This window comes from Mytilus galloprovincialis, chromosome 4, assembly GCF_965363235.1.
Source record: "Mytilus galloprovincialis chromosome 4, xbMytGall1.hap1.1, whole genome shotgun sequence".
NCBI lineage: Eukaryota > Metazoa > Mollusca > Bivalvia > Mytilida > Mytilidae > Mytilus > Mytilus galloprovincialis.
Window position 1 is genome coordinate 57,672,085 of NC_134841.1, and position 144,179 is coordinate 57,816,263.

General features: G+C 31.3%; 6 protein-coding genes across 17 annotated transcripts; 2 read left to right on the top strand and 4 right to left on the bottom strand.

Annotated features, from left to right (window-relative positions):
• Positions 1-12,761: 12,761 nt before the first annotated feature.
• On the bottom strand, positions 12,762-14,115 carry LOC143070665 (cysteinyl leukotriene receptor 2-like). Its single transcript, XM_076244873.1, has one exon. It carries the CDS (start codon positions 14,070-14,072, stop codon positions 12,882-12,884), a length of 1,191 nt encoding a protein of 396 aa, XP_076100988.1. The 5' UTR covers positions 14,073-14,115; the 3' UTR covers positions 12,762-12,881.
• A 2,076-nt stretch (positions 14,116-16,191) lies between these two features.
• LOC143071052 (expansin-YoaJ-like) lies at positions 16,192-18,902 on the bottom strand (the record flags this gene model as incomplete). Its single annotated transcript, XM_076245130.1, has 5 exons — positions 16,192-16,208; positions 17,043-17,239; positions 17,827-17,971; positions 18,454-18,544; positions 18,846-18,902. Coding segments are annotated over 5 exons (507 nt in total), but the record flags the coding sequence as incomplete, so codon positions are not given.
• Positions 18,903-33,900: 14,998 nt separating this feature from the next.
• Positions 33,901-52,079, bottom strand: LOC143072518 (tyrosine-protein kinase CSK-like). 3 transcript variants are annotated; one of them, XM_076247483.1, is made up of 12 exons: positions 51,949-52,079; positions 44,224-44,299; positions 43,533-43,646; positions 42,227-42,327; positions 41,008-41,230; positions 38,359-38,527; positions 37,980-38,082; positions 37,383-37,541; positions 36,165-36,264; positions 35,582-35,677; positions 35,016-35,102; positions 33,901-34,450 (listed from the first exon to the last, which is right to left on the bottom strand). In XM_076247483.1, exons 2-12 carry the CDS (start codon positions 44,251-44,253, stop codon positions 34,274-34,276), a joined length of 1,359 nt encoding a protein of 452 aa, XP_076103598.1. In that variant the 5' UTR covers positions 44,254-44,299; positions 51,949-52,079; the 3' UTR covers positions 33,901-34,273. The 3 variants fall into 3 exon arrangements, with proteins under 3 accessions (XP_076103598.1, XP_076103599.1, XP_076103597.1); XM_076247484.1 differs by lacking the exons at positions 41,008-41,230; positions 51,949-52,079 and adding exons at positions 39,897-40,116; positions 51,499-51,590; XM_076247482.1 differs by lacking the exon at positions 51,949-52,079 and adding an exon at positions 51,499-51,586.
• Positions 52,080-61,505: 9,426 nt separating this feature from the next.
• Positions 61,506-79,836, top strand: LOC143072516 (F-box/WD repeat-containing protein 2-like). Of its 5 annotated transcripts, none has more exons than XM_076247476.1 (5): positions 61,506-61,604; positions 63,597-63,893; positions 76,483-76,720; positions 77,646-78,423; positions 79,673-79,836. In XM_076247476.1, the coding sequence occupies exons 2-5, from the start codon at positions 63,654-63,656 to the stop codon at positions 79,818-79,820; spliced, it is 1,404 nt and encodes a 467-aa protein (XP_076103591.1). In that variant the 5' UTR covers positions 61,506-61,604; positions 63,597-63,653; the 3' UTR covers positions 79,821-79,836. The 5 variants fall into 5 exon arrangements, with proteins under 5 accessions (XP_076103591.1, XP_076103592.1, XP_076103593.1 ...); XM_076247477.1 differs by lacking the exon at positions 61,506-61,604 and adding an exon at positions 61,619-62,042; XM_076247478.1 differs by lacking the exon at positions 61,506-61,604 and adding an exon at positions 62,104-62,386.
• An 8,014-nt stretch (positions 79,837-87,850) lies between these two features.
• Positions 87,851-132,715, bottom strand: LOC143072520 (m7GpppN-mRNA hydrolase NUDT17-like). Of its 4 annotated transcripts, XM_076247489.1 has the most exons (9): positions 132,560-132,715; positions 126,518-126,640; positions 125,873-126,056; positions 124,279-124,304; positions 115,385-115,486; positions 113,400-113,641; positions 111,959-112,114; positions 91,807-91,833; positions 87,851-88,295 (listed from the first exon to the last, which is right to left on the bottom strand). In XM_076247489.1, exons 1-7 carry the CDS (start codon positions 132,638-132,640, stop codon positions 111,961-111,963), a joined length of 912 nt encoding a protein of 303 aa, XP_076103604.1. In that variant the 5' UTR covers positions 132,641-132,715; the 3' UTR covers positions 87,851-88,295; positions 91,807-91,833; positions 111,959-111,960. The 4 variants fall into 4 exon arrangements, with proteins under 4 accessions (XP_076103604.1, XP_076103603.1, XP_076103607.1 ...); XM_076247488.1 differs by lacking the exon at positions 91,807-91,833; XM_076247492.1 differs by lacking the exons at positions 111,959-112,114; positions 113,400-113,641; positions 115,385-115,486; ... (2 more) ...; positions 126,518-126,640; positions 132,560-132,715 and adding an exon at positions 93,112-93,992.
• LOC143072519 (uncharacterized) lies at positions 93,978-110,753 on the top strand. Of its 3 annotated transcripts, none has more exons than XM_076247487.1 (4): positions 93,978-94,013; positions 100,308-100,471; positions 101,306-101,451; positions 107,514-110,753. In XM_076247487.1, exons 2-4 carry the CDS (start codon positions 100,322-100,324, stop codon positions 109,117-109,119), a joined length of 1,902 nt encoding a protein of 633 aa, XP_076103602.1. In that variant the 5' UTR covers positions 93,978-94,013; positions 100,308-100,321; the 3' UTR covers positions 109,120-110,753. The 3 variants fall into 3 exon arrangements, with proteins under 3 accessions (XP_076103602.1, XP_076103601.1, XP_076103600.1); XM_076247486.1 differs by lacking the exon at positions 93,978-94,013 and adding an exon at positions 94,014-94,063; XM_076247485.1 differs by lacking the exon at positions 93,978-94,013 and adding an exon at positions 94,020-94,142.
• Positions 132,716-144,179: the final 11,464 nt, after the last annotated feature.

Consider the following 144,179-nt stretch of genomic DNA (forward strand, 5'->3'; position numbering starts at 1 on the left):
TATGTCCGGATAAAAAAACTTACGGTCGGTAGTAAAACTGACAATATTATCCAATACAGACTGGAGTTGAAGGCACCTTCCACGTCGGCGAGTCTATCTTACAAACTCAATGATGACGTGCTAGTGATACAGTAGATGAACCACTCGGCCACATTCTTCTTCTTCTTTGTGTAAATCCCTCCAAAGTTGGAGCACAAGCAGCTAGCTGTGTTCCCTTAACGGATTAGTTTTTATAAAGTGTTAACATATTCACAAGTTATTCCAAATTGTAATGAAATCCTCCACCAGAACGTTGCACATGCACAAAATTTATTTACAGAAATGTACATATTATATACACGGATAATCCATTCATTATCCAGGATGTAGATAAGGTCATGAAAGCAATGTCTTGTTAAAAAAAAAACAATTAACTTGATTGATGAATTCACTGGATAGAGTTCATGAACTAAAGGTCTTCATTCATATGGGAGCCAAGTAGAGCAAGCCAAAATACTAGGCATTTAGAAGATGCTACAGATGGTTATTTTCTATCTAATGTTGATATCTCTGTTAATAAGCAATGATATAGTTTTGCGTTATAAGAGTTAGTTCTACATTGTACTCAAATTTTAAAGTCTAGCAGTACACAATTTCAGGCTTGTATATATGGTGTATATTATAGTTAAGCAAGCAGATATTAATGTTGCGGATAGTTATGCATAAACATCACACTAAAGATTTTAACGGCAACTATTTTACTATTTAAGGAATATATCAGATAGACACATGGTGGTAAATATTGTCATTAGTGTCTTTATGGGGAGCTGTGATACCTAGGGAAGTGTTATATCTCGGCTGATAGTCTCTTTTTGTGAATTTCATAGCAGTATATTCTGGACATATTTTCAATCTTTCCAAGTATTTCTGGGTTGTTCGGTATAATGTTCAGATTTGCGAAGCTTTGACAGTCTACTATAAGTATACATATTGCCTCACGGTTATTGAAGTAAGTTGTCCATGTTGATTCAGATATAATAGTCACTATAAAGTTTTTAATTGGAGTATATAATGCTATCCTGAGGTTCATATACAATGGACAAGTTGTTAACACATGACATAGGTCTTCATTTTCAGTTCTACAGTTTGGACAAATCGGGTCTACTTCGGCCTGGTTAAATCTGTGTCTATGAGCTTGTGATAAATAGGTTCCCGTTAACATGCGGTTTTTTGTAATTGCCTTTCTAATGTCCGAGACTGATGAAGAAACTGTAGCCCAAACAGGATGGGTGACACCTATTGTTAAGTTCGAAATTGCTAAATTTTGTAGAGTTGATTTTCTTCACATTCTAGGCGTAGTTTGTTAGTCCAATGACAGATTATTGCTGATTTTGTCAGTTTTTTTCCATTCTATTTTTGAATACTTCTTTTCAAATAAATCCAGAAAGAAAGGTAGGTTGTACATCTCTAAAATTTCTGCTGTTTTGGTGAAGAAGCTTGTTGATCTTCCGGACATATATTGACGCATAGCTAGTGATCTAATAGTTTCATTGTCGCTATTGAGAACACCAAATAAGAGGTTAAGTTGTCTTTTGTGAATTTCAGCAATAAGCGGTAGAGCTCCCAGAAGTAGGTGTACTGATGCACATGCTGTCCTTTTTGGAGAGACTGAAGTTTTCTCAAGATGTCGAGGTGGAAGCTTGAAAGAAGCGACATTTCTTAAGAATTCACATGTAGAGTTTCAAGCCCGTACAGTGGCCTTGGTAGGACATATACTTGATAGATCCTATATGAAGATTTAGGAATTAAACCATTTGAGACATGTACACCAGTCTTTATGAGGGAGTACAATGATCTCCTGGCTAAACTGATGCGATCATCTACATTTATTTGGGTTTCATCTTTTGTTGATCTTGTTAGCCCTAGGTGGGTTGTACGATCCGAACAATTTAAATCATTGTTCCCCATTTAAAAGCATCGCTATCTTCAGGATCTTTACGTTTATTTCCAGTCTTTATTATAACATTACTCTTTTGAGGATGGATGTTAAATCTATGTTCTTTTGAGTAGTTATCGACAATGTTCTTCTCTGTTGAGTGATAAAAGTACGATTTCATCTGCACAAGTAGGACATCCCACATAATTGTTGCCTATATGAGAACCTAGATTTCGTTTTTTCAGATCAAGAAGCAGTTCGTTTATGTAACCTTATATAGGTGAGTAGATAGGACACCTCCTTGAAGCACGTCCTGGTGTATTTCAAAGCGTGTACTTGTTTCTCCTTTCCATTTTACTGTTGATGTTACGCCACTATATAGCTCCTCGATAATGTTCCACAAATTCAGATTTAGTCCGTAGTGATATAGCCTGTCCATCAGTATTACATGACTTACAACGTCAAATGCCTTTTGACTGTCGACTGTTGAGACAAAAATGGTTTGTTTTCCTGTGATCTCTGAGCATGCCTCCGACAGTATTAGGGCTGCCATGTTTGGAGATAATGCTTGTGTAAAACCAAACTGTAAAGGAGATTGCCCCGATTTCATTAGGTTAGCTTTTCTTTTTTTAGTATAGCTTCTTCCTCTCCCATTTTTAGAAAATCAGTGGCAGATTTTGAAGTTTCTGATCTATTACTTCGGATAAGTTGGTGGAATATTTGGTCATTTGGATTTTCTTCAAGTTTTTGAATAAATTGTTCTTTTTCTAATGCAGTTTCTTTTCTTTGTTGTTTTCTGAGATTTCTTTTGACTTCCTTTTTGTCTTTAAAGAGAGGATGGTCGTCTCGTGGTCTTTCTGTATCGTTCCAGAGTCTATGTTTGTTTTTGTTTTTGCTAATTCCCATTAGTCTTTTAACATCAGGGGAAGCTTTTCTTTTGGTCCATTTAGTTTGATAATTCTTGATGGTACTGCTAGTTTGGTAGCTTTGTGTAGAATTCCCATGACACATCTTATCATCAATTGTAGTTTCAACCGATGGAAGGTATTGAAGATGTTTATCAATCTCATTTATGTATATGTCTTTATCCATTTCTTCCCATATTAATTTATATGCTACTGAATTTGCTTTAAATTTACTTATTTATTTTTAGATACACATTTGTACAAGCTTTTACTGGTACGTGGGTTGATGTGTTTACTGGATCTTGACAATAAATACTGGTTGATAGTGGGATGTCATTGTTAGACAGAATATAGTCAATTTGAGAAGTAGCTTTTCCATCTGTGTGAAAATATGTAGGTTTTGATTGGATGTCTCGAGTTGGTTTTAATCCATTATCAGAAGTAAATTGTTTGAGACTAATATAATGCTGTTGTTTCTTGTTGATATTAATGTTCCATTTAGATCTCCACATAAGATGATGTTGTGTGGTTGGCAAATATAATGATTCAGTGTAATTTAGTTTTTGAGAAATTTATGAATGAGACATCATAATTCAGATTGGATATTCAGCTTATTAAAGACTTCACGATCATTGAAATAGTTAAGCACCTGAGCAGATTACTGTTTTTATTTGCATCAATGCCAAACATCTATGTTGAGAAGTTCCTAAGTTTGTATGCATTCAATATCAAAATGTAAAATATTGAAATAATTTCAAGGGAGGCTTGCATTCATCAACGGTCTTAACATTTCGTTTTTGTATGAAAAAAATGAAACTTTAAAGATATCAGAGTTGAACAAAAGAATATTCCTACATACAATACATTTAAGGAATAACAGTACTGTAGTTGAAGAGTTGCCACCGTCAATTGTAGATTTGACGGTTGCAAATGCAGTTTTACTGGCGACGCGTAGCGGAGACAGTAAAACGGGGATTTGCGACCGTCAAATCAAAATCTTCAACTACAGTACTGTTATTCCGATTATAATGCATTACAAAAAGAAATAATACGATAAAACTTAGAACGAATTCTGATCTGTTATTGTACCGATTGTGTTATTTTCCTGATTGTAACGTTAAGACTAAGTGTGAATTCACAGTTGCTGTACTCATAGCAGGGTATACGCTTACCCTAATGACACAGCCTTTATGGAGTTCGTGCGATTCCCATAGGTTTTTTATTTGTCTTTGTTTTTTATTGGATTATGAAGGTCTTTTTAATGGTAAACTACTGTCGCCTTTATTCATTACTATATTTCCTTACTTTCTGTAGAAAGAGAGACAACCTTTTTCTTACGTATTAGTTTCATTCATTGTTTATGTATTCTGTAGATTCGCTTGTGTTATTTTTCTGAAACCTAAATATATAGTTTATCTTTTAAATATTTGATGTAATTTTTAGCTTTGTTAATACAACGTAATCCATTTAAATGACGAAAAGATAAGCAAAATCAATTTAGATGTACAACATTTAAAGACAACTTTCAACTACGAATTTTTTGAGATTGTGTAAATTGATACAAACATTTCTGTCTATTTACAAATTCGTGACTGATTATCATCGTTTAATATTTTCCTTATTTTTGTTTTTTCTTTGTTTTGATTACTTTTTTGCAAGCGTTTCATGACTTTCAAAAACGAACATTACCTAAATTGTTTTCAGAGGGTTTGAATTCGAGACACCTTTCAGTATTTCATTCGAATGTCTTGATTTATTTTTTCTTCAAGAGGGATACTAAGTAGGACAACTATGGTTGGTTTTCGTACTTATCTTAAAAATTAGCGGAAAATACCGATGGACATTTTAAGCTCATAAGTCGAAGAAAAAATGGCAATGCTAGAGCCAAAAAAGGAAAAAAGACGGAACAACGTCAAAATCAGCAATTCACTACTCAGAAAACAAATTAACACAGTAAATGCTATATTTGAATTATTTATTTTAGATTACTTCTCGATGATAACGTACTTTGGACATTACATTTGTATCTTGATTTCCATTAATTTGAGAAGCTGTGATATATTTTTGCTACTTATCCTTGACAGGTATTATGCATTTTATTCGTAGTAATATTTGACATTCTATTTATGCGCGAAAATGACATATGAAATAACACCACATAACACTTTGACATTAAGGATTTTACGTGTTTTTCTTTTGTCGTTTTTCTGTAAGGATAAGGAAGTGTTGAGGCAACTTCAATTAGTGTCCAAGATATATGGATGCAATTCCAGGAAGCTATAGAATTTTGGAACAAATGTCATTATTGCTTATATTGAGGTTTGTTTTCAGTTTTTTTTCAAACATTGTGTTCATGATTATAAAAATGTTAATTATGATAAGGTACATCATTGTGAGATTTTTTACATATTTGGTGCAGTATTGCGTTATAATCTAATCATATATCCGTCATATGCAAATGATCGAAACCTATTGCACCTATATTTCATAACACAATATAATTGAATAAATTTCCAGTCATGTCAAGCTGAAACATCCATATTTTTGCATTAAATTGCAGAAATCAAGTCAATCGAGCATACATAAAAAGATAAATTGATGACGTTAAGTCTATAACGAAAAGATATAAGAAACACTCGGTTTATTTTACTAATCAAATCACACCCCTCGATTGCAATATATGAATAAATGATTAAATATGATTTTGATTAGAAAAGGGGAATTGGGGTTAATAAAATGACAATTTTGCGTAAACATTTAGCAAAAAGAAAGCAAATGTTTACAAACAACTACTACCTATGTAAATATCGGAATATCAATAAAGTAGATCATTTCCACGCAAGGAAAACTTGTAAATAAATTTGAAATGAATAACACAATTGTAAAAAAAATCAAATGTTGTTGTGTGGCTTTGTCATGTATTCTTTTACTACTACTCCTTTTTCGTTGTCTTTCGTGCAACATTTTTTGTATGTTTGTTTGAAAGTTTTAGTCAGTTGTGTTTTCCTAGAATATCTGTGATGTAGCCTTGGCTGCTGGGTTCAAATTATTGTCATATTAATCGTTGGTGCTATTTGGCAACTATAAACAATCGTCATACAAGTAGGGGGCTTAGTTATTTATGGAACCAGGTTTAACCCACATAGTATTCGGAAAATGCAATATGACAATTGCTTTTTCATATGCTACGTAAATTGATAGCGTTTGATTTTGTCTATTTTTATGAAATTTCCTTTTGAAAATTTGCATTGGAGATCGTTATTTTTTATGTACCTTTTAAGAAATCTCGTCCAACAAGTGACACTTTCGATCTGTTTACAATAAACGAACATACCTGAGTCACGATATTGAAAACATATCCGTAGCCACCTGGCACATAAACAGTTAAAAACGAACAACCTAATGTCATATCTTTGTGCCAATACATGTTTTATATGTTCAAGCTGGTTTGATGTAACGTTTCGTATGTTAACTCTATTATTGAAGCCTGTATGTTGATCTCTGTGTGTCTTGATTATGTGGCGAGCACAGGTTGAAGTCTAGACATTTGATTTTTTCCTTCCTTTATTATGAATAAAATAATTACAGTCAAAGATACTCGATAGATAAGAACTTAGATTATATATACGTAGACGATACAAGTGATTGAGAAGGTATGGTTTGTGTATGCAATAAGAAACAAAAAAAAAGTCGGCTGGTTTTAAGTTAAAAAAATCCCTAAATACAAAAAACGAACTAAAGTGAATAGAAACATTTAAGCATTTTTTGCATGCAAACGCGCGTCTGGCGTATATATTAAATTTAGTCCTGGTATCTACGATGAGTTTATTTACAACAACTGGGTCGATGCCACTGCTGGTGGAGATTTATTTCCCCGAGGGTATCACAAGCCCAGTAGTCAGCACTTTTTGTGCTGACTTGAATTGTCATTGATATGGTTATATTTTTAAATTTACTGTTTACAAAATTTTGATTTTTTTGAAATACCAAGGCTTTTCTACCACAGGGATAAATTACCTTAGCTGTATTTGGCAAAACCTTTAGGAATTTTGGTCCTCAATGCTCTTCAACTTCGTACTTTATTTGGCCTTTTTAACTTGTTTGGATTCGAGCGTCACTGTTGAGTCTTTTGTAGACGAAACGCGCGTCTGGCGTATATACTAAATTTAGTCCTGGTATCTATGATGAGTTTATTCTATCAGTGATACTGTGGATTCATTTTTCGGTTTAGATATTTATTATTATGAACTGTTGCATCATTATAATTCATTTTCCTGTTTCTATATGACTTTCGATCGGATGTGATATTCCTTTAAGGGGAAATATCTCTCATTAAAATCATCAAGTAATTTCAAAGTGAAATTGATGGCTAAACTCAGCTGATAATAAATATTATTCATCCTCGTTTTCTGTAGTTATCCCTTAGGGAAACAAATAAAACATTCACCCTACAAACACATTTGACAATAGTCTATTCACAACAGAATATGGACAAAAAATATTTCAATTGATAATTGATGGTAAAGCAGATATTGTGAATCAGAGTTGAGAGCTACAGAAATCTCTTTGGGATTGATAGCATTACAGGCTTTTGAATATTATAAATGATTAATGTTATGATATCTTATCAATAACCATTTGTACACGTGTTCACTTTGATATATCAAATAGTGAGTGTCAATCAATTTACCATTTCATTGTGTTGAAAAAATGTATTTGTGACAGAAGGAATAAAGAAAAAGCATTGAAAGACTTAAATGTTATCTCGTGATAATAGCTATGATCAAAATGCAGAATAACTGCTTACAATATATCCACAACGATGTTACAGCAAACACCTCGAATTATATGCTACAATCAGATAAATTAAATGTAAGCAATGACTCCGAATGTCAGAATAACTATTGGGAATATTCTGAATATTATCTTGCAATGTATCTTTGGAAAATATGTCCGCCTGTATTAGAACTTTTGGGAATAGTTTATCAATTCTCGTATTGCGTCGACCGGCTATTCGGAAATCTAGTTGTAGCATTTGCTTTACCGTGTAAGCTTACATTGATTTGATTGTCACATACTTTATGGTTTTGTGCTTGATAAAATCATACCATTTAGCGTGTTGCTCGTTGGAAGCTTTTTAATGTTTGTGAAAGTATTACTCTCTAGAAGAATAGTTAATCGCCATAAGACAAAACATAACAGGAAACAAAAACAAAAACAACGAGATTCTAATTTTTCGTCAGTGACAATCATAATTGTGACTGTCAATTCTGTTTTTCTTTTGTGTAATTTTCCTATTGGAATATTCATGGTTGCATACCCCTCGTGGAGATTAGAGACATGCGGAAGAAAGCATGCTAAAATGGAGTTATTCTGGTGTGTTGTTAACATATGTATGTATATGAATAACAGTGTGAACTTTATACTGTATATATTAAGCGGACGTAAATTTCGAAATGAACTAAAATCTTTGTTTCAAAAGAACAATAGTCACCATATAGCATCAGCACTTATTCCAAGAAGAGAATTGTCAAGTCAACTACAAAATACAGTACATTTACAAATCACGAAAAAGAATTATATATAGTTCGAATTCATATCGTCGAAGATTACAAAGTACTGGAAATAATCTAAGCTGCAAACAAGAACATTTAATAACAAAAATAAATTTGATTTGATTTGAATTGAATTGAATTACTTCTTGTTATGTGATAAACTTGAAAAGTTTTAAAATACATTTTCTTCCATTATTACTTCTTAACTTAATTTATATGTTAGGAAAGAACAAGACATAATGTCTACACAATATAAAATATGCAACTGAAACAATACTCACGAGACGTAAATTGTATGTACGACCATTTCCCTTCTGAAGTTGCATGCAAATGTCTACATTGTATTTAATAAACTATACATTTCCCTTATAAGTCCTTTTCATAATGTTAGGTCGATTGTTTATAAGAAATTTGTATTTTTATACATTTTTAGGGATATTTTATTTACAAAGTATAACATTGTTTGATGAATATATCATGGCCTAGGTTTCTAATCATAGTTCTGATATGACGTCCTTCAAACGCTTTGATCACACGACCGTGCTAGAATACGAATATTTTTATGTCAGATGATCGGTAGCGTCATGATTTGTTTGGGTTATATCCTGTTCCAAAGTCGAATGCTTTTTACGAATGAGTTATGCGAGATCAGAAGGTGAAAATTATATCATGGCATTCTACGAGAAAATGTACAAATGTTAAACTGAAAGTCTTCAAAACACTCAAACAAAAACAAACGATGATAAAAATTTATTGAAATATAATTTTATTTAATAATAATTGTAAAATTTGGCATTGTTTATTACAAAACTTCGTCTAACCGTGTTATTTCTAATCGTTTAATCGTGTTCCTAATTCAGTATATTTTATGACTGATCATTTTATTCACACTCACATTGTGGTCGATATTATGGAATTTTATGCGACTGATATAGAAGTGAGATGTTAAGCTCGCTATAAAAATAAGTTTATTCCACAATTTTCTACTAAAAAATACCTGTACCAAGTCAGGAATATGACAGTTGTTTTCCATTCGTTTGATGTGTCATTAAAAATTTACAGTGTTTGTGGCAATACAAGTGTAAACAAACAATAAACAACAAAATAGAACAAAACAGTATATTGAAAAAACACACACACAAAAAAAAAAACCCAAAAAAAATCATAAGTGATAAATTTACAATATTACAATATTCAATAGCCATGTTACACTGAGACATCTGCCATCAGTTCTAATGACCTTTTAAAAAGAAGCCAACAATTCTAACATGTCTATAGAAAGCGTGGTTTAATATATAAGAAAATGTTTGCCCATCAGAGAAATGAATGAAATTTCCACCATTTATTGTATACCATTAAATAGATGTTGTCTGACATTTTCGTACACTTTGCATTTGAGAATGAAAGAAATTCCTCTTCGATCTCTTTGCATGTTTGATACAATCCTTCTTCTCGAGAAATGTTAATGTAACGACCATTTTCCATTTCAAGACCATGGTATATATATATATATATATATATATATATATATATTGAATTTCCTGATCGAAAAATCATTAAACAATAAGAGAAAAATTGGCTCCAATTGAAGGTTTTGATTTTTTTTTTATACAGAAACAGTTCGCTAAATTCGTTCTTTTTTCTATTTTACTTTAATACAAATCTTAATAATATTCATTTATTTCATTTTTAATTTCTGAATTAAAATGGCAATATTATGTCTAGAAATATATAAAATAGATTGGGTTGTAACTGAAAGTTTACCTAGTTCCAATGTCAAACCTATAGTTGATGAGGTCTTCTTGGTACCAGAAGGTATTTACAAAATGTTAGATGGATTTTTTTTTCGAAGGGTGCTTTATCAATAAAGTTGAGATGGTCAATGTCACAATTACTTTTGGTGGCTTTATGCTACACAATGAAATAATCCATAAAGGATGCAAATAAAATTGGTCGTGAATTAAAAATGTTCCATATCACACAAAAATATACGTAAAAATAACGTATCAATAACGTCTAAAAATAGTATTTTTACTATTGCAGCACGTCTTATATGACAATGCTATAATAAGAATGGATCAAACAAAAGTCAAGATAATTTGTTTTCTATTTTATTTAATTTACATGTTTTGGAGTTTAGTGTGTAGTTCATTTTCACTGAGCTAGTACACATTTTTGTGTTTTGTGTGTTTTGGTAAACTATCTGCTGAAATATGTTGACGCTTAATGCTGATAAAAAAGGAATGGAGTATTGATAACTTTACACCAAAACAAAAATCCCTAAAAAAATTGAGGTAGAATTAACAGCTGTTTTTTTTGTTTGTTGTAAAGTGCTACAAATCATGTCTACTTTGTAAATTTATATTGAATTAATGAAGATGTGGCCATCGAAACAGACCCTTAAATAATATCTAAAAATGTATAGCAAATAAAGGCAACAGTAGTATACCGCTGTTCAAAACTCATAAATCCATGGACAAAAAACAAAATCGGGGTAACAAACCAAAACCGAGCGAAACGCATTAAATATAAGAGGAGAACAACGACACAACACCGAAACGCAACACACACAGAAACAGACCAATCATCAGACAAAACACCACGAGAATAACAAATGTAACATGAAAACCAAATACATGAATTTGGGATAGACAAGTACCGTGCCACGTCTTATCTCAATATCTCAAAAATAAGAGAAAACACAAACGACTCAACGTTAAAATGCAACACAAAGAGAAACGAACAATATTGTAACAATGACCATCTTCCTGACTTGGTACAGGACACTTTTAAAGGGGAATAAAAGTGGTGGGTTGAACCTGGTTTTAAGGCATGCCAAACCTCGCACTTTAATGGCAAAGTTAAATACAACAAAAATGTTCTCTGAATATGACATCTTCAAGACGACTGATTGATTCATAACAAAAAAGTAATTGTTAATGTTTGACGTTCATGATTTTCAAATGATTGTCGCTATTGCTTTTTAAATCTAATCGTGATCTTTTTCTAGACGACGCTTTCTCTATGAAGGTTATAAAACACAGATTATTACTATCACTTGCCACAATTAATCAATGTCTACATGGTGGATACTTCAAAGTCAGACAGTGATGAGTACATCTATCTTACTATATTTGAAATGAGGGATATAATTTTAGAAAGTTTAGTGTGCGTCGTTTATTAACTACGTTCATCTGTGCCATAGATGAAAATGTGTTACAAAATCATTGTTTCAATGTGGATCAAAAACTGGAACTCCAGTTTGTTCTTAATATTTTTGTTCGATTGTACACGAAAATAAGAATATGGTTTTATTAAAATCTACTGCTATTCAATTTTTGAAATCATTTTCAATTCTGGAATGTATCTCCCTTGTCCATAACTCCGATTCCTTGTCTGGCTCTGGCTACACTTTACTTTCTTTTCGGATCGATCAGTACTTTAACGTTTTAGAAGGTTATATTTTTTAATATTTTGACCTTGAGCATTACTAATCAGACTTTTATTGTCGATATGCGCAATGTTACATTACAATTGGTACCTTAAATGTAATTTCTGTAGTATTTTCCTCCAAATTTTAACAACTTCGTTGTTACTGTGTCAATGTCGAATGTAGATCTTCATATTCTACAAATTCACTGCATAATTGTAAAAAAAATTACAAAACAGTAAAACAAAAACTGTCAAATTCCATGACCTAACGAAGAGTCCTCCAGTTGTGTTAGTTGACCTTATACATTATTATTTTTGAAGGGTAACCATATATGTCTTTATATATCGTATTACACAATGAACAGGAATACCTACCTGGGAAGCTTTTAATTACAAAAAACAATTTAAGTTGACCCTCCACAATAACCAATTTAATGAGAGATCCTTATGAAAGATCTAAATGTAATCGGGCGAAAAAGATATATTTTTCTCCTACTGAACCCTATAGGAAATCACATTTTGCGTCTTCTCTGGAACAACTTGACCAATCTGAGCCTAAATTAGAAAACATCTACTGTTTCGGTTTATACATCTTTAGCTTTCAAGTATTCGGCTTTGGTCGTTCCTGATGAAGGTAAGTACAGAAAAACGCACCGAACGCATAAAATTTATACGTGTTGTATAAATTGTTGACTAGAAGAGGCTCTAGCTTAATGTAAGAAATATAACAAAGAAGAATGTAAACATCAATACTTGATTAATATAGGTCAATGAAATTTTATTTACTCTAAAGTTAAAAGGAAATTATGTTGTCTTCGAAATAAATCATTTAAGATAGCAGGATTAAAACTTTGTAAGCAAGACGTGATTTCCGTCTATAAAAGACTATAATCGTTACACTCGAATAAAAAAAGTTGAAAGGGCCAAATAAAGTCGAAGATTATGATTATCAGTTTGATTAACATATATTCAAATTAAAACACAATTATGATGAATATATACAATACATATACATAGTAAATATATATGCATATCTCCATGTTCTTTCAAAAGACAATAATTATTACATGTGTTCTAACATTTTGAGTCGAGCATTTTTTCTGATGATACATTTTGTGTTATTGTATATATATCTGAAGAGTTCCGTATTTTAATTGCCAATGGTCTATTTGGTATGAGTGCCGCTGCTATATGGTTTTGTTTTCTCCGTTTAAAAATTTCTTTAATTTCATTCCGAAATCTACTTCCGCTAATAATATACAATAAAAAGTTGACACTGTTATTAACATACATCAATAAATTAAAGATACACCATAGTAATGACATTTTAGCATAGTTATGGCCACATGTATCAAAACTCCATGAAGTATTTTCAATCATAAAAGCTCGGCTAGGAATGTTACACACAAGGAAGACACAGTTAACCGCTATAAGCATAGCGGTCATTGATGAAAATTTCGAATCTCTTCGCTGCTGGGATGAGGTACTGTACGTAGAGACTTGACGATTGATTGCTCTTCTAGAGATTAAAACTTTTACAAATATAAGAATGTTTCCAACAACCAAAAAACTACCTGGTATTATGCAAAATATTACAAGGTCGATAGATGGCCACGAAAATATCCAAAACTGTAAATATGATTTTGAAACATAATGACAATGGTTTGCAGTTTTGCCATTCGATAATTCATAACCATATAGAATGTGGCTGTTAACTAAAAGTAGGAATGACGCAATACTGATTAGAACCAACATAGCCACTTTCTTCGTGCAAACACATTGCATTTTATTTGGAAACCATAGCAGCAGAACACGTTCAATGGTCACGGCAATAAGAATCCATGCTGAATAGTCCATAGATGAATATAATATCCATATATGTATTTTGCATGCTGCAGAACTTGTAGCGCGTATATCGAAATCAAATGTGTTCAGAATCCACTGTCGCAGTATGCCTGTATATAAAACCAATAAATCGATTATGGCCAACATAACTAAATACAAGCTACACACAGATTTCCTAATAGTTGGTCGACGTAATACCAGAATTGACAACACATTTCCAACAGTTCCCAGAAGCAATAGAATCGGAGGAACAATTTTCCAAAGATAAATTGCAGCATTGTATTCAGAATATATCCAAAAATTGTTTTCGCAGTTGCAATCTGAATTCAAGCTGAAATTAGTTTGTACAAGAGGAAATCTATAATATGCAGGAATTTGTTTTATGCCATAAACAATGTGTTCAGAACAGTTGCTTTCCATGATGAAATATCCCTTGAAACGTTAATGGTGTGTCCTCATATTAAATTTCTATGAAATATGATTTGAACGGATACAATTTCAAGATAAATATCATTCATTAATACATGTTTGATAGTATAAGTTAGTTGTCGATGGGGAAATGTTCCAATATTGATAGTATTGGCATTTTAAATAGTGTTGATGATACGTAATCCACAAGAGATAGTGTTTGCTGATTCTTAATCCACAAGAGATAATTGTAACAGGTTTTATACGTTATAATGTTCATCATAGATTAGAACAATAGTGAGATTATCTTATATATGGTTGTCGTAATGAATTTTCATTCTTATAGTTAATGAATAATCACAGCCTTTTGTTCATAAGACTGAAACGCTTTCTGGAACTGTTTATAGCTCTTCATCTTTTACATAAGCTTTGGATTTCAAATATTTTGGCCATGAGCATCACTGAAGAGACATGAATTGCGCATCTGGTGCAAGAAAATTGGTACCGTTAATTTTATTACTTGTACCCGATTGTAAATGATTTTTTTAAATCAATTAAATTCTTCTTTTCAAAAAAATCATTGATATACTTAAGAGTTATTTTCAACAGGTGTAACTAAAAAAAACTAAACTAAACAAGTCATTTAAAGAATACAACTGTAAGGTTTTGTTAGCTTTCTTAGTTTTTATCAACTAGCAAACAAGAAGTGTTTTGTTTATAGAAACAAGAGTCGTGCATAGTAAACCTTAGAACTAAGCACTAGTCTTTGTAAGAATCTGGCAATATCGAATGTCAAAACATGTTCGACTTAACAATCTTATTTTGAAGTTACCTCATTCTGAGTTAGAAATGGTAGGTCTATCATTGATGCGTGTCTGATAATACCAGAAATTTCTAAATAAATTATGGTGAAAATGAAAGCAAATTACAGAGTAAGCTCTCCTTAATTTGTAATTCGTAATATTAATCAGTGTCCTTCTGTAGGGATTTAGTATATAACATAATAATGTCTATATGTGGGATGTACCACAAGTGTTAAAACTAGTTATTATGATATGTTTAATTATGTATTAAACGTTGAAGAATTAAATCAATGTTCAGACAGATGAAACAAATGCTAACTGCTCTTACCTGGTTAAGGCCATAGAATATAATTACTTTATATTCGGACGAACGTAGTGAGGGAGAATATAAACATTAATATTGAAATCTATAAACAATGGGGAACATGTTCTAGTACTCGTCAATTACATTTAATATGCATAACATTAATTGACAAATACGGCAGTTTGTCTGCATGTTTCAGTAAACCGTTTTCTACTATTAGCGGTTGTCACAAAGATCATTTTCAGATTATCTTGAATATCAGTTTTCCTATTCCGGAATTTTTTTTGGGTGTATGACCCGTGAATTTTGCTTTTATGACAGGACTTACGTACTTTAAAATCTGTTAGATTTCCCGTTCACTATTAAAATAGGAAGTGTTTAATCGTCTTTTTTCGACGTAATTGGTCTTCATGGAACAACACAGAAAAAACCGTATCACTTTCACAGATTTAGCATAATTATTGTTTATGATTTCATACAATTAAGTAATTATTCAAATGGCAAACTTAAAAGTTCTTATAATCCTTCCAATTTTAGAATAATCAAAAGCAGTGATTATTCGATTTTCGATCCTAATTCAATGGTGCGTGATGTATGTTGATAATTCTTTCGCCATGTTTAAACAAGTACTATGTTGAAAACATCGACACGATTCTTAAAAATGTCAATAGCAATTATCATTACATTTAAGGAGGCTCGAGGGTACAAAAAAATCAGCAAAATTGAAACATTTGTTTTTTTCATTTCAAATTTTATTGATCACACTATCAGTTGTTACTTTATGATATGGTACAAAAATCAACCAAAAAATTCGTTTTGGCCCCAGATGACTTTTAAAAAGTTTTATCATTGAAAGCTCCAAATTATCTCCCTTTGGTGAAAAAAATGCCATTTTTGCATAAAAATTGAAATAACTTTTTTAACTCATCGGGACCTATATTTTTTTTAATTGTTTTTTCAAATGAACTGTACTTAAACTAAACTATTGTACAATTGTGTAATTTAGTTCTTTTTTTATTTCGTTTTAACCTTTTCTTTCTCCTATTAGGTCAACAGAAAAAAAAGTAACATAACAAAAATGCATGCTTCTTTTAAAGGCAAATTGTAAGCTGAAATGAACGGTGACCCCATATTCTTAGTTAATTTTTCCATTAAATATAGGATAAAGTTAATTTATAGAAAAAATAGCGAAATCCTACATTTAAAAAAAAAAAGATTTACACCTGCGAGCCCCATTAAGCAACAGTTACCTGCTTATTGATTTGATATCAGAAATTTCATGCAATTATTGCATCAATATTGTTGATACATTATGTGTAGTCCTGAGGAGAATATTATAGTTCCGAGGAGAATATTATCATTGATCATCTCAACGAGATTGCTTTTCTCGCTTTAGACGGTACGGCGAAAGCGAGAAATGCAATCGAGTTGAGATGACCAATGATAATCTGTTTATCGCTATTTTACCTACGACGACGTTGTCAATTTCATGTCAATTTCATTAGCAACGTCACGTGCCTCCTTAGTTTCTAGCGATCACTTTACATCTCAAGCGAGTAGCATGATATGAAAATTTATCACAGAAAAAATGCACAAAATAGTTGTAATACCAAAATTGGTAAAACTGAAAGCACCCTTTAAGCATAAACAATACATGTTTCTTAGCTTTTTGTAAATGGACTCGTTCATAATTGAAAAGAAATCGTTATGCTATTTTTGTAATCTATCATGTTGGTATTTACATGTTTTAACATCTGATAAGAAATCAGCGTTACGTCAACAATTGTTGCGCAAATATTTCGATATGAAAAGACAGGATTTTTTTCTACCAAACGTTAAATAAACTTTATGCGCTTGTACTTTTTTGCAACTTACCCATTTGAGTAATTTGATCTTCTATCACAACACCATTTGCACCTGTTAATTTCATTTTCAGTGGAGTATGAGCAGAGGGATGAACTGGTTTCTCGAAAAGACCTGGGCCCATTAACCAAAATCCGTCTGAGGAGTGATGCATAGCAGCCCATCTATGACTTTTCGGTTGCCATACTGACAGTCCAGTGACTGGAATTCTGTGAGAAGAAAAATAAACAGATTTAGAAAAACCAGTCATAGTGACTGTCTTATTCGTGCATTCTTGCACTGTTGCATGATCTTTTGTTTTTAGGTGTACTATCCTTGAGAATTTTAGATGAATATGAAATTTGTCTAATGCTTTTACAGAGATTTTGACTAATCATGAAACAATACGCCATAATACCCGTCTTTTCTAATATCATATGTTAAACTGGCATATTTATAGATTAACTGACTATTACTTGAGCCATTTATGCAGATTTCTCTAATCTTACACGATTTATCTTTTTCCTTACCTGGTTCCAATCAAACTAATCTATGGTCATACTGTAAAGTGGAACATTTCGCCAGCAGTTTGTTTTTCTAAATTCGCGATTAAGGTAAAATTGCAAAAAAAAAAATATCAACGTATCGACTACGAAATACATGCTCATTAAACATGCGTAGATGGATTTTTTTCTAAATGAAAATGGAAAGTTCAAAATTCATAGCTCCATTTGTGAACCAGCAAATTTCATCAATTTTTGTGCTAAGAACAGCAAATATAATATATCTGAACATATTATCGTTAAGATACTCTTACCTTGCATTCCTAACTTGGAGTTTAAGGTACCATGGATTACTTCCCTGGAATTTGTATTCCAATTTTGTGCTGCCTACTGGACATTGAACTGCTTGTATTTCTACTTCCCATCTGCCATCTCCGTTTTCAGCTAGGTCTACGGACCCTAATGAATAATTAAATAAAAAGGGTGTTTTAAACCATTCAAAACGTGTCGAAAGAGGCAACACATGTGCCCAGTACTTTATTTTCAATTTTTATTTATTTCAATTTTAATTTCACAATTATGTGCAAACTCCCCAAACTCATTAAATTGACATTTTTTGTTAATGTACAGTCAAAGTTAAGACAATTTTGTTAAGTCATCTTTAAAATCCAAAACAATTCTCTTAAAAGACTAGCCGGGAGGCAGGAAACAAGACGATTTTTGTTTGCATAATTCTGAAAGAGAGGCGAAGGACACCTTCAAACTTACAAGCTGGTAATACTATGGCAAAAACAAACGACGAAGAGACCAAACAACGTACACAAAATACAACATAGAAAAAAAAAAGACTGACCAGCACAACCCCGCCCAAGACGGGGTGATCTCCAGTGCTTCAGAAGGTTAAGCAGTGAATAATCAATTGTTGCGTATAATATACTTACCAGCAAGGCATTCTGGGCATAAATCTTTGACAAACACGGTAGAATCTCCTACAATAGGATCACTTCCTAACCCTTTTCCACTACCATGTACCTACAAATTAAATAAAATCTCTATCAAACTAAGAAAGGGTATATAATATGTGTTACATTTTCTAGTATTTCACTACATAAAAATAAACATTTCACTACATGCAATGCAACATGTACATGTTAATATGATTATTGTTTTCAACGTGGCTACTTAAGAAACTTTTAAAACGTTTGAATACATGATGAAATACTACAATTATAGTGAGGTGAAAAAAAAACATACAGAATACTTTTTATCTACTTTGGAACATGTTTGATACAAAAACGTTTTGACCTGAGCGTACATCATGTACTGTACTCACCTTAAAGCACATTCCACAAGACAATGAGTTGAAGAACTGTGGTCTATTCAATGCAATGAGAGTATATCATGTATTGTACTAAACTTAAAGCACATTCTACAAGACAATGAGTTGAAGAACTGTGGTCTATTTAATGCAACGATAGTATATCATGTACTGTATTCAATGAGTTGAAGAACTGTGGTCTATTCAATGCAATTAGCGCATTTGCATGTATTGTACTAACCTTAAACCACATTCCACAAAACAATAAGTTGAAGAACTGTGGTCTATTCAATGCAATCAGCGTACATCATGTACTGTACTCAATGAGTTGAAGAACTGCAGTCTATTCAATGCAATGAGCGTACATCATGTTCTGTACTAAATGAGTTGAAGAACTGCAGTCTATTTAATGCAATGAGCGTACATCATGTTCTGTACTAAATGAGTGGAAGAACTGTGGTCTATTCAATGCAATGAGCGTACATCATGTACTGTACTAAATGAGTTGAAGAACTGTTGTATATTAAATGCGATGAGCGTATATAGCATGTATTGTACATGCTTACGAGATCATCTATAGATAAATATACTCGTATGTATACTATGTTTATTTGATTGACCAAATGGTTTATATTACTATTTCAGACTTTCATACAATACAAGAAGCCCGATTTTGTAAATAAAAAAAATACGCATTGCAGTGTATCTGCATTTATTTGATACTTTATATTGACCAATTATAATTGACAATGAACAATGAAAAGGAAACCAATATAAATTAAAAACCAATTGTTCAGAGAACAATTGAAAGTCTTTCCACAACAAAGAAATGTGGATAAGAAGATAGTTTCTTCATACTGATGCGATTAATAATGGTTTAATTATATTTGTCAGTGATATAAGGGAGATAATATGCTACTTCCGGTGAAATGAATGTCACTTCCGGTCTCATATGATACCTTTTTTCACACTGATTCCAAAAATATATAGTTTGTATATACTTTTGTATGTAGAATGGGAGATAATTGGCCACTTCCGGTTTGTTGGAAGTCATTTTTAGTCGTCAGTATTCAGTTTATGTATCTATATGACGAAATATATGGATTCTGAGTACTTTTATATGTAAAAATTGCAAAAAAGGCTACTTCTGGTTTTCTCAAGGTCACTTCCGGTAGTCATTTTTCAAGGTCATTTGTCACCTAACCTTTTGTAAAAGGTCAAATGCCTTTATAATCAACTTAGTTGAAGTTATAATCAAATAACCTCATATCAAGATATTTCAGGGGCACCAACTCCTATAAGATGCCATTAAATTGTATCAGACTAAATGTAGCATATCTTCATTACAATAAAGCTGACATTTTGCACTTGTTCTTTTATATGTATCTTTCAAAGTGTGGGAGAAAATGCAAATACAAGCAAAAGTCACAATTGAGATTTTGACCTTGACCTTTGCCCTTGACCTCATTTTCTAAGTTAGGACCTAGGGGCCCCAAATAAAAACATTGCAGGGTTATACGGTTAACTGTTTATGAGTTAAAAAAACATACCGACAAATTTATTTTGTAAAGGTAGATAACTCCTATAAAATGTCATTGAATCGCTTCGATCCAAATTAGCCAAAAATTCCTGAGGATGTAACGAACAATTTGTTAAAGGAATTTTGTTGCTATCTTTTTTTGTTACGAAGGAGATGCACACAGATGATAAACAGTGAATAGGGAGATAACTCTTACAAAGAAAATGTTCGTCTTAGCAGGGTGAAATTTTAAAGCGCATAAACCATATGAGAAATATCTAAGCGACATATCGCGAAACAAACATTTATCGCAAGAACAAAATTTGGCGGAAAAAAAAAAAAATAATAATAATCAGAAGAAAAACAATAAGTCTTTCCACAGAAAAGTGGAAAGACTTAATAAATAAATGTAATATTTCTTATTTCACAAAACATACTCTCCGATCGTGCAAAATAACATAATCGTGTATAGTAAACGATATTTTTTTTAACTCGAACAACAGTAAATGCAGTATAAAAAGTAAGTCATAGCGACCTACATATGTACTTTACCTTAATAATAACCCTACTATAACATGTATAAGAGGCATATGTATCCAAATCTTGATTCATCACACTTTCATATTTTTCTGTTTGATGAAAATTTATATAAAATGAAACTTATCCCCAGGTTCGTTACAATTCAATATTAGAGTGTTCAGATACATCAAACTTGGATCAATAATTGCCCTATATAAATTGAAAAACATAACCAGATGCTCTGCAGGGCGCAGCTTTATACGACCGCAGAGTTCGAACCCTGAACATTGGGGCAAGTGTGGACACAACATTCAAGCTTGATACAGCTCTGAATTTGGATTGTGATTAAATAGTTGACACAACACAGGTTTCTGACACATAATGAATGTGGTCTAGGAACTTAAACTTAAAACCTTTAAATTTTAAATTGGACATTACCTATTATGGTCCAATATCCAAAATCTAAATACATGGTTAGATTCAGCATATCAAAGAACCCCAAGAATTCATTTTTTAATGAAATCAAATAAAGTTCAATTTTGGACCCTTTAGACCACAATGTGGACCAATCTGATAACCGGGCCCAAACATCAAAAATCTAAATACATGGTTAGATTAAGCATATATCAAAGAATCCCATATATATACAATTTTTGTTGAAATCAAAGAAAGTTTAATTTTGGACCACGATTTGGACCAACTTGAAAACTGGGCCCATAATAAAAATTATAGGTACATGTTTAGATTCAGCATATCAAAGAACTCGAAGGATTCAATTTTTGTTGAAATCAAACAAAGTTTAATTTTAAACCACGATTTGGACCATCTTGAAAACTGGGCCCATAATAAAAAAAATCTAAGAACGTGTTTCAGCATATCAAAGAACCCCAAGAATTCATTTTGTGTTAAAATCAAACTTAATTTAATTTTGGACCCTTTTGACCTTAATGTAGATCAATTTGAAAATGGGACCAAAAATTAAGAATCTACATATACAGTTAGATTCGGCATATCAAAGAACCACAATTATTCAATTTTTGATGAATTCAAACAAAGTTTAATTTTGGACCCTTTGGGCCCCTTATTCCTAAACTGTTGGGACCTCAACTCCCAAAATCAATCCCAACCTTCCATTTGTGTTCATAAACCTTGTGTTTAAATTTCATTGATTTCTATTAACTTTTACTAAAGTTATAGTGCAAAAACCAAGAATAATGCTTATTTGGGCCCTTTTTTGCCCCTAATTCCTAAACTGTTGGGACCAAAACTCCCAAAATCAATCCAAACCTTCCTTTAGTGGTCATACACCTTGTGTCAAAATTTCATAAATTTCTATTTTCTTAAACTAAAGTTGTAGTGCGAAAACCAAGAAAATGCTTATTTGGGCCCTTTTTGACCCCTAATTCCCAAACTGTTGGGACCAAAACTCCCAAAATCAATCCCAACCTTCCTTTTATGGTCAACGACGACTACGGACGACGACGCCAACGTGATACCAATATATGACCAAAATATTTTCAATTTTTGCGGTCGTATAAAAATGAGATGGATTTTCCCTATATCATTCGACTCTCGTTTGTATATTAGTACATCTATTGAATGTGTTTCAATTTTTACACTTTTTTGAATATTGTGAAAACATGTCTACATGATAGATAAACACTGCATGTGACATTGACATATGCATCCCCCGTTCTACAATAGAACTGTGTTATTGTTATAACTGCCTCACGCAAAGTTAACCTTTAGCAGTTTAGGCTATTCTGCTGAGCTATTGTGCTCCCAAATAGATTTATAAAGCTTTCTGAACTTTTGGTCTCGAAACTACCTTAATGTCAAGTTAATGTTGGATTTATGTGTTGTCACTCAATAAATTTTTTTTTTTCTCCAGAAAATGCGATAGTTTTTTCCAAACACCTCAGTTGCTGTTTTTCACCTTGGTTTCTCCTGTGTGATATGAACAATGATAAACTACTGTAGTTCTTACCTTTATACCACTTGTTCCTTAACTATCACTCAACGGGGAGACATCATGCCCGGTAGCCATAGATTCATTTTATAATAAACCTCTTGACAGTAAATTTTCAAGGTATCATAATTGTGATAAAGCTAAAATTGCAACAGCCCAAAGAAACGTTTACAATAGTTTTGGATGTTTGTTTAAGGCCCTGGTGATTGTACCCTCCAGCATTTTATATATCAAGCTCTCCAATTTTTGTGTCTTTAGCATAAGCTTAAAGTTTGTTAGCAGTAAGAAGAATCTGTATCAATGAAATCTTGATAAGATCTAACATGAATGAAATCTGGATTACAATACAACAAATTCTACTATTTCTGGAAGCAAAATAAATCTATAATTAAGCCTCATTTAGATAAAAAAAAATTGGCAGCAAGATCTCCAAAACGACCATACGGTGTGCTAAAGTAGGAACTGGTCCTAACTTTTTCATGTGAACCATGTTCTTCTTTTAAGTATTTTAGAGAAAGTGTTGGATGACAAAGAATATAAAGAATCTACAGGTGTTTTGAAGGTAAAAAACAAATAGCTTTTCACGTGTATTGTTCGTTGTTATTGTTATAGGGAACCGCTAGGAAAGAAATAACAAGATATCTGTCTACAATTTCTTCTAAGTTAAGTATTTCATTATTTTTTTGTTCATTGGTCATTCTATCAAAAAAAATTCAAGTTAACCATCAATCCAAATGAGCTAGAAGTCAATTAAGTGACCAGATTCTGCTACGATCTAAATAAAGCATATGCAATGAATCTAATAATACACTGTATTGACTTTAAATTACATCAACAAAACCCCTTACAGTCTGATCGTATGAACTGTGTGTCCTGTATGCAGGTTTTTTTTGGGCATAGCTGCAAAGATTCTATTGATAATCAAAGAAGTAGTTTGTATTAAAAATCAAAATGATGGAAATCACTCATGGAAAGATTAGAAGAGTAGTTTGAATTATTTCATATTAAGGTATGGTGGGGAAAAACGAACATTTATAAAGCACTATTGCTGAAAATTGCATTGTTGGTCCATATTTATGTCTTACAAGGATAGTTGGTAACATTTACTAGAAGAATTTTTGCATTTTTTTTGTTTTTGAAACAGAGATTATATGGCATGAAGATTAAAAGTTTTACAGTGCCTTTTGATCAATCTTTAAAGTATTTTTCAACACAGGGCATTGAAAATGTACTTTTTCAAGGTAAACCAATTAAAAAACTTATCTTATTGACATGTGGATTCTTTCTTGATTGCAAAAATATATATTCACTTCTAATAAAAATTCAAATGACTAAAAAAGACAAAATGATTGATGGGAAATAAACTAATAACTAATGGTTTGTTATAATTAAAATTTTTAAACTGTTTCAAGCCAATTCCTGATTGAAACAAGAGGCTCTCAAGAGCCTGAATCGCTCACCTGGTAAACAATGCCTTATTGAACATATTGAACCATGCCAGGCAAACATGTACAGCTAACAATTCTTCAATATTACAAATATATATGACTTACTGTTTATAAATAAAGAAAATGAGACCAAAACACAAACACTTAAAACTTAGCAATGGACTGTGAAAATGAGGTCAAGTTCAAATAAAACCTGCGTAACCGACATATAGATCATAAAATATTTTCATACACCAAATATAGTTGACCTAATGCATAAAGTATTAAAAAAATAGACCAAAACTAAAAAAGTTAACTTTGACCACTGAATTATGAAAATGAGGTCAAGGTTAGATGACACCTGTCAGCTAGACATGTACACCTTACAATCATTCTATACACCAATTTTAGTAGACCTATTGCATATAGTATAAGAAAAACAGACCAAAACACAACCAGATGCTCCGCAGGGCGTAGCTTTATATGACCGCAGAGGTTGAACCCTGAACGGTTGGGGCAAGTATGGACACAACATTCAAGCTGGATTCAGCTCTAAATTTGGATTGTGATTAAATAGTTGACACAACATAGGTTTCTGACACAGAATGAATGTGTTCTAATGAACTTAAAATTTTTGTTTTCTCTTAGAGCAATTCACTATGCTGTTGAATATTAATCCTTTTAATTTTCTTTTTTATTTATGAAATTTCAAATAAGAAAAATTGAACCCAATTTTTTTAATCACATCCCCCTTTCCCTTATTCCAAAACTAATCTCAATTAAAATTTCTAATGGAGTTTGCAACAATAACTACTCATTTAAATACATCATAAAATATTAAGATGTAAAAAAACTGCTTGTTATCACTGAATGGTAAAGATTATTTTACTTTATCAGTTGGTAGTAAAAAGTGAATATACATTGTATATTGTATATAACAAAGATTTAAGTTGATTCTGGACAAAGAAAGATAACTCCAATTAAAAAAACATCTTGCTATTGCACAATATTTTGCAATTAGATATTTCTTGCTTACTATTCTGGACAAAGAAAGATAACTCTAATTTAAAAAAAATTTGCTATTTCACAATATTGTGCAATTAGATATTTCTTGCCATTGCGCAATACTGTGCAATTGAAAAGACTTGCTATTGCACAATACTTAATATAATAATTTTAGATTTGGTATATCAAAGAACCCCATTTATTCAATTTTTGATGAAATCAAACAAAGTTTAGTTTTGGACCCCGATTTGGACCAACTTGAAAACTGGGCCAATAATCAAGAATCTAAGTACATTTTTAGATTCAGCATATCAAAGAACCTAACTGATTCATTTTTTGTCAAAATCAAACTAAGTTTAATTTTGGACCCTTTGGACCTTAATGTAGACCAATTTGAAAACGGGACCAAAAGTTAAGAATCTACATACACAGTTAGATTCGGCATATCAAAGAACCCCAATTATTCAATTTTGATGAAATCAAACAAAGTTTAATTTTGGACCCTTTGGGCCCCTTATTCTGTTGGGACCAAAACTCCCAAAATCAATACCAACCTTCCTTTTATGGTCATAAACCTTGTGTTTAAATATCATAGATTTCTATTTACTTACACTAACGTTATGGTGCGAAAACCAAGAAAAATGCTTATTTGGGTCCCTTTTTGGCCCCTAATTCCTAAACTGTTGAAACTAAAACTCCCAAAATCAATCCCAACCGTTCTTTTGTGGTCATAAACCTTGTGTCAAAATTTCATAGATTTCTATTAACTTAAACTAAAGTTATAGTGCGAAAACCAAGAAAACGCTTATTTGGGCCCTTTTTGGCCCCTAATTCCTAAAATGTTGGGACCAAAACTCCCAAAATCAATACCAACCTTCCTTTTGTGGTCATAAACCTTGTGTTAAAATTTCATAGATTTCCATTCACTTTTACTAAAGTTAGAGTGCGAAAACTAAAAGTATTTGGACGACGACGACGACGAAGACGACGACGACGACGACGACGACGCCAACGTGATAGCAATATACGACGAAAAATTTTTCAAATTTTGCGGTCGTATAAAAACTTACCCCTATGTTCTATTTAAAGTAAGGGCGGCCATGTTTTTTGACAGATCAAAAATCGAAGCACACACTTTGTGCAGGATAATCTAAGGAACTATCATGCTAAGTTTCATCCAAATCCATTCAGTAGTTTCAGAGGAGAAGATTTTTTAAAGTTAGCAAATATGATGAACAAATTGTGAAAAATTGTCATTAAAGGACATTTACCCCTTAAGGGGTCAATTGACAATTTTGGTCATATTAACCAATTTGTAGATCTTACTTTGCTGATCATTTTTGCTGTTTACAGTTTATCTTTATCTATAATGATATTCAAGATAATGACCAAAAACTGCAAAATTTCCTTAAAATTACCAATTAAGTGGCAGCAACCCAACAATGGTTTGTTTGATTCGTCTGAAAATTTCTGGGCTGATAGATCTTGACCTAATGAACATTTTTACCCCATGTCAGATTTGCTCTAAATGCTTTTGTTTTTGAGATATAAGCCAAAAACTGCATTTGACCCCTATGTTCTATTTAAAGTAAGGGCGGCCATGTTTTTTGACGGATCAAAAATCGAAGCACACACTTTGTGCAGGATAATCTAAGGAACTATCATGCTAAGTTTCATCCAAATCCATTCAGTAGTTTCAGAGGAGAAGATTTTTTAAAGTTAGCAAATATGATGAACAAATTGTGAAAAATTGTCATTAAAGGACATTTACCCCTTAAGGGATCAATTGACAATTTTGGTGATATTAACCTATTTGTAGATCTTACTTTGCTGATCATTTTTGCTGTTTACAGTTTATCTTCATCTATAATAATATTCAAGATAATGACCAAAAACTGCAAAATTTCCTTAAAATTACCAATTAAGTGGCAGCAGCCCAACAATGGTGTTTGATTCATCTGAAAATTTCTGGGCTGATAGATCTTGACCTAATGAACATTTTTACCCCATGTCAGATTTGCTCTAAATGCTTCCGTTTTTGAGATATAAGCCAAAAACTGCATTTGACCCCTATGTTCTATTTTAAGTAACGGGGGCCATGTTTTTTGACGGATCAAAAATCGAAGCACACACTTTGTGCAGGATAATCTAAGGAACAATCATTTTAAGTTTCATTCAAATATTCAGTAGTTTCAGAGGAGAAGATGTTTGAAAAATTGTTAACAACGACGACGACGACGGACGCCAAGTGATGAGAAAAGCTCACATGGCCTTTTAGGCCAGGTGAGCTAAAAAAGTGTACTAATTTAATTGTTGATTAATCACAGATAATTATTGAAAATTTATAGGCCTTACTTGAATCGAGAAGTATAGTAACTTACTATACAAATCCTTGCTTGAATACCTTTTATTTATCCAAATTTATATTCATATTTCATTTTTTTTAAGATCTTGTTAATCCATTAATCATTTATCTTTCAGGTATAATTTACAGAATCACTTTATGTAATGTAGATCAAAAGTAATTGGCAATAAACAAATCCATCATCCTCATAAATATCAAACATCTAATATACACATTTGTGTATTCAATTATGAGGTCAAATACTTGTGTATTAAGAATTATATGTATATTGAGTGGTCTGTATAATTATGTAAGACTGAGGTTGACAGGTAATGTGGTCAATTTGATTGGCAGTTTAGGAGGTGGGGCATTGTTATTAAAGGTCCAACTTGTCTCTGATTGTTTAGTGATGATGACAGTTGTCAATCATACTAGTTGAATCAATACCCAGTTACCTAATCAAAATGTTTTTTAAAGCCTGCACATCAACACACCTTAATGACATACATTCTTGAATGAACTGCTCCAATAATATACCCAGTTTTTTTCAGTTTATATGTGTATTATGTGCACATACATAAGAACCATAGGGAACTATATTTCAGTGTGAATACATTTAGTAACAGTAGCTAACCTGTCCTGTTGTTAGGGAGTCCGGTGCCTAAGTAAAGATTTAGAACAAGTTCTAATCTTTCCAAAAATACAAAATATGTTTAGCAATAGTTAAATTTATTTATAACAATACATTATAATAAATGATATACATGTACACCAGACAGTTTATACAGGCTTGTATCACATTTATACACTCCATTGTATCAAATTATAACATCAAAACAATTTTGTACACCATACAAATAAGTGCATCAAAACAAAGAAATTCTTATAAAACACGTCTTGTTAATACTTATACATTTTATACTGTAACAGTGTGCAAATGCTTCCCTTACAATGTCCAGAAAAAAGTCACAAAGGAAACTTGATAAAATGAGAGTGAAGTATTTCAATATAAGATAATATTTAAACTCAGTACTATATTGTTTCTTCATAAATTTGTTGCAGTTGTACAGAATGGACTGCATCTCAACTCCTAATTAACAGGTGTTGGACAGAATTATCAGGAAAATAAAAGTTTAAGTCTTCTAAATGTGACAGTTTGTCCTAGAGAATATTGCTATTGTCCAATCTATAGTTCATTCTAACTGTATAATTAATAGGGTTGACAATGAATGGCCTTTCCTAATTAGAAGCATGCTAAACTTTTAAATGTTTACTTTGTTAGACTTCAATACAGAATGCATCAGAAGACAAATTGTAAGTGAGTTAACAATTGCATAAATCATACAGGTTATTAATATGTATGTTTGTTTAAGGATCTGAAATCTTTTCAATCATGATATTTCATAATAAAATTGGTATACAATTCATTATTTCATTTAAAACATTTTAAACATTTAAACTACAATTTTTTCCATAATTTGTAATTAGGAAGGAATGAGTTTGACTCTGCTGTAAATTGTATCAACATATCCTAGGTGGACTTGTCAAATGTAAAGAAATTATTAACAAAAGGTTGGAAATATTTTGGACAAAATTGAGTATAGTTCTAATGCTACTGCTAACACACAATGCTCCAACACTGCTCTGTTGCGAAAAATTATTCAGGCTTCTGCAACTTGAGCAAGCAAAGAAAACTTATTATGCACAACAGCTAAATGATGCATGATAACATGAGCAATTCTACTTTAATTGTGTTATGACATCAAATAGTAACTAGGCCACAATAAGCCAAGCATAATAATCATGAAAAGCACCAGAGAAGCTATTTCTGCAACAAACAAACAAAAATTTCCATTTTTTAAAATCATGCTTCTCTCATAAAATGTTGCCTTTTATCATATTTTAATGTTTAGTTTTTATTTTCCAATGAAACACTAAATTTCTGGTAATTCATCTTAAAATACTTCAAAGAGATTTTGAACAGTCCCCAAATATCTTAAAGTCTTCCAAAATATAAATACATGCTGTCATGACTAAAGGAACTTTGGGTCTCTGATAAAAAGAAGATTTGTCATATACAAATGGTTTTGATTTTAAACATTTGCTTCCCTTACTATATACATGTACTTGACAGTTTATTTATATATCTCTTAGCTAAGAAATAACTCTAACCAAAATCTGTGTATAATTCTAACTTTTTTTTATATAGATCCATGTCATTCCAAATTAGCATAGCAATTTGCTTTCTTTTTTTTTACTAAATGTATCCAAATCTGATAAATAATTTTCTTTTTCCATATATGTATATCATACATGTACAAAGAATTTTATTCCTGTACTACAAAAATAAATTTACACCAATTTTCCCTTTCTAGTAATCACAATACAAATAACTAATGTAATCTAAAACTACATGTCAAACTTAAAAATAACTCTCTGTTATTATTCAATAAAACAGATTGTCTCTAATTTAACTTTGCTATTTTCCTTTAATCATTAAATTAAATTACTGATTGGTGAAATCATGAACCATACCAATTTCACTACACAAAATGCTTATTTTAACAATTAATATCTTTTCAGTCATGATCGACGCCCAAATATTCAATAGTCTAAACCTAATAGTAATAGGAATGATGTACAGCTGATAAAACAAAAAAGACCAAAGTTTATCAAAACCAGAACAATAAATCATAGCTATGCATGAATGAGATACATACATTCAATTAAAATGATCTCGAAATTTTTAAAATGGAAATTTAAATCCAAAAAATATCAGTATTTTCATGCCAGACTGAATTACTGGCTACTGGACAGGTGATTTACATGAAAATTTATATTCATCTAATGTTAATTCAAAGAATAATGCTTATATAGTATATGTATTACATTTGTATTATAAAATAAGAAGTTCAGGATATATTTATTCTAATGATTTTTGAAGCATATCTAAAATTAGTTCATATTGATATTATCATAAAAGATATTAACAAGAAAACATTGAATTAAGGCAGCAACAGACAAATAGTATAAAAAATGCTACATTTACATCCTGCCTACTTGTTACATTTTGTCGACTTGTTATGAGTTATATTTTATGATAACACAAACAACTTTTTCAGAATCATATATTCAGGGTTACTTATTGTGTTTTTAAAGGACCTTGACTGGCTAAAAAGCCCTCACATGGTCAGCTTATTCTGTGTTGGAATTTTATTATATAATCTAAAGAATTTTTCTTCCATGCAGCAATTCAACAACAAAAAATTCTGGTACAACTATATGAAATATGTAAGCAAAGAACTAGCCAACTATTGAAGAAATTTCAAAGCCATGCATGCAAAAAGTTGCTTCTGACCACTTCACCAAAGCTGAATAACAACAACTTCACAACAAATAAGTATTTCATTGTTATTAACATATTCACTTCCATTACAAGCCATAAATTATGCACAATTACAAACTTTTATTAACCCTATGGTTCACGACTTATATGCATCATAATTCAATTTCAAATGATGCGTGTCAGAACCCAACTACTACCATTGAATTGAAACTAGGAGCTGTAAATTCTTATCACAAGAAGTTCAGAAATAATTTGTTGAACTGAAAGGTGGGATTTTTTTTGTAAACACTGGGAAATATTCTTGTGAAAAAGTTAAGACCTAGAAATTACAAAATTTAAACTCGGTGAAATACCACTTTTCAGAAGTTATCATGTTAAAGTAGTAAATGAGACATTTTTTTATTTAATCCAATTGTAATGGAATTAGCAAATAAAAAGTAGAAATGTTTTACTTATCATCATTATAGATGTTTTTGTCACTGGTCACACCAAAATAAAATTAAAATTATAGTCCAGACTTTTGGACAAAGTTCTATTTTACCTTTTATGCAAAAAGTACTAAAAATTATTATTTTTTAACTTGAAGTATGACTTCTATCATTTAAAATATAACAAGAGGCTCTCAAGAGCCTGAATCGCTCACCTTAATTCTTTTGGTTAAATCTCTCATCAATGATTATATTGGCTTTTCAATTTATTTAAATGTTTTTTGGATCGTCCTATTTTCTTCAAAAGCCAAAAAAAATAATCATTTTCTCCTATGTTCTATTTTAGCCATAGGAGCTATGTTTCTTGACATACAAGGAAATAAAATATAAAATTTATACTAGATACTCTGAAACTCATTTAGCCTAAGTTTGGCTGAAATTGATACAGCAGTTTCAAAGGAGAAGATTTTTTAAAGTAAGTCAACATGATGAACAAATTGTGAAAAAAGTCTTTAAAGGGCAATAACTCCTTAAGGGGTCAATTGACAATTTTGGTCAAATTGACTTAATTGAAGATCTTACTTTGCTGAACATTATTGCTGTTTACAGTTTATTTCTATCTATAATTATATTCAAGATAATAAACAAAAACAGCAAAATTTCCTTAAAATTATCAATTCAGGGGCAGCAACCCAACAACAGGTTGTCTGATTCATCTGAAAATTTCAGGGCAGATAGAAATTGACCTGATAAACAATAATACCCAACGTCAGATTTGCTCTAAATGCTTTGGTTTTTGAGTTATAAGCCAAAAACTGCATTTGACCCCTATGTTCTATTTTTAGCAATGGCGACCATGTTTGTTGATAGATCATAACTTCGGATACAATTTACAAACTAGATACCCTAAGGAACATTCAGTTAAAGTTTGGAAGTATTTGGCCAAGTAGTTTCAGAGGAGAAGATTTTTGTAAAAGATTACTAAGATTTACGAAAAATGGTTAAAAATTGACTATAAAGGGCAATAACTCCTAAAGGGGTCAACTGACCATTTCCGTCATGTTGACTTATTTGTAAATCTTACTTTGCTGAACATTATTCCTGTTTACAGTTTATCTCTATCTATAATAATATTCAAGATAATAACCAAAAACAGCAAAATTTCCTTAAAATTACCAATTCAGGGGCAGCAACCCAACAACGGGTTGTCTGATTCATCTGAAAATTTCAGGGCAGATAGATCTTGACCTGATAAACAATATTACCCCATGTCAGATTTGCTCTAAATGCTTTGGTTTTTGAGTTATAAGCCAAAAACTGCATTTGACCCCTATGTTCTATTTTTAGCAATGGCGACCATGTTTGTTGATAGATCAAAACTTCGGATACAATTTATAAATTAGATACCCTAAGGAACATTCAGTTAAAGTTTGAAAGTATTTGGCCCAGTAGTTTCAGAGGAGAAGATTCTTGAAATAGTTTACGACGACGACAGACGACGACGACAGACGACGACAGACGACGACAGACGACGGACGACGACGGACGCCAAGTGATGGCATAAGCTCACTTGTCCCTTCGGGACGGGTGAGCTAAAAATTGGTTACTCATTCAATAATATATACCAAAACTTGTTCACTTGTCCTGAAAAAGAAGTCCTACCCTTCTTCAGATCATGAACATGAATATATAACACGGTTTTGGCAAGTCAGATAAATGGTTTCTATATACAATTATAAAAAAATATTTCACATAGAGGAATATAGCTTTTGAACTTCTATCATCCACACAATACACTTCAATAAGGAATTAATTCCACCTTTTGTAAGTCTTCTATTACATAAAAAGTTTCAGTTTCAAAAGAATACATTTTTATCGCTGTCAATAACTAAGAAACTTGAGAAAAGTATTTTATTAATTACATATTGTATACATATTTCCAGTCTTTTCAATACATTCACTATGTAACATGGTTAAATATGTAAGTACAATGTAGTTGGTTATTAAAAAAATATTATAGATGGTGGTCAACTTGAAAACTTGAATCAAAATATCACAATTACCAATATCTAGGTGGATAGTAAGAGCAATGAGGAATTTTGGTAATGAAATGTTTAAAACAACCTAACTTTTACCATTTTGATGGCTAAACAGGGGGGACATTGTTAGAATAAGTGAGTGCCCTTTAAAAATCATTAAAAATAATTAGCTATATATTACAATTGCAATATAGTTATAGTATGTACAGAATTTTATCTTATTATTAAAGTCATTATCTGTAAAATGCACAAATGGTTTTTAAAATAAAATGAATGAAACACTTTAACAAAAGAATGGAATTGAAAAGGGACAGCTTCACATGATTCTTAATAATTGTAAACACTATCACTTTTTCAAAATATTATAACGGTAAATTTTCATCTCTTTTTTTTTTATATTTTCAATTCATATCTATTTTGCACCATGAGACATCACTCCTGACATGGAATTACTAAGATTTAATACAAGATGAATTTGAACTTGATACACATTTTAATAAAACACCTTTGCTTACAAGTCATATCTAATGACATATATATTGTCTATGCAAATAATGATTCATATCCTGATCCATAATTATCAATCACTCCTGATAAAAGGTTACAATTCTTCAATTTAACAAACCTTTTCAGAAAGCTACTAATCAGCTGTACAATAATAAGCTCATACAAAATTCCTTCAAAAGATAACTAAAAAAGAATACAGAATCTACTGTTTTAATTCAATCTACAGTTATTTCCCTTTAGAGGAACTCTTTTGCCAATATCATGCCCTCTTTGTGACTTTAAGAGTAATACAGTATATTTCCAGGAAATAAATATTCAAACATAAGGTACAAAAAAAATACTATACAGTTGTTGCACGTAAATTGTTTAATTTTTCTAGCACTTGTTTAAAAGTTGGACGTTGTTTAGGATCTATTTCCCACGCCTGCATCATGATATTGTAAATCTCTTGTGGACAACCATCTGGAGCCTCCATTCTGTATCCTCGCTCCACATGCATAACAACGTCTGATAATGGCTGAAATATTAAAAACAGTTAAATGCACAAACAAACAAAAATCCAGAAAATGGGGAATAAGAACTCTGACAACCAAAATAGGTAAGAAATATCTATAATGTGTGCATTATACATGATGACTTGACAAATTTATGCATGTGATCATGTCTAACTATTTTTAAATGACAACTTAAATTACACAATGATAAAGTGGAAAAACATAAGTTATCTTCCTGTCTTCATCCCATCTCTATATAAAGAGATATACCAAAAGGAAATAATTACAAACTGGTATTTTTTCTTTGTGATAACTTAATTAGGCACCTAAAATAGTGCAACTAATAAGACAAAGTTTTCTGTAGTTTTTTTTCTCCAAATTTAATCAAAACTAAGAACAATATTATTTATGAATTTAATCTATGTTATTCTTTTAGTCATGTTTTCTGACATTCAGTTTTCGAAGAAAGTAATATAAATCTAGGTTGTGTTATTTTTTCCTACACTGATGATGTCAGTTTTGTGAAGTGAATATGCTAGATGACACAAACTAAGTTGATTACATGCTGAGTTAAAGTATACTACTAACTATTCTTGGATATGGAACTCTTCCAAAGGAATAAACTTCCCACAGTAAAATCCCAAAACTCCACATATCGGATTTATTTGTAAATTTCTGTAGAGAAAAATAAATGGAATATATTAGGTGTATGATGTAAAAACAACTCAGTATTTTTTAGCATTTATTTCCATGGAATTATCTACATGTTGTCAATCTGGTATTAGTTAATAAGTGCAGATTTGTATTTATATGTTTATAAATGTAAATGACCAAAATTTGACATATGTGCAAAAATCTATCATTTGGCTCAGAGAAAGATTTTTATTCAAATAAGCATAACTAATGTTGTTACTTTTTTTTTTTATCCTTAAAACACATTTTATTCTCACATTTATATCCAGAATTGCTATAATATGCCATATCAACTGTCTAAATGTTTGTCAACCAACTTGTTTATAATGGTTAACTTTAAACTTGTTTGTCTTTCTAACTATTTTGATCTGAGCCTCAATGATGAGCCTTTTTAACCAATACTAAAATAAATAAACTTCAATTTCACAGTTTTCTCCAAAGAGGTTTTTGATTTTACTTACATTATCTCTAAGAGCCTCAGGGGCAGTCCACTTGATGGGAAACTTTCCTCCTTCAGCACTATAATCTCCATATTTTGCTAAACCAAAATCTGATACCTATAATAATATAATTCTTCATTCTCAAATACTGTCAGAGGGAAAATAATTCAGAATTTACACTAACTCCTCTTGAAACATTTGAGCATAAGTATTATCAAAAAAGTCCTAAAAAAATTCTGATCAAAATGACTTTAGTTTTCAACACTTTGAAGGTATTTTGTTTGGGATTTTTGGGGATTTTTTTATAAATGCATAAAAAATATACAAAATCAATTTCTAAGGGTCAAGCACAAATAGTTCAAATTACAAATGAATACTCTGCATGTTCTATTTTTACTTTTTTTCTAAAAAAATATTTGTTGTAGCTTTCAGTATCAGGTTTCTAATAAATAATGAGGTTTAAGGTTTTTCAATAATACTTTATTTTGTTAATTTAATTATTACTTTTTTTTTTATTTTAATAAATTGAATCATCAGTTATGTAGAGTGTCCATTTTACCAAAAAGCTGTCAATGTTTAGTCTAAATTAACATATACACTTTACCTTGGCAGTATTATTATCATTTACTAAAATATTTCTGGCAGCTAAATCTCTATGCACCAAATCTTTACTCTCTAAATACTGCATGGCTGAGCATATATCACTGGAATAAAATTTTGAATCATCAATTCGACATACTGTGCATAGATTAATCATTAAAGTCGCCGTCACATAAAATTGGCACCATGTTTTTTGTAATAAAAAAAATTTAAATATCAGCCGTGTTTACTCAAGATGATTTTTTTCTTTTAGCGGAAGTAAAATACTGTCCAAATATCCACTTCTGTCCTACCTTTTATTGTGTTTGCACTGTATAATCCTAAATTTAACATTTTTCTAGATTATTTACATTGTATAACCGCCAGCTTGGTTTCTATGAGGGTCCCTTATTCCATAACATTCGTTACTCTCTGGTAATATCATTGTCATTGATAATACAATTTCCCGCGCTTTTTGCGTAAAGATGACGAAAAGCTCCGAGAGACACAAGAAAATGGAGAGCACGTGGAACTCCACGGCAACACTTCCGGTAATAACAATGTCGGATTCCACCATACAAAATAATCTTGGATTATGTGAAGGTCAGGATTATTCAGTGCAAACACAATAAAAGGTAGGACAGTAGTTGATTTTTGGAATGATATTTGATTCCGCTAATTGAAAAACATGATCTTTAGTAAACACAGTCGATATTTAAGAAAATTTTGACAAAAACATGGTGCCAATTTTACGTGACGGCGACTATAGTCATTGGATACAACTTTCCATGGATTGCATGGTCATTGGTAAACCAAAAATTACAAAGTTCAAGGAAGTACACATACAAATTATTCATATTATCTCTATTAAATGATTGTTCTGTAAGCTACTAAAGATTTCAAATTTAACAGTTTTTGAAAGGATTTCTTTTTACTTTTTGGAAATATCTTTAGAAGTGATGTTTATATATAGAGTCTAGAATTTTATATGAAGAAAAGTTTTCATGCTTTATTGAATAAATCAAGAGAGAATTAATTCAATGAAAAACAATAGTTGATTATTCCAATTTTCATTCTTTTCAAATTTGCAAAAACACAACAAAGTGAGTTTAAAAGACGGTTCCTTCATTCAATTACAAAACATTGACCTCTACAAAATGCATCTGTAATTTAAGTTATGGTCACTACATATAAAATTTCATATGCATTAAAAATTAGTATCCATCTATTAATGTTAACTTACTCAGTGAAATCTATCTGATCTTTCTTGGTAATAACACTTCTACCCCTGGACCGTAAATATTCCACAAGATTTCCTTTACCCATAAATTCTGTAACCAGCTGTATAGTGTCACCTATAACAACACCTATCAACTGGACCAGGTTTGGATGTCTCATAGACCTAAAATAAACCATTCTCATATTAATTCTAGTTTTTAGAGGGGTTCCTGTTACTCAGTCTTTAGTTTTCTATGTTGTGTTTTGTGTACGACTGTTTTTCGTTCATTTTTTTCTTTTTTTAAGCCATGGTGTTGTCAGTTTATTTACAAGTTTGAATGTCCTTCTGGTATCTTTTGCCTCTCATTTAACATATTTATTGGATTAAGTTTTAATATCTCATGGACCTTTAAATAAAACAATTATCAAATAAAAGTATTTTAACTATTAGCTGGACCAAGTTTGTATGTCTCATGGTTCTCAAGTCAAAAATAATCACATTAAACAAATGATTCGCTATTTCGGGAGATAAATAAATGAAAATCAATCAATCATTTCAATATTTTGCACTGAATGTTATTACAAAATAGAAAAAGTTTATCTGTACAGCAGTGATACTTACGTCATCACAGAAGCTTCTTTTAAGAAAGCTTGACCAGCTCGTTCTTTATCTTTTAATTCTTTTATTGCTACACCTTGATTTCTGTAAGTTCCTTTGTATACATCTGAAATTACATTAGATTGAGTTAAAGTTAATTTAAGTAATTGTACAAAGTGTTAATGGACAAACCATATTTGATGAAAATATAAAAAAAGCCTGTGAATTTTAATTTTTAACTAGTATATGAACAGACCATATTATTTAAAAGGAAACTCATTCCCCTCACATTTTTTTAGTGTACTTTAAATTAAAATTCACTTATCAAAATATGACTTTTTTCCTTATAAAAAAATATTAAATTTTATTACTGATCATAAGACATTTCTGATTAAATACAAACCTCCAAATTCTCCTTTTCCTATCAATTCATATACTTGTAAATCTTTTTGACTAATGACCCATCCTCCACTTTCAAAATCCTGTACTGATACTGCAGAGAAACTTGATCCTTTCTTCTGTAAAGGTTGTAATAACCTTGTACACAAACCATCAGCATCCTTTGTATAATGCTGAAAGATACAATTTAACAGATATAAATACAGTGTGTGTGACAGCTATCATCTTTCAGTACCAAAACTCATTGTAAATTAAATAATTATAAGGAAGACATCATTATACCAAACAATTGATGGCATATTGCTTTTTCTTATAATTATCAGCTGCTAATGGTATTGAATATAATTTAATGGGAATAAATATTCCCCATACCAAATTATGATGGTAAAAAAACAACGAATAAAATTATGTAGAACACAGGTTCTATCATTATGTATATCCCTTTTTTTTACAGTTAGCCTGTTAAAAACTAGATTTACAAATACTATTTCAGAATATCATGCACCAATTAAGGTGATTCTTACTTAACCAACACATTGGCGGATCCAGGGGGGGGGGGGGTTCCGGGGGTGCGCACCCCCCTTTATTTTTGCTGATCAATGCATTTGTATCGGGACATATGTTTTGCACCCCCCCTTTGCCCTGGGTTAGCACCCCCCCTTTCGAAAATTCCTGCATCCGCCCCTGCAACATAACTACAAAAATAATTTCCAAAGTCAAAGAACCCTGGTTAATAAGTTGGGTAAGAATTGTATCTACATAATCAGCATGGAATGTAATAAACAGATTTGTAGAAACAACTGCATATCAAATACTTCTGACCTATCCAGTCTGATACCTACGACTGATAAAATTATTATTCATACATGCAAGTATTTAAAAAAACATTATTTAGACATATATGATAAATGCCTGAATATTGGTCTATGAACAAGTAGTTGTAACATATTTGGCACAGAATGCCTATCATGAGGAGTTTGATTATAAATGCTTTAATTTCTTTGCTTACAAATGCGGAATTCATTGTCTTATTGTTTGATAGATTTTTTCTAACAATGGTGTACAACAATTATCTATATAACAACATTTCATTCAAACAACAACTATAAAATCATGCACTAACAATATTAAACATCAGGATCTTTGGAATAGTTCATAGATACTTAATTTAACAGCATTTAACACAAATTGAATTTGAAATAAAAAAAATTGGTGTGACAAATCCACCAAATACTATCTGCTTTATGTTTATAAATACAAGACCCCCCTAAAAAACAACATAAAAAACAACCAAAAAAAAAACATATTGTTCCTGCCATAAAGTGCACTTAAGATCTTATCATTCACATTTCTAATAATTTCAATTCCCTTAAATTTTTGTAAATAAATATTTCAACAAAAAGAGCCGTCACAAAAAAACTACTTATCTGATATATACCAAGACCAAGCAAATATAGATATTTTATATAACATATGTAAACTATGTCAAACAGAATCCAAAATCAGCCAATATTTAAATAAAATAAAGCAGCCTATATCTACCTCTACAAGTTGTGCTAAATTTTCAAAATAGGATTCCTCATCAATCGTCATTTTGTTGTGTTTGTAGATAATTCTATAATGTTCTACTTTTTGTTTATGACAAACACTAAGTGTAAAGTCCCCTGGGTAGTTGACACTCTCTCGTACAAGGAAAAGTCCATCTTCACGGGGTCTTAACAATTCTTCAGAATCTTCACGTTTTATTTTCCCATGGAACCATCTACAAACATAAAATTCATGCAACGTGCTCAATAGTTCTCTGTTAATAACAACACCAAATTATGTGATGAAACTGATATTTATGTCATTTCAAAACTTTTTCGTTTCTACTTCAATTTTAGACTAACAAAGGCATGGCTGTTTCCCTCTTATAACAAGGCAAGAGTAATTTCCCCTTGGCGTTTCCATTCTTCAAAAGAATTCCAAATATTTGATATGGTGCAAACTACCCTTTCCTCAGACCAAGGATGCACCCTGGGTGTTTAACTGTGTGGAAATTAGGTTATACTATAAGTATATATTTTACATACACATGAGCATTATACAGCTAAGTGTGTTTATTGCATACACATTAAAAGTGAAATTCAGCCAAATCTACCATTACTTTATTCCATGCAACTAAACACCATTATATGACTATAAATATCATTTTCAACACAGGTTAAACTCTGTAACAAAACAATACAGGAATGAAATAACTAATACAGTGCAACATTTATAAGGAATGTGAATAGTTTATCATAACACTGCTATAGGACTAGTCAATTTAAGAATCCTCAACCAGTTGTTGTATTCAAAATTTCAAAATACACATTGACAAAAAATGAAGGATCCCTATCAATGTTTTATAAGCCTGAGAAAAAAACACAAGTTTATTATAAAGGTATAGTTATTTTCAATTGCTTTGGCTGGGACGATTCTCAAATTAATCAGCCTGTATAAATACACAATGCAAGTGATTTCCAAAAAATCTGAAATACTTCAAATTCTTTAAAATTTTATCCATTGAAAATTTGATAATCATTTTTTTTCACCTGCATTGAATCTATATATAAATATTACACCATCTACGAACATAAGCTGATGGTAAACAAAGTCATGCCTGGTTTACCTCAACCAGATCAATTAACGTTTGGAACTGACAATCTCCCCCGTCAATCTCCAGCTTATTCTGTCGTAATATCACACGGTAGTGTTCAACTTTGTTATAATACACGACAGACAATGTGAAGTCCCCACGGAAATGTACACTGTCTCTTAATAAAAAGACGCCATCTTCCTTAAACTGGAGTAAATCTTCAGCCTGTTCTCTTGTTATACTTCCGTGATACCAGCTACAGAGAGAGGAAGTTTAATATGAAATCTCTATCTTTAAAATGTTTTAAATCCTGCATTAATTTATTCTAACTTTTTTCATATGTTTTAGAAACTGTGTATTCCCTATTTCATTTCAAATATTCCAAATATTACCATGAGCTTTCTAATTTACCTAATTGTTTCTTGTGATTTTCATAAATAAAAACCATGAGTTTTCTTTCAGTTTTCAAGCCATATTTAACTACATGTACATCTACTTTCAACTTAAAGTAACTAATGTACATGTAGGTCAAATATGATGATGATAATAATAAGTCTAAGTTAAAATATTTGGGTAGTACCAGTGAGGTCAAAATACATCAGACAACATCCAGAGGTCACTTTATAAATTGTGATATATAGTATGGTGTAAAGAGCTGAGCAGGATGATACAGGCATAGGAAAACAGGATTAACACAAAAATAACAAGTTTATCTTTATTGACTTATATTAATTGAACAATAGGTATACTGTAAAGTTAATGTTTATAGTTTAATAGAAGGGTTGAAAATCACATATTTAGAGAAGGCCATCAAATTTCAAGAAAAGTAAACATTATTACATTTGCAATTTTTTTCTAAAAAAGTCTCTTTAGTGATCAATACTTGGGTTGAAACAAATTGGAAATTTTAAACCTTAATTGAGTTATATAGAGATAAAGCAATTGAAAAGGACAAAACGAAATATTAATTCAGAGCTATATTAAAGTGGTCTTAAAAATAGAAAAGATTTAATAAGACAACAATGGTTTCTTTTGGCCTGGACTCTATCGATTAGTCCTTGGAACAGACAACAAACTGCATACATTTGTCCTTTTATAAAACGTAAGGCATGGGAATTTAACTTAAAGAAAACTGACTACCCTTTTTGTTATGTTTTAGTAAAATAACCACTTTTTTAAACATCGTCTTTCAAGATCCATTTCTAATGTATATAATGACAATCTCTTGAAAGCATGGATCTGTACTACTTACGGCATAGCATGTAACTGCACTTCTTTGCGCTTCTGTAAGTAGGTGGCAGGCACCATACCTTCTTGTCCACTTTCGTTCTTTCCTTTATACCAATTCACATCCTATGAAAAAATAAAATAAAAAAAAACAAATGTTGTTAGAAACAGTAAATGTACAAATGTACACAGATGATTGTATATATATATATATATATATATAAAACTAGCCATAGAAAACTGTGAAATCTTCATATATATATTTATCATCTATATACCATATATAAAATATAATCACACAATTAAAATCATGCACAGTCAATCAACCAACTTGAACAAGGAAATAAAAGATATTTTTCTTAAAATGCTTGGTAAAAATATGCTGGCTACTAATACTATGTAGGAAACCTGTTCATTTAGCCACATCTGTTGGCTAAATATTGCTGTTCTAGACATTCCTTTCTTGCAAGGAAGTTTAAAAATCGAATATTGTGGATTTGGAAAAAAGTTCAGAATTTTTACACAATTGATTTATTAGTGTTGTATTTCAGTAACATGTAACAACATTCCATTCACACAAAAAAAGCTTGGCCATGTCTAACACTCCACTAACAGTTAATAAATCTGACCTTAAAAACTAGATTTTTTTCTGCCTTGAGGACCTAATTGATAATACAATACATTTCTGAGGAAATCATTAAAATTCATCAGGAAGATTAAGTTTTTTCTTTCATATACATGTACAGCTGTTTTCTATGAAATGTGTATGTAATCAATTTAAATTCGGAAATCTGCATGCTTGTTAAAACAAAATTTCTTTTCTACCGAAAATTAACATGAAACAAAGTTTGTAAAATGTTATAACAAGCTAGTATTATAGTGTTTAATGTAATGTTCTATCACTAACATTAACTAAGCCTATATCGGTACTTTAAATCTTAACATCTAACAAGTAACTAGGTCTCAATATATATTGTACTGGGTAGTAATTGTACTCATGTCTTCACACTAACATTAATTATAACAATGCCTATATAAGTTCTGGTACTCAATTGTTTCAAACCAACAAATGTACAAGGAAGGAAGGCCTCAATTTGGCCACAAAATTAGCTTAGAAATATCACCTTACAACCAATATTTAGGTTCTTTTTAAAATACTGTTCTAAGATAAAATAAGACATTTGAATGTAGGTTTTCAATACTTTCTGTTATTATGCATTTGAAAGATAAAATTCTTTTTGAAATACATTGGCCACACCCTTTAACAAAATAACTGAGTATACAGTACTTGATTGGCTTGTCTAATATCACACAATAACTGCTGCACTTACTTTTGTATTATTTATTATTGTAATTAAATCGCCCTTCTTAAACGGTAAATCTTCTTTTGATGAACCAGGAAAATTATAATTTGCAACAACCTGTTGGCCTTTTTTCCAGACCTCCTGTTAAAAGAAATTACAATTACTGAATTAGATACATTTAATATGGTATCAATTTTAATCATTATCAAACATATACACCAGTCATTCTTTAAATTGAGCTTGAATTATAGGTGCAAATACATATTCTAGGAATACCATCATTACCAGCTGTTTTCAATAGAATACAACCATAATGTATAATAAGATATAAACTGGATGATCTGACAGTTAAAAGGTTGAAAATAGAATCAGTTGGGAGGTTATGTACAGGATTAACCTTTGAGATAAAGTGCTTTAGATGTCTGGTATCAGTGGAAAACCAACAAAAAAGTTTCTTTATTTTCACATTAGTTTCAAAAATAAAAAAATATTGGTCCCCACTTTCACTTGAGAAGTTGTTAAAATATTTTACCAGTTGATCAGTTTGTTGGAGAAGAAATTAAACTTTAATTTGGTAAACTGTTTTTGCCATTGCTATTGTGAGGTTACTGGATAAGCACGGTGAAATATTCAGTTTAATGGGTTAAATTAGGTTTATAAGAAAAACATTTATGTGATAACTTTTCTTTGTATTATCATCTATGTAACAGTTTCTTACCGGCTGATTGGTTCTTGGTTCCATTGGCATAACTAGGCATTTATTATCAGTGATGAATCAAATTTAGTATAGAAATCTGAAAAGAGAAACAAACCCTGGCATAAATTAAGAGGCATCAAAAATTATCTAGAGAAGAAATCTGAAAAAAATATAAAAACAGTGCTGAAAGTTAGTGTTGTTACTTTTGGTGAGCATTTCATTTTATGTCACTACTACTTTTTATTAAAGATTTCATTTGTAACTGTGGAAACAAAACAAAAAATGCAATTTTCCTAGTTATAAAGGGGCATAACTCTAGAACTGTAAGTGACTCACTACTCAAACTGGAACAAGTGTTTGGGTTAATATCACTTTTACATTTTTTAAAGTTAACTTTTTATCTACTTGAGTTAAGTTTTAAGTCTAATCTACATATACATGTATCTTTCTTATACATGTATGTACCAAAACAAAGAAAGACTCATAAACAATTTGCAAGGTTTAACTAATCTTATGTTGCTTATTTCTATGTCCGTATAGATATACTTTAAGAAGTGGAGTGACAAACATATATATTTGTACTGTGACTCACAGTTTTTATAGTTGACTCTTTATATGGGATAAATACATTTTTGCACAGTAAGGGAGCTACCATTTGATTTTTATGGGGGGCTAGGATGAAATTTGAAAAAAATAGGCAGGACAGGAGTTTTGAGTAAAAAAAAAGGCAGGATGAGCAACTTGGTAAAAAAAAAGGCAGGATGACAATTTGTGTAAAAAAAGTCAGGATAACTAGTAAAAAAAAAGGCAGGACCGAATAGAGTAAAAAATAAAAAGGCAGGACAGAGATTACAACTAAAAAAAAAAGCCGGACAAAATTTTTCATCCTAGCCCCCCCCATAAAAATCAAATGGTAGCTCCCTAATAGTTTACATTCTTTGTTGTCTGTCTGTTATTGTTACAAACATTTGTACCTATATTTAGCTAGAATCCTTAAACATGTTTATCTTTTCTCTTGTCTCTGTTTTGGATGCTTGTTTTGTTTTATAAAAAAAAACTGACAATTGACATGGGACAGATAACATGTGGTCGATGAGTAAAAATATAAGGGTCTTGAGAGAAAACACTAAAAGCATGAAGAATCCACCATAATCGTCACAAAAAGATGTTTCCAAGAAAAATTAATTCTGCCATATTCTCCTGTTCTAGTAATCATTACCAACAGGAATACTTATGATCACTTATACATAACATGGAAATATTTCAAGACATTTCTTGACCTTTCAATATATATATAGCTTGAGGTCAGTAGAAACATATGTCATGTATGTACGAAATATGTAAAATAATAAACTAACAAAGATTACCAGTTATAACATTATATATATAAACATTCTACACTATAACATTTTAACATACAGTATAAGATTATGCAGTGTTAATCAATCAATAATGCATCTACAAGTGGTTGTAACAGGAAATGGTTCGAGTCCTGTTTAATTTTGGTTTTCCCATTTATCATCGTCATAGAGATTTAATCACTCACCAGATGAAAACCCTTATGTCCAAATGAACAATGCATTCAATTAAATAATGACAATTAAAACACTTAAACCGGAATCAATCAACCAGATTTGTTACTCTTATACATAATATTTTCCTTCTTTACTATTACTATTCTGCTACACACATTATACATACAGATATTGAAACATGTACGTGAAATAAAGTTTATTAGTCATAATAATATCAACACATATTAAGACTTTATACAAAGTATATAAATAATTCTATACATGTTATATGCCAACAAAAAATAAGCAGACCATCACATTTGCTATAATTATTTTAACCTGCATATTTATACAATGAGAATTTGCCATGTGTTAACATAATATTTTGGTTATACATTGTAATAATTTTGGACTCATAGCATTTCAAGTTTTTTCATGAGATGTGATTCCTATGCAATAGATCTTAAAAGTTTGATTTGTTTGTTTAACATGTATTAAACTAGATCAGAAAATTTTTTAGGGATTTTTTTTTAAATAAGCAAGACTCCAAACATGTAAAATTAGAATAACACTATTTTATACATAAAGTGAAATTTACTTCCTTATCTACTGCTTAAATATGAATAATTTTCAAAAACAAGAGACATAAATATGATCAAACATTGTGGTAAAATACTAAATACCAACTAAATATCACAACACCCACAGATGACTAGGAAACTAATCATGCATGACAGAGAGCCTTCAGCTACATGTTTAATTACTAATCAATGAGGTACAAGATATAGACCACCTGTTTACAACAAAAAAGGGGGTGGGTTTATTGTAACCAAATGTTTTATTCAGTTCAACAAAACCTTTAGCTAAATTTCTTGTTGATCATATTAAAATAAAAAAAAATAAAAAAAATATTTACATCTAGTGCAAAACAGTTATATTTCTCATTGTTAAATGTAAATTTACTATTTTTAAATTAAACAAAAAGACAATATTTATTTACCTGTGTCAGACCACAAAGGATATGGAAAACAGCTATTTTTAGTTTAAACAGAATTTTTCCATCATTTTAAATCATCACTAATTTATTCACATCTTTTCAAAATAATGCAAAATTTAAAAGAAATTTGATAAAACTGATTTTAAGCACCTAAAGCTTAAACATGTTAAAGGCAGGAAGGGGCTACCACAGTGAGGATATACATTGTATTTATTTCTATTATGTTCATTCTTTGTTTTCTCCTTTTCCCCATTATCTGCACAAAACACTACACTTGATACGTCGTAGGGTACTAAAATTTCACACTGTTAATATTTTAATTACTCATCATAATGATTGCCATATATGCATATACTTAGTAGAGAAAATCAGGTGACCTGCTGACAGTTCAGTCTGAGCAAAAATTGAAGCATGACACAGCTTCTAAGTCTTAAAACAATTCTTTTTTGTCTGTCTTTGCTGCAACTCAAGACCAATTACAGTGAAACTTTTGATACATGAAAAATATTCACAATAAAATTAACTCCCGGTACATGTTCTTGTATGTCTCTATAATTCACAAGTCCTCCCCCACCTAAGTCAATAGGATCATGCATCTTCAAAAAATTTGTAAGCTATAAATCAGGATACATAAATGTTTGCCTTCTGGTTATTCAAGAATTCAAGAAAAATACAACAGGCTACAATTTTTACCTGATTTTGGCTATAAGACAAAACTTAAAAGTTAAACTTCTTATTATATAGGCCATCTGCTTTTAAACAGCTTTAGAATATGGTATATAATGTAACTGAACATTTTTTAAGGAACTAATTTAGTAAAATTAATGCATTTGGAAATCAAGACATTAAATTTTTAAATATTCATGCAATTTTACAATTTAGGTCACAGAAATAAATTATAAACTTCAAGTATTAATATATACTTAAATCCTCCATTCTGGTGCTGTGATTTAGAGTTTTTAATGAAACTAACAAATCAGAATATGATAGTGCACAACTTTCCTTAACCTCTCACTCTTTTTGTAAATAAGATTGGTATATATGTACATACAAATTAAATAACTTCACCAATTGATAAAAGTGCTGGGAAAGACATTTGCTGTATATACTAAGCAATAAGCAAGTGGGCACAGTGGGCAAATGTTTCCTCTATGTGAACAAGTACAGAGAAGTTACAATGTTCATCATTACAAGTCATACACGATTTCATACCAAATATCACTGTTAAAACAATTATCTGTTATCATGGTTATCATGGTTATGTTTAAATACTTAAAAATATTTTACCAGTGTAAAATATAAATTATAAAATACAATACTAATGTTACGTACAATTATTTATTTCAATCATCTTTCCCACTTGATTATCAAAATAAATGTTGTATCCTATGGCAGATTTTACAATAAGAAGGAATTATTGTTATTTTGTATCCATCAAAAAAGCAATTGCTGAAACTGTGAAACAGACTGTGTAATGGAGTAATGCATTATGTTATTGAATAAAATGTGTCTTTCTGAGTAAATAAAAATAAAAATTACTCTGTGTTTGTGTTTTTTGTTAGAATCAGAGGGTTTTCAATTTCAAAATATTGGACATGGAATAGACATCATGACCTACTTTACTGACATCCAGCTTATTTGGAGTGGAATTTTGAAGTATTATTTATAAGTGGAGCCTAATAACATGGACTTATATTTTAATAAAAAGTCTTCTTTTGTGTTTTAATCATAACTTTAAGGCAGATTTTTATTGGTAAAGGCTAAAAAATGTAATTTAATAATATTGTTGCTAACGTCACGTCTTTTCCGTCCATTGTGGTATGTCACGATCGCAATTTTCTTGTTGGTTCTCAGACAGCCCATTGTAGTTATTTTTATCCCGGGTTTTATAAATAATTGAAAATAGCAATCATATTAAATTTGGATGAGGTAAGGGGGTCAAAGGACTTGAGGAATGAATATCATTGGCTGTTTTATTTTTTGCGAACGTTACTGCTCGAGGTTTCCGTCCAAATCAGTGACACGTGAGCAACATATATTTAGATCTGTAACTCTCCTGTATAGGAGTTACGATATTGCCCTTTGCAGAAATAGATTCGGAGTCAGTTCCTTCACATGATGGGGAAGCAAAGAAGGTAAGTTGTATGTAATATCGTTACAAGAGGACCTTAAATGTATTCCGTCCATCAAAAAGACGTTCGCAACAAAACGTAATGTCATGATAGTAGATGTTGCTAATGTTACTATTAAGAATTGGTTTCTTGTGTATTCATTTAATATAAAGTACACCTGCAAATGAACTTCTGTATATTTAGAAATTCTAAACCAGACTGTACAATTTTATTACTCCAGGCATATATTAAACATCACTGTGTGCATACATTTTAACTTTTAAAGATGTTGTTGCTCATGTGACATGTCCAAATGTCGCTAACGTTACTAATTTTTTGGTTTCTTGTGTATTCATTTGATATAAAGTACACCTGCAAATGACATTCTGTATATTTAGAAATTCTAAACCAGACTGTACAATTTTATTACTCCAGGCATATATTAAACATCACTGTGTGCATACATTTTAACTTTTAAAGATGTTGTTGCTCATGTGACATGTCCAAATGTCGCTAACGTTACTCATTTTTGTCTCCGTCACGTTAGCAACATGAAAGTAGGAGACAGAACACAATACTGTAAAATCTGCCCTATTTAATCAGATTTCACTCTGACATCATGTTTATAATTCATCATCGTATTGACATTTTTAGTATTTATTTAAAGTCAAAGAATTGAGTAGAATGGTTATTTCCAGAGTAATTAAAATGACATCCATTTAAATATGTTGCCTTCCACAGAAGATTATTTCATGTTTATGCTCAGTGCTATCTCTGGAGCTCAGTAACCCATGCCAAGAAGTTCTCAGTTTAGAGATAGAGAGAGACAGAGACAGAGAGAAAAAAAACATCAAGAAGTCATGGAGAAGTCTAAACCGTGTGGCAACCACTAAATCCCCAAAATTAAATACTGTACAAATAAATTCAGAAATTATTGTGATGTTTTTTATTATTGTGAAAAATGCGACAAGAAGTTTTATAATCGCAATAATTAAAACTTTTATGAATCAAACAGGATTTGTCTTCATATCGCAAAAATTCAAATCACCTTTTAGTCTTAAATGACAACAATGCAATAATAAAATAAAATACATGTATTCAGTAGCAAATTCAAGACAAACCGAATTTGATAAAAATCCTGATAATTTGCATGGTCTAAAAAAGATGAATTCTTCAGATAACTATTATATGATTTTACTTTTTAACTAATGAGGTAAAGTTGTTATCTTTATTTTTTAACATCAATATGCATTTGCTGTTGTAAAAATGAAAACGCTACAGATTTACTGATTATACCATTTTGAATGACCCATTTATTGATTTGCCTCATATAAGAAGTACACAGGAATCATCATACAAAGGTATTTGTAATGTGGTCAAGTTTTGAAATTGAATTTTTAAATAAAGCTTTAAATGTATGAAAAGTCCTAAAACAATGTAACAGTATTTTCTTTTTGTTCTTGTTTTCTGATATTTCTTTTTACTAAACATGCTTAATTTGCAAATTATTACTTTTTTATTATCTATTTGCTGTTTTTTTCTATCAATGTGCATCTCAATCGAACAGATTACCAGTAGACAACTTAGGCGGTCAAAATGGAATGCATAGTCATATTAAAGTGATAGGACTATAAAGGCAACTACAAGTAAAATAGAATTTTCCTGACATAAGTTATTAAAGTAAAATAAATACAACCGAATAGAAGGAAATATTTTAAACATACTTCTCAACTTTATTAGATGAGAATTAGTCAATAAATCAATATTTTAATGTCAGAATTCAAAATTGTGAACTTTTTTTTCTTACAGTAGTTCTTGCATATTATCCCATCCCTGCTCTTTTAACAGGTGCTGTCATGTTGTATATTTGTAAGTGAAACAATTTCCCTCAAATTTATAATTTTATAATCCGTTTAACCAAAAAAGAATAATGACAACTATACAATGCAAATGCGATAAGACTTGGTCCTCTTTCACAAGATTAAACACCTGCCTCATACAATAATACACTTTTGAGCTTGTTGTATTTCTGTTATTAACTTTGGATGTACAAATATATACGTAGGGGCATCATTCTTGCAGTGCATTGTCACTCCCTCTACATGTTGAGCGAGCAGTTGACAACAAATGATGCTACATGTATATTGCACAAATTTATTGGTAATTGATAATCAGCACTGCTGTCATAAGGGAATTGTGATTAGTGCATGGTTCATGGTCAGCGGTGGTCCCCTCTATCTGGTAAAAAGATGTCATAAAGGCGTGTCTAATTGACAAACATTTGCAGAGAATGACTTAACTTGAAAGTGTTTTATCATATCTGCACTATAATTTTACAGAAATTTGTGTTATGCATAGCCATGGCATGGTTTGGAAAGTAAACAAAATTTGTCATTGACATTTGACAGAAAACTGCCATTTACATCAAAGAGTTACAAACATAAAGAGAGTATAGATCTTTAAATGTTTACGAGATTAGTCAGAATTACATAGATCATTTTAATTCACCTATTATTTACGGCAAAAGGGCGATCAAAAACAGTAGTCAGTACTTCAATGTTATACCGTAATGTCTGACCTACATCAATAATGTAGCAATATGGTAGCTTAATACTTTGATTTAAAAAATATTAAAAATCTACTTTATTTTCGTCAATGTGGGATTTATAATTACCTAATTGTAAAAGAAAAGCAATTTCTTCATTTTTTTATCAAACAGGAAGCAAAAAGTGGCTGCCATTTTTCTTTCAACAAAAATCGCCCTCTATGTTTACAAGTTAGATAACTCTAATTTAAAAAAATGTTACCAAAACCATATTTGGCATATATAAAACAAATAATTCAGAAATGGATGTAGCTCCTTTTTGTAAACTGAATCCTCACACTTAATGTCGAAACTATTTTTTAAACCCAACATCAAGATAGACGTGTACTGAAAAAGTCAATTGTTTTATTATTTTTTGAAATTACAATGAAATCATGAGACATGAAACTCAAATTACACTACAGTATTAGTTGCAACTGTAACTAATATAAGTTTTGATCCCAGATCGCAGCTCAAGTCAGAGGTTAACAAATTGTCGCTTTTCTGTTTAAAAAATCTCTGATACCATCAAATACTTACCACTAAGACATATTTCCCGAAATGAATGAGGGAATTGACTTCCTTGTGGGAAATAAAACCGTCTGTCAAACAAGGAAGCATTTTTAAAATAGATTATTAAAGTCAAATCGCACAATATAACTGTTATCATAGACATTTAACTTCGCTAGACTTTATTTACATCATCTGATATTTTGGATAAAAGTCGGAAAAGGCAACACTTTTATAATATCACGGAACAAAATGACGTTTTATAATTTAGTTTTTTTTATAATAATGATTTTATATGATTATACAATATTATACATGTATATACATTGCTTTAATTTCTCATCGACGACGTATGTAATGATTGGAATGGTGATTGTGGCATTTTTAAAGGCATGCAATATCAAAATATGATACAGGGAGGACAATATACTATAGCGAAAATTTCAAATGTTTTCACATAGCACTGATAAATTGTTTACAGTCGCACACAATTGTCTATCATCGGGTCCAATTGATCCGGCTATCTTGTTAAAACAAATGTAAGTACGATATTTTATGATTAAAAAATACATATAGAACAACAAATATAATATATAGGTATACCCAATAGACAAAAGTGATGTAACATGCTTGTTTTAAATAGACAATATTTATTAGCACAAACACATTTACATTAAATGGTTATGGCATACAAAATTAAGACAATAAACTGACAATAGTTAAATTGATTATAATTATATTAGAGTGACAGCGAAGAAAAAAGACTATAAAGATCAACAGTTAACACATTATTAATGTTCATGAACAATTAGAAAAAAGAACACAAACAAAAATTAGGTTGCATATTAAAAGAAATACATGTTATACAAATGTTCTCAATAAAAAAAACAATCATTAATATACTTTATGGTGATTTTTATAATGACTGGTAGACTGCTATTTAAAATTGCAGTCAAATGCTTCAGTGTTTTAGCGGACTGCAATTTATTTTAAATATCAATAATAAGATTAAAATTAAGATTTTTATTAATATTTTGTATATAGGTATCCCTCAATGATGTATAGCATAGACAGATTGAGAAGAAATGATATTCATCCTCAATTCTTTGTCTGTTACAGGATAAGCAAATGCGTTTACTTCTTTCAATGTTGGTATAACGCCCTCTTTCAATTGCTGGGGAATGGGCACTTAGTTTAAATTTACTGAAAACTGATCGGTCAGTTTTGAGTTTACATATATCAATAAATGTGGGCCTTTTTCTAATTCTTTTAGTATGACAAAAGAAATTTATTTTTTCACATTTATTGATAGAACAATTCATAATTTGATAAGCCTGGTCAAAGATTCTTTGTTGGATAGTATTTATGTGATATTTTAAATAACAGAGTTGAGTTATGTTTTTCAAGAAGAGGGGTGAAAAATACCAGAGGGACAGTCAAACTCATAGATCAAAAAAAAAAACTGGCAACGCCATGGCTAAACTAGAGGCTCTAAAGAGCCTGTGTCGTTCACCTTGGTCAACAAAGGACTCAGATGGATTCATGACAAAATTGTGTTTTGGTGGTGGTGATGTGTTTTTTATATCTTACTTTACTGAACATTCTTGCTGCTTACAATTATCTCTATCTATAATGAACTTTGCCCAGTAGTTTCAGTGGAAAATGTTAGTGAAAATCTACAAATTTTATGAAAATTGTTAAAAATTGACTATGAAGGGCAATAACTCCTTAGGGGTCAATTGACTATTTTGGTCGTGTTGACTTATTTTTAGGTCTTACTTTGCTGTACGCTGTTTACAGTTTATCTCTATCTATTATAGAATTCAAGGTAATAACCAAAAAGAGCAAAATTATCTTACAATTACCAATTCAGGGGCAGCAACCTAACAATTGGTTAGCTGATTCATCTGAAAATTCCAGGGCAGATAGATCTTTACATGATAAACAATTTTACTTCCTGTCAGATTTGCTCTAAATGCTTTGCTTTTTGAGTTATAAGCCAAAAAAACTGCATTTTACTCATATGTTTTATTTTTAGCCATGGCGGCCATCTTGGTTAAACTAGATACCCCAATGATGATTATGGCCAAGTTTGGTTTAATTCGGCCCAGTAGTTTCAGAGAAGATTTTTCTAAAAGATTACTACATGTATAAAGATTTACGAAAAATGATTAAAATTGACTATAAAGGGCAATAACTCCTAAAGAGGTCAACTGACCATTTTGGTCATGTTGACTTATTCGTAAATCTTACTTTGCTGAACATTATTGCTGTTTACAGTTTATCTCTGTCTATAATAATATTCAAGATAATAAGCAAAAACAGCAAAATTTCCTTAAAATTACAAATTCAGGGGCATCAACCTAACAATGGGTTGTCCAATTCATCTAAAAATTTCACGGCAGAGATCTTCACCTGATAAACAATTTTACCCCCCATGTCATATTTGGTTTAAATGCTTTGGTTTTTGAGTTATAAGCCAAAAACTGTATTTTACCCCTATGTTCTATTTTTAGTCATGGCGGCCATCTTGGTTGGTTGGCCGAGTCACCGGACACATTTTTAAAACTAGATCCCAAATGATGATTGTGGCCAAGTTTGGTTAAATTTGGCGCAGTAGTTTTAGAGGAGAAGATTTTTATAAAAGTTAACGACGACGGACGACGGACGCCAAGTGATGAGAAAAAAGCCAATCAGACAAATGAAAGTACACAAGACACAACATAAAAAAACCTAAAGACTAAGCAACACGAACCCTCCCAAAAACTGGGGGTGATCTCAGGTGTATCGGAAGGATAAGCAGATTCTGCTCACATGTAGCACCCGTCGTGTTGCTCATGTTATTCCAACATCGGTAAATAGTAAAATTCGGTAGGTCACATTCGTGAAAAGGGAAGGCGATTATAGTAATGACATAAGGACTTTATGCGATATAACAGTGAAACTGTAATTTTATAACGGTCAACCAATTCGTGATGCAGTCCGTAAAATTTACGAAGGGATGATTTCAACGTTACCATTTGGAACTCAGGCTTGGTTTGATAGCATCCTTGTGAGCAGCAACCCTTTATCAAGGAAATCATGGTAGGAAATACAAGCCTGGGAACGTCGTATCAATTGGGAGATATATACTCCGTATGCAGGCGCTGTTGGAATGTTGCTACATAGAAATGGAAAGTTTACAATTGGGAAGCTGAAATCTTCTCTTTTGTCGTAAAATTTTGTTTTCAGCCGACCCTCATTGTCAATTTCTAATTGTCAGTTAAGATATGAGGCAGACTTAATTGTATCCGTTGTATCCTTTATCTCTAGTTGGATGGAATAGATGCGTTCAACATTGACACCAAATTTAGAATTATTTAGCGAGAGAACATGATCTATATAGCGGAAAGTAAAGTATCAAAGGATTGCTAACTTCTTATCTTTCTTCCTAAGAAGTTCCCGTATAAATGCCTGCCTCATATTTCATTTTTTGGGTAAATAACACGAATAAAGTTCATTTAAAACTGTTGTTTTATTTCAACATGGTTAGGAATTTTAAAAAGTGAATGTTTTATTTGTAAACTAAGTATCGTCTTCAATTGTGTCGGAACATATTAGCCGGGAGACCGGATCGTATAGCTAGCGAAGATGATAATGTATCTTTCTATATATGAATAGGCAAAATCTATTTAAAACATGGCCAAAATTATCTTTAAAAACTCATTTACCAAATTATCTTTAAAAACTCTTTTACCAAATTATCTTTAAAAGCTCTTTAACCAAATTATCTTTAAAAACTCTTTTATCAACTTATCTTTAACTAGATGTGTCAAAGCGACACGAATGGCCCCGTCTCAAAAAGTTGAGAAAAATCTACAATTTCAATAATACATGTGGACACAACCATGATGGTAGTGTCACATATGAAAAATCAGCTCAAAATCTGGAGGCGTATAGAAAAATGTCCATATAACTGACTTTTCAACATTTTTCAAAGTTGTAAACCCTTAATTTTGGCAAAAATTAGTGGAGCGGAAAGAAACTTATACTTGATCTGTAACTCATCATGTTTACCAAAAATCAACCCAATATCTGAAAGCCTTTAGAAAAATGGTCCGTATAATTGTGATTTTCAAATATTTATCAAAGTCCAAAGCCCCGGCGAAATTACAGCAAAAATTAGCCGAGCGGAACGAAACCTATTCTTGATCTGTAACTCATCACGAGTAACTTACATACCAAAAATCAGCCCAATATCTGAAAGCGTTTAGAAAAAAGTCCGTATAATTGTGATTTTCAACAATTTATCAGCATATATAGACTTTTTAACATATATTTAGCCTACTCACAGTATTCTTTTTGTTACTTTCTAGAGGTGTGTCTGAGACGAAGGTTTTATATATATACTAATAAATGAAAACTGTTGTTTCTTATTTGTGTTTTTAACTATTCATACTGTAATGTTTATTATATTTGTAAAAGAATAACATTATAATTATATTATATTATGCTCCTTGTGAGCCCATTTTATGGACATAGTTGTTCATTTCCCACGGGTCCCCTTTCTGGAATTACCATATTAATACACTAAAGAGAAATAGAACTGGATGTTTGCTCATCACACTTATCATTTAGCCACTTATAATATATATATACATAAGAAAAAAGGAGCAATACCACATATACCCTACTCCGAAAATAGTGAATACAGGGAAAAGCTTATACCTTATGACATACACTGTTTTTACTGTTTATCTCAGTTATGATTCATGTCTGTTATGGTTTTAGACAGTAATATAGTCTTTGACCTTAGACAAAGTGATCTTAAGTAAGTAAGTAAGTAGGTAAGTAAATTTTATTTAGATTCGCCATATATATACATAATAACAGAGAAAACATGAGCTCTGGTGAGCTCTTTAACCGACTATCACATAAAAAAACCATGCAGCATCATGCAAATACTACCAAATAAAACTAAAAAAACCATGCAATATTATGAAAGCAACTCTATTTGATTTGTGAGCCTCCAGAGTCAAAGTTCATGTGGCAAGTGCCTCTATGTGCATTGAAACGGGGGAATCAGCAAATCACTTGGGATCAATAAATATAACAGACTAAAAGCATAAAAACAATAAATAAATAAATATAAGCACTAGCATTTAATGGCAGATATATTAAAAAAAAATGCATAAAAAGCAGAGCAAAAGGCCATTATAAAAAGAAAGAAAGAAATTTCAGCTTTGAGACAGCACTGGGTGGAAACGACATGAACTGCAGTAACATTTTTGACCCCCACACCAGGAATTTATATAATTCCTAAACTGGTCAAAAGAAGTCATGAGTCTAGCCTCATTAGGAATTGAGTTCCATACTTGTGCTGCCTCAAATCTAAAGGATCTTTTACCATAACTGGAGGTTCTAGGTCTAGGTACCTCAGCAGTGTTTACATGCCTGAAATTATATGAACTGTTTTTTATTACAACTAAATTTTGAATAAATAAAGGACATTTCTTATTAATTATTTTAAAGGTCTCCAAGGCAATTCAGCGCATTCTACGAGTTTTTAATGATGGAAGGTTCGAAATCTGCAGGAGTGTTTCGTATGAGCTCTGATGGTCTTCATAAATAAATCGAAGCGCTCTTTCTTGTATTTTTTCTATTTTCCTGGTATTTTGTTCCCCACAGAAATGCCAAGTCAAAGGGCAATAACTAAAGTTAGACATAATAAAAGAGTAGTAAATTGTAAGCTTACTCAGTTTGTTAAGATGTTTCACAATTCTTTTCAAAACATTTAATTGCCTTGCAGCCTTTTTACAAATATTTGAAATGTGTAAATTAAAGTTTAATTTAAAATCAATCGTAACTCCAAGTAGTTTAACCTCATCCTCACATGATATAGAAATACCATTCAAATCAAACACAATCTTTTTATCATGTGTTTTTTTGCCAAGAGAGATAGCTTGAAATTTCTCTGGGTTGGCCTGCATTTTATTGGAAGAAAACCACTGTATTAAAAAATTGCTGTCTTCCTCAAGAGCAGAAATTACATCTTGTAAGGAATTTCCAGACTTTGACAAAGTATTGTCATCAGCATAATTATATAAAGAACAATTTTTTATAAAAAAGAACAAATCATTAATAAAAATATTAAATAGGATGGGTCCAAGGATAGAACCTTGTGGTACCCCTTTAAATATGTCAAGCATACCACTTAAATTTTGGTTTACTTTCACACACTGTTTTCTTTTTGTTAAATAACTATATGACATATCAAGTGAGGATTTGGATAGACCATAAGCTTTTAGTTTCAGTAGCAGTAAGTCATGGGGGAGACAGTCAAATGCTTTTGACAAGTCCATAAGGATAGCTGCAAGGTATTTATTTTGATCTAAGGCTAATTTCCAATCTTCAATTACTCTTAATAAAGTTGACTGACATTTAAAACCAGATCTAAAAGCTGCCAAAAAAGGACTGAAGATTTTATCAAAGTACTGCACTAATTGTACTTCTATGGCATTTTCAAAATTTTTAGAAATAGCCGGTAATACACTTACCGGTCTATAATTTCCCTTTTCTAAAACACTATTCTTTTTGTGAATAGGTGCAACTTAAGCTTCCTTAAGACGGTCAGGGAAGGTCGATGATGATAATGACAGATTAACAATTTCTGTAAGGGGTTTTACAATAGCAGGTTTAGCAAAATGCAGTAATTTAGGTGAGATACCATCTATACCAGTGGCTTTTTTAACATTAATTTTACGTATACGTTTCTCAACAAAGTCTTGATCAATAGGGGAAAAGGTAAAATTGTTTTGATCAAGATCTTGAATATTATCTTTAATAGCCAAAATACTCGGGTGATCATCATCAACCTTTATTTGACTTCTTCCTATATTCTTTGCAACATTTACAAAATAGTCATTAAATCTTCAAATCTAACTATATATCACAGTGAAATTGCATTTCCATATAGAATTGGATTAAGCATCTGGAAACCTTTATTATTGTGTAATTTATTCAGAGAGAAAATCAATTCTAGATACTGTTTAGTCACCGGTAGTTTGTCCATCTATATTATATTGTAAAACTATATATATGATTTCTGCAGAAATCATTTTGTTGAAAAAGACTTGACTTTGTTTAATTGTTAAATAATCAATGTAATCAATATGTAATCACTTGTATGAAATTGAACTTAATTGTACTACTCAAATTATTGTGAGTTATAATTGACAATAAAAAACTTTATGTTGTATTGTAAAACATTGATATATTTCTAGTATATATGGCATTGTTCTTTGTTACATTTACCTTAAATCAATAGAGAACTTCCTCATTATATATATGGTACCATTTATCACAGGACGATTGCATTCTAATATGTAACTATTACAGACTGACGGACGGACCAATACTATATATATCCTCTTGCTTATGGCATGGGGCATCAAACATTTAGTATTAACATACAAGACCACACAATTCTTCAATAGCCTGTTATAATGATATGATTTTTTAAACAAAAGATGCAATCATTAACATTTATTTTCTCATATCATTCTTTTATTCAAATAAACAAAACTCGTCTATGGTTGTCTTATTTCATTTATTTAGATTTTTGTTTTTAAATTTGGTGGTGTTGATTCTCATCTTTGATGATTGTTTGCTCACGGTTCTCAATGCACATGTCAGCGGCAACTTTAACAGAATGGAAACGATTTATAGCTTGACATTTATAATTCATAAACATCATCCTGTTTTCGAAAACTGTGCGCTGCTCTCTGAATTCGTTTGGCTATTTATTCGTTGGATTGCTGTTATATTGAAATTAACTCCATATCATATTTTATTAGAAAAAAAAAAATAAGTAACAAAAATATCGAGGAAAAGAAAATTAAAACAAAACGGAAAGTCCCTTATCAAAGGGCAAAATCAAAAGCTCAAACAATCCAAACGAATGTAAAACAAATGTCATATGATTTCCTGGTTCGTTATCGGCAATATATATACAATGAAGTAAATGTAAGTTTTTATTATCCACAGTAAAGTTTGTATAACCAATGAATACTATTGTCAATACTGCTCCAAACTACATATCTAATTAGGTATTTGTGTTTAACGTTTGGAATTAAAATTAGATAGACTCACTGAAATATTCTTTATAGTTACATAATTAACCTTCATCAAGTATTTACACATCGTTTTAATTTTCAAATCTTAGGGTTTAAGATTAACATTCAGTAAAATTAAATAGAAAAAAGCGGATCGGTCTCAAATGTTTCAAAGTGCTATTCTCATTTTCTATAACACTCAGTCGCAATATATCATCAGCTTCGTAGTAAGTACTTCGGCACTCCGAATCTCTGTCATTTGGTCTCTTTTGTAGAGTTGACTCATTGGCAATCATACCACATCTTCTTTTTATATTTATATACCATATCTATCTTAAATTCTTCGTTTATTTTAGAAACTATAGGAAAAACTTAGGTTCAAACTTCATAAGACAAAGTTTACCATAGATGTATATTTGTTTTATTTTTCTGTCCTTTTTTTTATCATAAAGCTCCTCGGCTATTCAAGTATTTATACACCATTTGATTTCAACTTTCTTTTTGGTTTTAACCTTCCAGCTGAAAGTAAATCCGTTAATCTTCTTTATTTTTTCTACCAGTGAAGTGAAGTATTTAAATGATATTGTGTATGTAAATGCTATTGTATATTTCAAACAAATCAAACGGGCAAACTGTTTGTTATGAACTGAGGAAGTAAATCAATTTACAAACAAAACACACATTATGAAAACATCAATCAATCAATCAATCAATCAATCAATCAATCAATCAATCAATCAATCAATCAATCAATCAATCAATTAATCAATCAATCAATCAATCAATCAACCAATCAAGACTCTTGTCTTCATTTGATCACCAACATTTTTTGCATTTGTTTAATTGAAAAGGTAAAACGTGGTCCCATTTCTTACAGAACGGAGTAAATCCCAAAATTAATCTAAAAGTTTCCAAATCTGAGAAACATAAAGTTAGGAAATATCTTAATCTGGATCATAACATATTAAGATTTAGATTTTAATAGTTTTAAGTCTGTACCTTATAAAATGTTCCACATTTAATTGATAACGGGGAAAATAGAAACACAATAATTAAGGTAAACAAATTGAGTTATTCCTCTTTGTACTGGCTTTCAAATATATTTTACTTGTTCTTATAATTAAATTTGATTAATAATCCAGTGGCGGATACAAAAGGGGGAGGGTCCGGGGGTTGGAACCCCCCTTTTTTTGGACGAACAATGCATTTGAATGGAAGCATATAGTTGGACCCCCCCCCCCCCTTTTACTCTGGGTTGGGAACCCCCCTTTTTAAAATGGCTGTATCCGCCACTGTAATCAGTCTGTTTGTTTGATTGCATGTGTTGTATTTCTGTATATTGTCCTTCAATTAGAAATATAAAAGACATTTGGTTTGATTTTGATTTGATTTGAAAACACCAGAGACATTTATACACATATGTGTATATATGTCTCTGAAAACACGCAAACGAAACAGCTCACTTTCAGTCCCGAACGGAATATTAACATTGTTAGCAAAGGAAAGATAACTCTAACATTTTGCCACCTTGCACTGAGACAAATGACAGGAAAATATGTTTGACACTTGGACAGCCAACATGGCCATTGTCATGTAATACAGAGCAATTTTTTATTTTCCTTTCAAACAGAAAAAAATAATTTTATAACAGCATATATTCAAACTTAATTTATTGTACCACATCAAAATTTAAAGTCGAAGACCAAAAATTAGCATTACTGACAGCAGAGACAGTGACATATTGTAAATATTTATATGCAACTGGAAAAATTAGTGCACCCTCTGGCATCTCATTTGTAACCGGTTACTTGCTTGGTGCATTTGCTGTATTAATTGGGACAGAATGGTTTCTAAAAATGTGCAAAACTAAACCAAAGTACAACTACAGCTGAACAGGATACAATTTACAAACAGCAGATGTATCCTCATATACTCCTTATTGTAATTTGTCCGCAATAATGGAAATCACTTCCTGGATTCTACCTGGATTATTGCGGCCATCATTAAGTTGATAACTTCTTTTGCCGTCTCGTAATTAACTTTATATTATAATACTTATGATTTAACTATGATCTGTGCGCATTAATAGAAGAAATATTTAAATCACACAGGTTGCCATAAAATTTTGACATCCTAATACTAAATATCTGACTACAATAGAAAAGTGATTGTTGTATGACCTCAATAGGTCAAGCGGGATGGATTCTTGGGTAGGGAATAGCGTCGCGATAAGGTGTATTATGGGGTTTTATGCTAGTAAGAATGCATTGTGAAGCCACAACATCCATCGGAAAAAGCATGTGTAGTAAGAATTCATATAACACAAGAAAATATGATCGAAGGATACTATTAGTATTACTATTAGTATAAGTCATGTAAGTTATAAGTAGTCCAAAATAAATTTGACGTCTTGAAAGACTATTTACTTTTTTGCTGTGACAACTTTCTTCACTTCATTCAGATAAAAGGGAACATTTTTCAGTGTTATAAAAAGGATATAATATCACAACAAGATTATTCTGAATAATATGTCTCATAATGTTGTACCATACCTGCACTTGTCTCAGAATTTTTTTCCCCTATATATATATATACCTTTGTATATATAGGAATTTTTTTTTCTGAGACGAGTGCCTGTGCATACCTGGTTTAAATTTACAGTGGTTACAAATGAAAAGACTCTAAAATGAATTGACTTATGCTACCATACATCTGCTCTTTTTGTTAATAAATATTCTGATAAATTTAATACAACTAAAATGGGCCCACAAAATCGCAGTACAATTGGATATTTGTTGAAACAAAGAGTTTGAATTTTTGAAGGCAGTACGTCAATTGAGCATGTGTGAAAGCTTATAAGACAACAATCAATAATGGTCTCTAAATTTTGTTATTTAAAAAAAAAATTAGTTTCAAAACAAATTGGTATGGAATTGCAATGAGGTGGTGTCCATTAGGAAATTAAACCGAACATTTTTTCATCAAACAATACCACTAGGAACCTCCAATTAGACTATATTACTGTACTGTAAGACTACAAGGAAGGACTAACTCTTACAAACTTTTATTAATTTATTTAAACAACATTTACTTTTCGTTCCATTTTATTCTCTATGTCATTTCACTTTAACGTTCATTTTCTATTTATATAACTACACCATAACTACAGCAATTTTGCTTACACTTTCGGTTCACTGCTCAACCACAAGAAATGCACCTCACTGAAAATTTTGTATGTAACATTGTCCTGATGACGCCTATCTATAAGTGAAACATGTCGACCATTAAAACTATTACTATGGGGTAAAAATATCTGAGTGTTGTTGTCTTTTGTCACACAAAACAAACAAATGTTAATAGGAAGTACAAAACACTACATTATAAGTCGCATTACAAATATTTTCGACTTTGTATGGTTTCAGAGGAGTTGCTGCTCAATGAATTCAGTCTCTTCCTTTAGTAGTTTAGATGTGTAAATAAATAAATTTTGATTCACAATATTGATTGGTACCAAATCAATCTCTCATTATGTACTGTTTAAATCATTATAAATTGTCTGACCTCTCAGAACCTGTATCTTTCCAGGTAATAACATGTTCCAGCCATGCTTGTGAGATCATTTGAATTTTATAATCAGATGCAATGGACTTTAAAGATTGGTTGGAATCAACAAAGGGCAGATTTTCAAGTTTATGTGACAAGGAGAAGACAGAGACCCTACAACACTTATTAGAACTATGTGGTTCAGAACAATTGTCCTTCTTAGTACAAGTGTACTTGCCTACTACCTGCCAGGTTGATTTCTTTGCAGTTCTGCCAAATGAGCTGTCACATAAAATCATCAATTATTTAGATGTATCATCAGCATTCAATTCTAGACTAGTGAGTATTACATAGATGTCAAGAAAAAAGAAAATAGACTTCATAAGAAATATATTTATGTAACATATGCTATGCTTTTAGACAGATGCAAAAACAAAATAAAAAAAATACAGAATTGCAAGTTTTTGGTAGAAAAAAATTAATGTGAAAATGTGTTAATTTAGATTTAAGGATTCTTTTTCTCATGATTATCTCAGAGAAAGACAGAAAGAGAAAAAAATGTTTCTGGACAAAAATGTACTGTTAGAATCTAAAATTAAATAGAATTAGAAAGCATTTATTATGATTGCAAAATGAATCCATATCTTAATGATATCTATTAAAATGGCTCTGATAGGAAACTATTATTCTCCTTTTTGTTACTGACTGAAGCATGTCATAATCTTCATCTTGGGTAATTTCTGAAACACAAAATGGGTTACTGGTACATCTTGAAAATTATAAACATCATGTCATACATGTACATGTACTTACATGTACACACATGTCAGGAAACTTAATTTTAGTTTACTAGACTTAAAGTGTGCTCTGGTGTTACTCTGGTGTTACTCTTAATTCTATCCCCCTCCCCATATATCAATATAAAAAACTTATTCCTTGATTTTTATTTTTTTTTTAAACGAAAGAAGATCTGAGAACTATGTCACTGAAAACTGTAAGCATACAAGATTAAAGAATTAATGTTTCTAAGCTTAGTTTAGCTAAGGTTATTGGCCCTTTCGTAACTGCATGTCTTTCTCTTTCTTCAGTCTGGGTAAGGAGTTACTGTAGATTATTCTTTTGTAGCGCTGTAATATATTGTTTTACTTGGTGACTATTGTCTGTTTAAAGCTAAAAGAAATGATTAGTACATATCAAAATTATATGGTCGCTGATTTTATAGCCCTCCATTTTAGTTCTGACAACTGAAATAATTTCTGCTGTCCATTTGGTCCCATGCAAACAATTATAGTCATTGCAATACACAAATCAAAAAGATTCTTGACAAAGATGAACCCTTTACACTGCAAATTAAACTATGTTACTCAATACTAGAAGTTTTTATAATATATTTTTGAATTGATAATTAATAGAACCCACTTGGACTATCTTATTTTTTCAAGGTCTATCAGATAAAGACATCAGTTAAAAACTTTGTTTCAATTTTCAAAGAGAAAAATAACTTGAATAATTCAAGCCCTTTCTGTGTCCGATTTTCTCCCACACGAGGGCTTGAACTCCTTATGATCATTGGCTGCGTCGCCTGCTTTCTGTGAGAGAGAGAGCCAATCGGCGGCGATCAGGGTAATGAGTCTGCGCAACTGTCTTGTAATTGTCTTACCAAACATGTGTGTTCAATTAACACAAATCCGATAATAATTAATTAACATCAGTTTACATCATTTAACATCAATTAACATCCAGAACTCCTCCTTCTTTAGCTACCAACTTAGTAAAAAATTCCCATATTGCATAGCGGTGTGAATTTTCCGGTTGACAGTCTTTATCGAGGAAGACATTCAGACGTTAATGTAGCCTTCGTAGATCAGAGGAATATAACGACTGAATTATTCGGGTTAAGAGAAAAATAGAAACTTATATAAACTTTGTTTGATTTTCATGATTTAATATTTTACTTATATGTAATATAAGCATTGTTTATACAAACAGAAAAGCCATTTCAGTTTACAAGTAATTAATTATATGATAAAGATGCTAACATCATGGATGCAATTAATTAACATACACAGACCACTTTTTATATCTTGAGGTTAATTTGTCTAACATTTGACACTTTGAAGTTACAACTGGAATCTCACTAGGAGGCACACTAATCTTTTCTTAATCAGATACATGTCACAAACAATCACTGTAGGAGAGGAAAGCAGAATATGATACCAGATCACTTTAATACTGATTACACAATAAATAGTATATTATTTGAGGGTCAGTAGGTCAGTCTCCTCCCCCTGGATGTTAGATGTACCCAATCTGTGTGTAAAGCCAATTGCATTGTCTTTTTATAATCAGTTTTCTTGGTTCAAAGCAGCCTGACTAGTTGATGGAGTTTTACAGTGCTATTATTCAATTTACCTCCCACCTTCCCCTTCCTAACACCTTCAATATTGTTTCATGACTAGAGAAATAACTCAGCTTAAACTAGTGATATATATTTTTCTTTATTTCAGTTTTCCCTTAATGGAATTTTATCACTGGTCATTTCTAAAATTTCATTCATCCCCAAGCATTTCGGGGACACATATCAAATTTATCCCAGTGCCAGTTTGATAGACCCCTGCTACTTCACTAGTACATGGGCTATCCCCCAGGCAGACCCTAGCACTACCCAGCTGCCGATGAGACGCCTAGTCTTATCACCTAAGTGGAGAACCCTCGTTTTACATTCCCCGGCTGGGGCATTGTCGGGCAGGTAGGTTCTTCCTTACACTGAAGGTTGCAAGCTGACTTGCAAAGGCAGGAACTCAAAATTCTGTTTATGTGCTGAGTGTTTCTCAAGGGCCAAAATTAAATGATTTTTTAATAAATATTATTAGCTCACCTGTCCCGAAGGGACAAGTGAGCTTATGCCATCACTTGGCGTCCGTCGTCGTCCGTCGTCCGTCGTCTGTCGTCGTCTGTCGTCGTAAACTATTTCAAGAATCTTCTCCTCTGAAACTACTGGGCCAAATACTTTCAAACTTTAACTGAATGTTCCTTAGGGTATCTTATTTATAAATTGTATCCGAAGTTTTGATCTATCAACAAACATGGTCGCCATTGCTAAAAATAGAACATAGGGGTCAAATGCAGTTTTTGGCTTATAACTCAAAAACCAAAGCATTTAGAGCAAATCTGACATGGGGTAATATTGTTTATCAGGTCAAGATCTATCTGCCCTGAAATTTTCAGATGAATCAGACAACCCGTTGTTGGGTTGCTGCCCCTGAATTGGTAATTTTAAGGAAATTTTGCTGTTTTTGGTTATTATCTTGAATATTATTATAGATAGAGATAAACTGTAAACAGGAATAATGTTCAGCAAAGTAAGATTTACAAATAAGTCAACATGACGGAAATGGTCAGTTGACCCCTTTAGGAGTTATTGCCCTTTATAGTCAATTTTTAACCATTTTTGTAAATCTTAGTAATCTTTTACAAAAATCTTCTCCTCTGAAACTACTGGGCCAAATACTTCCAAACTTTAATTGAATGTTCCTTAGGGTATCTTGTTTGTAAATTGTATCCGAAGTTATGATCTATCATCAAACATGGTCGCCATTGCTAAAAATAGAACATAGGGGTCAAATGCAGTTTTTGGCTTATAACTCAAAAACCAAAGCATTTAGAGCAAATCTGACATGGGGTAATATTGTTTATCAGGTCAAGATCTATCTGCCCTGAAATTTTCAGATGAATCAGACAATCTGTTGTTGGGTTGCTGCCCCTGAATTGGTAATTTTAAGGAAATTTTGCTGTTTTTGGTTATTATCTTGAATATTATTATAGATAGAGATAAACTGTAAACAGGAATAATGTTCAGCAAAGTAAGATTTACAAATAAGTCAACATGACGGAAATGGTCAGTTGACCCCTTTAGGAGTTATTGCCCTTTATAGTCAATTTTTAACCATTTTTCGTAAATCTTAGTAATCTTTTAAAAAAATCTTCTCCTCTGAAACTACTGGGCCAAATACTTCCAAACTTTAACTGAATGTTCCTTAGGGTATCTAGTTTGTAAATTATATCCGAAGTTATGATCTATCAACAAACATGGTCGCCATTGCTAAAAATAGAACATAGGGGTCAAATGCAGTTTTTGGCTTATAACTCAAAAACCAAAGCATTTAGAGCAAACCTGACGTGGGTAATATTGTTTATCAGGTCAATTTCTATCTGCCCTGAAATTTTCAGATGAATCAGACAACCTGTTGTTGGGTTGCTGCCCCTGAATTGATAATTTTAAGGAAATTTTGCTGTTTTTGTTTATTATCTTGAATATAATTATAGATAGAAATAAACTGTAAACAGCAATAATGTTCAGCAAAGTAAGATCTTCAATTAAGTCAATTTGACCAAAATTGTCAATTGACCCCTTAAGGAGTTATTGCCCTTTAAAGACTTTTTTTCACAATTTGTTCATCATGTTGACTTACTTTAAAAAATCTTCTCCTTTGAAACTGCTGTATCAATTTCAGCCAAACTTAGGCTAAATGAGTTTCAGAGTATCTAGTATAAATTTTATATTTTATTTCCTTGTATGTCAAGAAACATACCTCCTATGGCTAAAATAGAACATAGGAGAAAATGATTATTTTTTTTGGCTTTTGAAGAAAATAGGACGATCCAAAAAACATTTAAATAAACCAAAAGAATTAAGGTGAGCGATTCAGGCTCTTGAGAGCCTCTTGTTATTTATTCTAACTGTCTTTCTGCTTTAAGCCAGTATGATTTGCTGAGACTATGTTTTGGTTTACACACAGAAACCCCATATATTTGTCTTGTTTGCAGTTTGTTTTTGAGCAGTTATTTGGTCTTTTTTGCTCATTTATGTGGGCTAGCTATCATATTGCCATGCTGACTTTAATTGAGATTTGCTATATCAGGATCCCTCAACAGTTAAACAAACAAAAGATTACACAACCTCCTACTGAAATTACAGAAATAATATTCCCACTATGAGACTACAAGAAATATATAATAAGAGTCTACAAGAAAATACAATAGAACACTACAAGAAAATACAATATGAGATAGCAGAATACAAACACGTACCTTTAAAGTTATATAAAAAGCATATAACCTTTATACATATGATAGCATGTACATTTCAAAAGGTTTTAATGTTTGGATAGTGTTTCTTTATTCAGTGCATTTTTTTTGTAGTAGCCTTATAGCTAATGTCTAAATGAAGCCTGTCAACTGTGTCTTAGGTTTGTCAGAGATTTTTCTCTCCAAAAAACAGTGAAGGCACAACAGTCAAGTGTTATGTCGCAAAATTCTGTAAATAAATTGTTCGAACATATAAATGAAATACTTTTGGAATCACCAGAAAAGGTACTAGGTACCTTTACTTATAACACAAAGGTTAAAAAGAACAAAAAGCAAAGCAAACCATGGTTTGACAAAAAATGCTGGGAGCAAAGAAAGTGCTCTCGAATTGCAAAACGACGATATAAAACACAAAATAACACATAATCAAGTTCAAATGAAAGATGCAAAATTTAAAAAACAGTAACTCTAAGGAGTTCTGGAAAATTTTAAATAAAAAAAGAGAAAAACGTAGTCCAAAAATTTCCATCGATGTTCTCTTTGATTTTATTTAAAAACTTGAATTCGTCGGATTCAGTTGACGATATCCCTGTATCGCAAGTACCAAACCAGTTCAATGAAACTTTTAATAGTATAATAACAGAAAAAGAAATATTTAATTGTATTAAAGATTTAAAAAATGGAAAGGCTTGTGGAGATGACAAAATGATTAACGAATATATTAAAAGCACATGCCATATTTTTATGCCTATTTATGTTCAGTTTTTGTCGAGCCTGCAACTTTTGTTGCAGAAAGCTCGACATAGGGATAGTGATCCGGTGGTGGTGGCGGCGGCGGCTACAGCGGCGGTGTTAGCTCACTTCTTAAAAGCTATATATTTTAGAAGGTGGAAGACCTGGATGCTTCATATTTTGTATATGGATGCCTCATGTTACTTAGTTTCCGTCAGTCACATGTCCATTGTCCTTGACCTCATTTTCATGGTTCAGTGATCACTTGAAAAACAAGTTCAGATTTTTTGTAAATGTTTAATTCTCTATTACTGTAAGTAATAGGATAACTATATTTAGTATGTGCGTACCTTGCAAGGTCCTCATGCTGTCAGACAGTTTTCACTTGACCTCAACCTCATTTCATGGATCAGTGAACAAGGTTAAGTTTTGGTGGTCATGTCTATATCTCAGATACTATAAGCAATAGGTCTAGTATATTCGGTGTATGGAAGGACTGTAAGGTGTACATGTCCAACTGGCAGGTGTCATCTGACCTTGACCTCATTTTCATGGTTCAGTGGTTATAGTTAAGTTTTTGTGTTTTGGTCTGTTTTTCTCATACTTTATGCAATAGGTTTACTATATTTGTTGTATGGAATGATGGTAAGGTGTACATGTCTAGCGGGCAGATGTCATCTGACCTTGACCTCATTTTTATGGTTCAGTGGTCAAAGTTAAGTTTTTGAGTTTTAGTCTTTTTATCTGATACTATATGTCATAGGTCAACTATATTTGGTCTATGGAAATATTTTATGATCTATATGTCAGTAGTGCAGGTTTTATTTGACCTTGACCTGGTTTTCACGGTTCATTGCTCAGTGTTAAGTTTTTGTGTTTTGGTCTATTTTCTTAAACTATAAGCAATAGGTCAACTATATTTGTTGTATGGAAGCATTGTTAGCTGTACATGTCTGCCAGGCATATGGTTCATGTTAAGTTTATGTGACAGTCGTAATAAAGCTTTATATTTAGGAGTATCAACATAATATCAATGATTAGTAAAGAAGGCGAGACATTTCAGTGTGTGCACTCTTGTTTTATATTTAGTTTTCGATTCCGGTAAAATTCCAGAAGCATGGTTAGTTGGTAACATTATTCCTTTTTATAAAAATAAAGGTGATACAAAAAACCCAGAAAATTATAGACCTATCACAATTCTTAGCTGCATGGGAAAGCTATTTACTTCAGTTCTGAATTCAAGACTATCCACTTTTTTGGAAAATTACTTATTGTTAAAAGAAAATCAATCAGGATTTAGAAAAGGTATATTCAACCATAGATAGTATTTTTGTCCTACATATTCTTTTTGAACTATTGAAGATGCGAAAGAAAAAACTTTTTTGTGCTTTTTCAGACTTTGCAAAAGCCTTTGACACAGTCTGGCGAACTGGTTTATAGAAAAAACTTCTGGAAAATTTTATCAGTGGAAAAATGTATGATACCATTGTAAATATTTATAGTAACATTAAATCTAGAATTTTTGATGGTAGTGTATTTTCAGAGTATTTTCCTTGTAATGTCGGTGTAAGTCAAGGCGAACGCCTCTCGCCTTTATTATTTTCTCTGTATATTAATGATCTTGAACATTTTTTAAAAGAACAAGATGTAGAAGGGTTAAAAACAGTATCCGATGATATAGAAATTGAGCTAGATTACTATTTAAAATTGTTTCTGATTCTGTATGCAGATGACACAGCTCTTTTGGCAGAGTCAAAAAAAGACTTACAAAAGCAGCTTGACTCATTGTATTACTATTGTGAACTTTGGAAATTGAGCGGTTGTGTTGAGGGTTAATGTGAATAAAAGCAAAATTGTAGTTTTTTCAAAAGGTAGACCATTATCAAATATAGAATTTAAATATAATAATACTGTTTTAGAAATCGTAAATGAGTTTACGTATCTTGGTGTTATTTTTTCTAGAACAGGAAGTTTTTCTAAGGCAAAAAAGGCACAAACAGAAAAAGCCACACACGCTATGGACAATGTTATCCGCAAAGGTCGAAAACATAATTTATCTATAGAATGCCAACTCGATCTATTCGATAAAATTGTCCAGCCTATTTTATTGTATGGAAGTGAAGTTTGGGGAGTCGGCAATAATTCTGTTATAGAAAGGGTCCACCTTAAATTCTGTAAAATTTTGTTAAATGTAAAGAAGTCAACACCAGATTTCATGATTTATGGAGAACTTGGAAGATATCCTTTGGAAATTGATATCAAATTGCGGATTTTAAATTACTGGTCGAAACTTATGTGTGGAAAGCAAGAAAAACTTCCTGTCATTTTGTATAAATATGCATATAAAAAGTATGGGATGAGTATTCCATGGCTTAATAATATAAAATCTATTCTAGATAGTTGTGTACTGTCATATGTTTGGAATGCACAGTACTTTGTTAGTAATACATGGTTATATCATAAGGTTAAAGTTAGTGTTGTAGACCAATTCAAAAAAAATTGGCACTCTATCTTAGTAGAATCGCCAAAAGCTATTAATTATCGACTATTTAAAGATAATGCTGAAAGAGAAAACTATTTTAAGATCCTAGATGATAAAAATATTATTTCTTTTTGTAGATTCAGGATACTCAGTCATAAACTTCCTATTGAAACTGGAAGGTGGAAAAATGTACCTATAGAAAATCGAAATTGTAAACTATGTAATTCAGGAGATATGGCCCGAGACCACAATTAATTCTTCTATCATTTCTTTATAACGTTTTGTCGCATTAAAAAAAATTCAATTGTTCTTTTTGTCTATTTTTTTGTGTGAGTAATGTACAGTTCAAGTCCCAAAACATATGCAATTTTCAGAAAAATTGCATGTTTACATCATACAAATTTGGCCAATACACATCCATACCCCTATAGGCAAGTCAAGAGATGTTCCGAAAGTGTAAATATAACCTTTTTGCACCTGGCCTAATCACTCTTTCCTTATTAAAATCAGTTAAGGTAGATGGGGTGTCTAAATTATAATCCATAGAATCTTTTAATAATTTGCCAAAATGTAGTTCATATCCTGCTTGTTTAAAAACATTAATAAAAAGAATGGGTCACCGGACTTATTTTCACGCTACAGGTTGTTCAAAATTGTCAAGATTTTGTATAGATTATGCATGGAAATCCCATTTTTCCGCCATAAAACGCAAACCACACCATAGAATTTTGAGATAAAATATGAGAAGATAGCTTCAATATTATGCTTTCAGATAAGAAAAAGAAAAAATGGGGTCACCGAACTTGTTTTCTTGCTACATGTAAAAATGGGTAAATTCCTAACACATTCTATTGTAAAAGTAACACTATCTGGATTATCTGCCCTTGCATTTGAGTTGCCTCCCCTTATTTGACAAAGTTGGGAAAAAATGAATCAAACAAAAGGATTCTTATTTTTGTAAAATACAATCATAAATATGATCAAACATGGCATTTTCTATATTAAAATGAAAATTCTTACACATGAATTACCTACTACTATAAAAATTTGCACATTTCATCAAAGATCTAGACCTTGTTTTCTAGTATTTCAAAATCCAAGATGGAGGAAGACACCCTATCTACCTTAAAATAAAACATCCAAAAGTTTATTTCAGCTCTCTTCTTTCATTCCCACCCCAGAAAAGCTAAGAAATGAATGAGAAAGGGAAAGAAAAAAAATAAAGAAAAAATACACTATAATTAAAGGGAACTATATTCGTGAACAACGAAAAGCGGGGTCAAGGCCCGAGACCACAATTAATTCTTCTATCATTTCTTTATAACGTTTTGTCGCATTAAAAAAAATTCAATTGTTCTTTTTGTCTATTTTTTTGTGTGAGTAATGTACAGTTCAAGTCCCAAAACATATGCAATTTTCAGAAAAATTGCATGTTTACATCATACAAATTTGGCCAATACACATCCATACCCCTATAGGCAAGTCAAGAGATGTTCCGAAAAGTGTAAATATAACCTTTTTGCACCTGGCCTAATCACTCTTTCCTTATTAAAATCAGTTAAAATAAAACATCCAAAAGTTTATTTCAGCTCTCTTCTTTCATTCCCACCCCAGAAAAGCTAAGAAATGAATGAGAAAGGGAAAGAAAAAAAATAAAGAAAAAATACACTATAATTAAAGGGAACTATATTCGTGAACAACGAAAAGCGGGGTCATTAATTGTGGTCTTGGGCCTATTAGGGCCAAAAACTTGACCAATTCCAATAAAACTTGGCCTGATTTAAGCTTAGTGTTTTATAAGTCAGTTTACAAAGTTTCATAGCCATATGATATATATTTTAGAAAATGTGGCATTTTTTATATCTCAACTTTGGTTGCTGAATTGTGACGTATAGATAGAAAAATTTCAACTTTCAAATTTTGGCTTCAAAAATCCCCCCAAAACACCAAATTGCACTTTTTTATGTCTCAATGTATAAGATATTATCTATTCAAAGTAAAGGATAGCATACTTAATGTATGAGACTTATAAAAAATTGACAAAAGTTAATTTTATATGTGCCTATGCCAAAAAATAGAGGTTTTCAAATGAAGCGAGGCCTTATATGAAATGTCATATTTTCCACTTACAACAATTTTCTGAAGTTGTTAAGTTAAAACAAAACATTTAACATATCATAAATATTCTTTTCATGTAAATATAAGTTTCAAATAGTATAACACATGAGTTTTACTTGGTCTTAAGCAATGTCAAGCTTAAAATAACAAGTTGTCAATTTAGGCCGTTCCCTGTATTTCCATATTTAATTGCATATAAATGATATTGGAGATGGAAATATGCTTCTTTTTGCCCAAAACCTTGCTAAGATATGATCAAATATGAAGCCTGGATGTAACAAGACTGTTGCTTTTAACTATATATGTAGACAGTATGGTCTGATGCAAAGTTTTTTCAATTTACTGTTTAAAACCTGCATGAAATTTCAGTCTTAAAATGCCAATAGTTTAACCACCAGCCATCCAAAAGAAGAAAAGAAAGGTATTCTGTGAAACAGACAAGTTTAAACAACCAGTAATAAGTGCTTTTGGTATAGATTCAGTGCAATCTGTTTAAAGAAATACAATTTTTAAGTGCATAGAACTTCATATTTCACTTGTTTCGTACGGACCGCTAGACCTAGACTATTAAAACAGCACATTTTGCACTCTTTTTATGCTTTTATCCACCTTTCTTTGTGTTCAGAGTTCACAAATGAGTAAAACACATGAAATAAATACCACAAACACAAATAGATATCAGAAAAAAAATGTCAGAGAAAAATTAAGAATGCTGCTTTTGCAAAAATATTGAAAAAAGTGAAAAAGCTACTTTTTGGTCATATTTGCTGAAAAGTGACTTTTTTTACAAATTTCTATCAAATAAAAGTGGAAACCATTTCTTCTCACATAGTTTGACAAATAAATACCAATAGATCATTCAGAGAAGTTGTCAAAGTATAAATTCAAAATTTGCTGAAATGCACCTCTTAGGCCCGAGACCACAATTAATTCTTCTATCATTTCTTTATAACGTTTTGTCGCATTAAAAAAAATTCAATTGTTCTTTTTGTCTATTTTTTTGTGTGAGTAATGTACAGTTCAAGTCCCAAAACATATGCAATTTTCAGAAAAATTGCATGTTTACATCATACAAATTTGGCCAATACACATCCATACCCCTATAGGCAAGTCAAGAGATGTTCCGAAAAGTGTAAATATAACCTTTTTGCACCTGGCCTAATCACTCTTTCCTTATTAAAATCAGTTAAAATAAAACATCCAAAAGTTTATTTCAGCTCTCTTCTTTCATTCCCACCCCAGAAAAGCTAAGAAATGAATGAGAAAGGGAAAGAAAAAAAATAAAGAAAAAATACACTATAATTAAAGGGAACTATATTCGTGAACAACGAAAAGCGGGGTCATTAATTGTGGTCTTGGGCCATATTGGGGATGAATTCCACTATATTTTTAAATGTTCGAAATTTAATCATGATAGAGAAAAAATTTTGAAACCATTTTATCTAAATAACCAAACATATTGAAATTTCATGATTTGTCACTAGAAACATCAGTATGTTGAATCATTTGTGCAAATTTATCAAACTGATTAATAAACAGCTGGACTCTTAGGGAAATCATTGTTTAATAATTTTTTATATAATATTGTATACATGCATAATGTGTTTTTTATATTACATGTAGCTGGAAATATTTTTCCAGTTGTAGATCATACATTTGTATTAATTCTGACTATATGTTATATTATTAATGTTTATAATATCTCTGTACCATGGCTTCTGGTTTATGAGAATAAAGATATATATATAAGCCTATAAGGCATATAAAATCTACATGATTATGAACAATGCTGTACATAATTAATAGATTTGTCATACCTATGATTTATATAAAATATTGTATGCTATTTATATATTGAGATTATTATGTCTAGTGTGTAAGGAGATGTTGTTTGATTGCCAATGAGACAATTATCCAAGATAGATTTAGGCAAGTAAATGTCACTGTAAAGCTGCTAGCAACAAGCAAAGCCTTTACTGTATAGTCAGCTATGACATGAAACAATGTGATAACAATTCATACAAAAATACAACAGCCTGATTTATGGCAAAAAAAACAATTAACTAAAAACAATTATGTGTATGATAAACAAGAACAAAAATACAGGTTTCTGACTTTGAATAGACAAATACAGAATGCAGCAGGTTAAACATGTTTGGTAACCCCTTACCTGTCAGGGACAATAATGTTGTTACACAACATATGAACAATTTGTGAAAATCGGTTTGAAATGCTTGGTCTCTTCAGATTAACAAGACACCAAAAGAAAAAGACTATAGACACAAACTACCAATCTAAGAGTACTTGCAGTTACTGAAAGCTAGTTCAAAAGCCAATAAAATCTAATAAATAAATCATGTTATTGCAGACTAAAGAAGATCAGAAGAATAAAATTGAAGATGGCAGCCTACAAAGATGTCATAATTAGTTAATACAACCATCCAGTAAAAAAATATTTTTTACAGTTAGTTCATATCTTTACATTTTTTAACATAATTTCTTGAACAGGTAAACAGAACTTGGAATAGATTAGTAACAGACTGTATCTCTCTCTGGTCCCGTCTGATTTGGGAGGCAGGGATGAGACAACCTCTAAAGATAACAAGGAACCATGTACATACACTGGCAAAAAGAATCAGTAGAAACAGACATATGGCAGACAGAAAATCTATAAGAGAGGAGATAGTCAAGGCTGCTAATGTTAATGTTACCTATCTGTATCTCAATGGAAACATGTTAGCAATTGGTAAGATGCATGAAATGAAAAAAATAGATTTTGTTATCATTTTAAAGGACACATATAAAAAAATCTGGAAAATTTGGAAAAGTTGGGTTAGTTTTCCTTATACATTTCTTATCAATTTTTCTAGAATTCAAAATTATGGCAGTTTCAGTTGTTGATACAAGATTGTTTTCTCCAGCCATATGAAACATAAGCGCTAGTATTAAAAAAAGATAACAAAAATTTATTTATTGCATGTAACAATAGCCTGAATAGGGAGAAAAGGAGATGTGGAGACAACTCAATATAATATCAAGAAAACTCAGAAAGATATCATTAAGTCAGCAACAATAGACCACTGTCTGTAGTACCATATTAGTTTTGAATTCTCATTTCGATAAGATCTTAATTGAGAATTCATAAGACTTCTAGAAAGTCCTATAAAAAATTACGAAAAAATGAAAAAATTATTTTAATACAAAATTCTACTCTGGATATTATTTCTTATGTTACAAAAAATAAAATTCAATGAAGGTTTTGACTGAAGCACTAGACGATAGATATTTGAATATAAGGTTTTGCCAAAGTCAGAATACAAGCATATAGAAACTTTGTACTTCATCAATAATTTGAATCTGTGGTTCCCCTTGCCCATGAAATAAGCTGAAATTGTTATCACAAGAGTAATAATGAATCCAAGGTATTTAAAAAGACAATACTTTTCAATTGTTAAAAATATGATGTTGACATCAAGACACCCCTTTTTTGTGTCATTGAGTTGTTGTCTCATTGATGTATGTCTCACAACTTCTTTTTTTTAAAATCCATATTGAATTAGTTTAGCAATTACATTCTATACACTGTTTTACACCTGTCATTGTGATCTACATAACTTGGGTCACATTTTGCATTTAGTTTCATTCAATAGAGTACTTCATTTTAATTTCAGGTGGAGAAGACAGATTTGTTTATATATGGAACATCAGAGTAAATGAACTGGAGAAAGTGATAGCAGCTCATAGTATTGCTGATCTGAACTTTGACAAGGAATACCTATATACTGCTTCTTATGATAATTCTGCTGCTGTGTGGAGCTTTGCTACTGAGAGCATGTACTGTTTGTATGCAGGTCACATTAACGGTGTGATGAGTATCGATGTAAATAGGGAAGATAATCTTGTTTTGACTGGATCAGCTGATTACACGGTTAAAGTGTGGGATTTCCATAGTGGTCACATGCTCAATTCTTTTTCAAATATCCATTTTGGATGGGTAAAAAAAGTAAAGTTTTTAGAAAAATTAAAAGGCGATAGGCATTTAGTAATATCATCAGATGCAAAAGGGAATATATTCATATGGACTTTCCAGTTTGAACATAACTGGTCGAATGAAGTTGATATCTTAAAACACCTTCAGAGCTTTGTTTCACCGATAATCTTTAATGACAAAACTTTCTGTGTTGTATTGAAATCTGCTGAGTCAACAAAATGTACTGATGAAAGTATAAATTATTTTTCTATAGAAAATTTAGATACAAGACCAACATTTAAGTTGTTAAAGAGCAAACGTATCAGAAATATTAAGGATAAACTGTTGATTGATGCTGGTTGTCGATTTGCTGTTTTCATGGTGAATGAATTGGATGCTATCAATTTACAGACATATTTTTATATTTATGACATAGATAGGGAGGATATATTACAGAGAATTCAAGTTCCTAAAGATAGGTAAGTTTTCATCTAATTTAAAGATTCAGATTAACAATACATGGAAAAATTGTATTTTTTAAACAAAATAAAAAAGCTATTTGTAAGGACACACAGAATTGCTTCAGTTGCCATGAGAACTTTTTATATATCTAGTTTAATACTTGTATCAGGGGCGGATGCAGGAATTTTCGAAAGGGGGGGTGCTAACCCAGGGCACCCAGGGCAAAGGGGGGGTGCAAAACATATGTCCCGATACAAATGCATTGATTGGCAAAAATAAAGGGGGGGTGCGCACCCCCGGAACCCCCCCCCCCCTGGATCCGCCACTGTGTATTAGACACTGCAGCTTTTTATTTAACCTTTGAGTTTTTTATTTAACCTTTGAGCCTTTTATTTAATCTTTTTTTTGTGGAAAGTGCTCTTTTTGGTTATCATACCTCTTTCTTTTTATATGATATATCATTTGCTATTTACATATTGTTATTTATAACATACATAGAAAACGAAATTCTATTTGTGAATATTTGACCAGTTGTGATAATAAATTATATGCATAAAAGTAAGGGTGAAAGTTTTCAAAGAAAAATTTCAATCCTGGGCATGACAGAACAATAAAAAAAGTCATTCAGTCACCTGACAAAAAATGTAAGAAATAAGTACATGTCCGATGCCCTTTTCAGCTTTAAAATCTAAGGATTCAGTCTTGACCCGCCTATAAGTCGGTTTAAATTGAGACTTTTTTTTGCAGTAGAAAGTAACTGATCATCAGCAAAACCAAAAAATTAAATTGAGATTCATGTATTGAATGAATGTTTGTTTCTTTAACTAAGTACATAAAATTGATGTTCATCCTGATAATTTATTCTGTTGATTATAATAAAGATGTATTCATTTCTTGTTTCTTGTTTTAATTCACTGTTTTGCCTCATGTTGTTTACGTAATGCATCAATGATTTTGTAGTGTATGACCAAACACCTATTGTTTTAGAAAAACAAATATAAACCAACATGAACCTGAACAAAATAAAAGTCAAACGAAAAAAATAAATTAATCCAGTTAATCATTTATAACAGACCAGTTATAGTAATAAATATATTGAGACATAGGATAGACACCATCAATTAATGGATTATAGAAATCAAGGGACACTAACTAATTAACCTATATTTAAACAAACTCGTCCTTGGGATTCGTTTGTTTAAATATGTTAACTCGTAAGAACCATGGTATATATAGTACTTAATTTAATTTTGTAATCTTTTTCAGATGTGAGGGGGTTGCTCCAGTTCCTATCCTTGGAGATCGTGATTGGCTAGATGGATTTACTGACAATAACCAACCAAATCTATTATTTATATCTGTAGAAAGACAATTTGTGACATTACATTATCTTAGCCATAATAATAAAGTGTGATTTTATATTTTATAAATACTCAATATTTTATATCCTGACCATAGCATTCAAATGTTTATGGAAAACTCTTGGTTATCCTGTAAACAGCTGTATGAGTGTAGTTTAAGCTAATGCAAACACAGGACTTGTACGAGAATCATGCGAAGTTGATGTCACAATTAGTTGTTTGGGCCAATTAGACCTATCATGTTGATGATATGTCCATAACATCTTTAGTTTGGCTTCATTGGAATAAACAGTTGCTGTGTTACATAAAAGTTTATCGTTTATTATTTTGTACATAATTTAGGCTGTTAGTTTTCTCATTTAAGGTGGTATGGGAGTCTAAAATAGAAATGATAGAATTTGTTCATACTTTGCCAAAACGTTGTATCTATTGATACATGTTGAAAAATATAATAAAAAAGCTACAGGACTGGACAAAATGACACATTTTGTATGGATTATACAGGAAAAAACAAAAACCATTTTGTGATTAGAAACTAAACAAAATGATAGAATTGTTAAATACTTCAGGAAAAGATAGCTTTCAGACACTGCTTTGAGAATATCAAAAGAAAAGATAGGGTCACCGTATGTTTTTTTCGGCTAATATACAAAATAGGAAAATTCCATACAGAATCCTTCAGAAAATGCACTTTTTTAGAGTTACCTCCTCTTAAATGCCAATTTAAAAAAAAAAAAAAAACAACCAAAAATAATTAACATTTGCAAAAATATCAATATTTAGAAGTTATATTCTTATAAATTGGTACTTTTAAATGAAAATGTACATTAAACATCTGCATTCCTGCATCAAATTTTGCTAACTTGATGGAAAATCTGGACCTTTGATTCTCTGTTTTTTACAATCCAAGATGGAGGAAGACACCCATACCACCTTAACTGTTTTATTTACATTAGTCATTTGGGGGTCTTTATTTACATTAGTCATTTCGGGGTCTTTTATAGCTGACTATGTGGTATGGGCTTTGTTCATTGTTGAAGGCTATACTGTGACCCATAGTTTTGAATTTCTGTGTCATTTTGGTCTCTTGTTGAGAGATTTCTCATTTGGCAATCATACAACATAAAATTGAGAATGGAAATGGAGAATGTGCCAAAGAGACAACAACCCGACCATAGAAAAAAACCACAGCAGAAGGTCACCAACAGGTCTTCAATGTAGCGAGAAATTCCCACACCCGGAGGCGTCCTTCAGCTGGCCCCTAAACAAATATATACTAGTTCAGTGATAATGAACACCATACTAATTTCCAAATTGTACACAAGAAACTAAAATTAAAATAATACAAGACTAACAAAGGCCAGAGGCTCCTGACTTGGGACAGGCGCAAAAATGCGGCGGGGTTAAACATGTTTGTGAGATCTCAACCCTCCCCCTATACCTCTAGCCATGTAGAAAAGTAAACGCATAACAATACGCACATTAAAATTCAGTTCAAGAGAAGTCTGAGTCTGATGTCAGAAGATGTAACCAAAGAAAATAAACAAAATGACAATAATACATAAATAACAACAGACTACTAGCAGTTAACTGACATGCCAGCTCCAGACTTCAATTAAATTGACTGAAAGATTATGATTTCATCATATGAACATCAGGCACAATCCTTCCCGTTAGGGGTTTAGTATCATTATAACCATCATAACATACCCCGTGTCATGCCAACAACTGGTTTTTGAATAAATGTGTTTAGTTCCGATGCAAAGACCCTATAAGTGAATCAATATTAACGCCAAAATATGCAATCTTTAATGACCTGACAACAGTGTTGTAACTATATCCCTTCTTAATAAGTCTATTCAAAGGTTTTGTTAGTTTTTGAGGTGAATACTGACACCTTTGTGCTTTATAAAGAATATTTCCATAAAAAAATTGGATGTGAAATACCTGAACGTATAAGTAGTCTGCATGTTGAGCTATATTTACGAATGATGTCCTTATACCGATGATAAAATTTAGTAAATGTTTTGACTAGTTTGTGATATCGAAAACCCTGGTGTAATAATTTTTCCGTAATACATAAATTTCTCTTCTTAAAATCTAAAACATTGTTACATACACGAGCGAATTGTACAAGTTGAGATATATAAACACCGTAAGATGGTGACAAGGGAACGTCACCATCTAAAAATGGATAATTAACGATAGGAAATGAAAAATCATCTCTTTTATCATAAATTTTAGTATTCAGCTTTCCGTTAGTGATATAGATATCAAGATCATAGTTCAATTGGTTAATGTTAATTTTTTTATGTGTTTTTGTCTGTTTTTCAAGTACTATTATCAATAGATCAACTATATTTGGTGTATGGAATGGTGTATGGAATGGTTGCAAGTTGTACATGTCTGTCTGGCAGTTATCATCTGACCCTGACCTCATTTTCATGGCTCATCGATCAATGATAAGTTTTTGTGTTCTGGTCTGTTTTTCCAAGTACTGTAATCAATTGGTCAACATAAAATATATAAAATGATTATAGACGTCGTTCTAGCCAGTATCTAGATCCTCATTTTCATGGTTCATTGGTGATGATAAGCATATGGGATCATGTGGTAAAACCTTCATTTTAGACTTTAAACATAAATTCATTAAGTAAAACCAGCAAATCACTCTTGAGAGTTCAGCTTGTGCACTATTATACAATTTGGAAATTAGTATGGCGTTCATTATCACTGGACTAGTATATATTTGTTTAGGGGCCAGCTGAAGGACGCCTCCGGGTGCGGGAATTTCTCGCTACATTGAAGACCTGTTGGTGACCCTCTGCTGTTGTTTTTTATTTGGTCAGGTTGTTGTCTCTTTGACACATTCCCCATTTCCATTCTCAATTTTAATCTCTTCCTAAAATGTTTGCAGTTTGTCTGCACAAGTGCAGGGGACATCAATTCAAACATTTCAATCAGACTAGAAAATTGGTATTTTACTGCTTCCTTACCAAGCATACAGAAATTTTGATTGATTGGACAGTCTCAAGGTTTTTCTTGCACAGATTTTTGGCCTTCAGTACTTCCTATTTCTTGTGTGTTAACTTGCATTGCAGGTCTTCCTGTTGCAGTGCTGGATGTTATATCATGAGCCATGAGGTAGCACTTTGAAAATTTGACTTGAAGTTTGCTTCCAATAGGCCTTTTTTGCATTATTATTGTCTGTCTGAAACTGTATTATGACTTGACTAGGGCAACTTTGCTCTTATAAGAACTTCAGGCATTTTAGGAATCTGGAGAATGAAGCAAAATTTCTACAGGGGTCTGCAGAGCTTACACCCTAAGGTCGCAGCAGATAGTTTTGTAAGCAAATTTAGTTGAATCTAAGACATCAAAAGCTTTTTGCACCCATGTAAATAATGAAGTTTTATTTTTTTCACAAAACATATTTATGACCACATATTGTCATGAGCCAAGGTGTCTGATTGGACCAAGTAGCTAATCAACTGTATCACTAGCCTGTATAAAACACTGAGGTTGTGACTTCACACCTCGCACATGACAGGTGCATTTGACCCTTATCTTAATCGACTATGATTGACAATTTTCCATCTGAGTGTCAAAGGATCTTTCTGGCTTCCTCCAACTCCAAAAATAGCAAATTGTAAGTGCTGCAAGTGGCATTAAACACCAAATAATCAATCATGATATAAATTATTTTCAAAGCTTGATTATGAATGTATAAATGAGATTTTGGACCGTTATAATTTCCAAAGTAGCAAACTGTAAATAACATCAATCAACAAATACATGTACGTGATATGTCATGCGTATTAGGGATGTTTACAAGTGCATACATACCATAAGTATTTTTCTTATACTTTTGTTTATTGTTCCATTTTTTACTTGTATCTTTTGTTATCACCCCATTCAAGACAAAAATTACAATTTATAACAGTAAATTCAGAAATTATTGCATGCATTTATTACTGCAATTTTGTCATCAACTTAAATGTGAATTGTAATTTTTACGATTTTGATAAAAATCCTGTAAAAGTCATATAAAATATTTCAAATGCGAGTTTAAATTATTGCATTTATTTCTCTGTCGCATTTTGTCGCAATAATTTCTGAAATTACAGTTAATAGAACAAGAGACTTTCTGTAATTCCTTTTTTCTACTTTTTTTAGGTAAGTTAACTTCTGTAGATTAGTTTACTTTCGTTGGTACCAATTTTCATGGTTTGAGGAAAACTTGCATATTCCTTGATATTTAATTTGGTGGTTTTGGCAATGTCTACACACATTCCTTTAGAAATTTTGCAATTTAGTGAACATTTATATTCATGGTTCTCCTGTAACTTCGAAATCCATGAAAATTGGTATCCAAGGAATATTCATGAATTCACAGTATATGAAATGTCATTAGGCCATTTTCAAAGGAAGGAATTCAAAACAAATAAATCAGTAAATTTTTATTTTTCTGACAAAAATATCACAGTGTAATAAATATATTGAATGTTGTGAACTTTGTGCCATAAATGATAACATGACAATTGTAACATCAATTGCTACAAAATGGTTTAGCAAATTAAAAATATCACAAAAGTAGAGAACCCTCACATTCTTAAATACAATAAAAAATAATGCAAGTCAGTATTTTTGTTCTATTTGTGAAACCTTTACAGAAGCATTGATGGCATCAACAGCAAAATATTTTAGATAAAGCTCATTTAGTTTTTATAATAATAATTAAAACATTTTTGAATAAATCATATATGTATAGCTGTGACTGATTTTATCATCTGCCTGAATAAAGTAGTTATTTTACAAAGACTTGCATGCATTTATTACAACTTATTCAAAATAACATTTACCAAAATTGCTCCTAAAAGATATAGACAGTTTGATTAAAGAATTATCTTTCATAATTGGAATAGAATTCTATACTATTACTAATAGCTAGATAAAGGTTCTAACAGAAAATTCACATTTTTTGTCTTGAATTCAATATTATTTTAAGGATTGACAATTGTTGGATGTTTCAATGAGCCTGTGTAAGTTTTACAAATATTTGAGTATATTTTTAAATGAATAATTTGAAATTCAAAGTTAAGAAATTAAAAGAAAATATTGCTCCCTCACCCCTTTTTTATAACATCTCATCTGAAGGAAAAATACATAAATTTGGTGTATAACTTATCATAATGAAAAGTCAGGTTGAATTTGCACATATGAAATACGATATTAACAAGTGATAATAGTAAACTTAAACAATTTATATATATGAAAAAATGTTAAAGTCAAGACTAGATTCATCAATTTACTATGTTCATAAATAAATTAAAAATATGTTCCATCATGTCTAGATCTAGTTTCATGTTTACATAGTAATAATTAAAGTTACTTCCCCTTTCCAAGCTGTTGGATGTATTGGTAATGTGCACATTAAATGTGTTTAAGGATGTACACCTCTGAGGAGCCAAAAATTTCTAGAATTAAAACTTTTGTTCTTAACCTGATTTTTGGGTTTATGACTGTAAAAAAAATAATTGGTGAAGAAAAAATCATATGGTGGTGCACTTCTTTTTTTGCTACAGCACTTTGAAAGTACAAAATTTTGCTGATTTACCCATTTTTCACCATTTTTTGCCGATTTTTGGGCTATTAACATGAAAATAAATCACACTTCCTTTTTTAATACTTTCAATGAAGATGAAGTGGACCAATCTGAATAAATTTAACTTTAAAAAACTATAGGTAGGTTTTAATATAAGAAATTTTTCACATTTTGATGCTTTTTCGAAGCAAATTTACCATGCTGTCAATTTTGTAAATATGTGATTTTTTTCTGATTTAAGAACAAAATGCATATGATCTCAAGTTTTTTTTGTTATAAATGATAGAAAAAAATACATATCTAAGTAGTTTGAAAAGACAAAAGTGATATGGGATGTATATGTTCCTGGAAATTATTTTTTTTGTACCACTCGCCTATTTTCTCAATTTTTTGGCTAAATAGACTGCCTTGATTGGTAATTAAATTTGAATCATCAATTACTCAAAAACTACTGATTGTAAATACCCATTTTTTTCACAGAGTTTAGTTTGATTATGATATTTATTAATTACATTACTTTTTTCCACTTATTTTCCATAGTTTTGAAATAATTCCAGAACAAGATTTTAATGAGACTGAAACGTTAGAAGAATACATACTTAATAAAAAAAGTTTGGCATACAAAATATTTTGTCAGCCATCAATTTTATGCAAGAAAACCATGAATACTTTACAAATGGACAGAGCTTAAAGCCAGAAGACAAGCATGTAAACTTGCTGATGTCAGTCTATAATTGTTATATATGTTGTTTGCTGACTCAAAAATGAATTCCATTTATTCATAAAAATAATTACATGTATAAGTTTTTTTCTTGATCTAAAAATAGGTTCTGTCAAAGTTTCACATTCAAATAAGGTTTCACAAAGTTATTGGTTATTTTTAACTCCTGACTGTATTTAAATATAAGTTAAACAAAAAACTAAGTCCATTTAATATCTGTTAATTACAGAAAATAAAAAAGTATTTTCAATAATATTGTTTCGCTTCTGCAGCAAAATATAGCAAGCTCACAAAATCAAAAAGTACTAAACATAGTTGTGTCCAGGTGGTCTGGAAAGCATCAGTATTAACAAACAAGAAAGAATTAATATAAAAATAAAAAATATTTTTACTGCAATATTTAGTTACTTTTCCCAATACATGTATATGCACCAAAACAGTTCAAGTTACAATAAATCATATTAATTTTGTGAAAAAAATGGTTGAATAAATGCAGTAATTGTACAGAAGAGAACCCAATGTATTTTAATCATTGTTTTCTTTTTGTGTTTAGAAATATCAGAAATATGTCTTAATTTTATCCCACATGTTTTTAATATATAAGTTTTATGGTGATACAGCAATAACCTGCAGAATGAAATAATATATATCCTTATCATGAGCTTTAAATATCATTGTACAATGTTCATCTTGCAACCATGGAAGCTATAAGGCAAATTTTGCAGTTTTTTAACAAGCTATCACGATTTGACTATCTGATGACAACATATAAATTGTACAATAAACAGCTGCGCCATGAGCGCATGATACGCCCGACGTCTTGTGTGGAAGTTGGGACATGTGAAACCCCCCAACCCTGTTTTTTTTTTTTACAAATATCACTAAAATAAAATTTTGAATCAAACCAAAAAGTATACAGATCTTTAAATTAGTATAACAAAGAAGTGTGTACAGTTTCAAGCAATAATCATAAATTGTTTTTGAGATACGGCACGACATGTAAAAAAAACCCTCCCCTTTTTAACAGATGACTCAATAACTCAAAAATAAAATTTTGAGTCATCACCAAAAAGTATACAGATCTTTAGATTAATATAACAAAGAAGTGTGTAAAGTTTTAAGCAATAATCATAAATCGTTTTTGAGATACGGCACGACATGTAAAAAAACCCTCCCCCTTTTTTACAAAATACTCAATAACTCAAAAATGAAATTTTGAATCATCACCAAAAAGTATACAGATCTTTAGATTAATATAACAAAGAAGTGTGTAAAGTTTTAAGCAATAATCATAAATCGTTTTTGAGATACGGCGCGACATGTAAAAAAAACCTCCCCCTTTTTTACAAAATACTCAAAAACTCAAAAATGAAATTTTGAATCATCACCAAAAAGTATACAGATATTAAGATTAATATAACTAAGAAGTGTGTAAAGTTTTAAGCAATAATCAAGAAACGTTTTTGAGATACGGTGCGACATGTGAAAAAAAACACACCCCTGTTTTAGTTACAAAGTGCTGTAACTCAAAAAGTTTAAATCTTATTTTCACCAAAAAGTATACAGATCATTTGACCATCATAAGAAACAACTATATTAAGTTTCATGAAATTTGGATAAGTTGTTCTCAAGTTACGGTGCGACATGTTTACGCCGGACAGACGGGCAGACAGACAGACGGACGGACTGACAGACGGACGGACACCGGACATTTGTATACCATAATACGTCCCGTCAAAATTTTGACGGGCGTATAAAAACACAAATATTTTTTTTTAAAAGTTGTCTCTTCATCATCAATATTGATACAAACTTCTTCCAGACAATTCAGTTCGAGAGAATATTTTCATTTCTCACACTACATTTTGTATTTCATATTTGTAAGATTTTTATTCACAAGAAGCAATCATATCTTTTTTTAACCGAAGAGCTTAGAATTTTTGAAATAGCAAGAAACTAATATTGTTTTTTAGCCAGAACAAGAACATATTTTACAACTGATCAGCACTCTAATATCGTAATAAGTTAAGTATGGCAAACATTTTCAGTTGTCAATTCCACTGGCTCCCTTCAGATCTGGAACTGGACTAGAATCAAGTAGAGGAATGTTCCTATGATGTATTAGTACATAAAACGGTCATCCCAACCTGGACGTTCAGCTGTGGATACTGGGGTAGCCTTCTTGTTGTTTCTTGATTTGTGCTGAAAATATAATATGAATTTTCAATTGTTTTTTTATAAACTATGTAAATTAAAACTATAATATTCCAGTTATACAGTGAATCTTTGTACATGTACTAGCAAAAAGCTGAAGTCTGCATCATAAAACTGAAAAAATTATATCTTTTTTTCATATGTTGATTGACTCATCGATGAATATAATTAGCTATATTGTGGCTGTCAATTCTTATCTTAGCGGAGGAAGCAAGAGTGCATGGAAGAATCACAATCTGTGGCAGAGTAACTGACAATCCCAGTGGTGGATCCAGAAATTTTCACAAGAGGGTGCCCACTGAATGCCTGTGAGGGGTCCCGCTACTGTACGGCTTCAGTGATTCTCTATATAAACAACCAAAATTTTCCCACAAAAGGGGGGCCCCAGGCCACCCCCTAAATCCACTGCTGAATCCTATAGTCATTTAAGAATAGAGATTGGAGCTAATTATAATCCAAGAGCAAGATTCAAATCTCCTAAAGCCATTAAAGGCTGGTGATTCAGTTGATGAACAACCATGTCATCAAAAAAGCTTTACATGTTTCTCCCTTTGAACATAATACATAAAGAGATATTTTTTCTTTGATTTTTTCAAAAAAATAATAATTCATTATAAAAATGTCAGTGTTATGACAATTCTTTTCCCTTAAGGTTGCGGGGTAGAACCATACTTTTTGTAAATTAAAATGTTATCATAATACTAAATTTATAAATTATCTGTGATCATCTCAACGAGATTGATTTTCTCGCTTGAGCCAGGACGGCAAAAGCGAGAAAGGCAATCGAGTTGAGATGAACAATGAAAATCTTTTTATCGCTATTTTACCTATGACGTTGTCAATTTCATGTCAATTTTGTTAGCAATGCCACATGCATGCTTAGTTTCTAGCGATAATTTTCCATCTCAAGCGAGTAGCATGATATGAAAATTATCACAAAAAAAGATCAGAGGAAAAATGCACAAAATAGCGATAATAGATATTCTAAGTGCAACAGTGGACTCAAAAAAAGATTAAACTGTATTTCATCCCATTCAAACATTTAAAGCATACTTCATTGTGTCAGATGATATACAGTTAGTAAACATACCATTACTACTTAAGATTATTTGTTTCTCACACTTAAGCTTTAATTTATAATTTTTTTTTACACCTATGGCATTTTCCTTGGCTATTGACTAATGATTTGGCCCAAACAACCACATTATTTTTTACAACTTAAACGATACAATCCAAATTTCAACATTAGTTAAATAAAAGTGTCCAAGCTATTTTAAGTTATCCCAGCTAGGATGTAAGCAGTTTCCCTTAACCATTCCACTAGTACTTCTGACCATGCATTTTTGTGGTTTTCTTACAGATAAAAAAATACTTTTTTAAATTAACGAGAGAAAAAAAAAATTAACTGCAGGAAAAAGCTTTTTAAAATTCCCAAAATTCTATAAATCAAGAAAAAATTGTATATTCAATATAATTATCTCAATTTTTTATCTTGTATTACCATCAACTTTTCCCTTTTCAGATAAGAAACCTCAGGAATAAGCCATATCTTAAAACATTGCCCATTTATCCTTCAATCTTCTCCATGTTTTGTTATAGAAACAAAAATAATAAAGCATGAAGCGCATTCAGAATTCAATAGTCCTATTTTGGTTTCATACATTTAAAAAAAATAATGGTTCTACAGCTGTATTGTTCAATCATTTTGCCTAGTCTTTTTGGGGAAGACATATTCTTTCATTTGAAATTTTAGGTTTTCCACTGATCTATATATACATTTATATTAAGTGAAATACCTTGTAAAAGGGGGATGAAGTGTTCTGACAACTTAACTTAAGAAGGTTTCTGGTCTGCATCACTGTGACTGACAATTTTTTATGTTCACCTTTTATCAGGCTGACACCCCTAAAAAATCCAACTGAAGCAATAAAACCTCTCTAAATATCCAACTGAAGCAAACCTCTCTTCATGATGGTCATGTACATGTATACATAGTTTTAATGAATTAAAGAAGCTGCACATGCATGTGGACATTTAATCAATAAGACAACCTGACAATGGTTCAAGTTGAAATTTTTGTTTATATTTCGATTTTTGGCAATAACAGAACAAAATATTTTTTTTAAAACTTATTAAATAGCTACAAATGTATATATATGCACTGACAGTCTTAAATGAATACAAATCGTTTCAACTTGTCAACTATTTTTTAGTTTAATACATATGTTTGTACATGTACAATGCATGTATCACACTTTAAATACTTGTACTCTAAATAAATGTGATTTAACTGCTAAATTTTGACAAGTACATCTTAATATTCCCAACACATATTTGTATTTACAATACATGTAAACAAAATCGTGTTTTTAAACTAGGCATTTATCCAAATTTATTCTCCTGGATCAATAGTAATAATCTTCCATAGAAAGTAGAACTACCGTACATGTACAGGGGAAATCAAGTGTAGATGAAAAATCATTTAAATATAATCCAAGTATTAATATCCACATGTATCCTACTATAAATGGTTATTCCAAATAATTAAATAAGAAAGAATAAATTTAAATACATGATATCATAAAATCACTTTAATTTCTGTTTTATTGATACTTTACCTGTTTGTATTGTATAAAACTGTTTAGGAATTATTTATTTACTTTAAAGTGGTGAGAAAAAATGTTCAAAGTGACATTTAAGAATGAAGCTTGACTGTTTAACTTTGATATTCTGCACTTTATACATGAAATTAAAAAAGGGTACATGATAATTGTCAGGTTTAATTAGATTTAAATGTCTACATAATTATATATTGTGTTTTTAAATTTACAAAGCTTGTCAAGCATTTAACCTTATTACTTATGGTTCAAGAATAAGAACAGATTTAGAAATGAGTTAAAATGTCTGCTATAATATTAATCTTGCATTAGGAAAAATAACTTGAACTGACCGGCAACTATTTCTGTGTAGTATTACACAGATCGAAAATATCATAATGAGGTCCTACAAATGTATAATAGACAAATTGCTTCTTGAGGTTATGCTTAAAACTCCCATAAATCTTACAAATAAGTAGAACATTTACCAGAAATGTCAGAGAGAAACATAATAAACTTATTAAGTTATTAAAATTATTCTTACCCTGTCCATGATAATGAATCTCATGAACCAGTATATATACCCTATATATGTGCAAAAATCATGCTACTTATGCATTCACATTTTAAAAGTTCCTTCAATTTATATGTGCAGCAAATCCACAAACAGTGAAAGCAGTGAATAGTTACATTTTTTTTTTACAGTGCCAATAATGTGTACAAACATTCATGTTAAAATTATGGAATTTTAAATTCCTTTCCATGCAAGACTTTTAATAACATGTTTTAACAGTTTAAGCCGTGTGAACACCAAAATCAGTCTGTTTGATTCTATGCCACCTTAGTGACATTAATGCATACAAATATATATATGACAAAAAGCTAAAGCATTCCAAGCCTACCTGACATAGATGTTATAACAAATAATCCTGTAATTAAATCCACATCTAAGTAGTAAAAGAATTCATTCAAATAAGTTTTCCTAGCTAGCTATAAATTAATGTCTTCTACATGAAAGAAACACAATCTTATTTCACATTTTGAAATGAGATTAAGAGAACAGATATATATTCATTAATTTGCCTATAAATTTTAAATTTTCATGTTTTCTAGCAATTTATATTGTACACCATTCTAATATGATGTGTTTCATTCGCTTTATAAATAAACTCATGCTCTGAATCCAATAATTTTTTTTTGCACATGTGTTTATACAATGTATTGACTACTGCAGAATAATGAATTTTATCAAACTGGCATGCATTTAATATATTTCATTAACTTTTAAAAAACCTTTCCAAACTCTTAAATGATGTACATGTTGTTACTAATTCATTTATTATGACTGTAATGTGTTGCAAAAATCACAGTGCCAGCTGTTTGCTTATTTACAAACAAAAAAGGGAGGTTCATGGAAGAGCCTACACAATCGCTTTACACTTATACACATTGGACATAGAAATTACCTTAATTGTCCTAATCAGAATCGAAAAAATTGATGCAAGCTATTCTTTATTGTAGTTTAAACATGGATAGGCATTATTTTCGTGTTATTTTGGCCCTCACTGATCGCTCGGGCAAAAATAATCATGAATATAATGCCTACCCATGTTAAAACTAAAATAAAGTATACATTTGTAGCTTGCATCAATTATTTCTTAATTTTATAATCAGCAAATAGATACTGCATGTTTTTATGTGTCAGACAGAGAATTAAATAATAAGTACTAATGCAAATTATAAGGCAATACATGTACATGTACAGATGTACATTTTCGAATGGTATCAATTTTTTTCTGGATTTCAAGTTGCAAGCAAATCATGCAATTAGTGCTTAGAAAAAATTACAAATCCCACAATTATTTATGTATTAGCTCAATAAAAACTTAATTTTATTTACAGAAAATCATAATTATCCTTTAATACATAAAGTGATCCTCGTAATTAATAATCGCTAAGAATTGCTTTAATAAACAATCAGTATATACAAATGTACAAATGTAGACATTTGATAGAATAGAGGTTTGAAATGGGGGGGTGTGTCAAAGATACATTTTTTGTAATAGTAGACATCTTTCACATTTTTTAAATACATTTGTAAACATGTCCCTATTCATAATTTTATAACACATCTTTTCATAATCGTGATAAATAATCATAAACAAATGGAGTGCAAAGTTGGATTAAAAAACTTAAATGATAATAACCATTGCTGCAGATGGATTTCTGGAACCCATTCTTTTATCTTGTGATGACAATGCAAGTCTTTTCTGACTTTGAGAGGCTGAAGGTGGTGCAGGTGCTCTATGAAGCTTTGCGCTGTATACAGCTGATGGAATTCTCATATTTGAACTAGGTGTAGATCCATTACTTATAGGTGGTAGTGGTTCTGCTTTAGCAAACTGAGATCTTTTAGCTGAACCAGCCCGAGAATTTGAACTTGAACCTTTTTTACCAGGTCCTGGCACCACTACAGTATTTGAACCTTTTAGTTTAGCAATATCTGCTTGGTTCATTTTGCCACCGGCTTGTTCTTGTCTCCTTAATATTTCTTTTAATTTCATATTAACATTATAAGCTTCCTGTAACAGTACATCTGTATCTTCATCTGATAAGTTTACATTTTCTAACATTTTCATAACATCATCTGGATTTGTTAAATCAAAATTAAATAATTCATTTGGAGGGATAATAGTTCGATCTGTTTCTTCTGTTCTCATCGTGTCTTCACTTTCTTCTGTTACTCCCGTTGATCCACGAGAGGCAAGATCGATTCCCGACTCTGGAGAAATATCTCTGTTACTCGGATTTTCTAAATTGTCTGTCCGACTTTCCTGTTTCTCCGTTTCACCATCACTTGAATCCGGCGAATCATTTATTAATTCCAGAGGCGGAACTGGAGGTGGATTTGTTGTATTTTTGGAAGACATTTTCTATCGATTGTTTACAAGCACAGAAAAATGGAATTTTCACTTGACATGCTTAAATTACTTCAAGAATGACTCAAACAAACATTACCGTCTTTACTGTTTGGCGTCATTCGATACGGAAGTTGATAATTTTCATAGATCCTACTGCCGTCTGGCGTTAAAGGGAAGGAACTGCAAAGGTTGTTTCATTGTTTTTAAAGTTATTTCCCGCCTACTTATGAATTTAAGGGTTCGAAATATGAAGTATTTGCATCATTATAACCACAAACCATACAGTGACATTATCAATATTATCCTTACTGACTAAAGTATACAAGAATATCAGCAAACTTGAATACAAATATTGAAATAACATTCTATGATTTTTTTAACCCTTTCACTGCCAAATAAATTTTAAACAAAACCCCGTCAGTGCCAATGCTTTTTTTGATTGTCTTTACGATAACGCAAAAACGGCGACGTCATAGTACAAGTATGATAGCGCCAAAAAGATTGTAACTGAAAATGGCGGGAATAATAAACCTTTTTTAATAAAAGTCCATTTTCTTACAAATTAATATTACCGATTTTTCACGCCGGAGTTATAATATTTAGACAAGTTACGTGTTATAAGATATTCCGGTCCCGATTCTAGTTAGAGCAACTAAATAACGTAAAATACAACCTTTTTTATGGGCCAGGAGGGGGGCCGGTAACTATTTTATATGTGTCCATGAAACATGACAAAATAATTGAACCCATTGTAAGTTTGACTCTACTTCTTTTAGTTGCCCTCTCTTGAATTGATACCAGAAATGTCCCACCACGGAAAATGTAACCTGTCTAAAAATCACGGCATATACTCCCGGGTAAAAATTCGGTAAAACGAAAAGAGATAATGCAAATTAATTTGTCACTACTAATAAATTAAAGAAAGTTAATGGTTATTCTTTTTTAACAACTTCATTATATGAGCTTGGTTTTACAAAATTCAAGATTAATATAACCATTTCTCAAGAAAGATATTCTATTCGTCAGTGTTACATCGTCTGCCGTGTTTCTTATATTTATTAGTATACATAATTTATGAACAATTTTATGAGAGCACACATGCATATATATTTTCGGCCTTTTCCTGCCACCAGCGAAATTCCGTACAGAACATACAGAACAATCTCTTCTTTTCGACCAAGCAATTTTCTCAAATGTTGTTTTTTCTTATTATATGATCTTCGGAAATTAATTGTATAAAATGAAGACCTGATCTAAGTTACATTGTCGGAGTTATTTTTATAGGAAATTTTCGTATCTTAATATGAAAAACAATGTGTTCATTAATTCTTGACAACCGTACAATAATAAGTCACTATGATTGTAATTTAGAATTATAATTGTTCACAAAGTTCTCAGGTTGTGTGCGGTTTTGTTTTCTTATATTTCGGAAGAAGGGACAAATAATTAATGAGTAAAGACATGCACCGATCAAAGAACATGTATTTTACTAGGACACAGGTTATATGTATCAATTAAAAGTGTCATGTTGACCTTGAATGTTAATTTGGCCGGCAAGAATCTTTTTTTTTTAAATGCAATACAGGTGATCGCATTTTCACACGATAAATACGATATTATTTTTGTTTCCTTGTATCTCTTGTAAACAACACATAATGATTGATTTATTATTCATGTTTAACTGTTTTGCCTTTGAAATTTCTATAAAGGTATGCTGTATAAAGCATAGAAAAATTAAACGCAACAAAATACAAAACAAAATAATTATCGAAATTTATTCCATGCATTAACAGTTCTCTGATGTCGTTTTAATGGTTTAATAATAGTATGTTATCAAGACAAACTTCTTCGTCGAATGAATTGTGAAAATCAGCATGAAATAGGCTATATATGGTTTTGAAATTTCTCTGCGATATTCTTTTATATGTCATACATTCTGGTTATATTATGTGTGATCCCTCACAAGGGAGGATAAACTCGAGGATTAACCACGGATAAGATTAAGCCATAATCCGACGGTTGCGTTAACGAATCACGTCATTAGATTAATTACGTCATTAATGTGTAGTGCACTTTTTGTGTACTTTTTCATCTTTTTAAGTTTTGTAATTTTTTTTCTTATCCGTTCTTTGTAAAGGTTTTGTTGTCCTTATTTGAATAACTTGTATATTCTATATTTTCTGTATGCACAATTTTATTTGTTTTATATTCTTACAATTTTTGCAAAGTAAACGCTTTAAAAAAAAACTTAGGAAAGTTAGCCTAGAATTCATAAATATACTAAATGGCCTACTGCAAAAGCGTCGGAAAAAAAGAGTGGATTTGAGACTCTATAGTTCTAAATATTATATACATATTTATAAACGCATCCTTTCATAATTTTATTTTCGTAAATTTCATAACAAAGCTCCCCTTTCATATCTTTAATCTTGGTAAAAAACGCGTGAATATTTCAAGACGGAGGAATTGAATTTATCACAAAAACGGCGACGTCATAGTACATTACGTTGTTCATAACATCATTTCAATCGGCCGATGAATCGGCCCTTTGGCACTGAAAGGAGTATGACTTTAGGCCGATCATCGGCCCTGTGGCACAGAACTCGTTAAGGATCTTCATTGACTTTAAAGTTAATGTACATGTTTTTTATAACTCAATGGATATTTTTCATTATAAAATTTATGTACATAAACTTTTTATTTTCTGAAGAAAATTCTTTAATTTGTTCATATTTAGAAGAAGTTTACTTAATTTTAATTGCTTGCTTCCAGGAAGCAATTCCCCCGACATATTTTCCGTATGCAATGTGACCTCTCGTGACCCATCTCGTAAAAATCTGGTGATCGCAATACGTATGGATGTCCTTAAAATAAACTATTATCTGATTGTACATGTTAAACACGTGCTCAATATCCAGGCTTTTTTGTGGATTGTTGACAAACCAGTGGCGTAGCTAGGTCATTTTAATGTGTACGCCCGAACCTTGGCGAGGGGTCTGAGGACCCCAAACTGATCCATGTCAAACAATTTCTGGTAGTGGATTAGATCTAGGGAGCGAGGCCCCCGGAAGCTAATGAGTTATCAAGAATGAATACCATTCCTGTCATTAAAAACTCATCAGTAGCAACATACTTTACAATCTAAATGGTTTATTTGTTATGTCAAATAAAGGCAACAGTAGTATACCGCTGTTCAAAACTCATAAATCCATGGACAAAAAACAAAATCGGGGTAACAAACTAAAACCGAGGGAAACGCATTAAATATAAGAGGAGAACAACGACATAACACCGAAACGTAACACACACAGAAACGGACCAAGCATCAGACAAAACACCACGAGAATAACAAATATAACATGAAAACCAAATACATGAATTGGGGATAGACAAGTACCGTGCCACGTCTTATCTCAATTTCTAAAAAATAAGAGAAAACACAAACGACTCAACGTTAAAATACAACACACACAGAAACGAACAATAATATAACAATGGCCATCTTCCTGACTTGGTACAGGACACTTTTAAAGGCGAATAAAAGTGGTGGGTTGAACCTGGTTTTGTGGCATGCCAAACCTCGCACTTTAATGGCAAAGTTAAATATAACATTGAAATGACAACATAATATTACAGGACTACAATACAAATTAATAGAACATATTAGACAAAGAAAAACATGATTAATAGATAACAAAAAGCATCAGGTTTAAAATTCAATACGCCAAAAACGCGCCTTGTCCACACAAGACTTACAAGTGACGCCCAGATATAAAAGATTATAAATTATTCATTTTGTTAATTTAAAATATAATAGTCATTGGATTCAGAGATAATTTCAAAACCAGTAGCTTTTAAATATGTTTTAAAAGAGCTGTGAGGGTAAAGCAATTAACCAACAAAATCACCTTTCTATTTCCAAATTTCGTAAATGAACATTAACCTTCAGAGATGTTCAGGTCCAATATTAGATATCGTAAAGGGTTCTGTGGAATCCTGTTTTTTTGTCAAGGATTCCTCCTGCAAAAAGTGAATCCATTTATCAGTCCATTACAGGATTTTTAAAAAATCCAACATTTTCTTTAGATATTTTTTTCTTGATCTGGAGTACTACTAGTTTTGGCCCAAGTTTCATGACAATTTATGAAGATTGATGCATTGATAATTTATAAAAAGCCATAAAGGATCGCTATGTCTTGCTTTGGCATCATAAATACACTGATATATGTCACAGGCTCAACAAAACTGTAAACCACAAAACTGATTCTAAGGAGATAAAGGATTGCTTAAAACAAAAGGGAAGGGAGTATAAAACTCAAACTAGCTTCAGACTTGACAGAAAATGAACAAATAAATGATATGATACCACTTGACTGAAAGTAAATTTCATCAATTTTATCCACAATTACAAGCCAACGAAGAAAGAAATATAAAGCTGATGTGCTTCTAACAAGTTATTTTTATTTTCTTTAGATTAAAATATTTTTTTGACAAAATTCAAGTGTACGCCCGGGCGTTTTGACATAAACGTAGCTATTGCGCCTGCAAACAAGTGACAATCGTTAAACTTCGGCTTCAAAACTCGAACTTTAATTACCTGCCATATTTTTACAACACTGACCGATTGAAAACAAAATGACAATTAAACGAAGTTTATGCGAAAAAAAACGATAAAAACGTGCACAGAAGACTAAGTTTATAATGTTTGTATGCATTGGTTAAAGAATTGGAATAACATTATTTTTCACCAGTCACTCGTTTTATATGACTTTAAGTTTAAGTTTAAAGTTTAAGTTAACTAGAGGCTCTAAAGAGCCTGTGACGCTCACCTTGGTCTATGTAAATATGAAACAAAGGACACAGATGGATTCATAACAAAATTGTGTTTTGGTGATGGTGATGTGTTTGTACATCTTACTTTACTGAACATTCTTGCTGCTTACAATTATTTCTATCTATAATGAACTTGGCCCAGTAGTTTCAGTGGAAAATGTTAGTTAAAATTAACAAATTTTATGAAAATTGTTAAAAATTGACTATAAAGGAAAATAACTCCTTAGGGGGTCAATTGACCATTTTAGTCATGTTGACTTATTTTTAGGTCTTACTTTGCTGTACATTATTGCTGTTTACAGTTTATCTCTATAATAATATTCAAGATAATAACCAAAAACAGTAAAAGTTCCTTAAAATTACCAATTTAGGGGCAGCAATCCAACAATGGGTTGTCCGATTCATCTGAAAATTTCAGGGCAGATAGATCTTGACCTGATACACAATTTTACCCCATGTCAGATTTGCTCTAAATGCTTTGGTTTTTGAGTTATAAGCCAAAAACTGCATTTTACCCCTATGTTCTATTTTTAGCCATGGTGGTCATCTTGGTTGGTAAACGGGGTCACCGGACACATTTTTTAAACTAGATACCCCAATGATGATTGTGGCCAAGTTTGGTTAAATTTGGCCCAGTAGTTTCAGAGGAGAAGATTTTTGTAAAAGTTAACGACGGACGACGACGCCAAGTGATGAGAAAAGCTCACTTGGCCCTATGGGCCAGGTGAGCTAAAAAATAAGTTTCTTCAAGATTCTTCAAGGATTTCTCTACATGTGTGTTACTGTATAAACAGTATAAATCCTTTGTTCATGTAGGAACATATATGATTGATAGATACTCATGTATTTTTTTGGCCTCATCCTTTCGAAGTGTACTGAAAATATTTTGGTCTTCAAAAAACATGATCTATTCATTTAATATAATAGTAGACTAAGTCTAAATGTACATTAGACCACATCTCCTTATTTTGATAAATAATTGCAGGATCGTCTCTCAAAGTTAAGATGCGTTACAGTGTATGCAGTAAAAAGTGTCCCCTGTGCTTGTGGTGTATGCCTTTTTACAGTTAATAGTTTATAGCTATTGGTTCTGTGCTCCTGAGAGAGATGTGCCACTCTTGTCCAGGCCCATAGCAAAAAAATTTAAAGGGGGGAGGGGGGTATTTGGACTTGCGAACACAACTTTAACAGTCACAATTCAAACAGAATGTTGACTTTATTAACAGTGCTAATTTGTTTTCAAGGGGGGATCATACGAATCCTGGACCCACCCTATCTTTTGGTATGGGGTCTTACACAACGTATAGTTCTTACATTTGCAATCATACCATATCTCCTTATTTTTTTTTTTTTTGTGTGCTTAGAAATCAATTGCAAGCAATCCCAAACTGATTTTAATAGTTTGTTTTATATTGTATGTTTTGTTGATAGGCATGATTCTTTGGTCTTAAAATGGATATTGTTTCATTTGCAATCATATCGCATCTTTTTTTCTATATATCTTTGTGTGAGAAACTGTTGTTAATACATGTTGTATAAATGAAGAAAAAAAACAATGGGTTTACCTGTTCCTTTCAAAATCTTTTTTTTTTGCAAATTTCTGACAAACAGCCTTTATTTGAATTAATATTTTTATTTTTTTATTTCAGGGATTTTACACAGAATGGAAACTATAAGCAGACATGAGTTGGTACCTTTTACAGCCTTGATGAACATGATCAAGTTTAACTACCTGGAAAAGAAAGAAGTTTACCAGGGAATACTAGGAATTCTTGGAGATTATGACCCTATTGATGAAGAAAACAAAAAGAGGGTAAAACACAAAGATTCTAATAATACCAACTGATAATTTCAAATGTTAAAACTACATACATGTATTTAACTATAAATGAAAATAAACCAAATATTATTTTCAATGCCCATATTAATGGTGCCCTTAATTAAAAGGGTCAGAACTGAATTCATGAAAGAGAACCCTCAGAGTAAAAAAGCTATATTACCTTTTTCAAAAGCTGCAGTAGTGCAGGACACACTATTCAATTTATGTATTGAATTATTCAACCTCTACTAGAGATATATAGTTCTACTAATGGATTTAATGAAAATATATACCATTATTGTCAATATGTTAAAAATAATTAAAGATAGGTGTATATTAGATTACTAAAGAATAATAATAATAATATACATCTATACCATTAATTGAGAAAACATCAATTTCTGTATAGCTTCTCTTACTTCCACACTGAATTAATCATCATGCCTTTGTTCTATAGGTAGTATGCATTTGTCATCCTTGTGTATGATCATTCAGTTTGGGTTATTTTGGAAGGAAAACAAAAGTACAGTTGTCCATATATTATTTCCGTCAACAGGCAGACTTTTAAGTCAAAGACAAGACTTCTGTTTAGGACTGTTTTAAGATTACACATAATTTTCATAAGTACTTATGGACAGGACAATTATAATACCAAAATCAAAAAGTATTATAAACCTTCCAAAGAATCATCATTTCAAAACAATAACTGCTATTTCAAGACACCTGCAGTTTTTTCCCATGTTTAACTTGTAGATCTGGTCTTGTTGGTAACTTTTTCTCAAAACAATATATAAAAAGGAAAAAAAACTAACAAGATTTTATTTACAGACCACAAGATATATAGAGCTATTGTTGACTGACCAGCCAGACTTAGCTGAGTACCTCCTATCATTCCTACCTAATGGGATGGCAGTAGATCATATTGGAGTCTCTGAGATCAAAGATGATACACATCATAAACTGAAACTAAAAAAGTAAGGAATATTGCTGAAATATATTATAAATTATCTCCCCTTTTTAATTTCAAATTAAAATACAGGTATTTCTAGATTTTAGGGAATCGCTTTAAATCTTAAGGCTAAGGAGTTATTACCTATTGTGTGAACCATTTATCAGGTTTTTTCTACTCTTTTTAGCTTTAATTGTATCTAAATATGTGAGACTATTTCTAACTAGCAAACATTTACCCATTTTTATCAAGGTTCACTAAACATAAAATTTAAACATGTAAGCAAGGATGGTGTCCTGTAGATACTTATTCTGCTCTTTATTCATTTTTTTTATTTCCCATAATAATTATAAAATACATTTTCAAACATGGTAAAATGCATATTTTCTTAAAAAAAAGTTTTTTAGAATTTTTTTTAATTTTTAAATGTTAACAGTGAAGACTTACAACTAAAATCTTTGGGTTTCTGACCAGTGTGTTGGACATGTGTTCATTTTACATGTTAAATTATTTGATTTTTTTCTTTAAATCTAGAGATTAAATTTTAATAATTGAAACATTAATTTTATTAAAGGGAAACTTCGCAAAAAAATCAAAAATTGATATTATGTCCATTCTGTATAAAAATGCTCAAATTTATAGATATTAAAGTTTTATTCCACCAGATAAGAGATCACCATCGATTTTAAATTTAGAGTATCCATTCTCTCCGTTCCGCCATTTTGTCATCTCCTCCGATTAAAAATCACGATATGTCTATAAACCACAAAGGACCAAAACTACAGTAACCGATGTAGTCGTAATTGCGTGTCGATATCTTGTCAATCGTACGGTTGTTTTATCTGACTAACTAACTTCATACGGAAAATGTTCTTATTTTTTTTAAATAACTATAGTCTGTTATTTTTAAACTGTTAATATTGGAATTAGTTAAAAAGTCAAAGTTCAATTCATAAATAAGTGTTCCGTGAAAATTGTTTTCGAAAATCTAATTCGTTCATAATTCTTTAAAGTAATAAACGTTATTCAAATAAATTCGGACCTTCCCTCATCTGATCACCAGCATGGCTAAAGGTATTACTCCCAAAGGTATTGTGAGGGGTGTGAGATGACACGTCCAGGTATTCAAGCGATTTCCTGTCGGGCTTGCAAGTTCATGCATCGTTTCACTTCTGTAGGTATTGATCAGTGTACACGACCGATAACTAATAACTTTCCATTTTGAAGTATCAGGTGTATAATATACATCTCTATCTTGCGTGTCCGAAAGTGAAATAATATACTAGTCATTACTAAACTCATACGCTTGTTTATAAATAACATTTCTGGTGTAAAAAATATTATACATTTGTATAAATAATACCTCCAAAAAAAAGATTTGATGAAATAAAAATCTATTTACATATATTTTTTCCTAGGGTTAATTTGGGAAAATGTAATATATACTCGTTGTCAATAGTAAAGGGCAAATTGGAACATATCAGAAATATGGATTTAAAACAAGAATGTGTCCAAAAGTACACGGATGCCCCACTCGCACTATCCTTTTCCATGTTCCATGGACCGTGAAATTGGGTAATAATCTAATTTGGCATTAAAATAAGAAAGATTATACTATAGGGAACATATGTACTAAGTTTCAAGTTGATTGGACTTCAATTTTATCAAAAACTACCTTGACCAAAAACTTTAACCTGAAATTCCAACTTTCATTTTCTATGTTCAGTGGACCGTGAAATTGGAGTCAAAAGTCTAATTTGGCTTTAAAATTAGAAAGATCATATCATAAGCAACAAGTGTACTAAGTTTCAAGTTGATTGGACTTCAGCTTCATCAAAAACTACCTTGACCAAAAACTTTAACCTGAACGGACGGACGCACGCACAGACGGACGCACGTACAAACGAACGCACGTACAAACGAACGGAGCCACAGACCAGAAAACATAATGCCCCTCTACTATCGTAGGTGGGGCATAAAAATGTACGTACTTGTCGACGATTCGTTTATACGCCTGGATAGAAAGTTACGGAACTATAGCGCAATTTAAAATATATACATGTATACATTGAACATAAGAAAGAAACATACATTTTGTGTAAATTGGAGTAAAAGTTTTGTAAATAGACTAGTCCACATATGCCAACAGTATGTAGTCATCGAACTCGATAGACTATCATATACCAAAAGAAGAAGAGAACCAATTTGATTTAAATACAGGTCGATATATAACTTCTTTTGGTTCATCGACATTTGATTGTTCTCGAATAAAGGAAGAAATTCGTCATCATCACAATTGTTCCGACATTCATGTAATATATATGCAACTGGACGTACACTAATAATCCCCAAGGGATGTGAATATTTTCTAGGAAAACTATTGAATATTAAAGTTACAAATCAATTTCGGGATTTATTTTCTTTCTTGATATTCAATGACGGCAATTTAAAGAATAAACTGCTTGTTCGCTTTACGGGCATTCTTGCCAGACTTATAATTACATTCAAAAATAGGAGAATATGACATTAAATTCTGTCTTTTTTTTTTTAAACATCATTGGTCAATTAGTTAAAGTATTATACGTTGTGAGACAAAGACTATTTTAATAAGGACGTTCCCGATTATGAATTAATTTGGTTGACGTTTTTCACGCTTGTAAGAATATATATTCGTACTTTTTCGATTCCATTCCAAGAAGATCCTTAAATTTCCTGTCAATTTTTTAAAACATCTTTTTTTTCCTCAAATAGCTAAAATATTAAATTGAGAATGGAAATGGGGAATGTGTCCAAGAGACAACAACCCGACCATATAACAGAAAACAGCAGAAGGTCTGCAATGCAGTGAGAAATTCCTGCATCCGGAAGTGTCCTTCAACCGGCCCCTAGACAAATATATATGCTAGTTCAGTGATAATGGACGTCATACTTAAGATGATCTCTCAAACTGCATCATAGGTGTTCTATTCTGTGACGGTTAAAAACTCATTAGAGCTTATGTTTGTCTCTGTTTGTATACCTTGCTGACTCTAAATAAAGCTTATTTATTATTATTTATTACAGAAAGATCACGGTAACCCGTCAGCGTGGAGGACAAGTGCTCCTCCGTGCCTGATAATTCTTATTATATTTTTTTTTGTGAAGGAGGGGGTGCGATTGCACCCGAAACACCTCCCCTTCCGACGGCCTTGATATTTCAAAAAATACTTTACAAGACATCTTAAATTTTTTAGAGGATTAAATATTCAGTGTACAATGCTGAAGACAGATTAAAAAGCTATACATGACATAAGACTGTACATTGGTTTTAGCTCGTCATTAAATTTACATTTTTGGCACCGAGATACAGTATCAAGCTAGTATTGTATTGGAATTATGCTATAATAATGTTATAGTAGTCTCAATAAAATTAAAAAAGTTTGGAGATACTTATTGTGGAGGAATTATAAACTGAGATTTATCTCTTTTGAAAAAGTTTTTTTAAATGCTTTTTTCAAACGCATATTTTTAGTTTATTTTGGGTTTTTACCTAACTTGACCAACGTTCAAAAACTTGTCTTCTTGTAATCAGAATATGGCTTAATACCGGTAATAACCGGGGTATTGTAAAAGTGACATATTCGGGTATTCTAACGGTCGACTTCCTGGCAGGCTTGTTTAATTTAATACACAATGAACAAGGTCAATGAATCACGTGCGTGATCGCGAGTGAACCAGGTGTGCACAGGTAAAATTGATCAATTATACCATACCAATTTAAAACTGTCCGTGCCTGTGTACAGAATTTAACAAAATTTAAAAGTGATTATAAGAATAGGTATGTATAGACCAAATCCCCATGTTATCTTATTTCAATTATACTTTTATTTATATTTCAGCACCTATTTTCCCGTTTAATATACAATTTTTGGTCCTGTTATTTTTTAATCAGTTCGTCCCGTTTATACCCCCATATATATGACTTCAGAAAACAGTGCTATATTTCAAAACTAAAGCCGTGTTTTATTTTTTTTTATAATAGTTCATTTATTTTACATGTGGAATAAGAACCTCTATTAATAAACTTCGGACTACACAAATGCAGAATATTCTGTGCAAGTTTGCCTTCGTCTAATGAGATAAGAGAACTGAAAAAAAACTGTCATATAAAAACAAGCACGCTCAAATCAAAAGAGAAAAAAATAAGTGAAAAAAATTTAAGTGAATCAGCAAAATTAACAAAATTTGATATCGAGTGTATTGGTAATAATTTTTTGTGTTTTTATAGTATAGCTCCTTCCATTATCCAAATGATATCAGATAATCAATATCATTCCATAAGATTAACCCTTCCGACCTCACTAAAATCTGAGACTATGTGTTATAGTAGTATCAGCTAAAATCTAAAGCCAAACGCTAGAAGTAAAAATGAAATACAGGTACACCTTTCGTTTGGTCATGGCTTTTAAATATCTAAATTTAAGTGTTCCCGTACATATTTTGCCTATTTAGGACAATTAAAATGATTTTGTCAAACTAGTTCTATTTTCCCTTTTTATAAAACATAAATAAATGATAGAAGTGTATATCATTTCATTCTGGCATTACAACTAAATTTAATTTCCAGACTTTACCCGGTTCATTTCTTAGTTTTGAAACTTATTTGAATTCAAATAAAACAGAATCACCAATTATAATTAAATAATTCCACGGCGATTCCCTTGTATTTGTCAACACCTTGAAAATGTATTTTAAATTTGTGTATTAAACGCGACTGTCTCCTGTCGTATAATCCACTAATCCGAATAGACAGTCACACCTGGCACGGTGTGCCCCAGAGGCCAAGCTTATTACCGATCTGCAAATCACATTTCACCTTTATACAGGCCTTTCACAGGTATTGTCGGGGAATAATACACACATCACATCACATATATCTAGTCATAGTAGGTAGTAAGAGGTCAATAAGCGTAAACCTTTATATATATTGTCTAAACAGTTTAAGTTATATACTTTAATTTATTCACTTTATCAGTTTGAAAAAGCATATATTAAAGCAAAAAAATAAATAATTTCTTGTGCTGTCTGCAAAAATAAATCAAATATATAGAAAATTTATCTCATGAATGTGTACAACTACACGTCTGTGCTTTTTATTTTCTTATTATCGGATGGTTATAAGATATAGCATTAGTCATCGGCGCGCTTACGATTACGTTAAAATATGATTAAAAATCAAGACTTTTAATGATTGTATTTTAAATCCCGGCATGCAAAAACCAGTAGAAAACGTCACGACCTACAGGAAGCAGTCAATATTTTTTCATTAATTATTGAATTTCTCCTTTATTACTGCACATATAGCAACAAAACTTTGGGAATATATATATATTATGTCATAATGAACATATTTAAACCATAAGTAAAAAATCGCGAATTTTCCCTTTAAAAAGGCCAATGAAATACATATCCCACATATGGACTGCATCTACAATTCATTTCTGAGAAGGGTTTTTGTTAAAAAAAAGCTAACAAATAATGAAATTCAGTTGTATATATACTGAAAAAGCTAAACAATAGTTACTTTATTGTCATTAAGGATGTACTTGGGTGAGGTTTTGGAATTTGTGTCAAATGTTAGGACTCCTTAGTGTTTTTCCATACAATACAATGTAAAATATTTTGCCCCATAACACCCATTTATTTTTTCATATAAGATTTAATAGCTCATTAAAGGTCATTTACCAAAATTTTAGAAGATTCTTAATTTTCTTTCTTTTGTTTTGAGACCTAATAATACCAATGCAAATATAAGGTAAAAGTCAGAGTCAGCCTTTTCCCGCCATATTTTAAATCTCAAATATCTCAAAAAGGAGGTCCATGACCTATCAATATGTCTAGCTTATCGTTATGCTTAATTGATGCTCTCCCAGCTAATAGTATCAATTTTAACTTCTTAATTTATTAATTTTCACCTAACCTCACCTAAGTACATCCTTAAAATAAAATCATTTGATGTTGCCATTAAAGTTTAAAGGCAGTATTATCAATTATCAATTTTCAATGTAGAATTAAACAAAATTACGTTAAAATACAATTTTGTTTTAGGAAGAAAACTGTTAAGTTATATCAGACCAATAATACATCGACAGTGACAAGTATTAGCAATATTGCTAGTATCTCTACACAGATACCATCATCTACAGAACAACCAGTTTTATCCAGTTCTAAGATGTTAATTCCAGTTACTTCTTCCAGAACCAGCAGCAGTCCTAAATGTTCAACTTTATTACCTGTCCCTCAAATACTAAATGAAGCAGATGGAGATGTAGCTGAAGGCTTGATGAATAGGTTTAGAAGTGGTACCCAGGGAAACCAGGTCACTAGCAACACAAAATTACCAGGGTTTATCAGCAAGCAGACGACAGAACAAAATTTGTACAACATGAGAGAAAAAGTTGTAACATCTTCAAATATCAAAATGACAACTAACACAAACGTGTTATCATCATCATCTGTTTATACTGGTACATCCAATTTACCAATGTTATATGAAAATCATGTAAACCAGCAGGCACCAATTTGTCCTGTTGTACCTTCTCTGAAATTGCAAAAGATTGTTACACAGGGAACCAGTAAAGATGTTCATTGTAATGTTAACCCTTTGTATACTGCAAGGCAACAGCAATGTCATTGGGTACCAGAAACAGCAGAACCAACAACTGTTCAAGCTGGTGGTAAAACTAAACCCCAACAAAGTTTTCTAGAATACAACCACTATGCAGGAAATGATACAATGTATGAAAATAATCAACATTCTCTCATTGGATCAGATAATAGCATTGTTAGATTTGACCTTGACCATTTCAATACTATACCAGAAAATTTACATTATTTTAATCAACATGAACCACTGATACCAAGTCTGCGGTTTCCAATACACTCAACACCAAAATTGAACTTCACACCTGCAAATGTTTCAATGACTAGGAAACCAGCATCTCATGATTTTTTATCATTAATAAATCAACCAGTGACTGAACACCAGTTTCAACCTATTTCAGAACCTATTCAAGGTCACATGAACATGTACCATAACACAAGAGCACTATCAGCATTCCCATACACTCATGAATTTGTATTTCCAAATGGAAAGACACAAAATGTATATGTAAACAGAGGTGGAGTACAAATTGACCAAAACCAGCCACAAAATAAAATTACAACACAAAACAATATAGTCATGAAATCACTGAACAGGAACCAACCTCAAACGCATGGAAGAAATCTCTCCATTCTCACAGGAATACCAATGCAAAATATAACAAACATTCCAAATCAAAATATACTGTGTGACCATAATAATGTAACATCACACACAGTAAATCACAGTCATATCTCTGCCTCAACTTTCAACACACAAAGTTTCTTACATACTCAAGGTATACCAACATCCATTCAACAAAATACACATTTCTTGACTCCAACCCAGTCTATGCAAGCTGGACCATCGGGAAACTTTACCCCTCATATGCTCACTCCTGTACAATACAATCATGAATTGAGCTTAGTAGATCCAGTACTATCTAACCAGAGTTTGGATACTACTGGTAGTCTGAACAGAACTAAACCAAAGAAACTGTCCATGACTGCTAATTCAGCTGTTCGTAAAAAGTTAAGATTGACTCCAAATAATGCAAATATACCTATGTAAAAGCTTGGTATGTAATATTTATCATCAAGATTGAATCCAAAAAAATCAAATATGCCTATGTAAAACTTTGGTATTATGAGGCCCCTCATGGGGGGGTCCTAGTAATCACATAATCACCATTTTTTTGCCAATATAATCACATAATCATTAAATATTTGCTTATCTTTAGTAATCAAATAATCATAAACTAAAAATACAGTCCTAGGTAATCAAATAATCATGAAATATTTGGCTTAATCAAATAATCATTAAAAAAACGGCCAAGTAATCACATAATCAAAAACCCCATGAGGGCCCTCTATTATATTTCATCAAGATTGACTCCTAATAATTATAATATACCTTGGTATTATATAACATCAAATTGACTCAAAATATTATAGTTAGTCAAATATACCTATGTTAAAACTAAGTATTATATACATGTATCATCAAGTTCTCTCTTCTGTAGATCACATCAGAACCAGAAAACTTAACATAGGTTTTCAAGTATATTACATTGTTTTTTAGATCAATTATACTTTCTGTACTAGTTTTCAGATTTGTATTTTCAATATGCATGCATGTATATCCACTTTTTTTCCAACTCAATTTTTTAAAGCATGGAAATAATTTGAAATGTAAGTAAAGTTGCTTAATTTTATGTACAAATGGAGAATTATCTCCCCATTGTAAGCTTTTTATTATGCTACCTGCTTTTCAAAAAAATAAATTTACATGAATGTGATTATATGGGATGTTCAGAAAAAGTCGGGACCTGTAAATAGTTCCTATTCTGAATTTCAGATTTTATGAAAAATTTCTCATTCGTTATTCTTAATTTATGCAGTTCTAGTTTATAATATTTGTTTAAGCTCTGTTAAATTCAAACAAAATGTGTCTTACATAAAAAGCAAGAAATTTTAAATTTTAATTAGGTATATTGTTACCAAATTTTAACTGTTTGGGTCAATATTTATTAATATAAAAGCTTAATTTTTCTATTTTAGATAGAACAAAAACTAACCCAAAACATGCTTTATAAAACTGAAAGTTGTTATCAAAATTGTGTACCTGATGTTATATCATAGCTGATATTTTGACCAAAATACAATACTGAATTTTGAACATATAAACTTATCACAAACAAAACAAAAAAAAATGTTATGGATTTTTCTGCATCAATTTGAACAAATCAAAGTTGACAAAAAATATTCAAAGTATGATTACCTCCCCTATATCTGAAAAAAATGAACATTTAATTTTCTAAAATATTACAATAATAAACTTGCCTCATCTACCTTTAAAGTTAAAATAAAAAAGAAAGAATGAAGGAAATAATGATTTGTCCAGTACACTTTTTTCTTATACAAACATTCCAAAGAAAAATAAGTTGATGTGACCATTAGTTAAGCATGCAAATGCGAACTACTTTCTTTTTACAATACTATTGAATTTTTATTGTAACTCAATGTATATATTGTATACTACTGTAATATTAATGTATGTTTTAAATTTTAACTAACTTATATTTATGAGGTTTTTTAATTATCTTAACTACTAAATTTTTAATCATGTATTGAATTATAGTTCTACAAAATTATTCATATACATTATGTGTTTTTATCGTATTAAAATTATTTTAACAGTGAAAACTTGTTATCATCTAGAAGACTGCTTGTGCTACCTGTACATGCCAATCTTGTGATTTAAGACCATATCAACTGATTTTTGCACTTCATAGGACAGGAGATGTGGTATGATTGTCAAAGAGACAAATATCAAACAGTCACAAAAAAAGTGGATTTTAGTAGCTACAATTTGTTGTTCAGCCTTCAAAAATCAGTGAAACCCAAACAGTATAGTCAACCATAATTTGAAGGTCAATGGCGGATTCAGAAATTTTCATAAGTGGGGGCCCACTGACTTCTTAAGAGGGGGCCTGCTCTGGTCATACTTCAATGATTCCCTATATAATCAACAAAAATTTCCCCAGAAAAGGCCCCCCCCCCCTCTAAAGGCCTGGACCGCCTGACATGACAAAATGTGAAACAATTCAAACTTGAAAAAAACACAAGCCGAATTTAAGACAAAATAATAAATTAATAACAGATACAACAGTAATGAACAACAACCAATGAGTTACAGTTTCCAGAGTTGGAACAGAGGCAAAAAGACTGTCACATGAGTACAGAATATTTTCTTCATTTCTATAATAAGTCTTACAAATTACATTCCTTGGTTAAAATTTGCATATTTCAGAACAGATTTATTCAGATTGTTTTCTGCTATTTTTACAATGGTGAAAAACACCACATATACCTTGACAAATGATCAAGCATTCAAAAATAAGATTGTGAATGTCAGGTGCAATCCTATTCCTCCACAAAATTTGCCAGCATTTTTGCCCATGACTGCAAAAAAGTGATGGTTATCAAATTTATCGTTATTTTGTGCATTTTTCCTTTGATCTTTTTATGTGATAATTTTTCATATCATGCTACTCGCTTGAGATGGAAAATTATTGCTAGAAATTAAAGAGACATGTGGCATTGCTAATGAAATTGACAAAAAATTTGACTACGTCGTCATAGGTAAAATAGCAATAAACAGATTATCAAAATTATGTTTATTTTATTGATAAATGGATAGGTTAATACAATCTGGACACTTATTATAAGACCAGAGTGGTCAATGTTGATGTAACTATGATATCATTATTAACATGACAAAATTTTAAATTTGACGACCTTAAATAGCCATTTCACACATATTTTTTGGTCAGAAAATATATATATATATCACAAAAAGATATTTTACACACATTAACATCTTTGCAAAATACATTTTGTATAATTACCATTATAATTTCCTTATAGAAAGCCATTCTTCTAGTGCAAACTTGGTCCCTGTGCTGACCCTCTCTGAATCTGAAAAGTCACCAGCAACTGTCATAAGTGGCAGTGTAGGTAGCATTGCCTCCTCTTGCTTCTCTTTTTCATTTATAATGAAACCTCTGAAAAATAAAACTTATATATAAATTTCATTTGATATATTTTGATCTAAATGCAAGGTAGAGCAGAATGCTGATATGGCTTTTCTTTTTTTATTCATAACAATCAATTATGTTTGTATGTGAACCAACTTATAAACAAAAGCATTTCACCTAGTTTTAATGGCATATGAAGTATTCCTCAGATTGCATTTTCTACACTTATGCTGGGGATGCCTAAAACAGCTTTTAACAAACATATTCATATTTACTTATCGACAAAAGTTCAAATGAAGTGGATGTTAGCAATTACAGGCAACTGTTTGGCATTCAACAATGAGAAAAACTCATACCCTATTGTCTGCTATAAAAGGCTCAGACATGAAAAATATGAAACGAGAGGGCACACATGAAATGTCTGCCTTCTTTAATAATCATTGATATGTTGATAGTCCTATTATAAAATATAAAGCTTTATTAGAAGTGTCACATAAACTTAACATTTAACAAGGAAACTAAACATTGACCAATAAACCATGAAAATGAGGTCAAGGTCAGATAAACCAATTGCCAGGCAGGGATGTACAGCTAACAATTCTTCCATATAACAAATATAGTTGACCTATTGCTTATAGTTTGAGAAAAACAGACAAAAACACAAAAACTTAACAGTGTGCAATGAATCTTGAAAATGAGGTCAAGGTCAAATGAAACCAGCACGACTGACATATAGATCATAAAATATTTCCATGCACCAAATATAGTTGACCTATTGCATACAGTATAAGAAAAACAGACCAAAACACAAAAACTTAACTAAAACCACTGAACCATGAAAATGAGGTCAAGATTAGATGAAACCTACCAGCTAGACATAAACACCTTACAATCATTCCATACACCAAATATAGTAGACCTATTGCATACAGTATAGGAAAAACAGACCAAAACACAATAACTTAACTATAACCACTGAACCATGAAAATGATGTCAAGGTCAGATGACACCTGCCAGTTGGACATGTACACCTTACAGTCCTTCCATACACCAAATAAACTACACCTATTGCTTATAGTAACTGAGATATGGTCTTGACCAAAACTTAATCTTGTTTACTGATCTATGAAATGAGGTCATGGTCAAGTCAAAACTGTCTGATGGGCATGAGGACCTTCCAAGATACGTACCTATCAAATATAGTTATCCTATTACTAACAATAAGAGAGAATTTAACATTATAAATTTGCATGTTGTGAGATTTGACCAAACTCTATATGCAAAAAGATATTTTCAAATTAGTAAACTTACTTGATTTCTGTAGTTATATGAGATCCTACTGCTGGGTTTTTAGCTGTTTCCTCACATGCTGATACTATTGCCTCCACAAGTGGTACATCCAACCATACACAAGCACCTACTTCTTTTGGACATAATTTTATTTGCTGATTGAGTTTTTCTGATGTCAGATTTGAAATCAACTTAGCATGGAGGTATAGGACAATATGATGTCTTTTTGGCTGTCCCAGGGTTAACTTTGTTGGGAATACTGACTACAAAACAGATTTTGTGGTTTAGTAAAACACTAGTTGTCCACTATTTAGGATATAAAAAGAATGAAAAGCTAATCGTATTAACAACCATATGTTTATTTTTTATGCCCTAAGGCACTATAAGAAATAAGGACAACTTTCCTTATTCTTTATTTTGTGTTTTTGATTTTAATAGTAAAAAATATATTACAATAGTTTCAAACTTGTTTAAAATCAATCTGTTCCATAGCTGATCATGCGAAATTTACCTCAAAGTGCTGTATACAGTAAGTGTAAAAAAAAATTTTTCTTACATTGGCAGATCCAGGTAGGAACTCCCTCTAATTATGACAATCAATGTTCTTGATTAGGGACATATGGTTTGACCCCCTTTTAAAAATTGATGGGTCTTAGTCCTGTATTATGTTGGTATCTATTATAAAATTAAGATATTATTTTTAAGGATGGAAGATGTAATACTATCCAAATACTTGAAGCCCTTGAACAATTGAGCTGTAGGACAATAATTTAATTCCATCTTAACTTACTTAAATCATAACTATCCTGTATCTACATAAGCGACATATAAAATCAAGGTGCTTGTGAGCACTAATGGGTAAAGATTGCCTTCATTTTGCAATTTTGTGAACTTTAAACAAAACATTAAATTGTATTTTGTTAGGCAATTCAAAAGATTGAGTTGAGTTATCTTCCTTTGTTCAGGGTTGTATATTTTGTTGATAAACCTTTTTTTTATTAACAAATTCATATACCATGTTTTACTTATACAATTTTCAATCAAAAAATGTTTTCTGCACAAGTATAGTAATTCAATCACATAAATATCAAAAATAAAACATATCATTAATTTAGATTGAAATAAGGTACACAATTTCTTACTTCTGTTTTTTTGGAATTTTGGGTTCTCATTGCTCTTCAACTTTGTACTTGTTTGGCTTTATAACTTTTCTGATTTGAGCATCACTTATGAGTCTTATGTGGACGAAATCTGGATCTGGCGTATTAAATCATAAGCCTGATAACTATTTACACATCAGTTTTAGTGAATGAAATTTTGATACATTAAAATTATGCTGTTTCCTTATATTTATAATCCAATGCACTTTTTTCTTTAAATTATCAAAAGAAGTACATGTGTATAGATATCAAATAAGTACCATAGAGTTTTGACTACATTTCATGCAATCTTCACCCAAAAATGGTAGCAATGAGAGGTTTGATTTAAATCAGACTGTAAACATCATTGCAATAATCACATCACAACAGATTACTGGGGACATTAATACATCTTAAACCATCCTAAATCAATCTTAATCAATTCTGTCATTCTAGTTACAACTAATATAAAACTTATCTTTTTTTCTAATTTTATACTATGAAAAATTTTAAAATAAGAGAGACAACTCAGATAGTTGAGTTTAAAAACTTTGCATATTTTGTTTCTAAATAAAATCAAACTCTTATTTTTATATTCTAAAAGCACCTTATAAAGGCTATCTTCTTTTGTTTTATTTTTTTTTTAAATTAGACTGTTTAGTGTTCAATCTATTGATAAAAAAAAACGCTTTTTCCATCTATAACCCATTTACAAAATCAGACCATTTAGCACAAGTTTTAGCTTGAAAGAAAGCATCATTTCATTTTGTGTAATTTCAAGTGTGAACAAATTCTACCTTTTCAATTGAGACCCTCCATCTACCATAACCATAATGAGTTTTGAAGACAGTATAACTTTTTACATACCTCCCATAAAGCCAGAATATCTACTTGTTGATCTATACATTGTGCTGGTAAAATATGTAAGCCTGTTTCTTCTTCTAGTTCTCTTAAGCCTGCTTCTATCAACTGTAAAAACAGAAAAAGGAAAAATGCATTTATCTGTGTAATGCTCATTTTGCTTTTTAAACAAAGCTATGTAGAAATTATAATCAAAATAACAACACAATTTGTATGCATAGTTTGTTTTTTTTTAAAGTAGACTTTTGACAGACATAGGAAAACATTAAATAAAAAAAAAGAGTTTTATTTTCTTTTTAGGGCTAAAAAGTTCTTGGAAGTACAAAATTTATTATGAAACACCAAATACATTATTCTTAGTGGTTTCTGAAGTTCTGACCTTACAGTAATATTGGAGCTTTGGTTAAAAATTTAATAGATATAAGAAGATGTGGTATGAGTGCCAATGAGACAACTCTCCATCCAAATAACAATTTATAAAAGTAAACCATTATAGGTTAATGTACGGCCTTCAACATGGAGCCTTGGTTCACACCGAACAAAAAGCTATAAAGGGCCCCAAAATTACTAGTGTAAAACCATTCAAACGGGAAAACCAACGGTCTAATCTATATAAAAAACGAGAAACACGTATAAATTACATAAACAAACGACAACTACTGTACATCAGATTCCTGACTTAGGACAGGTGCAAACATTTGCAGCTGGATTAAACATTTTAATGGTATCAAACCTTTTTCCTTTTTCTGAAACAATAGCATAACATCACAACATAGAAAACCACATGATAAAATATCAATTGGAAGGCTTAACTCAATCAAACAACGTAAATTAACACACTATAAATAAATAAATTTGATCTGAAAGTCTTGTTGTCGTCTTAAAAACAAACCATGGTAAGCCCAAGACTAACACTGAAAGTTTGAGCTTATTTGTTATCATTTTTAGAACAGTTAAAAAATATTTCTATTGATAAATAAAAACTTCTGTGTGCTACAATGAATACTGTAAAGTTTGTCAACAATTTACATCAAATGGTGGAAAATAATTCTCTTGTACCATATTTCAGCCTATTTATGATATGGCAGCTATGTAAACCTTTTCTGTTGACCTGAAAATCGATATGGGTTATCACACCAAAGGTGCGTTTATACATTGTATCAACCAAAGATAGCTATAGTTAAAGATCGAATTTATAGCATAAATTGTCCGGTGTCTTCTCATTTATCCAACTTTTTAAAATAAGGCATTCTCATTTAGCCAACTTTTATTTTTGTTAATTATTGAGTTGTTTGTTTAGTAATTATAAGGTGTTTTTTCTAAAATTTGACAGTAAATTTGTTGGGAGAGATCCGTTTGCGCCAAAAATGCGTCCTTTTGCGCCACAACTTTTTTTCGTCATTGCTATGTTTGCGCCACATGTTTTAAAATTACATGGTATCATTTGCGCCAAAATCAAAACATACGATTGCGCCAATTAGAAGAAAAATTACTTCCCTACTCCTTTATTCGGACTTTGAACCGGCAGTTTACACTGCAAATGTTCTTTTTCTGAAACATATATTCTTCTTACTGCTGCTGCATGGGTACTTCCCAATTTAATGTATGTAGTAGCTTGTAACTTCACTTTATTGCCCAAAAACACAAACTTTGAAGGTTGAAATGCATAAAACAGTTCATAATAATTCTAATAATAATAGAGCCCGTACGCATGGTGGGAACAAAGCACTGTGTCATCAACATATGTGGCTAAAATATAATCAGCAAAAGCTTTTATTTTCTTCTCCATTAGTATATCTTTATTAAATATTCAGCAAAGCAATAAGTTTTATTCTCTATCTTTACATTGACGGTCTAGTGCATTTTAAGTCATTTCTCTCCAGATGCTCATCTTCATGGTGAAATATCGCCGAATATATGATACTTTTTGAGCCAAAAAAAAAAAGAATAAATATATACAATCATTATTATTTATGATAGCTATGTGTACAGATAAATTGGCGCATATGAGTTTCGAAAATTGGCGCAATTGATACATTTGGAAAATAAAATTTGGCGCAAATGATACCCCTGAAAAACAGTAATTGGCGCAAAAGAACTGCTGCCAATTTGTTTCTGTATGTTTTTATATTATTTAAAAAAATATATACATAAATAGGCTATAGTAAACTTGTTATATTTTATTTTTGAATAAAATTTAGTATATTTTGAATAAAATTAAGTATATTTTGAATAAAATTTAGTATATTTCATATAAAATCAGTATATTTGAATAATGAATAAATGTTTCATCTTTTATACAGAAGAAACCCACAAATCAATAATAATTTTATATTAACATTTTATTGAGTAAATATGATGTGTTTATTACTTTTTTAGACCTGTTAACTTTTATTTGTGGTGCTGATTCAAAGTGATTACCAAATTAATCATTGTTTTAGTTCAGCATATTTGCTCATCAATGCAAAAATCTAAACATTTTTCACAACCCAATCACATATCTCCAAGTGTTAAAAATTAAAACTATGTAACAGTACTCAGCAATCTTTCCAAAACATGTGAATGAATGAATGAATGAATGAATGAATGAACTAGATATTCTTATAAAGAATATTTCTTAGTTAAGCTCATGGCTAGTATATCATTTAATCCGAAATTTCATTATTGCACAAATGGCAAATGCACAAGTAAGAGTTCAACTAATTCCTCATGCCAGAGGTCACTACCTAGCAGTTGCAGGCTACAGATTGTGTTAAGACCAGAAAACAGGGAAGAGATGGAGAACTTGTATACTGGAAATGTACAGAAATGGACTGCGCTGGCACTGTCAACACCACAGATAATCTAGTTACCAGATTTCCAAGAGACCACAACCATCCACCATCACATGCTGATATCAAAGCCAAGCAATTCCTGTCACACTTATCAGAGAAAGCACGCTCCTGCCTAGACCCTTTACCAACACTCTATGACAGTGAAATAATACAGTTCCAGTGCAGGGAATGGGACGAAGACATCAGGCAGATTGTAGAAAAGATACCAACCTTTACAGCCTGTAAATCCTCACTATATCGTCAACGCAATACTGAACTACCTAGGCAGCCCGCCACCAGACAAGACATTGACTTACAAGGAGAATGGAGAGAAACTTCAACAGGTAATGATCAAATATTAATATACAAATAAGATGTTGTATGATTGCCAATGAGATACATTGTTTTTGTAACTCTACATCCAGACATAACATATAAGACATAGCTTTATTTAAAGTCGGTATAAGCAACATAATTTCAAACATAAGCTCTGAAAAGCTTTTAAAACCAAGACTTTTCGTTCATTTTATGTTTTTCCTATGAATAAAATAGAATTTGATTTTTTATGATAAAATATGCAACAAAAGTACAACATAAGATATGAAAATAACTAGATAAATATTGATAATGATTATTTATAGATATTGATATTCATGATTTTGTTGCTTTAATTATTTGTAATAATTATTTTATTTTTTATATTTTCAGGACAAAACTTTGTACTTTCAGAGGATAGTGACATCAACAAAATACTAGTTTTTGGTACTTCAGACAACCTTCGACACCTCAGCCAAGCCAATACTATATTTGCTGATGGAACTTTTTACGCTAGTCCAGTACTTTTTAAGCAGCTTTACACAATACATGCACTCATTGAAGAAGAGATGTACCCATTAATATTTGCTTTCCTGCCTGATAAATGTCAGACTACCTACCAACGTTTGTTTGCAATTCTTAAAGCAAGTGGAGCAGACAACAACACACCAATCAACCCAATCAGAATATTCACGGACTTTGAATCAGCAGCCTGTAATGCAGCAGAAACAGTCTTTCCTACTGCCAGTATCAAAGGCTGTTTATTCCACTTCTGCCAGCGCATCTGGAAAAAGGTACAGACTCTTGGTATGACCGAAGAATATAAAAACGATCCATTACTTCATCAACACGTACGACGAGCATCAGCACTTCCTTTGGTTCCTCCTCGCCAAGTTGAAGAAGTAGGGTTCTACGCACTGAATAACTATCAGACCGAAGATGCACACGTAACCAGCTTTAATGACTACGTCACAGAACAGTGGGTTGAAAGAGAACCAGAACGATGGAACCACTTCTCTACCGTAGGACCAAGGACAACAAATCATTTGGAAGGCTGGCACCACAAACTCAACAACCAGTTAAACAAGGCTCATCCTAACCTATTCCTCATCATGCAGAAGCTTAGGAATACACAGGCTGTCACAGAAATTCGACTCATCCAGTACGCTGCAGGGGGGAAACGCAAGACTCGCAAGTTAAAGTACCGCAACATAGACAACAGACTTACCCAACTTAAGGAGAGACTACGCAAGGACAGATCAACGTAAATGACTACACTGATGCAGTATCCCACCTACTTAAACTCTGATGAAGATCAAATGAACATTCCTTTAGGGTGCTATGAATATTTCTGTGCTACGTTTGTTAACCTTTTAATAAAAAAAAATTTATGATGTGTGTATCTATAGTGGACATTTCTTTCAGAGATGGGTCCGATTACTTTCAATGTAATTGATTAAATTACAATTACTTTGTCATTTGTACGATTAAATTAAATTAATGATTACATCATTTTTGAAAGTATCTGATTAAATTAATGATTACATTGGCAAAGTAATCATGATTACATCTGATTACAATGAATTTAAAAACAAAACATTTTGAATGATGTGAATGATAAACGTTCAATATAACTATAGCATTTTTGAGAAAGTATTTTATTTGGTTCAATTATTAAATGATAACTTCAAATTAAACTTCATCTATTTAAATAAACACCAAATTTAACTACACATATATATATATACATTACACTTTATCACCAATGATCTCTGAATTATTTTGAATTAAATTTAATAAAGATATATCATAAGAGTTTTTTGTTTGTCTTCTGACCTCTTTCATAATTTATATGTATTCCAAGTTGCAGTTTATGGAAGTTTAAATATGGATGAAATAAAGTTACCGGTTAAAACTATGTTTTAATAGAAATGTTTAACCAAATTGTAAACAATATGCAAGTACTAAAAATCATTGCATTTTACATGTCCAGTCCAATTTTTTAAAATTCTAAACAACATATTTGTCCAACTTTTAATTTAGTTTGTGCTAATTAGATAAATTTTCCTGTCTGATTTATCTTTTATCATATATATTTCCCTACAGCTATACTCAATTGGTAATTGCAATAAAAACAAACCTTAATTAGTCTCCTTCCTGTCAATTCAAAGGGGCGTATTGCATTTCCGCTAATTTTTCAAAGTCCCAATACCACGTTTCCGCAAATTTAAAGTATACGTTTCCGCAATTTGTATTTATTACTTTTCCGCAAATTTACCTGGTAAAATATAAAGATTTGAATGTACATATATGATAAATTATTTCTTTTTTCTTTTTAATAAAGAAAATGTTCTGATGTCAGTATAGCTACAATTTACTAGATATAACTAGTTGACTCGGGTAAGCATGAGTTAAACTTCATTGAGAAATCTTTGGTTTGGCTTACCTGAAACTGACGTGATTGAAGAATGCTTGTTGAAATAATTGCCGATGCTCTATCTGACGATAAGTGCACGAGGTCTGCCGATTATATATTGGAATTTTATATAGATGGCAATTGAGATTTCTGAACGAGCAGTTTTACGCTAGCCATCCTAACTAATTTGTCTTTATCGATGTGTTATTGAAATTGAAGACAACACCTTACATAAAGATGAGAACTCTAACTGTAAAAGCACCTGTTCGGAAATATGAAAAGGATAATATGGACTTCCTTCCTAGACAAAATACAAAACTTGTAAACGGTGAATGTGCTTCTATGGACTTTGTACGACGTGTTGGCTACAAATATTCTGCCAGAACTAACTTATGAACTCATATCAAGATATTTTTGAACATACGTTTTCATACATTTTAATGATGTATTTTACTTAAATGTTATGATGACCTTTAACGTAATACATATTTATTTTTTATTATAGCTTTGCTTTCGATCAATAGGTATTCCTTTATTATTTGCGGAAAAGTAATAATTTATTTTTTCCGGAATAGTTACTTTTTTTCCGGAAAAGTAAGACATTTATTTGCGGAAACGTAAACTTTTTTTTCCGGAAACGTCATCTTTTTTTCGCGGAATTGTAATGCCAATTTGCGGAAACGTAAAACGCCGATTCAAAGTTGACAAAAGTCACAAAAATTAACAAAAGATTATAATTCAGGGTTAAAGAAAAGTATTACTTGAATATATAACAGTTATTATCAAATATTAATATGAAGATCATTATAAAATGATGAATATACCTGCATGTACAATATCTTTTACCAAGATAAAAGGTATATAATTGTATCATATGTCTCTGCTTAGGATAATGATAAAATTGAGAATGGAAATGGGGAATGTGTCAAAGAGACAACAACCCGACCAAATAAAAAACAACAGCAGAGGGTCACCAACAGGTCTTCAATGTAGCGAGAAATTCCCGCACCCGGAGGCGTCCTTCAGCTGGCCCCTAAACAAATATATACTAGTTCAGTGATAATGAACCCCATACTAATTTCCAAATTGTACACAAGAAACTAAAATTAAAATAATACAAGACTAACAAAGGCCAGAGGCTCCTGACTTGGGACAGGCGCAAAAATGTGGCGGGGTTAAACATGTTTTGTGAGATCTCAACCCTCCCCCTATACCTCTAACCAATGTAGTAAAGTAAACGCATAACAATATGCACATTAAAATTCAGTTCAAGAGAAATCCGAGTCTGATGTCAGAAGATGTAACCAAAGAAAATAAACAAAATGACAATAATACATAAATAACAACAGACTACTAGCAGTTAACTGACATGCCAGCTCCAGACTTCAATTAAACTGACTGAAAGATTATGATTTCATCATATGAACATCAGGCACAATCCTTCCCGTTAGGGGTTTAGTATCATACCATCATAACATATATGAGAAGAACATAACCCGTGTCATGCCAACAACTGTTTTTAGAATAAATGTGTTTAGTTCCGATGCAAAGACCTTATCAGTGACTCAATATTAACGCCAAAATATGCAATCTTTAATGACTTGACAACAGTATCGTAATTATATCCCTTCTTAATAAGTCTATTCAAAGGTTTTGTAAGTTTCTGAGGTGAATACTGACACCTTTGTGCTTTATAAAGAATATTACCATAAAAAATTGGATGTGAAATACCTGAACGTATTAGAAGTCTGCATGTTGAGCTATATTTACGAATGATGTCTTTATACCGATGATAAAATTTAGTAAATGTTTTGACTAGTTGACTTTTCAGTACTGTAACAGTTTATTTTTTACTGAAGTAGACATGCTTAAAGTAACCAAACCATTTTAGTATGTTAAAAATTTATCAAATATGAATAACAAAGATGTTCATTTAATGACAAAAAACACAATTTTAGATTTATTTCATTGTAATCAGAATGTAATCAAAAAGTAATCATAATTACAGGGTATTTTGAAAAGTAATTGATTAAATTAAATTACATGTAATCCGATTTTTGGCTGATTAATGATTACACTGATTACTTGAAAAATTGTAATCAATTACAGCTGATTAACGATTACAATTACAATTACCCCAAGTCTGATTTCTTTAATGCCATTGTATGTTGTGTGAATCTACTGAACATTCATTTAGTCACGGTGTGCGGTTGATATTACTGTGCCAGTATTTTATAATCTTTGTTCTGGAATTGCTTTTGCTTTTTTTATATATATGTATGCATATATGTTTTGTGAGATTTTGTTCTGTTCAGTCTTTGTGTAGTAAAACGTATTCAACTTATATTTTGTCCTATTTGGATCTTGTGAACAGAAGAACAGAAAAAAATGAACGAAGAGGATCTAATACACAAAAAAAGCTCCATCTCATTGACAAATCCCTTCATGAATAAAAGTACAACTGATATTTTTCTATCCAATTCACATTTTAGTTAACGGTTAAATAACTTTAAAATACTTTCAAATGATTTACATTACATTAACTAAATGTCAGTTGCACATTTTAACATGCTATGCTAAATAATACTACAGAAAATTTAATCCCGGTATAATTTTCAGTCTTATTTTTCACCTGTCATTCAACCAAACTCTACTTGGAAAACCCTTTGTTCTAATCTTGATTACCTTTGATCTCATCTATCCAACTTTTTTTTTACCTGTACTACCTATATTTTTAAAAAGTTGGATAAATGAGAATGAACCAATTGTCCAGAATCAAAACCTTTTCCAAAATTTTATAAATTTTTAACCTACTTACTAAAAATCAATAGGGTCTATCTCATTCTAAGTTTTGTAAAGGTTAGACATAAATTATTGTTCAAAAGGAAGAAAAAAAAAACACCTTTCAGCCCCAATTTCTGTCTATCATCTGCTACTGTAAACTTGATCTTTGACATAGTGACCTAAATGTCAATGGGTAAATAATTGTTACATACAGCAATACAAAAGACAGTTATTTATATATATGGTAAAAGTTATTTGTATGATTCTAAGGATAATTCTAACATGTGGAGTTTTAAATAAAGCCAAAATTTCAGTCTATTAATATCTGCCATGACCTTGACCATGGCCAATTGACCCCAAAATTGATAGAGGTCTAGTTATCACTATCAGTTATTGTTGAAAATGTTGTGGTGAAAGATAGACCAATGGTAAAAAAAACAAAATCTAGACAGTTAAAACTTCAGACTAGTGGAAGGACTTCATTATTTCATAATCATTATAAAAGAATGTATCAAATAAAAAATAAACGACTCTCTTTATTTCTATGTTATACTAAATTAAATGTAACTCACAGTTTCATTCACTTCTATATGTCCTCCTGGAAAAGAAATAGGGTAGAATTTAGTCAAACAATGTAGATCTTGTTGCTCAAACACTATTTATGATGTTGCTATATGAATGTTATTTTCATAGTTAATACATCAGAATAATTGAAGGATCCTAGCAATAACTAAAATATTTCTCTTAAACTGCATTGTTTTATACATTCAAGGGGTTTATAGTCAAAATTTTGAGATTTCAGGGTTCAACTCTTTTCAGTAATGTCATCTTTTTATATCCTGTCCTATTGTTGATTCTGGTGTTTCTTTGAAATAAAATTGATGCAAAAAGGCTTACTAAAACATTCTTGCAAATATGAAATTAAGTAGATATCATTTTTTGTGTCAGTAGATGGCAATCTCTTAAAACTTATTATCTCACATCTTTGTTGTTTCATATTTTGTACACATTTTAGAACAAAGTTTTTAATCAAATTCATTGAATTATCAAATTTCACTACTCAGTAAACTTTATTTCCCTTCTTTAAATACAATACATTTGAAAACATCATTGTTGTTTGAAAAAAAAGTAGAAAAACAAAATTATATATATCATAAAATCGATCAGGAGTTGTCTCCCATAGACCTAGAACTATAAAAATTATGTAATTTCTCCAGGTCACAGTGGCACCCAAAATAACTTTATGTTTTGTCAATAACTTGGTTTATAATCAGGTTACTTAGTGTGAATGTGTATTCATGTTTTTTTTTTTGTTTAAATGTACTTTAATCATTCTAATCATTTTCTGTGCTTTATTTTGTAATTCATTTGATTGTATAAAATATAGCTCAAATTTTGGGCACCATGATTGGTTAATAAAAATATCTTATTTATCTTATTGAATCATAAATCTAGCCAATTTCCAAGATTTGTATTTCTAACATGTCAAAAATTATAATATGCCTGTCAGTAGGAAAATATTGTATTTTTGGGTATACTATTTAGCTGAATTTGAATGACCTTAGATCTGTTTCTAAAACAATGCGTAACCATATGACCTCAAGCAACAACCAATTTTCAGTTATGACGTTGGTCAAATTTTTGAAATTGTGATATGTGTGAATATAAATAGGGTAATATTTTTTAAGTGGGTGTTAAATACACCATTATCTTTACTCAGAGGTGTGCTTTTGAAAGACAGGATCTTCATACAAGTTGAGACAAGACAATGCTGGACAAGTTTACATACAAGTGTAAAAACATCTATATGGCATACATGTGTGCTGTCCTGTGTGAGCCATGGTTCCATGTTGAAGACAGTACTGTGACCTATAATGTAAAAAAAAAATGGGGTATGATTGCCAATGAGACAACTCTCCACAAGAGACCAAAATGATACAGAATTTAACAGCAAGAGGTCAATGTACCACCTTCAACAATGGGCAAAGCCCATACCACATAGTCAGCTATATAAGGCCTAAAAATGGTTTACTTTTACAATTTTACAAATTGTGACTTGGATGGAGAGTTGTCTCATTGGCACTAATACCATATCTTCTTATATCTATAAATGTGTTTTATTTTTAAAATTTTTTTGTTTGTTTTGATCTACCGTAAATTCATTACCTGGAGGAACCCATACACCTGGAAATGTTCGCAGTGCCTTAGATCTACGAGTCAATAGAATTTGACCATCAGCTGACTCTAAGATTACTGCTGCACCAACATCAATTCCTCTCTGTTTTGTATCATCTGGCAGTCTGCTTTCCTCTAAAGGAGACAAATTTCTGATGGGACAAAATGAAGGATGCTGTAAAATAGAAAATTTGGTATCAAGTTAATTTTCATATTGTTATTCTTACATGTATGTCATTAAGAAATGTGGCACTAAACATGAGCTTTATGGAATATCAGCTGTGTCCAAATGACCACAGATATATTATACCGTTTTTAAATTTCCTAGACACAATCTCCTTATATCTTCACTGATTGAGACATCCCTGATTGAGACATGTCATTGAATTCATCATTGCAAGAAGCAATATGACCTTAGCCACATGTGAATTAATAACTGATCACCCTTAGTTTTAGTGGAGTTGTTGTAAAATGTACCTCAGTCTTTCATTTTTTATGTAGTTTTTCTAGAATGTAGATTTTGCTATACAAAAGATTGTCCTTTTGGTATCTTTTGTCTCTTTTAATTATGAGTTGTTGGATAGTTTCCAAAAGTAAAGGAGTTTGCCTTTTAATGTAATGCTAAAGTCTTATTACCTGTATTTTAACCGGTTGGACAGTATCTGATTTGTCTGTAATTATAAGTTGATTGTTGACCAAAAGTGGACACAGAAGAGTGGTCAGCTTGGTTTTGTCAGTTTCAAAGTAATCAACTATGCACTACAACAACAACAACACATATTATATATCAATATTTATTTTGTTCTTTAAAAGCTCAATACACCATATAACTTTACATCCTGGTTTTTGTATACCAAGATCATGAAGATAAAGCTTTCTTTTTAATATTTTTTTTATTTCAATGTACATGTTACACAAATGATATCGGATATGTTCCTTATGTCGTAACTACAATCCCCTTCCCTTTCATGAATGTGACCTACCGAATTAGACTATTTACCGGATTTGTAATCACATAAGCAACACGACGGGTGCCATATGTGGAGCAGGATCTGTTTACCCTTCCGGAGCACCTGAGATCACCCCTAGTTTTTGGTGGGGTTCGTGTTGTTTATTCTTTAGTTTTCTATGTTGTGTCATGTGTACTATTGTTTTTCTGTTTGTCTTTTTCATTTTTAGCCATGGCGTTGTCAGTTTGTTTTAGATTTATGAGTTTGACTGTCCCTTTGGTATCTTTCGTCCCTCTTTTACACAGTGTTCTGGCTGGGATTTGAAAAAGGTAGGGTGCTAGTCAGAAAAAAGGCAATTTTACGCATAAATGTCTTTGAAAAAAGGTCAATTTTACACATTAATTCAGGTCACTGAAAATCTAAGTGCTGGATAGCACCTGTGGAAAGATTGGAAGAGTTAAGTTTCAATAATTTCAAATTAAGGTATGGTGGGGACAACAGAGCAATAATAAAACAGAATTAGTGAAAATTGTATGAACAGCAGGTCTCAAGCAGGAATAAAAGTGTTTTTCCAGTATGAAGATAAAATAAGCTCAAATTAAATAATATGGGTCTCTGAATTTGCACAATTTCATTTAAACAGCAGTTTATTTCTACCGGTATCCAAATAATGTTGCCTGTTTTGAACATATAGATATAGGAAGATGTGGTGTGAGTGCCAATGAGACAACTCTCCATCCAAATATTTAAATAAAGTATAAAAAAAATAAAATTGAGAATGAAAATGGGGAATGTGTCGAGACAACAACCCGACCAGATAAAAACAACAGCAGATGGTCACCAACAGGTCTTTAATGTAGCGAGAAATTCCCGCACCCGGAGGCGTCCTTCAGCTGGCCCCTAAACAAATATATACTAAGTCCAGTGATAATGAACGCCATACTAATTTCCAAATTGTACACAAGAAACTAAAATTAAAATAATACAAGACTAACAAAGGCCAGAGGCTCCTGACTTGGGACAGGCGCAAAAATGCGGCGGGGTTAAACATGTTTGTGAGATCTCAACCCTCCCCCTATACCTCTAACCAATGTAGAAAAGTAAACGCATAACAATATAAACCATTATAGGTCAATGTTTAAAAAAAAAAATTGCATATCAAAAATTGTTCTAGTAAATGTTACCAATTTCTTGTATTAAGACATAAGTTCTAGACCAACAGCTAAGAACTTTAAGTGTCAACAAAAATAATCTTAAAATGTTGTTTTGGGGCATTTTGTTAGTTGAAACATAGGTTATATGACATTGAAGATTAAAAGTTATAGAGTGCCTTTTGATCAATTTATAAAGTTTTTTTTCAGCACAGGGCATTGAAAATGTACTTTTTCAACTTAAACAAATTAAGAAACTTATTTTATTGAAATGCAGATTTTTCTTGATAGCAAAAATATATATTCACATATTATAAAAATTCAAATGACTAAAATAGACATAATGATTGAGGGGGAATAAATTAATAAAAAATGGTTGGTTATAATTGGCCGTACGGTGACCTTTAGTTGTTAATGTCTGTGTCATTTTGGTCTTTTGTGGATAGTTGTCTCATATGCAATCATACCACATCTTCTTTCTTATATATTGGTTATAATTAAAAGTTTTAAAATTTTGAAACTGTTTCAAACCAATTTCTGATAAAAAAAAAAGTGAACTGATCTAAATTGTTGATTTATTACAGATGATTATTGTAATTTATCAAGTAAATTATAGACCTTACTTAATACCTTTTATATATTCATATTTATATTTTTTTTTCCATTTTATTTTAAAGATCGTGTTAATCCTTAATTAATCATTTATCTTTCAGACATAATTTACAGATGTTTTTTTCACAGATTTTTGTAGCCGATATTTATTTCTTTTTTCAATCCCCCCCCCCTTTTTGAATCGTAATTTAATTGCATTTAATTTTCGCAAAAGAAATGATAGTATTACATTTAATTTTTTTCAAAACTGAAAGAAGAAACATTCAGTATTTTGTTCCAAAATTAAGGGAACTCGTAACAATCCTATATAGTTTGAAAAAGGTTTCTTAAGATGTGGTACACATAATTTATTTCTTTATGTTATAAAATGAAAACAAATGAAGATCTTGACCTTTTAATACATTTTTCAGTTTCCTAAATATTTCAGAAGTATTTTTTTTTAAAAAAAGTGGAGCTTCAGCCATGGAATAACATGAAAATGAGTATGTTGTACCATAGCTAAGCTCCGCCTTCTTTCCTTTGGATTCTAGTTGAGTTGCATATTTAATTAGCAAAGTATGGTACAACATCAATTTGCATATAATATACCATGGTTTTCCCTCACCACAGTTTTTAAGCAAATTATTTCATTAAAACATCAAAGGAAAAATTCCAATTTATGTTACAATTAGCACATAACTTTTATTATGCATTCAGTGATTCTTGTAAATTTAAGTTTCAGTTAAAATGGAGTAATATATTTCCATACTTTTGGCACAATTTTATATGGTTGACATCATAAATATATAGTCATGATGCTGAGACCCTTTTAGGAAGCTGTTTCCTTCATATTATATAGTTACTGTTACAATATCAGTCTCACCAAGTATGTAAACAGATATTGTGATTTTTTTATACTTCATTGCACGTTATAGATCAGTTAATGGAAGTAAAGATGCAAAATATAATTTTTTAAATATTTAGTTTTGAAGTGTATTGAAGTGAAAAAAATTTATATTTAATCCTTTTACGAAAAGAAACATAAATTTAAGGAATATAAAATATATTGTGAACAGGTGATAAATAAGGGGAAGTAACTCATTTTGTTGATATACACAAATTATCAGGGCTGTAATTAGCCTCTCCTAATAGTGAGGCAAAATATATTTGCTGAGCAGAGTGAGGGGAACAAATTTTGGCGAGGGGTGTGGGAAAAATAACGCAAAATCATGCATTCTGAGCGTTTCCCAGACTCTTTCTGACATTGAAACACAATTAATTTTTAGCTATTTTTTCTCCACAAAATTCTGGTCTCAAAGTAAAAAACATAGATTTATTATAATTTAAGACTTTTACGTTTCACGGACAACATTAAAAGACTGATATGTAGGATAAGTCTGTCTGTCTGTTCTCGTCTTGTATTGTGCTTAGACTTTGGTGATTTTTTTATGACTAGATTTAAATATAGTGACAGTGCAGTGTTATACTTTAAGTACTAGTACTGCTTAAGTCGACACTAGGGACCATCTTGGTATTAAAGATTCTTTTATTGTTGAAGAACCCTCCAGCAACTTTGACCATTGAACATTAATAATTTTTCTATGCATGGACTTTGTGTGTGATTAGGTTTCGTGCACATTTACTCCATATTTCTTTATTTTCTGTTAAAGGGTCTGAACATGACTGAATGCAAGTTTAACCCTTCAATGTTAAAGGTCATATAGCAATACATTATTGTTTTTTTTTCAAATTATTTGATATAGGGAAATTGGTGACCTTACTTTAATTTAAACCATGTCATCTATCTAGTTTTATCTACAAAAAAAAAAGCCAGTTTTGTATTCTTTGCATGCATGATATCAAGTTCAATTCTCCATTCAAAAACGACTATTTTTTTCTGTGTCTTGTAGCATCGCCTATTCTTAAAATATTCTCTCGCACAATATCTGGACATCAGTGGGCATACAACATAATGCGCGCCGCGTTGCAAGTTAACCATGTACCCTACATGCATGAGAACTTTTCCAGGGAAGACACTGACATTGCAAAACCACACGTTTACAAATGAAAATCAACACTCAGACTATAGTCATAAAGTAGGACAATAAATGAACAAAAGACAAACCCGGGACATAGAAGTACAAACAATAGACTATCAACTTTGAAAACTAAAAGCTTCTTGCTAGACACTTTCCGAGAATATAATTTGATATTAAGATAATTTTTTGTTTCAGTCATTTTTTTCAAATTTCTAACATGAGGCATTTGCCTCAATGGAGTTAGGGCCCTGATTATGTATGACCTAAAGCTAAGTTAATTTACAATGTGTTTGACACCAAAGCTGTCAGAAGCCATGCACTTAATGGGTTACTTAATTTGACAGTTTGCAAAGGTAGCTGAACTTCTTGTTCATGGAAGAATTACAAAGGACAAGGTTCACTTATGGCACAAAATGGCCTAAAATATCAATTTTATCATAAAACACCAAAAAGGTCTCAATTTGGTTCTTAAATGGGTCTATTTTAAAAGTCTAAATGCTAAATACATCAGTTCTTTTCATAAGAGTACAAAATATTCTCCAAACTATGCCCATTTTGGACATTTTGTCAAAATATGATGATTTTGTGCATTTTTCAGACCTAAAAGCTTTAGAAACAAATTGGCTGCCACCTATGATCCAAAATGTGTTGTAACCTAAAGATTCTAATTTTGATATAGATTTCATCAATATAAAAAAAATTTGGATCGTAGATGGCGGCCAAGGTTAATTATGCCAAAAACAATTAAAATCATGGGGGAAAAGTACCAAAATTGACATTTTAATATAAATTATGTTTATTTAAGGGGTCACAGCTCCATAAATTATAAAGGAAAGTGCCAGAAGAAATTTTTGTGTCTTACTAGTATTATCACAAGTATTTCTATGTGAAATTTGTAATTTTTTTACCCGATTTAAAAAACATAAAAAAAATCAGGGCCAATTTTAACCCTTTATGAACCTTCTCCTTTACCGCTATTTCAAAGGCAGAAATTGCTGATTTTCCACGATTAAAACGGCAGGGCGCCAGAGGGATGGCAGAAAAAGGCACGGGCGTCAATAAAAAAAAAAAGGGTGGGAGCTGCGCCCTGTTCAAACTTTATAGCTAGAACACTGATGTACATGTATCTGCTTTGCATATTTTTTGATTGCCATTAATCAAACATATTATTTTAACGGATTTTGCAGATTAATGGTAATGATAAAAACATGACATACATGCACTGAAACCATCTACATGTTTCTTAAGTTTATGTGTTGTTTTATTGCAGTAACCACAAACATTCGTTTCCTGCAATGGTAAAGGCTCCTTCCTCTGTATTTCCACAAGGAGAGGGTTTACTATATATACATGTAACATGAAACAACATAACTGTATAAGGCATACCAAGGATTTGTATTGTGTTATTAGGGATCCTAGGACATACACTGTGGCATTGTGTACCCGATATGAATAACCTTGTTGTGTGGCCTCCACTGAAGTTACATACTGGTGAAATGGTTACATGCTCGGGTAATAACTTAAATCTGTTACACATTTAATTTGGGTTATATATTATCTATCAAAACAGAGACATATATACACATGTGTATATATATGTCTCTGATCAAAACAAGTGCTTGTGCAGTCAACTAAGGCCAAACAAAAAAGTATGTGTGGTTCCAGATACATCTGAAAAAAAGTTAGGGTAGGTACAGTGTACATGTACATGTAGGTAGGGATTTTTTTTTATTTTATGTTTTTGTTTACATTGAGTCTATGGGAGCAACATTCTGACTTTAACAGTGCTTAATGAAAAATGACAATAAAATCTTTAGGGTAGGCTATTTTTAAGCTGAAAAATTAGGGACGGTAGGGTTACTGGAACCACACATATATTTTTATTTGGCCTAATCTACAAAAAAATGTATATATTTCATTATTTGTAAATTGAGATAATCATTAAACCTGTGTGAATCTGGCAATACATGGTTTGTTGTCTATTCCTTTTCTCTGAACATGAACGAGTATTCTTTTTGAAGATGCCATAAGTATTCACGTACAAATCAACTCCCAAATCGTGTGGTGAGACCAAAGTTTCCAAAACAATAAAGTTATGTCCCTTGTTAGTACCGCGGGGAATGGAGGCTTTCGGGTCGATCCGGCCCCACGTCGATCCGGCCCAAGTCGATCCGTCCCACGTCGATCCGGCCCCACGTCGATCCGGCCCATATGTAAAGTCGATCCGGCCCCAATAAAAAATATATTTATAGGGAACAGAAATAAAGATATATAAATGATGTAAATTAATTAATAAATATTTATGATTTTTATTATAATGTAATAGTTGTAGACTACGGTAAAAAAGAAAAATCTTCAGATGAGTATAAAACAACTAGATTGATTATGTTTTTATTACAAGTTTTCAAGATTATTGGGTATAATTATAATTAAAACAATTCAAACATCAACATTAATCAGCAGTAATTAGCAATTTCTTTCAATTGACTTTGATTCTAACAAGTCTTTCATCTTGTGTAATAAATGAGTTCTCAACTAAAATTTGTAATTCTCATATGCTAAAAGAGAATTTTTTGACAATTTTTGAATTTTTAAGGTAAAATTATGTTGTATTCTACTAAATTTTTCAATGTCCAGAGAAAATGTTACGGCCATGTTCCATATTCGGAATATTTCTACTATATTGCATTTGTTTAAGTATCAACATATGCTCATTTTACCAACAATCATACTGATTCATTTATTTCTATGAATAGTAGATGCTACATAATGGATTTTATTGGGTCTTAAAGATTATGGATGCTCTCTCGATTATATTTAATAACTTTTGTATTTGTGAAATTGTTTTGTATAAAAAGCACTTCTTATTTCTGTACATAGCATATTTAAAAAAAGTGTCTGCGGATAATGAAGAAAAAGATTAAAATTGCATCTCCACCTTTGATAGATGCTGATGTAATTCTTTTAATTTCATATTGAATACCTCAACGTTTGGATGCTGGCTTCCAATTATTTATAGATTCTGGCATCCCAACATATCTGGATGCTGGCATCCCAAAATATCCGGATGCTGGCATCCCAATATATCTGGATGCTGGCATCCCAAAATATCCGGATGCTGGCATCCCAATATATCTGGATGCTGGCATCCCAAAATATCCGGATGCTGGCATCCCAAAATATCCGGATGCTGGCATCCCAATATATCTGGATGCTGGCATCCCAAAATATCCGGATGCTGGCATCCCAAAATATCCAGATGCTGGCATCCCAAAATATCTAGATGCTGGCATCCCAATATATTTGGATGCTGGCATCCCAAAATATCTGGATGCTGGCATCCCAATATATCTGGATGCTGGCATCCCAAAATATCTTGATGCTGGCATCTCAACATATCGGGATGCTGGCATCCCAAAATATAGGGATTCGGGCATCACAACCATGCAGACATTTTTCATTATGACATACGAATTTAAATGCTGCTTCCTAATCAACTGGATTTTAGTATTAAGCCGCCAATATAACACCCAGTACATTTCCTAAGGTTTTTATGTGTGTTGAATTCATATGAAAACAATCAAGTAAACATAACAAAAAGGCTACTGATGAATGCTGGGAAGATTATATTTTTTGTCTTTGTTCATGTCCAGTGGCCAGTTTAATGCATATTGAGAATGTGACATCATAGGTCAGAGTGTGAAATGTATACTTGACCAACAAACTGAGTCTGAATTGTAAAGTTCTAGTTTAACATGTGAATGCTGATGATAACAATTTGATATTTATAAAACTATGTCAATGTACTACCGGTAAGTTTCCAATAATTAGCCAATTGTAATGTTATTTTTCCGACTTTGATTACCATTATGTAAGACATGATGTATACATTTTATTGACTATTGTGGTCTCGAGACAATACATTTATATATGATGACATCAGGACTACAATTTTCAAATCTGATATGCTTATGTTTCGAATGTTCACAGAATATTTTTTTTGAAAATAAGCTAAATGCAATTGCCGGCTGAAATCATATCAAGTTTAGTAGTTCCCAAGGCTTTCAGAAATCAACTGGACATTCTTTTTTACTGGACTAGATTCTTTTTTACAGGACAATCACACATATGATTTGGACAAAATTTAAAAAAAAATGCTGCTCATTTTGCATTGCATATTATCAATCAAATAAATTTGCCCAATGACCATCAACCTTGGGAATGTCTGATTAACTAAGTTATCCAGGACAAACACTCTGCAAAACGGATTGGTGACTGTACCTTTATTAAAATGCTAAATATGAGGTGCGTTTTATGTAAACCTGCATAATAATTTTGTTTTGTGTCTATGAGAAACCCCATTGGCATTCAATGTATAAATTAAGGAGATTTGTTTCCCGCAATTGCCTGTATACAATAAAACATGTACCACAATGCAATATTTAAAAAAAATCTATTATCGATACTGGTGCACAGTGTCTATGATCTGTACGTACTGGATATTGTCAGTATCTCTGGACTTGCTGTTTACATCTCCCAATGAGTCAGTACATCATGTCAGGATCTTCTAGTACTTGAGCCTTTCATTTCATTACAAAACTTACATTTTCTTTATTACAATCATTATTAAACTTGTATCTTTTTTCTGCATTTTAATATTTCAATATTTGTTAATCATTTAATCAAATCAGTTACACGAACTGGAACTTTCAAACTTTCTATTATCATGTATTGCTACAATGCTAGTAATCTGAAATCAGCTGGAATCAGAAATGATCTGGTGCTGTTTGGATGATTCGTCGTCTGAGTTTAACCTGTCCAATAACTAGAAAGTGTTGCGATACATTAATACACAACACATGAATAGTAACCAGAAAGGTGAAGCCACTTCTTTACAAATGCTGAAAAGAGAAATAATAATTATATGAAAGATTATCAACAATAATTTTTCGTTGTAACATCACAACAATAGGGAACAGAAAGTAAATATTCATGTATGATGTCATAATGATGTAGAATTAAATTTAAAGATTGCTTTCTCACTCGTAGTTGATATTTAAAATAAAATACTTGCACATCCCCTGCCCTACGAGAAAACGCATTATTATTCGAAGAAAACCTTCATTTAAACTTCTTTTAAATTAAGTTTTCCACACCAATATATGCCTGTTGTTTCTGTGTAGTCGTTAAAAACTATTCAAAACACACATGAACCACTAGTTCAAATGAATTTTTATGGAACAACATCCAGGTCTATACTGTACATTATGAAAGGGAGAAAAGTGTTCAATATTATCAAAGTTTTTTTCTTTAGAAATACATCCTACATATATTTAGTGTCTTTCGTGAAATTTAATTCCCATCTAAGGGTGTATTCGGTTAACACCTTAATTTGTGTGTTGTTTTTTTTAATTTTAGCCTAGTCCTGGAACACAAAACCCTTGTAGCGATATTTAATTTTCGTATTTTCTTTTCATTCATTTTGCAAATTTGCTATGTATTGCTTTTATTATCAAGCTTCCACCGAACCGAGCTTCTTTTTAAAAAAAAAAGAAATAAATCACGAAAATATCAGCTTAAAATCATTTATGAAAAGATGACTCCGAGGCATATTTGTAAGACTAGCTTGATCCATAAAACTATGTAACCTATTATTATTAATTCCTGCTAGATCTAGTAAGCTAAGTACAAAATGTATATATTATATTAGAGTAAATTTATTTTGAAATCGGTAAATCTGTTATGTATGATAAGCGTTTCTTTCTTTTAAAACATAGTATTTCAAATTTTACATTCACTCTTATTCATATCACAATTCATATATGACTATGCGGTATGAGTTTTGTTCATTGTTGGAGGCCATATGCTGACATTTAATTGTAAACTGCTTAGTCATGTAAGTGCTATATTATTTGGTCTCAGTCCGGTGGAGAGTTGTCTCATTAGCAATCAGACCATAACTCAGATATTACTCGGACTTCAAACGGCTGTTTTGCAAGACAAGCTAGGCCCATGAGCGTAGGAAGTCAAGACTCAGAGTAATCTCGGACGGGCACAAGTTAACTGGTTTTAGACCCTTGCAAAAAAGAGGCAAACAACTTTTTTTTCTAGTCAATCTGAAATTAAGTTTTTCATACTTTATTTTTCTTGAACTCAAAGGACTCTTACCAGTGATGCATTTTAATGGTTTTCCTATAGGTTGTCTAGGGGTAAACAAATTAATTTTGCGGACCCAATGTTTTTACTGGCCATGGCCATATTGATGGTGGTTAATCGTCTCAGTGGGGTTTATGTCGATCATATTTTGTCAAAATTATTCATAACTTCATGAAAAAGTACATATTTCCATAAGGCAAAATAAAAAGAATATATATGTGTATTTCCTATTTCCATACCTACCCTATTATAAAAATTGTCTTCCTTCAAGTTTTTTGGTAATTTGGCACTAAGCACTGTTACAGTCATAATTTCTCTCTCATAGACTCAATGTAAAAAAAATGGTAAAAACTCTCATAGTCATATCAAAGTATGTCCCCCCCTTCCTTTTTCGTGTGAAAAAAAAATCGATTTATTATACAGGTAAACACTAAAAGAAGACTTTAGCGGGTCCCTCTGTTATGGCAGTCAGTGCCCCCCAAATCCCATTTATAGAAAGTTCTGGCTACCACAAACGGATCAAAGTGCATCCCTCCCCGACGACATTGGAGAATCTGGCGACTGACATTAATCATCGTTGCCTAAACATTTAAGCCTGTAATTTTCCCTCTGGAAGTAATCAGAATTATATTATCCGGCTGGCGTATCAAGTCACTGAAATGAGATTACTCGGACTTCAAACAGCTGTTTTGCAAGACAAGCTAGGCCCATGAGTGTAGGACGTCAGAGTAATCTCGGACGGGCACAAGTCAAATTGTCTCCTATAGAAAAATTCGACATCTGATAATATAGATCTATATGAAACCATTACAGACATACAGTTGTCGAGTTGAGTAGAATATTCCTTATGAATGGCTAAATCTGAGAAATCTCGGACTACGAAGTGCATGTAAAATATAAGCAAATCTACATACCTGTATGAATAGCGTTCTATTGCGTATATGTTTCTGTTATATCAAAATGATAATAAATTGCGGCATACTGGCCAAAGAAGTGTTTTTCGTCCTTCCCCTTGCAACCATGTCCACTTCGCCGATTTTAAACATTCTTTTTACATGACGTCATGCGGGTGGGATTTGCCGCAATTAGCGTAGAAAAATAGTGCAAGCGCTTTCAGTATTAAACATAAGAAAAACTAATAAATAAGAGAATATTAAAAGGGTTATCTGTTTTAATTACTTTTCAAAAAATATTTATATTGGTATAAGTGATTCTTGAGAATTGATTTCTAATTATGTTTACAGTCTCTGTTTGAATCTCTACGCATGATGGTAAAACACCTCTTACGTCATAATATCCCTGACGTGATTAGATAAAGTGTTGGGAGGAAAACAACAAACGGATTTTTGTTGTTGTTTATTTTTTATATTACACAAAATTATGCATTGGAGTACATCTATGACATCTATAGAAATTCGACCAACAGTATATCAAACAGAACTTGTAGGATTACTGCATTCGGATATTTTGCGATGTCTAAACTCCTACAGTTTTGGATGCCAGCATCCCAGTAAAACACGGATGCCAGCATCCCAATATAACGGGATGCCAGCATCCCAATATAACGGGATGCCAGCATCCCAATATAACGGGATGCCAGCATCTCAATATAACGGGATGCCAGCATCTCAATAAAACGGGATGCCAGCATCCCAATAAAACGGGATGCCAGCATCTCAATATAACGGGATGCCAGCATCTCAATATAACGGGATGCCAGCATCCCAATAAAACGGGATGCCAGCATCCCAATAAAACGGGATGCCAGCATCTCAATATAACGGGATGCCAGCATCCCAATATGACGGGATGCCAGAATCCCAATAAAACGGGATGCCAGCATTCCAAAATAACGGGATGCCAGCATCCCAAAATAACGGGATGCCATCATCCCAATATGACTGGATGCCAGCATTTCAATATATAGGAAATCCAGCATCCCCAAAAAAATAAAAAATATTTTAATACAAATATATGCAAAACTAGCATCCCATTAATAGCAAGATGCTCCAGTACATTAATATTTTAACAACAGCATCTACATCAAATGTTAATGCTTGAAGCATATAAAATCAAACAGACAGCATATATACTATAAAAAGATGCTACCTTATACAAAATATGAAAGCAATTAAAAAACTGAGAAATACTTTGACAAATTATTCAAAATTAGCATCTTTTCATTGACATATGCTATTTCCTAGTTATTTCACGGAATGTATGAAAAAAACTGTACATGAGAATTTGAAATTTTAGTTGAGAACGCATTAATAACAAATAGTTACATACACAACGGTACAAGCCGATCCCCAAGCTGATACATACAAACTTTGTTTTTCTTTTAAGTTCTTAAAATTTCTCAAATTGAGAAATTTTGTTTGATTTGCCGAATCCTATCTATAAAAGAGAAGACAGAATGCTTGTATTTTTAATATCACAATGGCGTTTCCTTGTGTGGTTTGACTAGTGCTATGGACGTTGAGGTGAACAGACGTGTTTTTCACCTGCTCCGACTTAGTGAAAATTAGTGCTTTCTTTGGATTAAATTTGGATTTCCACTTTGAGGAACAGACAACCAATAGTGATAAGTACTGTTGTTATATTATATAAGTAAAATGTAAACATACATTAATTAATAAGTGATACGATAAACCGATCGCCATAGTTTGTGTTTACTAAATGTGTCGCTCTCTCATTAGTGAGTGAACAATATTTACCTACTGAAAAGTTTTCCTTTTGACATTACATATATGCAAAATGGAAACTGAAAATGATGGTTACGACGGTTATCAATATGAATCTAACAGTCAAGATGGTGATAGTCAATATGGAGATGGGATAACCATAAACAAAACTATTGCAAGACTTTTGACAGCAAAGATAATTAAAACAAGCCCGCTACAAAAAGAAAATTTAAGTGATATTATACAAAAAGAAAAGTTAGTCGAAGATAAAATTACAACAACAGATATTCTTACACATTTACAAACAACTACAAATGTATCAGACTTAATAAAATGCCTACAAAGGATAAATCAAGATCTATATATGGTAACATGTAAAGACAGTACAAGTCTGCAAACTTTTTTGGGGAAATTTGCTAAATTTCAAATAGGTAACACTGAATTTACGACAGAAAAGGCTGGTCCTCTCCAATGGGAGAACAAAAAAGATTTCATAGATGTTCTTATATACGGGATGCCGTTTGAAGTTAAGCCTGCAATTGTTCACAAAAAAATCAGTCAATATGGAAAAATAATCAAACTGATATCGCCTACATTTAAAAACTTTCCTTCTATTCAGTCGGGAGTTAGAATTGTTAGAATTGCATCAATGGAAAAACCGATTCCAAGAAAAATATACATTCAGGGGCAGCTTGTTACTATAAGATACGAGGGCCAACAAAATCTAAAAAAATGCTACAAATGCAATGAATATGGTCACATTGCTATAGATTGCAAAAATGAGCCAAAACGTAGATGGGAACAAAAAGAATATTGTTTTAAGTGTGGTCGCAATGGACACAAATCTACAGAATGTTATAATGACAAAGATGAACCTAATACTAATAACACTTATGACAATGACAATAGTGATCAAGGAAACCTAAAAACGTATGATACCTCTCAATATGCTGAAATACATGATAGAAATATAGACAGGTCTTACACACATTCCACATTCGGTAGTTTTGATACGGGAACTAGGTATTTTGGACAGGGTTTTCCTTCACCACCGAAAAAAGATCATATAGAAAATACAGAGGAGTTTGTCACAAGTGAAATTTTTGATAACAATTTAGAATCAAATAATCAATACCAAACAGAGAACACAACATACAAAAACAATTTGGAAATCGAAGAATCGTGGGAACAAGACAATCAGGACAACATTACAAACAAACAAGAAATCATACAACAGAATGAGTTACAAATTGGAGAAATAATAGAAATATCTTGTGAACATAAAGAAAAAACAGTTGAAACAGACGAAACCGAAAATATTTCCGTGTTTACAAGAAATGAACAAAATTTTGAAACAGAATCTGAAGATTTTGTTGAAAATAAAGAAATAGATACACAGATAAAAGAAAACGAACTAATTGAAAATAAGAATACAGAAGCTAAGAAAAAGAAGGACAAAACTAAAGTAGGGAAAAAGAAAACAGAAGAAAAGACGGAAGATAAAGACAAGACAAAAAGTTCAAAAACTACACACAAAAAAGGAGAAACACACAGTGATAAGACAAAAAAAGATGAGCCGAAAACAGATAGCAAAGCTACTTTAGCAAATAAAAGGGCGAGAAATTCAACCGGAGATGGTAAAAAGCAAGAGCACACACAAAAGAAAACAAAGGTACAAACACCGACAACTCAAACTTTAAAATGATGCATGCTAAACTAACATTTCTTTATAGCACACTACTTATGTTAAGTATTTTGAAAATTATAAGTGTGAATATTAGAAGAAGTTTTGAAACAAAAATAGATGGTATAATTAGAGATTATGGTGATTGTGAAATCATTTGCTTGCAGGAATGTGGTTATATTAAGCAACATGTTATTAGCAATTTAGAAAATAATACAGACTTTAAAATATTTTTTTCGCAAGGAGAGTTACATACGAAAGGTGTGGTAACCTTAGTAAAAAAAGATATTGAATGTACAAACCATTACTTTAACAGCAATATATTGAAAGGTAGATTGGTACATACTAGTTTCAAAACTAATGACAAAGTAATAAATGTAATGAACATTTATAGTCCTACAAAATCCACAGGACAACAAGGTTTCTTTTATAGAGAAATGATAGAATACTGTGCAAGTATAAATATAGAATCGCATAGAAATATTATGTTGGGAGATTTTAACTGTATTGATCAAAAGATTGATACAAAAAACCCAAATGTTGTACTTGATAACACTGTAATTTTGTTATATAAAGAATTGTGTACCATGTTAAATACACTAGATAGCTATAGATATAAAATCCTAAAAAAATAAGCTATACTTTTATAGGTAATAAAGGTGCTAAAACTAGAATAGACAAAATATGTATATCTGAAGCATTAAAACATAAGATAAGAGATCTTAAGCATATACCCTATCAATATAGTGACCACAAGATCGTATATATATCCTTGAAACTTCAAAAAACTAAATGGGGAAATGGTTATTGGAAAATGAATGATAGTTTATTGGACAAAGAGCATTATACCGAATACATAAACAACTTTTGGATAAATTGGAAACAAATGAAAAGTAACTATAACATTTTAGATTGGTGGGAAATTGGAAAGAAAAAAATTAAAGAATTGACAATACGTTTCTCAAAGCAATTAGTAGCTCGCGAAAGAAAAGAACTTTCAGAAGCATATATGCAACTTGAGAAAGAAGAAAATAAAATTCAGCCTGACCAAATCACCATTGATAACTTAAGTGAAACTATAATTAAATTAGAAAATAAGGAAAAAATGGGAACAATAATACGTTCAAGACAAGATTATTACGAAGAAGATATAGATAACATAGATTTCTTTAAGCAAGCAGAGGAAAAAAGAGGAGATAAACGAGAAGTAGAAAGTGTATTTGACAAAAATGGAAAATCATGCACATCTAAAAGTGAGGTGATTAAAATAGTGACAGATTTTTATTCCGAATTGTATAAGTCCCAAAACATTGATAGACAATCAATGACAAACTATTTAGAAGATTTGAATCTAAATAAATTAACAGAAGAAGATAAAACAAACTTTGATACCTTTATAACACAAGATGAATGTCTTAAATTATTGAAGGAATTCAAAAATAACAAATCTCCAGGAGTTGATGGATTAGGAAAGTCTTTTTACTTAAAATTCTGGAACATAATAGGGGAAGACCTGGTGGAAGTTTTGAACAATGTGTATTTAAACGGAGAACTCACAGAAACCATGAAGACAGGACTGATCTCACTAATATATAAAAATAAGGGTAATAGAAAAGATATGAAACAATGGCGACCGATTAGTCTACTATGTGTTGATTACAAAATTCTTACTAAATTTTTAAGTAAAAACTTGTCAAAAATATTAAACAAATTGTTAGATAAAAATCAAACAGGTGCAGGACCTGACAAATTAATATCAGACAATCTTTTATCTATAGAAAGTATATTGGAGTATATGGATTTGAATGGCATAAGTGGTATATTAATCTCATTTGACCAGGAGAAGGCTTTTGATCGGGTGGAACATGAATTTATCATACAAGTATTAAAAGCGATGAATTTTCCGTCGAACTTTATAAGATGGATTGAAATCATCTACACTAACATATCAAGTAAGGTTATTATAAATGGAGCACTTAGTGACAAAATTGAAATTACAAGATCCATAAGACAAGGATGCCCAATAAGTATGAGTATATATGCTGTCATAATAGAAGCATTAGCATGTAAAGTTCGCAGAAACAATAATATACAGGGAATACAAATTCCTAATCATAACACAAATGTAAAACTTTTTCAACATGCAGATGATTGTTCTATTATATCGACGAATCTAACAGACTATGAAAAATTACTAGAAGAATTTAAACAATTTGGTTTGGTATCAGGCTCGAAAATTAATGAAAACAAAACCGAAATTTTGAAAATTGGAAATCCTAATACAAAACACTTTTGCAGTATAAACAAACTAATCAAAGACGAAATTAAAGTCCTTGGAATATGGTTTGGAAAAAATGCAGTTGAAATTAATTGGAAAAAGAAATTTTATGGACTAATACAACAGATAGACAAATGGAAAAAAAGAAAATTCCGATATAAACATAAAGTTTTAATTTTAAACACTTATATAATTAGTAAATTCTTGTATACTGCAAGAATATATCCACCTAGTGAATTTTATATAAAGAAAATAAATAAAGCGATTTATGATTTTTTCTGGGACAACATTGAGCTGTTGAACAGGGCAACAATTACTAAACAATATAAAGATGGTGGACAACAAGTACCTGACATTAAACTGAAATGTGAAGCATTACTTCTATATAGAATAACTCAAGTTTTAAATGGAAATTCGTCTGTTTGGACATCATTATATATTTATTTCATAGGAATCACCACAAGAGCCATAAATTCCAAAACTAGCAGAAAATATGTATAGACATTCTGTGGTCACTATAGGGCAATATAAAAGATTAAAATGTATATATCTTAAATATCAAAGTAATATTATACTTTATAAGAAAAGCTTTAAAGATGTTTATTTACAGTTGCTAGAATTGAATAATGTTATAAGCAAGATTGAAATGTTATACCCAAATGTAAATTTCCAACATATATGGATTAACTTGCAAAGGGTGAACAATATGTATATAAGAGATTTTATTTATAAAGTTGTACATATGATACTGCCAACAGGGGCGTG

Coding starts and splice junctions, on each gene's coding strand:
- LOC143072516 (XM_076247476.1), top strand. CDS start 63,654: ATGGACTTTAAAGATTGGTTGGAATCAACAAAGGGCAGATTTTCAAGT. Junction 63,894..76,482: donor CAGCATTCAATTCTAGACTA/GTGAGTATTACA, acceptor TTTCTTGAACAG/GTAAACAGAACTTGGAATAG. Junction 76,721..77,645: donor TGGAAACATGTTAGCAATTG/GTAAGATGCATG, acceptor TTTTAATTTCAG/GTGGAGAAGACAGATTTGTT.
- LOC143072520 (XM_076247488.1), bottom strand. CDS start 132,640: ATGGCATCTTCAAAAAGAATACTCGTTCATGTTCAGAGAAAAGGAATA. Junction 126,057..126,517: donor TCCAACCGGTTAAAATACAG/GTAATAAGACTT, acceptor TCTATTTTACAG/CATCCTTCATTTTGTCCCAT. Junction 124,305..125,872: donor AGGTGTATGGGTTCCTCCAG/GTAATGAATTTA, acceptor TTTCTTTTCCAG/GAGGACATATAGAAGTGAAT.
- LOC143072518 (XM_076247483.1), bottom strand. CDS start 44,253: ATGCCAATGGAACCAAGAACCAATCAGCCG. Junction 38,528..41,007: donor CGTTAATTGATCTGGTTGAG/GTAAACCAGGCA, acceptor TGTATCTTTCAG/CATTATACAAAGGATGCTGA. Junction 36,265..37,382: donor GATCAGATAGATTTCACTGA/GTAAGTTAACAT, acceptor ATTTTATTCCAG/TGATATATGCTCAGCCATGC.
- LOC143072519 (XM_076247487.1), top strand. CDS start 100,322: ATGGAAACTATAAGCAGACATGAGTTGGTACCTTTTACAGCCTTGATG. Junction 100,472..101,305: donor ATGAAGAAAACAAAAAGAGG/GTAAAACACAAA, acceptor TTTTATTTACAG/ACCACAAGATATATAGAGCT. Junction 101,452..107,513: donor CATAAACTGAAACTAAAAAA/GTAAGGAATATT, acceptor ATTTTGTTTTAG/GAAGAAAACTGTTAAGTTAT.
- LOC143070665 (XM_076244873.1), bottom strand. CDS start 14,072: ATGGAAAGCAACTGTTCTGAACACATTGTTTATGGCATAAAACAAATT.